This window comes from Arachis ipaensis, chromosome B4 (genome assembly GCF_059453495.1).
Source record: "Arachis ipaensis isolate K30076 ecotype BB chromosome B4, ASM5945349v1, whole genome shotgun sequence".
In the NCBI taxonomy this organism is placed as follows: Eukaryota; Viridiplantae; Streptophyta; class Magnoliopsida; order Fabales; family Fabaceae; genus Arachis; species Arachis ipaensis.
In genome coordinates, this window is record NC_142439.1 from 137,181,826 (window position 1) to 137,326,004 (window position 144,179).

The window sequence follows — 144,179 nt, forward strand, 5'->3', positions numbered from 1 at the left end:
ATCATGTGTGAACAGGTGATGGAGTTGTCCGCCGAGGTGGGTCACGGTGGTAGTGGGGGTTCCGCACACGAAACCTATGTGCAAGACGACCGACCTCTCATACCACTGCCCATTCATGTCGCGATTCTGGAGTATGAGGCAGAGGAGGGTGAGGAGGAGTCGCACGAGGATTACGTGGCGGACAGTGGGGACAGTGAGTTTTCCGATGGTGGCTATGATGATGAGTTTGTGCCGGAGACACCTGTAGGGGCCGTGCCGCGCCATGTGTTGCCCCCACCTCACCCCGATTCTGGCGCTATCGGCTGTGCCAAGTCACTATCACAGTCTAGATCTGGACGCCATGCATGAGAGGATCTCAGTTTCTGACACATGTGGAGTGGATTACAACCTAGACAGCGGTGTGGAGTTTTGGGTTGGACACAGGTCCAAAAGCTGAGAGGCAGTGCTTCAAGGTGTGAAGAACTACAGTATTCACAGGAGTGCTGAGTACCGGGTGATCGAGTCCAACCGGTTAAAGTACCATGTGCAGTGCTGTCAAGCCGATAGTAGGTGTTAATGGAGCCTCCGTGTGGCCTTTCGTTAGAATCTCAGATACTGGTAAGTTCAAGTTTAATTGTGAATTTGAGTAGTTTTGTATGATATTTTATTTTGGTTATAGATGTTGTGTAAGAATAAATTTTTTGTTGTGATTAGGGAGGTTCGGAGGTTTGGTGGACCACACAGCTGTCTCGCCAAACTAACCAGCAAGTGCACCGAGTCGTACCAAGTAAATATACCTCAGGTGAGTGAGGGTCGATCCCACAAAGATTGATGGATCAAGCAACAATGGTTGGGTGGTTTACTTAGTCAGAAAAATAGAAAAGAGTGTTTTAAGAGTTTAAAAGCATTAATAGTAAATTCAACAAATCAGAAAAGCAAGCAGTAAATTTCGGTGAAATATATATGGAGAAAACAGTTAAGGCTTCAGAGTTATCTATTTTTCGCATTGACTTTTCCTACTAACTATTTTAATCATGCAAGATTTAATTCATGGCAAACTTTATGTGACTAAACCCTAATTCCTTAGACTTTTTTAGTCTCCTCTAAAATTCATCAACCACCAATTCCTTGGTCACTTAATTCCAATTAGAGGGTGAAGTTCAATTCTAGTTTATATACTACAAAAATCCTAATTACCCAAATATAAGAAGATTATATGTCACATATCCCGTTAAGTCCAGATAATTAGAAATTTAGGAGAATATTTTTTAAGCTGTTGTTCAAATAAAGAGCTTTTCCAAGTTATACAAGAACTCAATTAGAACCAAGGTCATACTTCCATTCCACACAGATTCATAAAATAAAGAACGAAAACAATTCTTGAATTATAAATCAATACATGAATTAAAATAAAAAAATAATAGTATCAATCCATACAATAGACAGAGCTCCTAACCTTAACAGTGGAGGTTTAGTTGCTCATGGTTCAGAGAGAAAAATAAGAATTCTGAAAAACTGTAAAGTGCGGAATGAGCCCTGAGAAGAGATTCTAGCCCGAAGGGCTAATTCTTTTTCCTTTTATATCTAATCCTAATTAATATAAAATATATTTTCTAAAACTAAAATAATATATTTTCTTAATTATAAATAAAATAAAATTTTAACCAAAATAAATTAATTGATTCTCGTAGCCTTTGGAACGCATTGGGAACCACTCCTTCATTAAGGTCCACGCTTAACTTGAGAATTCCCATCCCAAGTTCAGCGTGGAGGAGGCAGTGGCTAAACTCGTGCTTTTTCTTGAGTCCACGCTGAACTTGTATTAACCTAAGTTCAACATGGAGTGATGCGCGCAAACTTTCTTTGGAGCTTTTGATCTGGCGCTGAACTTGGAGTTCCTCAAGTTCAGCATGGGGTTGTATGTATGAAATAGAAGAAAAGGGTATACTATTATATATCGTTGGAAAGCTTTGGAAGTTAACTTTTTAATGTCGCTGAAATCACGTCAATTGGACCTTTGTAGCTCAAGTTATTTCTGTTTGAGTGCAAGGAGGTCGGGATTGACAGCATCATTCGCTTTCTTCCTTTTCTGCTACAAAACTCCGTCAAATTCATCCGAATGCTACCTGAAATAAACAGAAATTGCAAACAACTGAAAGTAGCATTCATAGTGGCTAAAGATAATTAAATCTTGATTAAACTCAACAATTTGAATGCAAATTTACTAGGAAAAGATAGAAAGGATGCTCACGCATCACACCCACCATGTCTCAAGACCATCGTCAGTTAGATAGCAGTCTCATCTGCAGAGTCATATTGCCCTTGATTCAGTCCAACCCGTCTGTGAGTATCCCGGTCTTGCAAAGTGCGATCCAGGCAAGTTATCACTTCAAACCCTCATACAGAAAGGTGTGGATGGCAAAGCAGAAGGCAATTGTACGAATCTACGGTGATTGGGAAGAGTTGTACAACAAGGTGCTGAAACTGCTTCAGGCACTGCAAATCTGTTTCCCCGGCACCATATGTGACCTACGCGTCAAACCGTACTACGAAGGACACCTCATGGTGCGCGACTGCTGCATGTTCGACAAAGTATTTTGGGCTTTCCCGTCATGTGTCGAGGCCTTCAAGCATTGCAAGTCATTTGTCTTTGTAGACAGCATGCATCTGTATGTCAAGTATGGTGGAGTGTTGCTTATAGCGGTGGCGCAAGACGGAAACAGCAACATACTGCCAATTGCTTTTGCCATTGTTGAGTCTGAGAGCACCGAGTCATGGTCGTTCTTTCTTACTAATTTGAGGCGCCACGTCACACCACAAGACTTGGAGATGTCGACTCTTTTGGCATGGATGACAACAGACAGACCAGAAGATATAAACCAAGACCAAAATGGATTATGAAGATACAAGAACATAATTTATGTACCCAACTAGAAAAATTTACGACAAGAGATCTTGACGGAGGCCCATCAGAGCAGATTTTCTATGCATCCCGGGGTAAAGAAGATATACCAAGACCTGAAGCAGATGTTTTGGTGGTCAAGACTAAAAAAAGATGTTCCTGCCTTCGTTTCGAAGTGCTTAACTTGTCAGAAGATTAAGGTGGAACATCAGAAACTACCAGGAACCTTATGGCCCCTAGAGATACCATAGTAGAAATGGAAATAAATTATGATTGATTTCGTTACTAGATTACCGAGAACGTCTACTGGACATGATGCGATATGGGTGATCGTGTATAGGTTGACAAAATTGGTGCATGTTCTCCCTATTCGAATTGATTATACCTTGGAAAGACTTGCTCAGATATATACTCAAGAGATAGTACGGTTACATGGAGTACCTTCATCCATTGTGTCAGATTGAGATATGAAGTTTACTTCTAAATTCTGGGGAGCTTTTCAAAAAGTCTTTAGGACAAAACTACATACGAGTACAATCATCCTTAAACAGACAGGCAATCAGAACGGACAATTCGTACATTGGAGGATATGCTGAGATCGTGTGTGTTAGATCAATCCGCAATGTTGCCACGTCCTGTTTGCTTCCTTTCTTGACGCTTGATCTTCAGAGTCACTTTTACATCCTTTTTTTTCACACACGAAATGCTGAGAGCGATGAACGAGAGATAAAAGTTGAAATTTGATAGTTGGTGAGTTTTTTTAGGTTCAGCTGTTTAATTTTAAAACTTCAAAGAAGATTTTAAATCGATTAAAGTGTTCATTTCTTCTTCTTCTTCACAATCATACTAGGTTCATCAAGGAAGGAAAATGAGCTAGACACCGTCAATTAAAAAAACGGTTTTTGTGAGCTAATATCAAGAGGTAAAAATTAAAATTTGGTAAATTAAAATAACATGTGTTTTATTGCTTAATTATTGATTGAATTTTTTTTAAATATATGAAATCGTATTTAATTAATGTTTTAATATTTTCTCAAAGCACAAAAAGAACATGAGCGCCAGGCTTGACACTAGCGGCGCCAAACGCCCTCTCCGAAACACTCTAGGCACCGGAAGTAAGACTATGGGCGCCAAGCGCCCAATTAAAACAAACCGAAGGCGGCAGGCGACTCCCCCTACAATAATCATAATATGTGTATATTTAGAGTCTATAAAAGATGTAATAATAGTATAATACAAGTATATACATAACATAAAAGACATAATAATATATATGACCTAAACAATATATAAGATTTAAGTAACTTAAATGATGTAAACTGTTTATATATATAAGTAGAAAAAATAGTGGAGTTGGGCGCCCTTTATAAATTGTACTAGTGTACACGTATGTTTACTTTATATATATATATAAAATGGAAGTGATGGTTGCCGAACACCAACATCAATTTATATACATAATATTTACATATATCATCATATAAAATATATAAAATAGTATAGGCATCATATATAGCATATATATCATATACATGACATAATTTAGTATATATATTATGTAATATATGCTGGTATATATAATATATAAAAGTAAAACGGAGTTTTTGAAACATAAGAAAGAAATATAATTTATTAAAGTTATAGAGGTAATGTACAATTAAATAAAATATTAAAAAGTTAAGATAATTAATTAAAAGATTGATAAATTAAGATATAAGTAATTAAAACTTATGATTAAGTTATAAGTAATCAAAATTTTAAGATTAGGTGTAATATATAAAAGTAATAGTTAGAAGTTAAAAGATATAAAAAGAAGTTAAGTAAAAGGTGATATAAGTAACGTAAAAGTTTAAGAATATAATATTAATTATAGTAAAAGACGTAGAAAGATGATTCAATAGCCGAACTCCTAGGAATTTTTTTTATAAAACATTTAGAAAAGTCTCGAGAAGAGAGTTATTTGTGATTATAAAACTGAAAAAGATTAAAAATGACGAATGAAAACATAAGTACGGAAAGAAAAGAGAATTGAGATTTATAAAGTGAATGAATAAACTCTAAAGGATAAGAAAAGTGGAATTTGTAAGTTGGAGATCGCTTACAAAAACTGGTGAATATTGTTTCGGTCTTCAGATTGAATATAAGGACCAGGATACCCGCAGATTGGAGTTGTTTTTTCAGACATACTCAGCCTGATAAGCTGTTCTTGTAAGGCATGGTCGCTTACAAAGGTATGATGTGAATACTCAGGCAGAGTGTTGTTCCTGTAAGAGAGTTGCTTACAGAAGTATTGCCAACGTATTTAATTTGGTTTTGCTCTGGTCTCTCGAAAAGCCTTACCCGGATCGGCTTCTGGTTACGTCGGGAGCGAGTAGAAATCAACACATGAGCTCATGACCTACACTAGGACCAGACATGTATCATATTATTTGTCACATATTTGTCTGTTATACTTTCTGTATCTGTGTGTGTTTACTTGTTGTTTTTCACTTCCTACATTCCCTATTTGTTTACTATTACTATGTGTTTCATGTTATCTGTTATTCTTGTATCTTATGATTAAGCACTATCAACTGGTAATAATACGAAAATAACGAATTCAAATAACAACTCCGACCTTATTGAGAACCCCCAAGTTCTTACCCTTTCTTACCCCCCTTCAGATAGAGACAGGAGTAATGTTCCATGAGCTTGACCTTTCGTTTATCTACGAGTACCCGACATTCGGAAGCTACTATGTTTTGGGCGCGGAGCTTCGTGTTCGTTTGTACGTATTACGTGATAGACCCTTCACACACCCAATAGATAACCCTGATTTTGACCCAAATCAGCCATACAATTTTTCTCTTTCTTGGTTACATCCTGACAGCCACGGTAATCCGTTTCCTGGTTCACCGATTCATGCTCAGCCTCTACATCAGGCAGCATCTGAGCCTGACGTAGGCAAATGATACCTTCCAAATTTACCTTCTGATGTTGTCATACCTCTGATACCACTATCACCAGTCGAGCAGCTACAGGCACAGTTTGACCCACTAGGTGAAGCCTTAGCTCTTGCATACACCAACGGACCTGTAGTAGATGGTAGGAGTAGCAGTTCATCTGGTAGAGTGTCTATTCCAAAGAGGTCAGAGGAAGAAGATCTAGAGGAGGATCTAGAAGAAGAGTTACTACCATCTGGGAGTGATGTATCTGTGGGCGGATCGCACAAAAGCCTATCGAATGACGATATTTGAGTTTAGTTTGAAGAACGTCAATTGGTATTCTTTTTGCAGCATCCCTTCGTAGTACTTTTTAGTTTAGTCTCTCTTTTTGTTGGTATACAGAGAAAGTAAGAAGGTCTAGAAGTGCTAGGCTAGCGTGGGTAGGGATGGTAACGAATCCCCATGTGGTCCTCGCCCCCATCCTGTTCCCGCGACAAGTAATGGGGACCCCATATTCGTCGGGGACTTGGGTCTTCGCAGATTTTTGTAAAAAATAATAAAAATTAAAAAATTAAAAATTAAACTAAAATAATTAAAATAATTCTCAATTGTTATTGCAAACATAATTTGCATAAGTCTTTTAAGAGTTAAATAGCAATAACCAACAAACATTTGATACCAAACATATTCATAAACAAGAGTGGCTATAGGTTCTTTCGATGGAGTGCTTTTCTCAAAATTGTTACTCAATACATCATAAGAAGACATTCTACAAAATCACAAAACTATAAAACTATAATTACATACAAATAACAATCCACAATAAATCACATAAATCAAATTATAGAGAATAATTGATAGAAAAATCACAAATTACATAAATCAGTATTCACTTTAACTATACAATTGCGTGATAACTAAATTGCTTCATCTTTCTTCTAACCCTGTTTTCTAGTCTTTATTTGTCAATAACAAAATCAATGTTTCTTCACTTACAATTTAAGAAAGTTTACCAGAAAAATATTACTCTCATTTTTAAGCATAAAATAAGTCACAATCCAAAAGCCATAATCTTGTAGTTACAGCACTACAGAAGAGAAAAGGAAAAGGAAGTTTCAATGTGAAATTGATCAACTCAATAACGGCATAATCCTTTCCCCAACAATCTAATTACATACAAAATTAATCGAAAATTTGGTAACATAAATTTATGATTCAAAACTATTTTTGATAAAGAAGAAACACATGCATTATATAAATTACATAAATCACAAAATTCACAGAGAATCGCATATATCATAGAAATCAGAATTAGAAATATAAATTATAATTACCTAACTTACAGAAATTATAACAAATGCTTTTAAATCAAAATAAATAATGAAAATTTCAAAGTTCACAAAACTGACTTATTCGACGAAAGAGCAGTTGACGGTAATGATCAGCAAAGACCAGCAAAGACCGACAAATACGCAAAAAAGCAGAGACTTCGACGCGAAGACCAGCGAAATACAAAGACGCAATGACGAGAAGACACTCCGACGTTCTGACACGAAGACGAAAATAATAGCGAACACTGGAAGACGGCCGATGGCGAGGACTCAAGGACGCACTCCCTACTGCGGTGATGAGGTGACGGTGACGCCGAGAGTCCGTGAGAGGTGTCAGTGAGGGACTGAGGGGGTGAGGGACGGAGGGGGTGGGAGGTGGCAATGGTGAATGGTGAGACCTGCGTGGTTGTGTTTGTGAGAGGAGAGGGTTTGAGGGTTTGAGGATATTTGAATTTTGAGACTGACGGCTAGGGTTAGGTTAACAAGGTCATGTACAGTATATAATAATATGGAGCATTTTAGTCTTTTTACATATATGGGGTATTGGGGTTAAACGGGTCTCAGTCTTTTTACATACGGGTTAAACGGATCTCCACGGAGCAAGGACTTATACCCCTGTTTCCGCCACGTTTATTATACGGAGCTCGTCCCCCGTTTCCGCCGGTACAAAATTGTCTCCATATCTGTCTCCCGACTAGGGGTGTGCATGGGTCGGGTAAAACCGGGTTTGATGTGACCCAGACCCGACCCGAAATATATACAGGGCCTATTTGTTAGACCCGAACCCGACCCTAGACCCGATGAAACCTATACACTTTCGGGCCACGATTATACCGGGTAAAAACCGGGTGAAAACCGGGCCGTTAACATTATATTACCTTGATACCTTCTTGTAAGTTAGCATGTAAAAATATCCAAATTTCTAAGACTCCAACCATTATTTGACATGGTAAAATTCACTTAGAAAAATATAATAAGAACTATCTCTTCTCTAAAATTAAAGTATAACCATAATCAATACTAATATTGCCTAATAACACTAAATATTTAAATCAATACAAATAACACAAGATTATGCATTAGTCTAAAGTCTTATGCATTTAAAACATAAAACATTAACTTATAGTCTTATATATAATGACTAATAACACAAAATATTAAGGTTTACAATACTTAAATTTCACATAATAATAGCCATCATCCATCACTAATAACACAAAATATTAATTGTGTATGATGACCGGGCCACCGGGCCGATTTCGGGTGACTCGAGCTATGGCCCGGACCCGACCCGAAATAATGACCGGGTCTACTTTTAAGACCCATACCCGCCCCTAGACCCGATGAAATCACATCAAATTAGCCCCTAAAGTGTTCGGGACCGGGCCGAGTCTTCGGGCCGGACCGGGCCATGCACACCCCTACTCCCGACAAATAAATTCTCGCGTATACCCGTCCAGCCGGAAAATTTTTGCCATCCCTAAGCATGGGCACCAATTAAGTGGCTTTTTGTATGAGACAGAGTTTGTGGATGTCATATATTCATATATGTATATATTTATCTCATGTGGTGTATATTGACAGGGTCTTTAAACACTATACTGATGTATGAAGATATGTGAATATTTCTGTTCATATTTATGTTTGTGATGTTATTTACTTCTATATACTCGCGATGATAAATCGTTTAACGTTTTCAAAGAAAAATTTACCCGTAAAATAACAACGTATTAACAACAAATCAAGCTTATATAATAAATATTAATTAATAGGTAATAAGATAAATCAGTAGCATCTAATTTTTTGTATAATCAAAATATATTAGGAGTTGGATCGTTACATCTTATATTTTTAACTCTACACAAATGTATTATAATATAATGGGATAACTTTTTTTCAACTCCAAATAAATTTGATCACTTTCCAGATTTACAAAGAATTTTATAAATATCCAATTTCCTCCTAAATATCTTTTTTTCATATAAGATCTGCATCACGTAAGGTAAAATATCTTAAAAAAAGAACTAGAATATCATAAAAGAGATTCATTATCCAACAAAAGAAAAAAAATAACCACCAAAAAATTATTGTCGTACTAAAAACCTCTCTTTAATCCTCTTAGCTGGGTTAACTAGTGTAATTTTCATAATTCAAAGTTTGCATATTCATGATGATGTAATGCTTCATACTTGTCTAGGTGATGTTGAAATTAAACTCACATTATTACTATATAATAATTATGATTACAGACTAACAATTAGATTGTATTTGAAGTGTTTACCCAAATAAACAAACAAAACAAATTGTTGCTAAACTATGTTAGCTCACGGTACAAGACACATGTATGTAGCAAGACAAAGTAGAAACCTTCTTAATAGTATTCTAGTGTAGATGCGGTTTCGGGTTCGCCGACCAGTAGTTGCCACATGCATAAATGATACATCATGATGATGCATGCACTCATGTCATCACTCTTATCAACATGGACCCCACACGCTTCTGTATCTTTTTTTTTTTTTTTCACATTGAGTTAATTTCCAAACTTTTATTTTAGTCATCTTTAACTTATTATTAATTCTTAATATTTAGATTATCAAATTATGAGATAAATCCTTGGTTCAGACTTCAGAGTCTGAGGTTTGAAGTGTAGACTAAAATATTTATTTTTATAAATCTAAAAATTAGAATTCTTAATAAAAAAACTTTTTGATACAAAATGTGTGTTGTCTAATCTAAAGGAATGCGGAATGCCTGGCGCCATCTTATGGTAGTGTACACCGAAGCCACAATGGAACCCCGATCACACACCGTTAATGAGATTAACCGTTAAAGCATTGGTTACCGTTTGATCTGGGACCATAGGATTCGGATGCTGCGTGGGCGTGGGAACCGTTGTGAGATCTGATATCTTTCTCTTTTCGCCCCCGAAAGCGAGATGGTGGGTCCCGCCAAAGCAAGGATGTCACGTGATTACCACGTTTTCTGACTTGTGCGGCCAAACTTCGTACATGTCAATGGAGATAATATTTAAGAATAAATGCTCAAATTAATTTTTAAAAAATTATATATTTTTTAAATTAATTTTAAAATTTTTTTTAATTAAATTTATCTTTTAAAATTTTTAAATTAGTTATTTTAGTTTTTTTGTTATTTTTATTGTTAATAATGTCAAAATTTGTTAATGTGGTATGTTAAATAATATCATAATATATATCTAATAATCATAATTGACTATTAACATGATTAATTTATGAAATTAGATCAAATCAATCTCAAATTGAAGAATTCTATACCTCAAGTTATTTTCTTAATTAGATTTTGATTTGATCAAATTTCATAAATTTATTATGTTAATAGCCAATTGAGACCCTTAAGACTGTGGTGTGGTGTCACTTAAGTTGTTACATTAGCAAATTTTGACATCTGGCAGAAGGACTAACATGATTAATTTAAAATTTTTAAATAACGAATTTGATTTAAAAATATTTCAAGGACTAATTTAAAAAATGAGTGATCTTTTAAGGACTAATTTGACCATTTATTCTAATATTTAATTTAGTCCATAAATTTGCTTGCAAATTTTAATTTAAATTTTAAAATTTTAATTGTTTATATTTAGTTTTTAAAATTTATGAATATAACTTATATTAGTTCCTAAAATAATTTTTGACACACAAATATTAACGAAATGGTAGTGTAGATTGTTAGATGTCACACCGAATTCTGTAAAATAAATAATGTCATTTTGATTTTGACATTCAATTAACTCCAAAATAATATTGAAAGTGATGTATATTTTTTAAAATTTTTTTCTCTCAAAACAAGTGATATAACGAAATTTTTTAGGTTATTTTAACGTTAAAACTAAAACTACATCATGTTACTGGTTTTAACATAATATCTAATTGTCCATATTAACATTCTATTAATATTTATGTGCTAAAAATTATTTCAAAGTCTAATATAAATCATAATTATAAAATTTAAAAATTAAATAAAAGTTATTGAAACTTCAGAAATTAAATTAAATATTATTTTTAATAAAATAAAAATTTATATACAATTATGATTATTAGAATTAATTAAATGTGAGTCTTCACCACATATGCAATTCTTGGTTAATTATTTTTTTTTCAAATTTTATTACTAAGTGCAGTATATTTTGTTGCACAGAGACTAGGATATGGCTAGATAGATGAGTTATACAAATCTGGTTTAGTCAAATTCCAAGTTCGTATAACTACTATGCATTTCCATATAAAAATGTTTTGCATATAAATAATTAGATTTATTTATTTTTTAAAAATAGAAAAATAAAAGGTAGCAGCGTTATGAAAAAAAACTTTAATTTATTCGGTTCTCATTTATTATTGTCAAATTATGATGACATAATTAAGATTAGATTTACTGTTACTAATCTTTTATATCACTACCTAATTTTATGGTTTTTTTTCTCTCAAATAATAGCTAATCGACCATATGTTGTTACGTGCTTTTTATATTTATAAATATACTACTAAGCACATGTGAAACGCATAAATTAGTTAATAATGTGAACATATTAAGATTCTATTACTAAAAATCTAAAATAACATCATATATTTTCATTTTGGTAATTTTATCATTCAATTTTTTTATACAATTCCAATAATTAAAATATACTTTATTAAACTATTTTTTTAGTCAAATTATCCAAACTTAATAATTGTCCTCACCAGCAGTGAAAATAAAAGAAATTGAAAATGGGAGGAAAAAAGGGAGAGAAAGAAATTGAAAGGAAAATAGTTTTTTTTTTTTTTTTTGAGGAGAGAAATAAGAGAGGAAAAAAAATGAAAAAAATATTTTTTTTCCTCCAATAATGAAAAAAAAATGAAAAGAAATTAATTCTCTCTCTACTTCCAATATTACCTATTTACTTTATTCAATATATTTTATAATATAAAGATAAAATTGTCTTTTTACAACATTTCTTTTTTTCTTATTTTTTTTCATCCAAACACATCTAAAAAAAATAAAAATTCACTCAATTTCTTTTCTTTCTTTTTTTTCTTTTCTATTTTTTTACTCTCTATTTCTTTCCTTCCAATCAAACATAATCTTACAGTTTAACTTGTATTCCGTGTAATCTGATTTGATCCATCACAAAATTAGTTCAAGCTGATTTAAAAATAAAAAGTATAAATTTATTTATAAATTATACCCAAATTCACAAAATTAGTTTAACTGACCTATCAAGTTTGTTTGAATCTACTAAAATATAAATAAGTATATAAATAATTTTTTATTATAAATATTTTACATGTTTTAAATGCTATGAATTTTCATATATAATGTTGTAAATATTAAATTTGGTATATTGCATATAAATATCTTTTTTTAAATAAAGAACTGCTCTTAAAAAAAATATTTTTTAAAAATAAGCATTTTTAACAAACTTCAAACTAAGATAAATTTAATAGATTTAATACTTGAAAAAATGATCAATTAACTACATCACATACTTAATTTGTTAAAAATAAAGTTTGACCTCTCCTGATTTATATCATTTCTAATTCTCTTTTAATCAATTATATAAAAAGTAATTATAAAAATAACTATTAAAATAAGCTTAATCTAATTTTTTTCCCCAAACATGCATTACTTATCATTCAAATAAATAAATATTTGACTTCTTAAATAGTTTCCATAAAAGTAATTAAAAATACAAGAAATATGTTGAAAAATAAAATTCTTGTTTGCACATTTGGAAGAATTTTTAAAAAATAAAAAATTCAAAAGATGTTCACTTTTCCCAAATCACAATCTCCATTTTCCACCACCACAAAAACAGCCTCGTATGGTGTAATACAAATCCATCCAGCACCAACCATACATGGCATTAATTAAATTATTATTTATAATTATTTTATGCATCTTTTTCTGTCGGCATTACTCCTCAAAGAGCTAACCCCCTCATAAAGTGCGTGTGGACTTTTTCTCACTCTCCATAAAATCTGTACCCCTTTGACATTTTCATAAGTCAACCCCGCCAAATCACCAAACACTCTCTTCCAATGTCGTGTGAACATCACAAGGGTAACAGAACAAAAATAAAATAAAGAAAAGAAGCCCCACAAACAAAACAAAGCGATAAGCATAGAGATGCCAAAAATGCCAACCACTATCACAAAATTATTATAAAAAAGCCACTTTACTTTTTTTTCTTTCTTAGCATAATATGTTAAGAGGTTTTTATACAAGAGAATATGACTCTCATTTTATCATTAAAAGCGTTAATCTTATTCTATAATATTTAAGACACAAAAAATTTTACAATAATAATTTAGTATATTATCTTTAAAATGTTTCTCCTGTCCCCTCTCATTAAAGACAAAAGAAGGTTTTTTCCCATATTAAATCATTTATAATATTAAAGTTGTTATCTAATTATTTCATTTTTCTTTTGGTGTAAAATTTGAGAATTTTGTATTAAAAAATATGTTACAAAAAGCAATCATATAAATTTTTAAATAATTCAAGAATATAATTAACAATATATAAAAAAATTCAATCATCAAATTAATTATTATATAAAATATATATCTATATAAAAAATATAATAACTAATTTTTTATACATAAATAATATTTTATATAATTAAACAAATAAAATCTATTATTTCTTAATTAAATGTTGATAAATATTAAGATAAATTTTAATTTTTTTAATCAATTAAAATTGGTCAAATAATGACATTATTCTTCTATTTAAATAAATATTAAATTTAAATTTTGTTTTATGTATATAATGATTTAGAGGAATATTAAGAGATCAGCAATTTTTGTGATTTATAATCATTAAATAATTATCAATGATAATTTTAATAGTGTGAGATTGATATAAAATTTTATTTAATGACTCATTTTTTTTGTTGATTATATATTTATCAGAATTCGAAAAAATTACTAATTTCTAGACTTTTTAACTAACGAGAGATACTTAAATAAAGTTTAGATCGTGCGTTGAAGATCAAAATTTTAATTAAAAATTTATCATTGATAAATAAATTGTTGGATATATAAGGCGAGACATTGTTAAACTAGATTAAATAATATTAAATGATGTAATTAGATAAAGACGACTTTGCATATTTTGATTTTCTCTCTCTGTTTCTATATATACATGTCAATTCCACTGAGCTGCATCTTATCATCTCTCTTAGCCAAAAGTCAGCGCCTTCTTTTGTCTCTCTCTTCTCTCTCTCTCTCTCTCTCTCTGAAGAAAAGAGAAAAAAAAAGTTTTTGCAGCAAACAGAGAGAAGCACGCAGAAGAGACAGCATCTTCAGAAATTGCAGACGCCTTTGTCTCTCTCAAATGGAGATGGAGCTTGATTGGGATCTCCATGCGGTGGTTCGAGGCTGCTCCACCCTCACCTCTTCATCTTCATCTTCTTCTTCATCTTCTTCCTCATCCTCTTCTGGTTTCGGTTACTTTCACTCTCAAGCTTCTCCTTCTTCTGTCCTTGACACTGAAGACCAACAACAACAACAACAAGGAATTACCAACAATGTTATGTCCTTTTCTGCTGCTTCATATTCATACCCCTTTGGACCAAGGACCGCCATTGAAGAGTTGCATGAGCTTTGCAAGCCTTTCTTTACAAAATCACTCCCTCAACAACAACAACAACAACAACAATCATTGCAAGCCTCTTCTCCTTTGTCTTCATTCTCTGTAGCACCACCACCACCACCACCACCACCAAAACCTGTTCATGCACAAGAGAAGCAACAGAGAAGCAACACCAACAAGCATCCTCACCCTGGTGGTGATTCTGTCAACACCCCAAGATCTAAAAGAAGGTAAAAAATTGAGCTTGGGTCTTATCATTTTGTCCCACAAAAGAAAAATTTGATCTTGAATTGACCCATGTTAGAAAAATCTTGTCTTTATTTTTTCCTTTGGTCTGAAAATGCATGTCTTTTGTTCTTCACAGGAAGAACCAGCTCAAGAGAGTTTGTCAGGTACCAGTTGAGAATCTCTCATCAGACATATGGGCATGGAGGAAATATGGACAGAAACCCATAAAGGGGTCACCATATCCAAGGTATGAGAGGCACCCTTCTAGGTTTTTTTCACTTGCAATTTTCTTAAAGAACTAATTAAGGGTATGCTTTGGTTCATGGTTTGTTAATTGTGGTTAGATGTATAGAAAAAAGTTGACTTGTTTTTCTTCCGATTATGCTTAAACTATGATTTGATCTTGCAATTGAAAGTTTGAAACTTTCACCTTTCAAGCATATTTCTGTAAGAACTAATTAAGAGTGTGTTTTGTTTTTTGGTTTGGTAATTATGGTTAGATTCATAAGAAAAGTAGCCTTTTTTACACTCCAATTATGCTCAAATTATGATCTTGTAAACTAAAGATTATGCTGAGAATTATTGCATGCAACTTTACCAAATGATATTAAGATGAATTGAAAGTTTGAAACTTGTACCTTTTTATACCATAAGTTTGAGCATCTAAAATGAAATCCAAATATTATGACCTTCAAATTCTTCAAATTAAAGTGTTAAGGCCTAATAGAATTTCCGTTTGTTCTGTGATTTTGCAGGGGATACTATAGATGTAGCAGCTCAAAGGGATGTTTGGCAAGGAAACAAGTTGAAAGGAACAGAACGGATCCAACAATGTTCATAGTAACCTACACAGCAGAACACAACCACCCTGCTCCAACTCACAGGAACTCCCTTGCCGGATCGACGCGCCAAAAGCCGTTGACACCTCAGGCAGCTGCGGCCACCACCACCAACGGTGGAGAATCCGATGAGAAGGCCTTGACACCAACGAAATCGGCTTCGCCTGATATCTCAGTTGCGGAAGAAGAGGCTTTACCACAACATTGTGAAAAGTCATCAGTGAGCAGAGAAGAGAAGGAAGAGGATTTGGCTGATGATGATGATGATGAGTTTGGTTTATCTGATATGGTGATACCTGATGATTTCTTTGATAGTTTTGATGAACTGAAAGAGATCACTGGTATTGATGATGATGGAATTAGAGGAGATAATTTCTTTGTTGATCCCTTTTCAGCCATTGCTATGCCTTCTTGGGTTGCCAATAGTGCTGCCACTGCTGCTGGTGGTAGCTGATTCATTTGGCCAAAAGTTTTAAACAATTGATGATTAATGTTGCATTGTTGTTTATGTGATTTTGAGGAATCATAGAAGATTGCAATTGATGCAAATGTGGTCGATATCGCAACAACAATACCGAAGGTTTTATATTGCGATTGCATTTCTGCGATTTTGAACAACAGTAAAAGTTGTCCAAAATCGCAAAAAATATGCAGTCGCAATACGAAATGGCTGAGGGCATGAGGAAATTAGAAACTCTATCACAATTCACAAGTGACCATTGTTTTCATGCTTTTTCATTTGTAGAGAATAGGAAATGGAACATTTTGGAGGAATCTTTAGTTCTTTACTAACAATGCCTTGTGAAGGAAACTTTAGGTGTAGTAGTAACCAAGTTAGGTTTAAGCATGTTTATATAATTTTGTTAATCTTGTTAAAAAAATTAATGATTATTTAGGGATTCATAGTTTGCATACCTAGCACTCTCATTGTAAAATCAATTTACTTTTCAAACAACTTGTGTAATTGCATGCATGGCCCATGTGTTTGCTTTTGAGTTCATTGGATTCAACAATAGTTGTGATAAATTAGCAAAGCACTTTGCATTGACTTTTTTTACATTGTCAATGATGATTTAATATGAATATCATTATTATATTATGTGTGTGAATGTGACATATGGGTTACATGGTGGTTGCTTGTTGGTATTTATTCTACTAATTATCCTGTGTGAGACCACCAATAATAACGGTGGAGTCTCTTACTTTTGGGTACACAAACACAAAGATTGATGTAATCAAGGAATTAGATTCCATGAAGCATATGCTCTTTTATTTATAAATTGGTAAGAAGCATAGTATTTCACGTTAGCTTGAAGTTAACATGTTAACTCACACTAATTACTTTATGCCATATGCTTGGCTCAAATCAAACAAACAAACAAATAGAAGTGAATCCCATTATGTATATAGTGGAAATAGTCAATTTGCCATACATGTGTCTACATTCATATTGGAACTTTGGAAGGGGAAAAGAAAAGTCAAAAGATGTCTAGAGAAGTGCATATAGCGTGTTATCCTTCCCACTATGATAATAAATTACCTTATTTATCTTAAAAAGAGTCTTGCTAATGTGTTTTAAAAACATATTTCAAGTATATAGTAAAAGAAAATTCACTCAAACTCATTAAAAAGATTTTTTTTATATGTTTTTAATGTATTGAATGTATAATTTTTTTTTAAATTATACTTATATTCTTATAATATTTCTTTTAAGACACAAGTTAACTAAGGGCTGGTTTAGTAAAATTTTAACTTTTTAAAAGTAGTTTATCAAAAGTATTTTTTAAAAGATAATTTTTTAAAAGTTATAATATTTATGTTTGGTAAATCAAATTGAAAATGAAGGTCTAGTAGTTAGCTCATTAGTTTGTTTAAGCAATGTTAGAGATTCGAATCTCGTCTTGTGCATGTAACAACCTGTTGGCCAGCCGCAAATCCTTAAATAGAGCTTCAGTCCTTGGTCTGTCAAGTTGGGAGATACCGTGAAAAACAAAAAAAATGGAAATGACTTACAATAAAAGGAGTTACTCAAATGAAGATGTCAAAAACATCTTTTTATGAAGATACTTTGTATAAAAGTGTGATTATTTATTTGATCATATTTTAAATAAAAACAACACTTTTATAACATATCAAAATCGAACCCTGCAATTCGTCATCCAATAGTCAAATTATTGGAGTATCTACCTTCAATAAATATAAGTAACATTAATTGTATTTGTATTTGGTAAAACAATTTTTAAAATTTAAAAACACCATAATAAGTGTAAATATAAGAAAAAATTTTGACATTTAATAATATATGAGATTATACAAAAATTCTAATTTTAATAAATATAAATTAACTTTAAAAAATAGATTTGGATCCTCTAAATTTTAGATTTTACTTTAGAGGATAAAGTGTGATCTCTTACCATTTATTTCATAGATGGGACCAAGAAAAAACATGAGAGAGAAAACATTCAAAAATGAGAGATCATACTTTACCATATCAAGTAAAAATTCAAAATTTAGAGAATCCAAATTTTAAAAAAAATACTTCTTTAAATACTTTTTAAATCATCTCTAACTTTTAAAAAATATAAACACAAGCACATAACTTTTTTTTATTTATGAAATACAAAATAAGGTCACAAATATATCTCGAAAAAAATTTAATAAACCAGGCCTAAATCCATCTTAAAATTACATAATATTCCACATGCATACATCTCTTAGTTTGTTATGTAATTATATACTAATCTTCTTAAAAGATAGGTTGATATTATTTTTTTAAAAGATGTTGTAATACAAATCTATTGAGTGTAACAATACAAAAAAAACGGAAAAAGTTTAGCATATATTTTTATTATTATAAAATAATTGTGTAATATCACTTAATTTTATGAGAAATCAGTATAATTTTTTTTTAAAAAATAGAAAAAGGTTCATTTTATAGAATTGGAAGCAAAGGGATTTGACTTATGAGTTAGTCGAATTTGATGATGTAGTTAAAGCAAGAATGTTTTAGTATGACCAAAAAAAAAAACAGCAAGAATGTTTTAGGAGCCTTGTTAAGGGAAAAAAGGTGATTTAAGACGCTAAAATCTCTCTTAAAGAAAACCTTTTGCGAATTTTTATTATATACTTACTAGCGGCTCAACATGCACGAGTTCAGCCGCTTTTCTATTATTTTGAAGAATTTAATTTTATTCTTAAAATATATTATTCGTTCTTTAAATTTATTAGATTATATTTGTTAAATTTTAAGTTTAACGTGATCTTATTTATATCATATTTTAGTGTTGATATTAATATATCATTTATTCTTTAAATTTGTCAAATAAATACTTTTTTCATCATTTTAAAATTAACATAACCTTATTTGTTTTATATTCTGTTGAGGGTAAAACTACTATAGAAAACCTTTAAAATGCTAAATTATAAAATCACACAATAAAAATATATGTATATTATCAGAAAAAGATATAGTTCCAGAAATAACGACAAAAATATTATCCTAATTTAAAAAGAGTATATATTTATAAATATCTATAAACCCAAATGCATGTTAGTTATTTACAAAAGATTAATTTTTTTTAAATATCATGGATATTTATGTTTGTCTTCTTCTTTTTTAAGTGGTAGGCCAAAATATGATTCTGAATCTGAAGAGACATGCATTTTCCTACAAATAATGGAAGGATAGAAGAAATGAATATGCTTATTTTTTTCGTTTTAAAATATCAAACTATAATAGTATTACTGAAAAAATAGGAGAATACAAAGATTGTGTACCTAGAAAAAATCCGTCTTAATTCATTATACATCTCCTTGTCAATAACTTCTTGCATCTTGAAAAACTGTCAGATTTTGTTTATCATAAAAATAACCGTATAAAACGCTTCAGGTTTATTCAATTAAATTGATTGCTTATTATAGAGAAGAATTTAATTAAAACCTGTAGAATTGTGACATCTTGTTTTGCATTGAACTTTCTGAAAGGACAAAAGAAATGACATTAATCCTTGTTTATCATTGACAAAATGTAAATTAAATGAAATTACATCTTTTTTTGTTAGGAATTTTTTTTAATAATAATTACCTGCAATGATATTGTTTTGGTTCGAAATGAGTTAGTTGTGTTCTTCTAAGTTCATGGCTGAAAAAAAAGAGTTAAAGTTTTAACATAGTTGGTATATAGGACGAAATAGACGGAAATATTTATTATGTAACAAAAGTTTATTGCATTACCTTTTATTTTTTTGTTCCAATATTTCTCTTTTTACCCTCTTCCATAGTTGAGTTTTGTCTGCTTTAACTGTACCTCCCCAACCAATAGAATAAATTTTGATTGGATGAACCTGTGTCAATTGCACGTTTGATCAGTAACACTAAAACAAAAATATGTATCATCGGTGTAGTTGTCACTGTCATTAATTATGTAATCCTTACTTTATTTCGGTACCTATATTTTTAAAGAGCAATATATAAAATAAGCATAATTAAACTCATAAGAGAAGAATTAGTTATCATAATATTATATTAGTTAATTTTGATTGCAAGAAATAAAATATCGATAACTTTAATTATTTTAGAATTGATCTAGATTTCTTTATTATAATATAAATAGTTTGTTCTATGCTTCTATTATATTTTTTTATAGTACTTTTTCTCAAAGGTTTGAATTTCGTCCATTAATGCGTGAGATATTTTAACTTATTTTGTTAATTTATTACCTTAAATTGATGATATGATGAGTATTTCATCAATTAAGACAATTAAGAATACAAAGATATGATTAAAGAATATTTAATTTGTTATATTGTAATGTATTCTTGTTTTTTTGTGTTTATGTTGATAATAAAATGAATTATTCTTTATAAAATAAAAGGAACTAATCTTTATTTATGTAGGGCTATTTTTATCACAGAAAATAAAAAATAATAACTCTTGTAATTTTTTAACCATTATGTATAGTTTATTATATATTAGTATATATTTGATTAATGAGTACACTTTTATATGAAATTTTTATTAAAAAAAAATATTGGACATAAAAAATATGTAAATCATGTGTTGTAGATTTAATTATTCCAATGACTTTAGTTAATAATGATTTATGTTTCTTTATAATTTAAATACTATTGTCCATTGGAATAACTATTAATAAAACAATTATATTTTATATACTATCAGTCATTGTCCTATAATAATATATTGATCACTTATATACTATTGTATTATAGACTATTATGTATGAAACATACTAATAAAAAATAATAAATTACTAATATTTTGTTCACGTAATTTTATTTATATATTATTATTATGATTATAGTATAACGTTATTTATATTAATTATTTATATTTAATAATTTTTAAAAAATATCATGAAAAATTAAAGATAAAAATATAATTAATAAATTTAATTTTAAAATATTATGTATCTGGAGGACGTAGTGTCAGTTTTCTTTATTATAAGTGGTTTAATTTTTAAATTCTGTTAAACCCATTTTTTAATAAAAAAGAAGCAGAATCAAAGGAATTGGATACTAAAAAAAGAATTGGATACTAAATCTGTGCATCTCGATTATATGTTGGTATTTATTGATGACATAATTTTATTATTATTATTATTATTATTATTATTATTATTATTATTATTATTATTATTATTATAACGTTATCTATATTAATTATTGAAATTTTAATAAATTTTAAAAAATATCATAAAAATTTAAAGATAAAAATATAATTAATAAATTTAATTTCAGAATGTCATTTATCCTAAGTACGTAGTATGTGTTTCCTTTATTAGAAGTGGTTCAATTTTTAAATTTTGTTCGTAGGTAAGTTCATTTTTTAATAAAAAAAAGATAAAAAAAATAAATGAGAACATGTATTCACCCATTATATATTGGTATAGATAGATAGCTTTTGTTATTTTAAATAGCTGTTATATTTGTACGTAAGTGAGATATATCCTAATTTTATTTTTGATTTTTTAGAATTATATATCATTACCAATTGAGAATACAAAAAGTTAAAAAAAATTAAATATAAGTGTTGTTAAGAATTTTAATGTTGCATTGATTTATTAATTTAATATATAAATTTTATTTTTTATTATAAAATTATTATCAAAAACTTTAATATAAAAATACTTTTTGTCGTTAATCTTACATGACATCATTTTTTTTATTTTTTTAATACAAATATATAAAAATTATATATTACGTTATATATTATATATTGGACGACGGGAATGAAATATATTAAAGAAATATTATTATTAGTTACTGACCATTAATTTCTGAAAAAAAAATTTTATAGATGAATGATGTCTAAAAAATTTGGAATGTTAACTTTTAACTTCATATACGATTAATATATTGTTTGATTAAGAAAGATACTGCTTGGATGGTAAACCATGTATAGTAATATTAATTTAATTAATTTTGTTACAAAATATTAATGATAAAATAGTAACCAATTATGTTATTTTTATTTCTGTACCTGTGGCAGTTCTATTGCCATGCGCTTCCATTCCTGCATTTTTAAAAAGTAAAATATAATTATTAAGAACGAATTCAATTTATAACAAAGAAATTTAAATGATGTTATCGTGTTACCCGTAACAGATTGATGATAAGTGGTAGCTCTAGCCATTTGTCTAATTGTAGTCAATCTGGCTATCCCTATATTTGTAGTTAATCGGGCACCTCCACCAGTGTTTGGCATTGAAGTTGTATCAGTTGACATGGCAACTTAGTTTTCCTTGTCGAATCATCTCCCGATAACTTGCACGTCTTCTAGCCAGGTATTGTTGTCTCTGTTCTTCGGTCATGTTCTGTCTTCTTTGCCTAGCATAATCTGTCCAACTGGGTCGACGTTGACGTGGCTGTGGATTTCGTGAAGTTTCCATTTTTATTTGTCAGAAAAATAGGAATAATATGCAGAGGAAAAACGTTTGTGAGAGCACGATTGAAAGGGAAAGAGTCTCTTAAGAGTTGAAAGTGAATTAGTTTTTAAAGCGAGTACGTAGTAGTAGCAGTTTTTTATAGTTTTAAAATATATCGTGGGTTGATGGGAATCAGTTTGACATTCTATCGTGGAGTAAATTCTTTCCTTGATAAAAAATAAGAAATATGGAGAACGTAGTAAGAGTTTTTTTATATATTGAATCGTGTCTAAATAAAAAAATAAGCAGGGATAAAATAGTAAGAAAAAATTGTGTACCAAATTTTTTTATTCCCATTATACGTTGGTATAGTCCATTTTATATATTGTATCAATGAGTACACTTTTATTTGTAATTTTTGTTTAAAAAATAAATGTTAGACATAGAAAATATGTAAATCATGTGTTGTAGATTTAATTATTTCGATACTTTAAATACTATTGTCCCAGTGAAATAACTATTAATAAAATAAATATATTTTATTAATTATCAGTTATTGAACTATAATGATATATATTGATCACTTATATACTATTGTATTATGGACTATTATGTATAAAAAGTACTTATTAAAAAATTGTAAATAAAAAATCATAAATAATTAATTTTTTGTTGACGTAATTTATTTATTTATATTATTATTATGATTGTAGTATAATGTTATTTATATTAATTATTTATTTTTTAATAATTTTTAATAATTTTCATGAATAATTATTATAGATAAAAATACATTTAATAAATTTAATTTTAAAATTTTATGTCTTTTGAGTACGTGGTGTCAGTTTCATCTATTAGAAATAGTTCAGTTTGACAGGTTTGTCATGAGTCAACTCATTTTGGTTTAAAAAAGAAACAGGGGCAAAATAGGAAGAAAGATTTGAATACTAAACTTTCATATCCCCATTATATATTGGTATAGATGATTGTAGTATAATGTTATTTATATTAATTATTTATTTTTTAATAATTTTTAATAATTTTCATGAATAATTATTATAGATAAAAATACATTTAATAAATTTAATTTCAAAATTTTATGTCTTTTGAGTATGTGGTGTCAGTTTCATCTATTAGAAATAGTTCAGTTTGACAGGTTTGTCATGAGTCAAATCATTTTGGTTTAAAAAAGAAACAGGGACAAAATAGGAAGAAAAATTTAGATACCAAACTTCCATATCCCATTATATATTGGTATAGATATACCAGAAACTTTAACGTGGTTAAAACAGAATTGAAATAGTATAAATTCGTTTATTTTTATAACCATAATATAAAACCAGAATAATATAGTTACCTTCTAGAAATCAATATGGAATTCCATTTCACTAGATAATCCAACATTGCAACCACGTGGGTATGGCAGCTATCAAATAGTCCTTTAATAAGATATTAAAAGTTCGATTTTATTTTGAATTAAAAAAATTTTACGGTCAGTTTTATGATAAATACAAATAATAAAAATAAACAAAGAATAGACATTACTTCTTGAATCAAAATACAGAGATTAGACACAAAAACTAATTTCGATCGATATAGTAGAGGACGAGATGAAAAAGGTTTTTTATGCTAATATATATACTCAATAGGTCTTTAAAAATTTTTCATCAAACATTTTAGTTTCAAAAAAAATTATTACGTTGAGATTCTTAAATTTTATAAAAACAAGATATATAAATTTTTATCTTAGACGGATTAATTTTATTTGGAGAAATGGATCTCAAAAAATGTGACAAAAAGACCTATATATCTTATTTTTATTCATGGACTTCAACGTAATAATTTTTTTTAGAATGAAAACATTCGATCCAAAATTCGTTAGGAATGTGACACGGTAATTATCCTAAACCTTACCTCATGCCATAAAACAAAGGTTAATCAAAGATTACGACAATTCTAAGACTTATATAATAATATATATAGAAAGAAATAGTAATTCTAGAAGCCTGATGAAGGAAATAAGCTCAAAAATAGAGTTACAAAAGCGCGAAACGTTCACTCGAAGCTACAAACTTAAGGTACAAGATATAGATATAAGATAATAAAACATATGTATATATAAGAATATAATAATCATAAGATACTAGTCTCAACCCGTGGAGTTTAGGCCGACTAGTTATAAAGTGACATACAGAATTTTAAAAGTTAAAACAGCTTATACAATATCTCTCTCAATGTTGACTTCTAAGGCAAATAAAATACAAAAGTGGGAGTATTAAAAAAAAAGTAATCAAAAGACTCCAAAATGGGATAAAAATCCTCCGCTCTGCCACCATCACGTAACTCATCGAGGTGGGTTACGACCTGCATCTGAAAAGCACAACAACATATGGTATGAAAACCGAAGGTTCTCAGTATGGTAACAGTGCTCAATATATAAGATGTAAGGTTCCGGAATGCCGAAGGCAATCCTAGAACTTCACACCAAACATATATCCAAGCTTAGCAAAATAAATAACTTAAACCATAAACAATAGACAAGGTTATCTAAACTTAGGGATTTTCTAACTAATACTAATCACACTGCTGTATCTTACAGCCTTCGCTAACCTACCCTCCACGCAATCCCATCGCCACCGCCTACTTGACATCCTCAGCACCAGATAAACACAAGTATATGCAAACAAGTAATACATAGGTAATATTCATGTATAGCAAGTAGACATATTATACATTTAGGTAAACTACAAGTAATCAAAGCAAACGAGCACATAAGAGATGCAAATGATGAATGCCTGTTCTATTGGCTGTGATATCACATGTCCGTTATAGTGCCAAACCCGCCACAAAATCCGGTCGGCAACTCCCGGATTAATCTCTCTGTTGCGCATACTCAGGAGGAATAATTCCGACGGATGAGTGCCTACCTTCTCCTTTTAGAGGGAAACGTTCCGAGGGAGAGTGCCCTACCACCTTCCTCTGGATGCCACATGATTCCGTGGGTTAGTTCCCTACCACCTTGCAACCAGAGAGAAATGTGAGTGAAAAGTCCTGCTTTAACACTCACATTTGAACGTAGGCGGGAGACTGCCACAACCCCTACGACAGAAAACAATGCATGTCACAATCACTTACTCAATCTCAGAGATCACTGCTCATAGCACAAGTCTGTTTATACTCCTCTCATAAACCATAATCAATATCTCAAGTTCATCATCAAATTCACAACTCCACAATTTCATCATACTAATCGTCTTTACAGTACTCTACCACTTCACTCAACTAATCCACCCTCAGTACTCCAGAATCATACGGCTCCGCCCTCTAAACTTTTTACCTGAAATTATCTAGTTAATTTGCTTATGATATTCTCTATGCTTCAAAGCCTAAAAATAAGTTAAGACACCCTAGATAAACTTTACGAAAACTCACAAGCTTGCGGAAAAGGTAAAACAGTTAAAAATAAGGTTTTCTTAAAAAAAAAAGGACAGTGTGCATACGCACACAAGGTAAAATTTTCCATTTTGTATCTATGCATGGATGCATGGATACGTGCGAACGCCCTCGACAGAAGGCACTTCCCAGCATGTGCGTATGCATGATGTTTTGCGTACGCACAACTTGCAAATTTCACAGAGTATGAGTGCGCACCAGAGTGTGCGAACGCTCTCAACCGTAGGCATATCCTTGTGTGTGCGTGCGCACCAGAGTGTGTGTACGCACGTTTTCAAAAATTATACAGTGTGTGTGTGCGCACAAGGGTGTGTGTACGCACAAGTGAAAACATGGCTCCTGCTCAGAGCACGCGCACAACAATGTGCGTGCGCACACAAACCAGAATTCATAATTTCTGCAACATTATAGAAATAAGATTTTTGACACCAACTTCCAACGATCATATCTTTTTCTACAAAATTTCGATTTCCACGAAATCTATATCGTTTTAAAACTCTTTGAATCATCTTTAATTTGATATAAAATATAATCAATTTCAAAAACTGTAGTTCAAGATATGATCCGGCAAAGTTGACCTAAAATCAATTTTTACCAAAGACACTAAAAACTCAAATTTACCAAAACTCTCAATTCAAAACCAAACTGCTCACAATCCAAATAACACCAAAACAACACAAAAGTCCATACCATTCATTCCTCAAACTCAACCATCAATAACATCCCAATTACACTATTCCACACTATCAAAATTCTTATTCATAAATATTTAAATTCAACCTAAATCACGTCAAAACTCCTATATTCCATCATTATTCAACTATACAACATCCAACTTTTAATATCCTAACTTATCAACTCCTTCAACACTTATCATTAACAATACTCATAGTCACCATCAATCAAAATCAACACCAATACCCATCAAGTTATCCTCCTAATCGTACTCCCCCACATACAACTCACTCAACCTTCATCATAATTCATAAACCACACATTCCAGAAACTCCATATCATCATTATCATCATCAAACATATAATCACATCCAATAAATCATACAACCACTTCATTCAATCCTATCTTAAAGGTCACTAGCCTAAGTTTACGAAACATTACATATTACATAAAGGAAACTGAAACTATACCTTAGCCGATTTCCACACAACTCAAAACACCAAGTTCAAACTCAAAACTCCAAAACTATCAAACTCACTCCAACAAACACCAAACCTCAATCTAACATCATATAACATACAAAACATCAAACCTAGGATTCAAAAAATAACTAAACATAAGATTTTAGTGAAACCTTAGCTTATCCATCGGTATTAGGGGCAAAATCCAATAATACTCCAATGCTAGATCACCATAAACAACCAAAAACACAAATAAACTAAAAAATCCAAAGCCATTTTTGAGTTTTGGACTAGGACAGAAAACTGGTACTAGAGAGTTTTTTACCAGCAATGCCTAGTTAAAAACAAAGAGCTCGACGAGAGTTTTGTGTGGTAACAAACGACTCGTCAATCGGAGTTTCGGATCAAAAGTTATGGAGTTTTGAAGGAGGAGGTGAATAGTTAAATCCCAATCACCCATTTTCCCTCTTCTCACCGCCCCTTTCTTTTTTGTTTCTGAACAATGAGGCCAAATAGTCTCATAACTCACTTATATATGTTGGGCTTGGACCCAATTTGGGCCTGATTCAACCCTTTAGCGTTTTAGGTCCGTTTGGTCTAACTTTAGGTCCGTTTGGTCTAACTTTAGGCCAAAATCTTTAAGATAAGCGCCCGATTTTACATTCTAAATTATTTTTGTCCTTTAAAAAAATTAAATCAATTTTTAAAATTTTATTTTTCTCAAAACACGGTACCAGACAGACTAGAATCGGTACTGCCGCCTTAAGCACCGGTACACATTTTTACAAAAATCTTTCGCAAAAATTACATTTTCCAACTCAGAAAAATTCATTGAATTCAAATTTCACCTTTTTAGTTTTAAAATATCATTTCTATGTTTTCGAATCTATTCCGAAAAGTTAAAGTTATTATTTTATTAAAGCGATTTTTACGTGAAAACTCCAATTCTTACAAGGACCCTATTTAAGTATATACTCAATAACAAATTTGTTTATTTTTTTGTAATTTCTTAAAAAAAAAAAATATTTATCTTTATTTTCTAAAAAAGATAAGAATATGATCCAAATGCAACTAGCCAAACTATACAGATGGAGCACGTAGGTGGGTAAGATAGAGTTTGGGCCATGTGCTTAAGTCCAAACTACATATATTTTTGTGTTATGGGCCCAAGCTGTGGACTATGTTGGGCTGTCTCCCCTAAATCATTATTACTCAAATTCTGATGTTTTGGATCCAAATTTATTTTTGAAAATCATTATCCCCTTATTTTTGTAGCATCTCTCTTACTGGATCAATTGATAAATGGAGCTCGTACATAAGACGAATTGACTTGTCAAACCAAGAAAAAATAAATAAAAAGGTTGATAAAATATAACAAAATTAATTCTTTTTTAATCAAAGTAATAAAATTTATATATGATAAAAATTATAAATCCAATAATAATTAATTTTTTATTTATCATTTTGTAATTTTTCTTGCTTTAAAACAATATTTTTTAAGAGATTTGGAGTATGAATATTATTGTTTTAATTAATAATGTTTATTATATTATTTTTAAATTATTTATATAAAATATTTTGTTAAATAAATAATAAAATAATAATTTGCTATAATTTTATAGGAGGAAAGTGATAATATTAAATTTGGGAAGACAAAATCACCTTTTTTATTATATATACAAAAAATGTAAATATAACAACAATTATTACCGTGATAAACGATTTATATAATTTCTGATGAACAAAAAAAAAAAATAGTGATAGTAGAATGAAATATTCGTGCATGTGAGCTCAAAATATTATCTGCTTTTATCATTGTTCACATTTGCTTCAATAATATGTTGTTAACTCATGTATCACTATGCCAATGAGTAATAGCTCAAATAACATATTTAATTAAGAGGTTGCGGATTTGAGTCTCCTATCTTTTCAAATTTTTGCCAATGAGTTATAGCTCAAATGGCATAGACTCTCCATACTCAATTAAGAGGTCGCGGGTTAACAATTCAAATGGAATAGTCTCCCCATACTCAATTAAGAGGTTGCGGGTTCGAGTCTCCTATCTTTACTTAAAAAAAAAAAAAACTCATGTATCACTACTATTATTTTGTATTTTCATATATATAAAGAAGTATGAATATAACAACAATCGTTATCGTCTAAAATAAACTGCCAAAATATCTTCTTCTGATGACTAAAGAAAAAATAGTGATCGTAAAATGAAATATACGTACATATGATCTCAAATATTATCCGCTTTCGTCATCGTTCACACTCGTCTCAACCATAGTTGTAAGAACCGGACCGGTAATCGAACCGGTCAGGTTACTGGTTCACTGGTTTATTGGTTCAACCGATAAACTGCTGGTTGAACCGATAAAACCGGTTTCACATAAAAAAAAATATAAAATACTAAAAATAGTCATAAAATTAATAAATTCAAAATACATATCGTTAGTTCTTCACCAACATTTTAAAAACAAACAAGTTTCAAAGTCTAAATATAACTAATACTAAGATAAACATGAAAGTAGTTAATACTAGTACATTAGTATCTTAATTAAACACAATATGGATAACAATTCATAAACTAAATCCAATGAGTGATTTCAAAGTCGGCAAGTTGCTCTTCATCTGACAAATGTGGAGCTACATCCTGATTGGTTTCATTTTGATTTGCATTTTCCACAGAATTATTAGCTCCATCTTCATCCCGATCATCTTCTAAATCCAATTGATCTAGCATTATAGATAATGTTTCACAAATCAAGATAAAAAATAATATAAAACATGTTATAAGGCATACAAAAATCATAGTTGATCAAAATTCATAAATAAATAAAAGCATACCTAAATCATCTAAAGGTGATTGAAGAGACATATTTGCAAGATCATTTCGTAAAGCATCAATTTCTTCAGGAGTTAAAAATGGTGGTGAATCTTCCAGTATCAATTCCGAATGATCCTCAAATGCATCAAGACAAATTGGATCATAAACTTGGTTTCTCATTTGGTTCCTATGTTATCAATATATTTCGTTACTCATGTGATGATTAAGATTTTAAAATAATGCTTTCAACTTAAAACAATAAAAAAAGTACCTTTGTTGTAACCTTAAGTTGTAATGAACATAAACAAGATCATTAAGTTTTTGATGCTCTAACCGATTCCTCTTCTTTGAGTGAATGTGTTCAAAAATACTCCAGTTACGCTCACAACCTGAAGAGCTACAAGTCTGGCTTAAAACACGAATAGCCAACTTTTGCAAATTTGGGGCTCCACAACCATAAGATTCCCACCATTGATCTTAACATAAAAAAACAGATAAATAATTTATCACAATCATAATATCACATAATTAATACATCACAATAGTAAAAGACCAAATTTATGAAGAAATTTCACCTGGCATAACAGTGGTTCGTTCACGTATTGCAGAGGGTCTTCCAAAATCTTTCTCAGCATTCTTAAAGATCCTCTTCTCACTTGTCAGCTTAGAATTCAGTACAGGATCATCATAAGCATATTTCTCAATGACATCCAACAAGCCAGAAATCGTTTCTTTGTGCTTTTCAAATTCTCCAGCATTAAATCGAAAAGCTGGATTTAACCAATAACCAGCGGCATGAAGATTTTTCTTAAGTTGTGCATCCCAACGGGTATCCAAAATCTTCAAATAAGGATCAACAACCTTCTTTCTTTTCTGAAACCTCTTCACCATTTCTTCTCTAGCCTTATAAATAGCTTGATAAAGAAAACCCATGGCAGGTCTGTCTTCACTATCCACAATACGTAAAACACGAACAAGTGGCTCAGTAAGCTTAACAATATCAGTGCATTGACTCCAAAATTTAGAATCCAAGACTTGATCCACGAATTTCTTAGCTTTGGCTTCTTTGGGGTAAGCCGAGCTTGTAAATTCTCTAGAAGTCACCATAGCTCTCAAAGGATCCTTTTGAGCTAAAATACTTTGCAAAGCAATGAAATTAGTAGCAAACCGAGTTGGAGCTGGACGAAGTATTTCCCGCCCACCTGTAAACTTTCTCATCAAGAACAGTGGATAGCAATGATTATAGATATACTTAGTGATCAGTGAAGCTTGTGACACAGTTTGACTCACTTCTTGCAACTTCCCAATATCTTGAAACATCAGATTAACACAATGAGCTGCACAAGGGGACCAATATAATTTAGGAAACTCAGCCTCCAACAACCTTCCCGCAGCAACATAGTTTGCAGCATTGTCCGTTACAATATGCACAACATTCTCAGGACCAACAAACAATACAACATCCCTAAACAACTTAAACAAATTTTCAGCAGTTTTTGAGATATTAGAAGCATCAACCGACTTTAGAAAAACAGTTCCTTTAGGACAATAAACTAAAAAATTAATCAAAGTACGCCTACAACGATCAGTCCATCCATCGGCCATAATAGTGCATCCAGTTTGCTTCCAAATCTCACGATAACCATCAATCATTTTCCTCACATCCTCAACTAATTTACTCAACAAATACCCACGGACTCTTGGATAACTTGGCCCTTTATACCCTGCACCCATGCTTGCAATAGCATCAATCATTGGCTGATAGTAAGCTGAATTAACCGCATTAAATGGAACAGAGGCATCCACCATCCATTTCGCAATAGCAATATCACACTTCTCCACAATTTCTTTGCTTTGAAGAACGCTTTTGATAGTTGGTTGAGCTCCGGGTGTTGTTGCCGGTGGAAAATAGGATTGTAAACCTTTGCTTTGTTTTCCTTTTCTAGAGTTAGGTGTTGGAACCCTAGATTTTTGTTGTTGTTGCATCTCATTACGTTCGATCTCGTCAAATTCTCTTTCAACATCATCACAAGCATTATAACTTTCGGCATATTGTTCTTGAGTTTTTCTTTTCTTGCTTCGAAGCTCTTCAATACTTTCATGGAATTGGTGTCTCACTGCAGCTGGCACCTTTCGACAAGACTCAAAATCTCCTCCTTTTCCAGCCAAATGAAGCTTAAACCGATGAATTCCTCCACCCCTAATAAGCTTCTCACAATATATGCATAGCAGAATTGTTTTTCCAGACTCCACAACTTGTTTACAATGACCCCATGCAGGATCGTTTTTTGCTCTATTATTGTTTTTTTGGGTTCCGATTGATGCATCAGCAGTTGATCCTTGTTCTTGCGAAGATGGTGTTTCTGATGGTGTATTCGCAGCAGACATTCTAAAAGAATATGGAGTAGCAAAACCGCAAAATTATAAAACAATAACAATCCTAAATTAGTAAATTCCCTAGTTCCTATTCCCTATTCACCAAGACAGCAACCTTAAATGCTTAAATAGTTAAATTCCCTATTCAGCAAGACAAACATATTCATATTTCATAGATTCAAATCAAGCATATAATTCAACAGTTTCATATTTCCAGTACAAATCAACAAAACAAGTAAACAACAAATTTACAACTTACAAGTCAGCAAGGATATTCAGCTTAACAATTTCAATAAGCATATTCAACAATTTCATATTTCAATCTTTCAACAAGGATATTCAGCTTAACAATTTCAACAAGCATATTCATATTCATAACAGCAAGTCAGCAAGAAGTGTAGAAACAAAGTAAGTTTTTCACAGAACAGAGCGGGTGTAATGCATTTTTCACAGAACAACCATTAAACTTCTAGTGCAGATCAGAGCAGAAGCAGACTGCAGATTACAGAACTGGTCAACTGGAGCTTACCTGTTTCACAGAGTCACAGAGCAGAAGGGCGAGGCAACGGCGAGTTCGACCGGAAAAGCAACGGCGACTGGGCGAGGGCGACGGCGCTGGAACGGCGAGTTCGACTGGGCGAGGGCGACGGCGCTGGAACGGCGAGTTCGACTGGGCGAGGGCGACGGCGCTGGAACGGCGAGTTCGACTGGGCGAGGGCGACAGCGATGGAACGGCGACTTCGACTGGGCGGCAACGGCGACTTCGCGGCAACGGCGAGTTCGCGGGTGGCGCCGTCGCGGGTCTGTATCTGTCTGTCCTGTTCCTACTCCCTTGGTTGAGTTGGTTACTTCAGAGTTCAGACCGGCGCTCGGCGGTGAGACGAAGAGGATGACGGCGGCGGCTGGGGGCTGGGGGCTGGGTGAGTGAGGTGAGGGACTGAGGGGGGCTTAGGCGCCGTTAGGGTTGGGGCCTTGGGGGGAAAAGGGGAAAGTGAAAACTGAAAACTGGGGTGGGGGTTTAGGCGCCGTAGGACTTTTCTTTTTTTTTTTTTTTTTTTTTTTTAAAAATAAACCAAAACGACGTCGTTTTGAAAAAAAAAAAAAAAAAAAAACATTTCCGAACCGGTCGGTTAACCAGAAACCGCCGGTTTTCCGGTTTTCATCAAAACCGGCCGGTTCAACCCGGTTCGAAACGGTTCTCTTCCTTATCCGGTTACAGCACTCAACCGGACCGGTTATGGGTCCGGTTCACCGGTTTTCCGGTCGAACCGGCCGGTCCGGTCCGGTTCTTACAACTATGGTCTCAACAATATGTCATTAATTCACACGCCACCACTATTACTTCACTTTTTCGTATATATAATAATATATCAACAAAAAAAAAAAGCGACGATAGGATGAAATATACGTGCATGTAAGCTCAAAATATTATCTACTTTTGTCCTCGTTCACTCGCCTCAACAATATGTTGTTAGTTACTATTTCGTTTTCTTATATATATATAGTAAAATATATTTTTTATCCTTAAAATTTGCTAAAAATTTTAAAAATATTTTTAAATTTTATTTAATTTTAAATTTGTTTCAAAAATTTTTTATTTGCAATAAATATATTTCTGACAATTAAATTTTAAAAAAATTTAGGACTAATCTAATACAGAAAAGCTCTTAACAAATAAACCCCAAAAACATGATGTAAGGTCTACGTTCTTCTTCTTCTTCCTCTTCCTCTTCTTCTTCTTCTTTTTTTTCGTTTCTTACCTTATCTTTCTCCCTCTTCGTCTTCTTACTGCATGTTCTTCTTCTCTTCTTCTTTTCTTTCGTCTTCTTCCTCTTCCTCTTTCTCTTCTTCTTTTTTTTCTTTCATTTCTTGCCTTCTCTTTCTCCTTCTTATTCTTCTTCTTGCTGCACGTTCTTCTTCCTCTTTCTGTTCTTCTTCTTTATTTACGTGCTTTTCTCTTTGTTTTCTTTCTTCGTTATTCTCGATTTCCATTGTTTTTTGACATCAAGCTCTGAAATCGTTTTTGAAAAAGAAGAAACAGCAGAAGATGAGGAGGAGAAAGAGAAAGAGTTCTGAAATATGCATAAGGTGTACTTCAACGAATTTTTGGTGTATTTCTTAAATCCTTTTGGTGTATTTTTGTAATTCTTTGGGTGTATTTCTGTGATCCTTTGGGTGTATTTCTATAATCGTTTGGGTGAATTCCTGTAACCGTTTGGGTGTATTTCTGTAATCCTTTGGGTGTATTTCTGTAATCGTTGGGGTGTATTTCTGTAATAGTTTGGGTGTATTTCTGAAGTTCCATTATCTTCAAATTTGGCAAGAAAATTGTTTTCATGGAGGAAGAAGAAGAAGAGTCGTTCATAATGCATAGTGAGTAGCGCGCTTTGGAAACAGGAAGTTGTTGAATAACATGCGTTTTATTTACTCTTGAATGTGGAAGTGTGTAATGCGTTAATTAAGTGTAATGCGTGTGTTTTACTGGACTTGTAAGACTTGTAAACCAAAAATACTTGTATGTGTAGCAGGACTCAATCTAATAATAACGTATGCTAGATATGTTTGATTTGTTTATGTTAAAAGTTATTTTTGTAACGTTATTCTTAAATTAGCCCTAATGTTTTTAAAAAATTAGCTAATTAGACTAAAATTAAAATAAAAAATATACTTTACCCAATAATATATTTAAAAAAATATAAATATAACAACAATAATTCCCATCTAAAATAAACGGCTCAGATAACTTTTGATGACTAAAAAAATAGTGGCCGTAGGATAAGATACACGTGCATGTGAGCTCAAAATATTATCTGCTTTCGTCATCTCTCGCCTCAACAATATGTTGTTAACTCACGCGCCACCACCACTACTTCGTTTTCTCACACCAACTACAACATTATCACTCATCAAACTTCAACTCCATCATCATCATCATCATCATCATCATTATCATCACCATCACCATCGTAGAACTCTTACTCTCTTCTCACATTCTCTTCGCGCCTCACACTTCTCCATGACCGCACTTATCAACAACAAAAACGCCGCCGCCGGTGATTCATCGACGGAGCACGTCACCGGCGAATGGCAATCGGTGCCGGAGCTCCAGCTTCGCGATCACCGATTCACTGTACCTCTTGACTACTCTCGTGGTACTCATTCTTCTCCTAAGATCACGGTTTTTGCTCGTGAAGTCGTTGCAGGTAACAGTGTTATAGTTATCACAGTAATCAAAAGGAGTGGTTTTTTTCTTCTTTTGGGTTTGATTGAATTCGTGGTTCTTTCACCGTAGTTGGATTATTTAGTGATTGTAGAAAAAAAGAAAAGAATTTCCTCGGTTTTTCAAGGGTTTGAGTTTCTTTGTGTGTTGATTTTGCGGTGGAAAAAAAAATGGGATTTTGGTGGTGAGTTGAGTGATGTGCCACTTTCTGAAATTGGGAAAACCCAGCTGGTGTTTTGAATATTTTGTCAAATGGGATCCGAGTGAAGAATCCAAAGTATTGGATTCTCTGGAAGTATTAATTGACTTTTTTGGTTGTGTTACAACTTTTGAAATGATTATTTTTAACTCTCATCCTTGGAAAGGTGGAGGTGTGGAGTTGGAATCTGGAATCTGGAATCTGGATCATTAAACTTTTAGGTAATTTATTACTTCACGTGAGTTTGTTTGGATAAATAATAAAGGAGCTTTAGCTGGAACTGCTGGTGAAGCATGTTACTTGCATCTGATGAGTGATTATTCTTTGGTTGCTTTGTATGATTCAAAGCTTACAATTTGGTGATGGAAATTACTGTGTTTTGATGGAGGCAGCCTATCTATCTACATTCTAGTATTGACTACCATGACTAGAGTCTCAAGAGCACTACATATGTTGGCAACGGGAGCAACATTAGATTTCTCATACTCAGAAGCACAAGGGCTTCTCAAATATTCTGTTCATCTTGATATCGTTACTTCTTAGTCAACACAATAAGTTTTTTATGGCATCCAGAAAGTTATTTGTGGTAAATTATGGTAAATTATTGTTTTATGGATTAGTGATGGATGAGCGCTTAGGCTTCGTTCTGTTAATCACCTCCTTCATCATCTTGGATTGTTTTATTAAAAGAATGTGTTGTTTCATTTCAGTTGGGAAAGCAGAGCAAATATTGCCATACCTGTTATATTTGCAAGGTGGACCTGGGTTTGAGTGCATGCGGCCAACTGAATCTAGCGGATGGATTCAGAAAGCTTGTGAAGAGTTTCGTGTAATCTTGATGGATCAGGCATGATTTGCTAAACACTTGTATCATTGTCAACGTTTTGTCTTGTGACCACTTTGTGTATGATAAGCTATTCTATTGTTTTTTGTTTATTTTCATTCTGCAGCGAGGAACAGGATTATCAACTCCTCTGTCTGTGTCATCAATGTCGCAATTCAAATCTGCACAAGAATTAGCCGACTTCTTAAAACATTTTAGAGCTGATAATATAGTAAATGATGCAGAGTTCATCCGAGTACGAATTGTTCCAAATGCCGGACCTTGGACAATTTTGGGACAGGTATTCTCAGTAGAGTTTTCTAATAGTATTCATGCAAGCAGCTGATTCTGATGCTGAGCAGTTTGGCTTTACAATCCTTAACATCTTTCCTCTCTTTTTCTCTCCTTGAGTGTCAATCATTTTCTACGGTAGCTGTTCAATGTTGGTTTAAAAATTGTACCTTTGATGCCACAGTAACATTGGATTTCAACTCTTTCTAACTCTTATCCTGTTTTGTTAACTGTGGCAGAGTTATGGTGGTTTTTGCGCAGTCACATATTTGAGTTTTGCACCCCAGGGACTGAAGCAAGCCTTTCTGACAGGAGGAATTCCTCCAATTGGAGATGGATGTACGGCAGATTCGGTGTACAGAGTAGGCTTTGAGCAAGTTGTAAATCAAAATGAGAAGTATTATAAGCGATACCCTCAGGATATTAAAGTAGTTCAAGAACTTGTTAATTATTTAGCAGAAAAAGAAGGAGGAGGGGCAAGCATCTCTCTCGTACACCTTTTCTTATTGTTTTAAAGAAGCATACGAGATAACCTCGCTAAAATCCATTTTTCCTTTTCCCTTTTCATAGGTGGCCCTTCCATCCGGGGGAATCTTAACCCCAAGAGGGTTGCAAATTCTTGGTCTCTCTGGCTTAGGATCTGGAGCCGGTTTTGAGCGCATGCATTATCTGTAATGCTTTAAATGCTGATTTTTATTTTTCCTTTTTATGTTTCCTATCTTGAAATCACATTTGTCCCTCATTCAAGCACCAAAGAAAACTAGTGTCTCATTTTTGTTCTGTACTGAATTTTTTAGGTTTGAGAGAGTGTGGGAGCCTACGTTAGTTCCGGGAGCACCAAAGAGAATAAGTTACTATTTCTTGAGTTCTGTAAGAAATTATTTACTTTTCCTTGATTTTAAATCCTGACCATGAAGTTTAGTTTGAAGATAAACCTCTGATTTATGTTCCATGCAGTTCGAGAAGTCATTAGTCTTTGATACTAATCCACTGTATGCCCTCATGCATGAGTCCATCTATTGTCAGGTAGACTTCCATTTCAGTTTCTTCACTTTCTTGGTTATGTATAGTATATGCTACAACAATCCCTTCAATTTTTTTTCTCTCTTTATCGATAATCTATTGTTTTCCTTTAACTCTTGCCCTCAATTCTATATATCTCTCTAGGGTTCTCCTAGTAGATGGTCTGCTCATAGAATAAGGAATGAAGTTAATGACAAGTTCGATGCAATTAAGGCAGCTAGAGAAGGACTACCTGTACTCTTTACAGGAGAGGTAGGTTTTAAATAATACATGGTTTTCTGAATATTTAATTGTGTTCATTGTTCAGTGTGACATTTCTTTGTGCAGTACTGTGATGTTTTGTTTTGATTTGATTCTTGCGCACATTCTAGCATCTGGAAACTGATACTTTAGCGTGATGCTTCGCCCGCAAAATAAATTAAAAACTCTGCGGCAACATTGAATGCTAAGAGACATGTTTTTGACTTCTAATTCAAATGCTAATAATGCATTTATTTATAATTATGAGGAGCAAGGTGCTAATCATGTTTTCCTTTTGTAGATGATTTTCCCATGGATGTTTGATGAGATTCAAGCCTTGAAACCGTTCAAAGATGTAGCTGATATTTTGGCCGAGAAGAAGGATTGGCCCCCGCTCTACAACGTCCAAGCTTTGAAAGACAACAAGGTAGTTTACTCAGCACCCATTTCATGGAGAAGTTCATATCAAAACAATCTCTTAATCAGTAACAAAGAGGAGCTAGGTTTTTCTAGAGGTCCCTTCTGAATATTGTCACAACTCACAAGTTTGTGTGTTGTTGTCAAATGAAAGGAGTGGTTTATGCGAAGGTAATGGGAGCGTACCCTAATTCAAATAGCCACTAGATCATGCATATAAAAATATAAATGGTCCAGATTACATCGAAAAATTGTGTGACTTTTTGAATTAGCAATGTGGTATTTAATCCAGTCTTGGCTATTTATTTTAGATTAATTGATCATGATTTTCTCTTTTAACCTCAAATTAAGATAATATTATTCTTTGTTCACGAAAAGATAATATTATTCTTATTTGAGTGTCGTCATAGTTGTAAATGCAAATATATATTTGTGGATTTTGGATACAGAGTTGTTGACGTACTTTTTTCAATTTCCCATGATGATATAGCAAAAGCTAATTAAAGAGAACTTCTCTACTTGACAATATTTTCAAAATTACAACCGAAATATTTGGTTCAACCACAACAAATCGTGTTCTAGAAATGTAAAGTTGTACTTATCACGCCATACCATATTCTATGTTGGTTGAAATTGAAAAGTGAATGAGTTGTTGTTTGAAGAGCTCTTCTGTATTGGTTTCAAAATGTTCAGAGGCACTGGTTCATGTCTCTAATATCTTAGTCCTATTTAGAGTCGAATCTACTAGGTGAACGTCGTGAAGTTTTCTGTTTTTAATGTGCTTCATTTAATGCTGGCAGGTACCCGTCGCTGCAGCTGTTTACTACGAAGATATGTATGTGAATTTTAAACTGTCCATTGAAACAGCTTCTCAAATAGCAGGGATCAGGCTCTGGATAACTAATGAGTTCATGCATTCTGGCTTGCGAGACGGAGGGGGAAAAGTTCTTGATCACTTGCTGGGAATGTTGAATGGGAGGAAACCTCTTTTCTGATCACCATTGCAACTCTTCTCTCGCTCCCTTCACCTGTGTTTGGTTTTCCGTTTGCAGTTTCCAAATCATGGTTTGGAGGACGGAAAACCAAACATGCAGTTAGACTTATGGAATCACACCTGATTTTATAACTTTCCAACTTTTTATGATAGACAGTCTTGAAGTCTTTATTGTTACCAAGTCTTTGAACTCTGACTCCATAGAATCTTCATTTATTAAAGTATAATCTTGTAAGATTGTACTTCTTACCAGTTGAAATATATAGTACTTCATGCACTTTTCAGGCTTGGCTTTGGTTGCAAGCTTCTTGCTCTTTCCAATGACAATTATTATGGGAAGGAATTAAAAAAAAAAGGGATTTGTTTATATATATTTATATTTTAAAGAAAGTGAATATTGCTGTTATTGAATTCTTATCTTTTTGTTATTATTACTTTTAACATGGCCTAATTAAATGTTGTAGTAGTATAACTATATAATCAGGTTATGTGTAACTAGGAAACCTGCATCATTAAGACAGTGAAAGTAAATGACAGAAAGCACAAATAAATTATGTATAATCATTCATTTTACTTGATAATATTTGGCAATAAGTTTTGTCAATTCTACACACGCATGCGCACGCACGGTCTCATATATAAAACAAATTTTTTAAAGAAAATTCATGTAGAAGTATCATAGGGAAAAGATAATCATATTTTTAATACATTTATGCATTAATTTCATCATAAAACTTTTGTTGTTTTGAAAAGGGAACATTGTACTTTGTCCATTCCCTTTGTCAAGTACGATGATCAATCTTAACATGTATAATATATAAGATAGTTAAACAGTTCCTTGCTTCTTCCGTCATCTATCTTATACATTTCTTTCCAAATATCAAATTCAGCATAACAGCATAACAAAACAGAAAGTTTGTGTGCTATTATAGTAGCGTAGATATCAACAGTATCAGAAGATGATGATGATGGAGGCATTTGGAAGAGGAATGCACGTGGTTGCTGCTAGCACCATGGTTTTCAGATCAGAGCTACAACCAATGATGACACCAGAACCAGTTGGTTCTTCATCCTTTTCTTCTTCTTCTTCTCGTCAAAGGGACCTTGTTTTCATCGTCAATCCTCGAGGTAATGATTTTCTCTTCTTAGAAAACTCTGAAGAAGAAGAAAAAAAAATCTTGTTGAGTTCCTGCACTTAATGATAGGGTGCTGGAATTAGATTAGAGCTACCCATTATTTGTTTTGAGGTAAAGTTTACATTTTTGGGGAAAAGATTGAAATTTTTATCATATTCTTAGGTTCACAAATCATGCGTTCTTGTGTAATAAATATAGAGCTATATGATTTGATTTGAAAAGTTGAGAAACCTAAATCTTGGGTTTTAGGTTGTAATGGGAAGACTGGTAGACAATGGAGGAAGATACTGCCATATCTACAGTCTCGCCTCGGTAAAGAATGCAATGTGAGTTAGTCATTGTAAGATGAGTTTTTTTAAAGATCAAATCTGCAAATTCAGTTGCTTTTTGTTAATTTGTAAATCCATGATAAGTTGTTTCTATTTTTCAATATTTTTATATGCTGTGTTGATTCTGTAAGGTTAAATTACTCTGTTAGTCCCTATGGTTTCACTAAATTTGTAATTAAGTTCTTGTAGTTTAAAAGCAATTGGGTCCTTTCACTATTTTGAATTTTGTAATTAGGTTTTTTTGCACAAAAAACATTAGCGCTAACAGAATATTCCTCCCAAAATTAAAAATACCTACAGTTAAAAGGCTAAATTCCTAAACCTGAACATCTTATTTTTTCAGAATATTCTATTAACTATAAACGTTTTTGGCTTAGAAAGAACCTAATTACAAAATTCAAAACAGTGTAAGAACCCAATTGAAAGCTTTTAAACAATAGGAACTTAATTACAAATTTGGTGAAATTATAGGGACTAATAGATAAATTTAACCATTCTATAAATGAATAGATATTGGAGTCCATAACTTCAGGTCCTTGTCATGCTATTGACATAACAAGAGAGGTTAGCTCAAAGAACTTCAAATCGCACGATTGGTATTTACTACTCCCCCTGTTTCAAAATAAGCTTGGCGAAGTTTATTTCGAAATGGAGGTAGTAGTAACTCTATTGCTTCCAATGATTCTGAGTTGTTATATGCAACCATGCTATGCAGGCCATAAGAGAAGGTGCTGATGCTGTTGTTGCCGTTGGTGGTGATGGAACTCTTCATGAGGTGCAAATAGCTTTAATTTTTTTTTTAGAATTCCACCTTATTTAACATTATTAGTTGTTAGTTGATATTAATTGTTGAAGAATTTCAACATTATAACTTAATTGCTCTCCTGATCCAGCTCAGTTTATTACTAGCAGGTTGTCAATGGATTTTTTTGGGCTGGAAAACCTGTTACTAGTCAAATGAAAGACTCAACACATTCAACTGCTCTTGGTGTGAGTCATATAATTGGAATTAGAATGCAATATTATTAGTTTCTACTCAATTCAAGTTTATCTAAATACCTCTAGCAAAAAGTCCTGAATTGAATCCTCAGTATGTTTGGGCTTTATGCAGCTTATACCCTTGGGAACTGGTTCTGACTTTGCAAGAACACTTCATTGGTTAGTTTCTGTTTGTGTGTTCATTCTTCTTGCGCTTCTTATTTATATGCAGTGAATGGAAACATCTGTTGGATCTTTTCCAGGAAAGATGATCCTCGAGAGGCCATTGAACGTGTTGCTAGAGGTTTCTTCTTGTTCTTGTTCTTCGTTTTTGCAATTGCAATATTGTTTGCTGTGTTACTTATTAATGTAGGCATTCTTACAGGGTTAAGATCAAGGGTAGACATTGGTGTAATCAGTGGAGAAAGTTGCGAAAACCATTACTTCATAAATGTTGCTGACATCCATTTGTAAGGCAAACTTAGAAATTTTTTATTAGTGTAATTCATAGACCGTATCCAATTGCATATCGCGAAATTTTGCAGGAGTGCAAAGGCTGGTTTTTATGCTTCTAGATACAAGAGCTTTGGTAAACTGTGCTATGTACTTGGTGCATTGCATGCTTTCATGGGGCATCAAAACCAGGATTTGAGAATCAAGGTCAGTGTTAGTTAGTTCCTTTTTTTTCTTTTTTTTCCTGTAAAGCTTCACATCTCCAAATTTTTCTAGTTCCTGCATATTTTTCATATAAGGTCATATAATACTTAAAGAAATGCAGTTCAATGAAGGTGAGTGGGAAACATGGCCTCAACTAACAACCGTTTGCGTTGGAAATGCAAAGTATTTTGGTGGTGGCATGAAGATTACACCAAATGCTACTCCTTACAGTGGAAATTTAGAGGTGAAATATGTTTCTGTAAAATCTCTTGGATGAATATTATCATATATTTTGAATAAAGTAAAAGTTGTGTTATATTCTTCAGGTTGTGATTGTTCAAAACTTTAAGTGGCATGATTTCATACTGAAATTACAAAAGCTGTATAATGGAACACATCTCTCACTTGAAAATATATCAGCAAGAAGGTATGATCTTGGCTCGAAACACTATTGTTAAGCTTTAATTCGAAAATGTGACTCTGCATTTGTCTTCTAATCCATGTAGCTGAGCTACCTAGCAGAACAAGACTTAGTTCATGCTGTTAATTAGGCTTGCTTAGGTTTTTGTTGGTGCTAATTCAGATTGTTCTTTGTATCATAGCGCACTTTCAATCGAGTTGGAGGACATCTCAGGCAACGGCGGCATTCATATTCAATCGGACGGGGAACATTTGGGGTTCCTTCCGAAAAAGATTAGTGTTCTGCCTGGTGCTATTGAGATGATATGCTGATTCATCTGGAGAATAACTGTGTCAATGAAATAGTGAAGATGATGATTCTATTTGCCAGATGAATGTGTCTTCAGATTCTGATTCTGAATTGTTACTTAGATCAAGAAATGAGTAATTTACTTAACATCGCTGCTATAACCTATAACATGCAATTCCTGCACCTAAATTCTACAATGTTTATGAAATTATAACACTGAACCTGTGATTGTTACTTTAGGACTCTTCTGTTACTTTCGGCATAGTAACAGATAATTGTGTTCCAACATATGAAAAGTGTTCCCTACCGCATGAAACCATACCCATGTAGAGAGAGAATGCTAAGGAGTTTGACTCTGTAACTGACTTCTTAATTAGATATTGATAATTGAAGGAATTAGCATCTATATATCATAATTGCAATTCATAAGCTCTAGTGCTTAATTATACCAGATAATGTTAAGACACCAATATATATATACTAGTTAGTGTTAATCTCCATATTTATCAAAATTCTCACTTCGCTTGATCCACTTCTAGGTTTGAGAAGAATGTATTAAAAGACCGAAATTATTTGAGGATATGAACATAATAATAACTCTATAAATGCTATTCTATTAATGTCAATGCCACACATCACTAACAGGTAGAGGTGGCAATGGTTAGAACTTAGAAGTCCCGCCTTACAATAAATTCATTCCGCTTTTATCCGCGAGTAGTAAAAAATTGAATCCTAATTCGATCCCGTGAGTATTCATCTTATTTCTATCCGTCCCTATAATTATTAAAATTCAACAAATAAAATTAAATTTTAAAATTTATATAACTATTATCATATACATAATATCAATTAAAGTAAAAACTTAAAAAATGATACAATATTATTAATTTTTTACTAATTATTTACATATATATATATATATATGCAGATTCGAGTTGTGGATTCGGGTAGTGTTGTCATTCCTACTAACAGGTGCATTGATTATTAAATTTATTATTAAAACCATTTAAATTAATTAATTTAGTACATAGAATGACAATGCATATAGCAATAGTCATATAGGATCTTACAGATGAGGCTAACACATTTTTTATGAGTTCAAAAGAAAATTTTGATTTTTTTTTATAACTCAGGAAAGCAAATTGCCAAGGGTTTAAGAACTCAACTTTTTCTTATTTAATTCTCTGTATTTACTTGGTGGTTGTGAAGCTTAGAGTGTAATTTCCCCTATTTCATGTTATATATAGTCAGTGTTTGGATATCTATCCTTTAGTCTTCAGTGAAGTTCAACAACTAGTCTTGTTTTGGGGTCTAAATAGCCACTTTTTCCCCACCTCTTTTCTTGCTAGCTTTCTCTTGTCACAACCAATCAAATTTGTTTTCAATCCACAAATCTATTGTTTGGATTCCTTACTTCTTTAGTTCTGTTTTGTAAGTTTTTATGATACACGAATATTGACATGGACATAGGATATGATTTGACACGAGATATGCGGACACACAAATTTTAAATTTTTAAAATACGGGAACACGATATATATATATATATATATATATATATATATTTTAAACAAATTGTAATGATATTTTGATATTTTATTGATATTAAAATATAAATTAATTTTTAATTATTTTAATGTCTTTATTAATTATATAAAATATTTAAAATATTTTTTATTTTAATAATTAATAATATATTATTTATAAACTCATTTCAAGAGTATATGTTAAGAATAAGACAGAAAATATTAACATATAATGGTATTTAGGTGTATCCAAACGTATTTGGTAAAGAATTTTTTTTATTTTTTATATATTAAGACACGATTTGATAGAAAAGACATGCGTATCAAATGAGTGTCGATGAGTGTCGTATCCAAAATGTGTCCACGGGCACGACAACTTAGATAGTGTTTGGCTGGTGTCTATGTCTCAATGAGACATGGACACGGTGACACATGTTTGCTGTTTGCTTTGATGAGACACACATTTTGAAAGGACATAGGAGAGGACACAGATGGACACAGAGACACTAAATTTGTGTACCTCTAATTTGGTGATACACTGAGACACAACTTATAAGACACTAAATTTTTACTCTTTTACCCTTATTCAATTTTTAAAATTTCAAAATTTGTCCTCTTATCTCTTCAAATCTTTTTTAAATGAAGAATAATTTAGTTTTTTTTAAATATTTATGTTTTTTTCATTATTTTTGCCAAACACAATACATATACACAAATATTTTATGTCTATATCTTTAATGACAATGTCTTTCTTTATATTTATGTCTTATCCTATACATCAACCAAATTAAATGGAGCCTTAGTGAAGTATCCGTACTTCTTCGTAGTTAACATTTATCTATCACATTCTGCTAATTAATTATCCATAACATGTTAAGAGCATATATAGGGTATCCAAATCAGCGGTTTAATGTAAGCCATATGTTAAGAAAATGCCTTTATCTGAAACAAATAAATATTAAAAGAAAAAAACACAAGGTTTCTTTTGAGGCCTTAAGAATTTTAGGTGTTTAACTATCCACACTTTCTGTTTCTACAAGCTATCCCTTTTGTTATTTCTGCAAGTTTTCTCAAAATCTGGTTTCTCTTGTGTTTATCTTCATTTTCAATAATAATAATAATAATAATAATAATAATAATAATAATAATAATAATAAATAACTAAAAAAAAGGATCATTTTTATTACATTATGCAACATGCATGATACACAATATATGTCAATGTTTAATTTGCAAAAAGAATACATTAACTTAATTATCTTGACTTGATAGAGTATATATTTTGTAAACATAGATAGCGGCTTTCCTCTATCTATCAATATAAATTTAACAAGGAAAAAGTTTGGTAACCAAAATTTTTCAGCTATAATCAGCTAAAATTTTCCATATTTTACTTCATTTATATCATTTAATAACAGTTTTATTTTTTACTTCACTCTCTTATCATTCTACTTATCACCGTTCATTCTACTTATCACTGTTCTTATTAAATCTGCTAATTAATGATATTAATTAGAAAATCATATCCCTTTTTATTAGGCACTATTGTAATCAATACTTAATATTCTTTTTTAAAATTTGATTTTTATATATAAAAATACAATAAAAATTAATAATAATTATATTTAAGAACGGTAATTATAATATCAATTACATTAAATAATTGCAATTGATTCTTTGTCCGTTATAGTATTTATCATCAATTATTTAAACTATATTTTATTATGTAGTTCAAATTCTTTTACATATATACTAATAAATCATGATTCAAAATGTTTTAATATTTTATTTTCGAAGACATTATACATTTAAATCAACGTATAATTTTTTAAATCACCGTCTTTGATAATTTAAAAATTTATTTCATGTTTTTCAAAGCGAAAATGATTTATTTTAATTCACATATATTTCTAAATTTTACTATAATTAAATTTGAAAAAAAATGTCAAATACCTAAATCAATTTATTCAATTGACAAATTTATTCATAACATCCACAAGTTCATACGCATAACATCCATAATTAAGTAAGATACACATAACATCCAAAATTTTATATTAATAACATCCATAATTTCATACTCATAACATTCATAATTTCATACATATAATATTTATAATTAACAAATTTTTACAATTAATATTACCAAATTTTAATATTTTTATTTACTATTCATATGTATACTTATTTATTGATTTTAATACGACGAGTTAATAATTATTTTTTAAATTTTATTTTTTAATTTTAATTTTTTTATTTTATAATAGTCTATATGTAAAATATGAGTTGTATACCAGAAGTTGTTAAATTCTCTAATTTAACATCCATATTTTTATACCTATAATATTTATAATTTTATATATATAATATCCATAATCAATAAATTGGTGCTAATTTATTATTATTTATTATTTTATTTTGTAGATTATGAACCGACAATTTTAGATATTTTTAATTTTCAATAAATAAAAATTGATCAAATTTAAAATATTTTATTTTTTATAAAATGTGTTGAGGTGATTTGAGTTTTTTTTTAATTAAAAATATAAGAATTTGAAATTTTTATTTGGAAGAAAAAATTATACAACTATAAATACATGTAATAATAATGAAAGAGAAATTTTCGCAATCTGATTCACATTAAATTTGGAATTAACTTTTAGTATAATTAAATAAGGAAAGATAATTAATGATAGAAAGAAATTAATTATGTCAATTAAATTAGGAGAGTGATTCACACTCTCTTATAAACGCAAATACTATTAGTCATATACCTTTATTTATTATCTATAATATTTTGGTTACGTAGCATTGCCCATTTAACCATTAGTGAAAAATTAGAGTATCTATGATATATAAACCAAAGAATTATGTGTAAATCATCACCTAACTTCATAATATGTTATTAGAATGATTTGTGCAAACAAAAATTTGACAATAACCCCATTTACAACACTGTTTAATTAAAAAATAAAATAAAAAGAGTAATATTTTGAATTGGACCATCACGAACAATTTTGCTTTGAATAAATTAGTCTCTAATAAAGAAGTAACAAATTAATCTCTAATATTTAAGAAAATTAAATGTATTAGTCCTTATTTGTAAAATGACAAAATAAATTAGTGCTTTATTTTTAAAAGAAATTCAAACAAAGTAATATTCTCCAAACCATAATATTTTTCAGAAAAATTAAGGATAAATTTGTCATGTTTTTAAAAATATTAGGACTAATTAATATTTTGAAATATTATAGACCAATTTATCAATTTTTTATTAGAGGCTAATTTCCTCGAAATAGTTTAATATATTTGCAATGATGCATTAATAAGTAGAGGCCTTTCCAATTGGTTTTCTATTACAATTGGTTGAAATTATAAAATGCGTGAAAAACAAAAGTTACTCTCTCATTGTCAAAAAAGAAAAAATATATGAATATAATTAATAATTAATATATTTAATTTGATAGTAAACTAATGGTGACTTGGCACAACTTCTATTGGTTGGTGAACAGTACATTTTTATTTGAACATGTGTGGTATATAGATAAGTGGGTGAAGAGAATGTATATCCTAATGGATTATGCATGTTTGTTCTCATCACATAATAAAAACCGTACATGAGATGAAATAATTATTAGAGCATGATAACTTGCACCCAAATATTATCTCAACTAAATTCTAACTACTTTTACAGTTCAACTGCCGTTCAAGTTCATATTATTGTGACACAAATTAAAGGAGACGTGCCCCATAATAATACTTCAATTCTCTCGTTATCTTCAATGCGTGTATGTATTTAACTATTTATATGTATTGTAATAATAAATGTACGTGTAGCATATACTTATCAAAATTCTCATCATCATCATCACATACCATAATACAATCATTTTGTTGTGATACTAATTTGTAAAAGAATTATTCTTACATTATATATAAACTCCTAAGTGTTTAAAGAGCATAATTAATTAATTATTCTAGCTAGTATATATACACCCATGTTATATGTAGTGAGTTTAGAAGACAATAATATATATAATCCCCTTAATTAATTAGATTTAATAATAATAATAATAATATATTTTCCTTGTAATTAAGTGTTACGGCTGCCAAATGTTTTTTATTACCATCTACTACCATATCTTCTTCATTAGCCTCTATAAAATTCAACCCTAATATACATTCTCAATCTCTCTTTCAATCTTCATTACTATTCCATTATTCTCAATCACAAACACAACAATAATGGAAAACCAAGACCCACCAAATCCTCCACCACCACCATTATTACTATTGCCAACACCCCAAGATAACCACCACAACAACAATATTCCATTTTTACCCTTCACACTGCCTACTTCCATGCTTCATCAAAACCCTTTGCAAATGGAACCTCAATCCTATCCTAATGATAATAACAATAATAATAATAATAGCCTTGGTTGTGACATCAATGATGACTATTATTGGAGCAACATTAGTTATGTTTTCTCCGGCGGCGGCACTGGCCAGAACAACGTTAGTGATACCAAGGAAACAATAACGACCGCAATGGAATGCGGTTCTTCTTCTCTTCGTCCTTCTTTCAATATGGCCGAAAATGTTGTCCGAACTCGTGCAATAGAGAAAAATGAGGAGAAAGAGAAGAAGAATATAGTTGGAAGAATGAAGAAGGCAACAAGAGTGGCAAGGTTTGCATTCCAAACAAGAAGTGTTGATGATATATTGGATGATGGTTACCGCTGGAGGAAGTATGGCCAGAAAGCAGTGAAGAATAGCACATATCCTAGGTATGTATAATATTATATTTAATCTTGTTAGGTTTTATAAGAAATTGATAGTTAATAGTCAAATATATCAAATTATTTGATAATTTTTAATCATTAATTTTATGTTTTATTTTATGTAAATATAATGAATTTTTTTCTATAATAAAATAAAAAATTATTATTTTCTCAAATATAATTTTTGGAGTACACAAAAATATAGGAAAGTTAATAATGGTAACTATGATCATCGTCTCCAGAGTATATAAGCGTACACAAAAGTACACAAGAATAAGTCGTATTTTATTTTTGGGAAATAATTATTTTTTTTAATTTATAATTAAAAAAATTCTTGTTAAATATAGCTTGTTCCGGTGTACTTATGTATTTTTAGAGACTATAACAATGGTTGTCATTTTTAAATATGACTTTTTTTTTTAATTTATAATTAAAAAAGTCCTTGAAAAAATCATGCTTATTATCTATGTATTTTTGTGTACTCCTGTATATTGTTTGTAGATTTATATGCTATTTTCTAGACGATGATATGATTAAGACTGCGTGTGTTTCTTGAGTGAAGTTCGTCGGGATAAGACGAATTTGTCAATTTTTATAGAGTTCGTCGGGTCTGGCGAACTTGTCCAAATACAAAAAAAAATTATATTTAAAAAATTAAAATCTAAAAATCATATTTGAAGAAATAATAATTTTTTTTTATTTTATTATAAAAAAATCCAAATATAATTATATGTGAGTGTCTACTATTTTACTGTATATAAAAAACATTTGACCATAAAGTATTTATTTGAATTATGAGGTAAAGTTAGGATTGAGATTCTTTTAAGGATTTGACAGAACAATTTAAAAAGAAAGTTTTAAAGAATATAGTGTTAATTATCAAAGATGTTTTTGAATGAAAAAATTGACTGATGAACTCAAATATAAGTTATATTATCGAGTGAAGTGTCTTTTTTTTAAATAAAAAACAATTAAAAAATTAAATAACAAACAAATCTAAAAATACAATAAATTCACAAATTAAACTACATTTATATTTAAAATTTAATGAATGATATATTCTACAACAATTATATTTAAAACTAGGACGTAATATTAATTTTGTCATGAAATCATCATTTTTTGTAAAAGTTTAACTTGATAAAAAGAAGACACATAAATAATTATTTTCAACACATTCACACAGGAGTTTTTTTTTAATTTTTGTGTGAAATTTGTATATAATTTTTTTTTCTTTTCAAATCTAATTTGGGATTAACTAGCAATCCGATATCTCTGAAAGATTCAATCACTAACAAAAAGGTCTTTGAAAGATGTTATCGACAAAACAGTTCCTTAATAATTTGAAAATGCGACAAAAATAATCAATAAATATTATATTTTTTCAAGTGACAAAAAAATTTATATTTAATAAATAATTTATTCATTTTATTCAAATTTTTGTGACAATATTTGAATAAATATTTAGAAGGTGTACAAAAAAAATTGAAGCAAAATTTAATCTCATTTTTTTATTTTTCAAAAAAAAATGTAGTCATTCACTCTAAAACTTTTTTTAAAAAAATTCATTTGATATAAAATTATCAAATTTTATTAAGAATAAAAAAAATATTTTTAAATAATAATTACAAAAATTTATATTAAAAAAATTAATCTCTAAAATCTAGTTTTAGAATATATATTTAATATTTAGTTTTTTTTTTTCATTTTTTAATTTTTTAAGAGTTTATTTATCGTTAATTATTAATATCTTTTGAGAATTTTTTTAATAGCAATGTAAATTTTTGAATGCTATCTTAATAGTTTACTCTTTAATTTGTGGGTAGCTTATTGGTTCTATGATCTTGAAATTGAATGAAGGGTTTATTTAGTTTGTGTTTGAATGAATTGATTGTGATGGATACAAAATGAAGAAGCTACTACCGTTGCACGCATCACACATGCAATGTGAAGAAACAAGTGCAGAGGCTATCGAAAGACACAAGCATTGTGGTGACAACTTACGAGGGAATTCATAACCACCCTTGCGAGAAGTTTATGGAAACTTTGGCCCCTCTTCTCAAACAGATTCAGTTTCTTGCTACCATCTAATTAATTCTACTATATGTAACATATATATTTGCTACGCTTGTGAGTTGTGATGATTTCTGAACTTAATAATATTTTGTGTGTATATATGAATCAAGATCAGTGATCCTGATCATGTGCTTGCTTCTGTAATAAAATTAACGTAAATTATATATATACTTTAAATCTAGCTTAAGCTTATGTTAAAATTAAATTATTTATTTATGTTAAAGATATAATAATTTATATGTCATTTTTTATCAACTTAAGTTTTGAAAAAAGTGGTAAAATGAGAATTTGTTACATTATTTTCCCCCTGCACATTTTTCATCATGTAATATTCTCTTCTTTTTCATATGATTTTTTATTTTCCTTTTGTGCACATGCTGTGTTTTGGAGTATATAAAAAAAAAGTGATTAATCTTAGCTTCTCGTGCTAATTAGTAGTTCATATATACATTATTCCCACTATTGATCATCCATATTTAATTAGTATATGCATGTATATGTGCACATATTTCATCACATTATTTGTCTGTGTCTTATTCATGTAAAATTGCAAACCATCAGAGGATACTAGTATAGGCCGAAGTACCCCCAAAAATTTCAATAACTTAATATATATCCAAAAAATTTTGTCTGTGGCAATAAAATATATATATAACAACACAATATTTTTTATAATTATATTTTATTATTATAAAACATAATTAATCTTAAAATTATCCAACAATAAATTAAAATATTAAAATAATAGTTTAAATAATAACATATAACTTTAAATTTCATTTTTTTAAGTTTTATATTTAAAAAGATTGAATAATTTCTTTTATTTGGATGATAATTTAAAATTTTTTATCATTATTGTTCATGATTTACTATAAGACTGTTTATTTAAATTTTAAAAACTTTTTTTAACTAAAAGGTCAATGAATTATTTTGAGATCCAAGTTCTAATTGTGATGTTCTTTTGAAATATTTTTTTATTGTTAAAAATAAATTTATAGACCTAAATTAATTTATTAATAAATATAATACTATTTTAAAATGAATCTCTCAAAGAATTTTTTGTTGTTAATAACAAAGTGTTTGTCAATACTAAGTAAATTTGTTGTAAGAAATATTTACAAGCACTTTGATATTTTTTTTTCCTCTTTTAAGATAGCTCCCTGCAAACCATAATATATTTGCAATATTTGCAAGTTCAAAAATATCCACTACGTACTACCAACCAGTCATAAAGTAGTTAGAATATTCATAGCAAAAAATCATAATATTATTCTTATCTTTTGTTTCTTCTCCCGCTTTTTTGTCTTCTTTTTTTTTTTTGAAAACTTTTTTGTGAATTATTTCATCAACACTCACTGTTACTACTGTTGCTGCACCATTTTTATATCCACTCCCACCGGCCAGTCAGATTCTTCCACTTTTTTTGTCACTACATTTTTTTTCTAATTAAACTAAACTTGCACATATTTTCAAATTTAGAGTAAAAAAAAAAATAATAAATTGATTTTAAGGATGACTTTATTTTGCAGTATATATAGGGGGTAAAATTACACGTGCTTTGTTCATTGATATCAACATATTATCTAAAAAGGATAATTGATTTAATTTATTTCAGATCAAAATCAGTTTAATTAATTTGCCAACTCAACGACTTGAAAGTTGAAAATGAACTAATGAAGGGCCATTAATAATGAATTAATTTATTATTATCAAATAAATCTTTTTGTAATCTTCTCTAAGTTTCTCCTTAATCCTTATAGTCCCCACCATCCTTTATTATTTGAGGTTAATATATTACGCTTTTTAATTTTGATATTGGAGAGTAGTTGGTGTTAGACGTGGATATGGGGTGACTGGGTGCTTAACAAGGGTGTGGTGTCAGGAAGAATGCCATAACAGGAATCGGACCCAGCGATTCCCCCTCCCACGAATCGGATCCAGCGTTTGGAGAAATCGGACCGTCCGGTTGATCGTGGACGAAACGCACCGTCCGATTGCGCCCCCTTCTACGTGTCGGACAGCAGCTTCTCCCCAGGACGGTGCCCCAGCAGCCAGCATACCCCCCTTTCCCCCACTCCCTCAGTCCGAAACATCATTTTCAAGCCTCAAACCCCATTTCTTCCTCTCTGTGTTCATCCTCTTCCTCTCTTCTTCTTCAAGAACTTTGCATGCAATAAAATCTGTGGAAATGGCCAAAAAATACAAAGCTAGAGATGCTGATCGTCCTGAGCTTCACATTGTAAATTATCTGTCTGATCCTGATTATGTAAGTTAAATTTTTTAATTTTTTGCAAATTTCTGTATTTTAATTAAATTTTGTAGGAAATTTTTTTGTATTTTATGGTTAAATGTTGCAGTTAGGTAGATAGATATGTAAATGTTGATTGTTACAGATTTTGTAAGAATTTTTTCGGAGTAGTATTAGAAATTTTAATTAATTAATAAAATCTGATGAATAATTTAAAAATTATAATATTAGCAATTATGATAATTTTTTGTTATTATGTTTAGATATTGTTAGTTAATTGGAGAATATGTTAAAAAATTTTTTGTAACACGGTTAGAAATTTTAATTAATGAATAAATTTTGATGATTAAACTTATAAATTATGATTGTAAATTGTTTGTTATTATGTATGTATAGATGTTGTTAGTTAGTTAGAGGAAAGGTAAGATATTATTTTTCGAATAGATTTAGAAATTATAATTAGTAACTTAGCTTTTATGATTCATGTTATAAATTATAAGTTTAGGAATTATTATGACACATTTTTGTTGGAAATTATATATTTAGGATTTATTATAATTTTTTGTTGAAGAATATGTTAGAAATTTTTTTTGTAATACGATTAGATATTGTAGTTAACTAATTAACTTTTGTGATTAATGTTGGAAATTATAATTCTGATTTTGTAATAGATTTAGAAATTAGAATTACTTAATTTACTTTTGTTATTAATTTAAGAATTTATAATCTGGAACTGCATCATTAATAACGAAATTTTTTAATATTAATTGCAAGGCCAATTTACTTAATACATAGTTCATTTGGGAAGAAAGGTAAATCATAAGAATTCAATTGTAAATAAAATAAGAATACTAAAGTAACGTTAATTTTGTATGTTGTTAGTTAGACAATGTTTTTCAAATGTTGTTTGTAAATAGCTGAGAAGTTATAATTAACTAATTAATTATTATGATTAATTTTTGGAAATTATAATTATAGGACTTATGATAATTTTTTGAAATTATGTTTACATGCTGTAGTTTGATCATTTGTTAGTTTTTTTTTTTTGTAATTGGGCTAGAAATTATGATTAATCGATTAAATAGTATGATTAATTTAAGTTGTAAATTAGTAATCATTCATGATTTGACTAGTAACATGTTATGTTCTTGCAGAGTTCACGGATGATGACATGTGACCACCCACTGCCTCCTGATCGGTACCATCCGAGTGTAGAGGATCATTTACGGGTTACTGGGTTTTATCATGCCTCTCAGATTGGAGTAGTTCAATGCCAGAAAGCATTGATAAATGCTCTAGTGGAGAGGTGGCGGCCGGAAACACACACCTTCCACCTTCCGATTGGTGAGTGCACAGTGACGCTGGAGGATGTAGCCGTTATTTTGGGCCTCCCGACGAACGGCCTTCCGGTGACAGGGATGACCTTGAGCAGCTTCGAAGCATTGGAGGGTGAGTGTTTCCATCAGTTTGGGGTTGCACCGAGGAAGGCCGACTGCAGAGGGAGCGGAATAAAATTGACATGGTTTAGGAATCTAGAAGAACGTATACAACTGACTGACGAAAACAGTATGCAGAGGTACGTCAAGTGCCACATTATGTTGTTATTGGGTACTATCTTACTTGGAGACAAGTCAGGGGCATCTGTGCACTGGAAGTTTCTGCCTTTGCTCCGGAATTTTCATAGTATCAGTAATTTTAGTTGGGGATCGGCATGTTTGGCGCACCTATACAGGTCCTTATGCCGGGCATCTCGTTTTGATTGTAAAGAAATCGATGGTCCGTTAACACTTCTGCTAGCTTGGTTTTGGATCCGCCTACCCTATCTTGCGCCCCTACTAGGGAACCCCGCAGTTTTCCGCTTGCAAACAGGTAACATTGTCAACTTACTTGGTATGTTCATAATTCTATTTAAGATGTGCTAGTGACATAAATAATTTCAGGTGGCGTAACTGGGAGCGTGGTGACAATCGGTATAGATATCTTAGCCTCGCCCACTTTAGAAAGGCATTAGATGAGGTTCAGGAAGGGCAGGTGTGTTTTTATTAGAAAAGTATTTGTCTCGAACTGAGGTTGACTGTTATTTGGCTTGTAATCATGTGTGTCTTGTGCTGTGTGCAGTTCGTGTGGGTTGCTTATGGTGTGGATCGCATTGATCCGGGCATAATCCCAGAAGACATCCTCCTGCACGCAGTAGTGTGGAGCGCTACGGTTCCGTTGATTTCATTCGAATCTATTGAGTGGCATGCAACGGATAGAATTAGAAGACAGTTTGGTTTTGTTCAGGGAGTTCCACCTGAGGAATGGAATCTGGGAAGGGCACATGGAGAAACACTGGCTGGTCCTAAGAATCTTGACTGGGCCACAGCCCCGTCCCATTCATGTTGGATTATGCACTGGACAAACAGGTATAATAACGTTCTGACTGAGTATCTGGAACCTTCACAGCATCCGTTGGATGTTTACATGCACTGGTATCGTACACAATATGGCAACCATTTGAAATTGTCAAATGTTGTGGTTCAAGAGAACGATGAAGGTGAACAAGTTATGGATGATGAGGGTAACCCAGTTATGAATGATGAGGGTAGCCCAGTTATTGATGTAGCCAATGAAGAACCGGGGGGCACAGTCACAGCCACATCCACCTCCACCTCCAGCTTCTCAAGAACAACCGCAGGCCTCGGTACCATATGTTGTTCAGACACAATTTACCCCGTCATACCCAATAGATCAACAATACTGGAGTACCCCACAGTGGGATGCAGGAGAGGATGCTTCTTTTAGCCAGTTGCTTGGGTTCATGGCTGCGGATGCAGGGCAGTCACAATTTGGCCATCAACCTGAATTTATGCCCGGTAGGTATTCTTTGGACGCGAGGATTCCATGCCACACTGCCTCAGTTGCTTCTGGAGGTTTGGTTTCTGGAGATTCCAGTAGAAGTGACGGCGGTCGGGGGATATTTAATAGCCGGAACCTACGGTTAAGCCAGTTCGTATAAGCCTCGCCCCGTTCACGTAAACGCTGGTAGCGCAGTTCGTACTCGCACACCGTCCTCGAATAACCTGCACAACAATCAAATCCACACAAGAGAAGAATTCATGAGAAACGCTGCTTGAAGGTAACTCGGTTAATAACGAAATTTGAATTATTAAAATTTACCTATATTGACCACAAGTTTTTGCAGGTACGGTGCCTTGAACTTTCTCAAAAAGTTCGACTCTATATGCCTGATGCAAAACATGTGGAATTCTCTCGGGGGTGACCAAGCTCCGTTGCTCCGGGCAACAGCTGCATTGATGGATTCGTGCCTGTCAGAAATCAGTCCCACACCATCCCGAGTCACAACATGTTGTCGCAGGTTACTAAGGAAAAAGTGCCATGCATCAGAAGTCTCCCCCTCCACAATTGCAAACGCAATAGGGACGATATTATTGTTACCATCATGTGAAACTGCGACCAACAAACAACCCTTATACTTTCCGTACAAGTGAGTCCCATCAACCTGGACAACTGGCTTGCAGTGTCTGAACGCTCTAATGCAGGGGTAATAACTCCAGAAGACTCTGTGCAATACCCGGATATCAGTTACTTCCTCATCACCTTGATATGCAGACATAGTCTCGAAATGGACGATTGCTGATGGCTCCTTGTTACACATGGCCTGAAACCATATAGGCAAAGCTTCATATGATGCTTCCCAACCGCCAAATATTTTTTCCACTGCTTTTTGCTTCGCCAACCATGCTTTCCGATAGCTGATGGTGTAATTGAACTTCGACTGCACTTCCGCAATAACTGATTTCACCTTTATCGACGGGTCAGCCTCAACCAACGGCTTTATTGCTTCCGCAATTGTGTTCGAATCCAGCTTCGAATGATCCTGAGAAATAGTGGCTCTAGTACAAGTGTGAGAACCGTTGTACCTCCTTATAACCCAACAATACTTTCTGCTGATCATGCTAACCCTGATAAGCCAATCACACCCTAATCCATACTGTGTACACTTCGCATAGAAGGTCAACGGCTCCGACTCATACACACGGTAGTCTACGCCTCTTCGGATGGTATAATCTTTCATCGTCATCATAACAGCTTCCCTAGAACTGAATTCCATTCCGATTGCAAATTCACCATCTGCGACCATAGGAATTTCTACCACAATGACAGCCAAATCAAAATAATTTAACACAAATACATTTAATAACTGAAATTAAGACTACGTCAATGCTCCCTATATCCACATCAATATAAATATTATTCCTATCATGTTGTCATCCCACTTTTAACATCATACAAACATAAACACATAAAAAACTTTGGCCGAATGCACACAAATTAATATTCACGTGACTTATATTCTTATTTACATCTATCAACATAGATTATTTTCCAAAGTCTAATACTTTCTATATTTATATGTTAATACGTACCGGCACTCATATATTCCGGAAACTCCGGCGCATGCATGGCTTCCAAGTCCAGAACCCGCATGAAGGACGGCTCCTCAAAGGGATCTTCATTTGCGAGTGCATTTGCAACGTCTCCCACATTTGGAGCCACCACCCCGTCACCTTGATCTTCTTCTCCTTCTGGAGCAACAGTTTCGTAATTGCTTTCAAACTCTTCCTCACTGTCACTATCGTATTCTTCCCCTTCAATATTTCGGTCCGCTTCAGATTGTTCGAATTCGACGTACAACTCTATTACCGATATCTGACCGCGAGTTTCAAAATACATTGAAAACATCTCCTGCATACTCGCTTCGTCGGTTACATACTTGGTTTGATACTGCACGAAACCACCAAATACCGGTATGGGATATCTGTATACCATACATGATATTTTTTTTGATATCTGAAAACCTATCTTCTCACAAATCACACCTTTTAGCTCCTCAAATGAGATTGTGAACGGAATAACAATATCTAACGGCTTCTCGCAACTAAATCTCACTCCTTCAGATGTTTGTAACAGAATCTGACCAAAATAATATACTCTAAGTGTAACTCTATCATCCATTTTTCATACTCTCATACATAAATATCTACTATACTCTCATTTACTCTTGGAGTTCAAATAAAATAACAGAGACGCAAGGAGAAGTAGAAGAGAAACAGGGGGAAGAAGAAGACGCAGAACAACGAAGACGAATCAGATCTGAGGAGTGCATCCGAGTTTCCAAAACACACACACATATATATATATATATACTCAACTCGGACCCTCCGAATCCTATAAAAAAAAATTTTTTTGTGCAAGAAAACGGACCCAACGAGTCCATAAAAAAAAAAAAAAACCACTACACGTACCCTGCGATTCCACTTTCATACACAAAATAAAAAAATCTTAACTTTGGTCCCTTAAGGAATCAGACCCTACGATTTCGGTCCAAAAAAAATTTTCTTCCTCATCGGATGGTTCGATTACTACCCACAACTTCAATTTTTTTTCCCGCGCAACGCAATCGCTCGGTCCGACTCCCCCGTGCCATGGCTCAAAAAAAGTTGCCCCACACCATTGTCTAACACCACCATATTCCATATCCCTGCACAACTCACCCACCCCTCCAATATTGAAAAAATTGAGCCTAATATATTACCCAAAAAAAAAAAAAAAAAACTATAGTGCTGTTGTTGCACCTTAACATAAGGGTTGACACGTTAAGAATAAGATTCGTAATGTAATTATAAATATAATTCCTATTTTCGTTTAGAAGGCTACTCAATCACTTTCTTCTCTCTATACTCATCAACGTGGATCACCTTTATTTATTCCATCATCAAAACGGAAGCATCTCTCTCTAGATATTTTTTTATATTAATATGAGTTATAATTTTTTTAATATGTAGAGTAGTTAATTAAATTGTATGTAAGTGCTAGTTATGAATATTCAACTTACTAATTCATGATAAAAAATTTTTGAAAATAATTTCTCAATTAAGCATATGTCTCTGCTTTTTGCCTCACTCAAGCATCTCTACATATATTTGGGGAAAAAAGAAAGTAATTACTCCTTTACACACCACTTTAATTTGTTCTTCTCTGGCTAAAAGAATAAAGAAGTGAAATTGGAAAAGAATAAACTTTTGGGTCATTATTTGATGATACATTAAGAAAAATCTAAAAAGATGGTTTAGAATAAATATTAATTAATAATATTCTTATGAAATTATTTTTTAAAAAATTTAAATTAATGAAAAACACAAAAATATTTGGTGACTTCTATCTAATCTCTCTTAATAATTAAAGAATAAATTAACTTTTACAAGATGTCTAATTATTATTGACTGAAATGGATTGACTTATTATAGTTAGTGTTAACTTTAATTTTAACTTATGTTATGGTATAATATTTGTTACAATTTATAAAAATTATTAGAAAAGTTCTATTTTATAATTTATTATCTTTTCTCAAATTACAGATCATTTTCAACTAAAAAAAAAATCTTAATTTAACTTATGTTATGGTATAATCTTTGTTGCAATTTATAAGAATTATTAGAGAAATTTTATTTTATAATTTATTATTTTTTCACAAATCACACTATCATTTTCAACTAAAAAAAAATCTCAAAGATACAAAAAAAACTAAAATAAAGCACAAAATTGTATACTTGGATTTTCTTTTTATTTTTTTTAGATTATTTTTGTTATATTTAAATAAAAGAAAAAAATCCTAAATAATAGGACAAGTTATCGAAATAAAATATTTAGACACCAATATTATTGAATACAACTTTTAAACATTACAGACATAAATGTAACTTTCATAAATCTATAGAAACCACAAGAGGGGTATAGTGGATTAGAGAATACACGTAAATTGTGAAAAAGGTATAGCGATTTTCATTGAAACGCGTGCTAATAGATGCTATAATTCTTAACACTCAACACAGTTTCTTCTTTATTTTGGAAAGATTTGCCAATCTGAAATTTCACAGAAGGATTTTTCTCATGTAATCCTTGACCCCCAAGGTAGGATCTATGTCTGATTGCTGGCCGACGGCTTCTAAATTCAGCGTTGAGAAATGTGGAGGATGTTTCTGTGTCCTGAAACTGGATGGCCCCTGATGTGAAGGTGGGCTCCTCGAAGTATCCTCATCATTGTCCCCCACGATGTGAGTAGGCTCTTTGTCCGAATCATCCTCTCACATCACATTTTCACCCCGATCTGGTTCACTGTCACCTAAAATACCCGGAATCATTCGGGGTGACATAGCTATCCCAACTGCAACAGATGGAGGATCAACCAACAAACAACCAAGTGCAACGACAGGCATTGAGGTAGAAGCACCCCCACCGTAGTCGACTGAGGATTTGGCGCCCATACCCCAAAACTGTCGACACCATCTTTCAACTTGGCATATAGCTCGTGTATTCTCACTTTCGAAAAACTTCACCGACAATGAAACAAAGCCTACATATCTTCGTCCGACCCTATCACAAATGTTTTATACTTCACACCAGTTGATACAACCGCAATCGAAATCTTATAGAACAACTTCTTCACTCACTTTGTCCCATACAATCACACCTTTTGTAATATATACTCGTTTTCAGCTCTGACAACGTATTTGTTACCAGATAAAAACGCTCACCGGTTCTCTATCAATGAACTTAACGCCATGCCTTTTACTTTTTTGAAGTTTCTATGGCAATGGACTAGAACAAAAAAAACTCTCTTCACTATCCATTTGTAAATTTGTGAAGATGACAATCTACTACTATACCACTGCCTCCTGGTTGGTATTTATAGGCATTTGTAACCAAATTACCAACCAAAAACCGCTATAGCCTCACACGATTTTCTAGGTGTGGTATTTGTGAAGAAACCGCTATAGGGGTGCCACGATTTCTTCTTTGTTGTTTTCCTTCAGAAACCGCTATATGGTGTAGCGATTTCCACTAGCACGCGTCCCAACGTAAACTGTTGTACCCTTTTCGCGCTTTACATATATTTCCTAATCCGTTTTACCCCTCTCGTGATTTTCATAGATCTATGAAAGTTGTATTTGCATCTTGAATGTTTAAAAGTTGTATTTCAATAATATTGGCTTCCAAACATTTTATTCCAGTAACTTGCCCTAAATAATATGTACTATTATATGTGATCCACGAATAAATTAGGTTGGGTTTGTTTCTGAGAGCAGGACAATAAAACATTGAAAACAAGACACAAAAAATAAAAACATAAAATTTTGTGTTTTTGTAAACGTATTCTTCTTGTCAGGATAAACACAAAATATACTAATTTAATATCTCTTAACATAATATTTCTATCTATATCTTATCTATCAAATACAATTTTGTATCTTTATGTTCCTATCTCAATATTCTATCTCTATAAACAAATACAACCTTAACTTTGCAAAAGACAACTAACCATAAAAAAAATATATACTTAACCTCCATTTCATCTCATCATCTTAACCCTAATTTATTATTTTTCACCTCAATGTAACTAAACTCTTCGTTTCATGTCACATCCACCACCTTTTTTTTATAATCCATTTTCCAAATGCCATATATCCAATTATAACTACCTTGTAAGAATTGAGAGATCAAATACATGTGTGAATAATTAAATACTATACTTACATTAGTTTTTTTTTAAGGTATCTTTAATTTGATAAATTAAAAACTGATTTATTATAAATTTAAATTTTATTTAAAAGCCTACTGTTTGTTAATAAATTATTATATATATATAAAATAAAATTCAAATTTCTAATACTTACTTAAGTAGATAAATAAACTCTCCATCCAACTAACTCAAATACATTAGGTTTATTTAATTTTCAAATCTAGCAGTCCTCATTGGTGATGTCCTCCACCAACAAGCCCATATCCATATATACAATTAATCACACGAAAAAATTAATTATATATGTCCCATCACCAAAATATACCAAACATACACTTGTGAAAGAACTTTATCTTTTATTAATTAAAAGAAAATCTTACAACCAAAAAAAAAAATGGTAAATAGTGGTATGGGACAGGAGCATGGCCGTCCATACACTTTAGCTACACGGGATCAAAGCGAGAGGAATAAGGAAAGAAAAAAAACGCCGACAGCGTCATTCTCATTTAATTACTTTCATTTATTTATTTATGATCACAATCATCGTCGCCATAATCGGATCTCATTCCAGTGGTCACGTGCCACGCACACCCCCTGTTTTTATTGAGTGGTGGTGTCGTTTGGAATCGTTTTGGAGTGAGTATAAATAGGAGAATATGAAAGATGGGATGGGATTGGGAACGAAGGTGTCGTTTGGTGTGATCGGAGTGAGTTTTGTGATATTGGTTGCGGTGAAGATGTCGGAGTTGTTGAATAAGGCGAAGAACTATGTGAACGATAAAGTGGCCAACATGCCGAAGCCCGAGGCCAGTGTGGCTGACGTGGATTTCATGCGCGTCGGGAAGGATGGCGTCGAGTACCTTGCCAAGGTTAATGTTTCCAATCCCTATTCTACCCCTCTTCCCATTTGTGAGATCAAGTACTCTCTCAAGAGTGATGGCAGGTAATTTTTATTATTATTAATTGGATACACTCAAAAATCTTTTACTCTATTATCTCATCAGATTTATGTATTCACACCATTCTTTACATAATAAATTTAAAAATGAATTATTTTTACCGATATAATAATATATCATTGATTATCTGTCTAAATAACCGTGTGAAAATTAAATTATTATTATTGATTTTGCTGGAGACTTTGAGTGAATTTTCAATCTGTATGTTAATTAATACATTATATTAATCACATGAAACATGAAATACTGGGTTTGATTTATGATCAAGTGAATGGATGGTGGAGGTTGGAGTATCTTGCTAGTTTGCTGGATCTATTTTTGTATATCATCATCAGTGAATTAGTTCATATGCTGGGTTCATGTAGGATTAATAGTAGGAGATAATTTGATATTTTTTATTAAATTGTCATTTAATAATTTTTAATTATTAATTTTATGTAAAAATAATTTATTTTTTTATAATTAAATTTTGAGGCACCGTCAATACAGAGTAATTTAAATGGTCATCTAAAAAATCGAACACTTTAAATATGTATAATAGTAATGAATATAAAATAGGAAATTTGATTAAATTAGTTATTGAAATTGAACTCATGTTTAGTAATAAAAAAATATTTTATGATTTTGTATAACTGAATCGAAATGCTTATAGAAGATATAGGTATGTCTGTTTAAACGACTGTTTCTGGTTTGAAAAACAGTGTGTTTGTTTGCCTTGGAGGATTCATGAATTTGTCATTTTGTTTGAACAACTTTGTTGAATTTAGAATATCCTCAAGTTTATTTCCTTCCTTTTTCTTGTCATGATCAATTTTCTGTGGTTATAAAATATTTGAAGAGTGCTTGATTGGTGAGAGAAAACATTTTCTAATGGAGAAGGCAATCATTATCATGTTCTCTCTCTAGAAAAGAAAATATACAAGTTTTTGATAAATTTTTCTTTTAAAAGATAAGAATTTCATTCATAAATAAAATGATTAAACTAGTAAATTAGTAATTTAAAATTTGAGAGTTTATATTGCTGACAAGAATGTGAGAAAAACATCAACTTAAAATAATAATATATTTGACATATATTCTTAAAAAAAATTTTAAAAATCCAATAAATATGATTAAAAAATGAAACTTTTTCACATACTAAGTGAATTTTTTTTTAATTATTTTTTATAGACATATCCAAATGTTTTTACAAAAGTTTGAATGAAATACACAAATTATTTATCAAATATAAAGTTTTTTATTTATAATAATAAAAATTATTTTTTAGTTACTTTTATTATATTTTTAAATTATTTAAAAGCTAATTTATCATTAGTAAATTTAAAACTTATTTTTGTCAGTTATATGAATTTTTTTCATATGTGAATATTGCTTTTTTAGTCTCTTTATTTTGTGAGGCCTAGTGTATGTCGCCAACTTATTCTTACAAAATATGTATTATGAATAATCCATATATGATATACCTAACATATGTTTTCTTTTTTAATTTGATTTTTTATTTTTTTGGGGCTGGCTTACAAAGAGAGATAGCATCAGGTGTAATACCAGACCCTGGTTCATTGAAGGCAAATGGGACAACATTGCTTGATGTCCCAGTTAAGGTTGCTCACAGCATATTAGTGAACTTGATTAGGGACATTGGTAGAGACTGGGACATTGATTACCAATTGGACCTTGGCTTAGTTATTGATATTCCTTGTGTTGGTAACATCACCATTCCTGTTTCTCAGAAGGGAGAGATTAAGCTTCCAACCCTCAAGGACATGTTTACTGGTGGCTCTAAGAATACTGATCCTGCTCCTGCTCCTGCTACTACCTAATAACCTACCCTTTAATTATTGTTATTATTAAAATTAGAATAAGCAAAGAAGAAACCAAATATAGTCTCCTTTATATTATACATCATATTTTCTGTTTATATCAATTTCAATAAGGTGAAAACTCAGGTGAAGTCGACTTCACGTGAAGTTGATATCTGAGAGCTATTAGATGAAAATTTAGTCAAATCAATTAAATCATCTAACGACTCTCAGGTATCAACTTAACGTAAAATCGACTGCACCTGAGTTTCCACCTTTCAATAATTCTGTATTTTTCTTTCTACACTTTGTTGGTTGTATAAGAAATGTTGTAGTTCATAAACTATATATATGTATGGTTATTTAGTATTTCAAAGCATAAATTTGAAATTGAAACCAAGTGTGTTTGCTAGGAAGCTTGGTTTATGTCAATTATGTATTGCTAAAGTAGTAGAGTAATACTCTTCTCATATTAAATTTTGCGTTTTTCTTTCTATTTTGGGATGAAATTTAGCTTATCTCTATCTATCTATCTATCTATTTATCTATATATCTATATTAGTATATTACTTTGTTGATAAGAAGGATTTTTACTTTTTAGTTTTTAACGTTGTTTCAAAAATTTTAATTTGGTTTCTAACATTTCAAATGTTCTATTTCTATCCCAAAAAACTTCAAACGAGTTTAATTTTGTCTTGCTATTAAATTTAACATGAATGATTAATAAAGTGAGTGACCTAAATTTTAACAATGTTATTGTTAAATTATATTTTCTTTCGAATGTTAAAAAAATATAATTAAAATCTTTTTGTAATGTTTCTTTCTCTTGATTTCCTATAAAAAGAAAAAAAAAAATCCTAAATCATCAACACTCTAAAATAAAAAAAATTATATTAGCAATTCTTATTGATCGATTTTATGTATGTATTAAAAATTTGAAATAAAATATTATTAGCCTTTTATAATATGTTAATTGTTTATATTACATTTAATGTTAGGATAATATTAAATCTTTTTAAAAAATTTTGGAACTAAAATAAGATATTTTTTTTTTACTAAAGATAGGAGACTCGAATCCGCAACCTCTTAATTGAGTATGGGAAATTTATGTCATTTGAGTTATAACTCATTGGCCTTTAAAATAAGATATTTAAAATTTATTAAGATTAAAAAAAATTAAAATATTAAAAACTAAATTAAAATTTAATCTAAATTTTGATAAAATAATATTTATAAAAAAAATGCGTAGGAAATTTAGGATTTATAAGAGTTTTACACAATTATACGGTAATATACAATTACATGTCTAAAACATTAAGTTCAATTAGCACGGACCAGGATAATACGTAAAAAAATCTAACTATAAAAATTCACATTCAAAATCTGTACTTGGATATAAAATAAAATTAGAGAAAGTTTGGCCAGTCGTTTTATTAAAATTTGGTTAGTATTTAACTAGTAAAAGAAAAATAAGTAATTTTACACTATTAAATAAAATTTAACACTATTAAAAATATTAATAATAATTAATTGATGACTACAAATCATAAAATTTACTGATCCTAACATTCATCATAAAATAATACGGTTAATAATTCCGTCAACAAAGAAATTTCATCAAATATTATTTTGACTTGAATTTTAAGTAACAAATAAATGTTGCCCTGCTTGGAATTATATAAATTACAGTAGTAATTGGAAATAATGATCGTAGACGGTTGACTGCCTTAATTGTTCATAAAGCTTACATTTATGCTATAATATGATAAAAAGCATAAAATACATTCAAGTTTAGTATCTGCATCGTGATGAAACTTTTATTGATATTGACTACTCTACAGTGAACATATAATGTTTAATTACTCTTCCTTATAGTTTTTTTTTTTTAATTTAATTCCTATTAACGTTAAACGTAAAAAAAATGTTAGTAAATTCTTAAATTATCTGTATACCCTTAGAGATCTAATTAAAAAGTAAAAAAAATATAAAAATTTAATTGAAAATTTGATAAAACTATAAATATTCAATGAAAGATATTTCTATAATTCTATTCAATGATTCTACGACATAAAAGATATTTCTATAATCCCTTTTATTTTGTCACTATTATTTAATTTTTGCTTATTTATATACAAATTGTACCAAAAATATCTTATCTTAAGAACATACAAAAAAAAAAAAAAATGGATAAAATAAAACAAAAATAGTAGTAATAAATATATATAAAATTCAATTTCCATCATTCAAGTATTCATTATAATTAGCCAATGAGTAATAGCTCAAATGGCATAGTCTCTCCATATTCAATTAAGAGGAGTCTCATATCTTTGGTAAAAAAAAATATTCATTATGATTATATAACATTTTACATTTGTGTGGATTCATAGAATATATGTGTCTTTATCATATATTTCATATTATGGTACACCATAAAAAATTACAAGACTATGTAATTTGTGTTATTAAAATTTGAATCTAAAAACGAAAACTATAGAAAACGTAGTTTTAATGTAATATAGATAATTTAGAAATCAGTTCTTATGTTGCAACTTTTTATTCTCTGAACCAGCATAGAGATTAACAATAACATTGATAAGTGCCAAGATGGCTGAGATTTCATGATACATGTGTTTAGAATCTTATACAATGGTAGCCATATTTACCTGAAATAGTTGAAAAGGACACTCTAGTAATTGAAATAGTAGACAGAGGGTAATGTTATGCAAACAGCATTGAAAACGTTTCTATCAACTTCTCTTTGTTGTGAGCTTTTTTCTCTGCACCCAACTTGATTCATCTTAAAATCATAGATTACAAAAAGTTGGAAGCATTGCCAAGTGACATGAATACTCCTCTCCAATTTACAGTCTCCCCAAAGGTGGCTTCGCTGCCTCGGCTAGACGGCTACCCTCCCTTACCACTTTGTGTCTGTATTTCTTTGACTATCTGGAGACTTTGGATTGCAATAAACTTCTCTGCCTCACCTCCCTTCAACAATTACACATTTCTTTAATTCATGCATAAACATCCTTTTCCTTAAAATAAAAAAGTTCTCTTCATTGTCCCAAATCTTTATTTTAAGCTTAACCAAATTCACTGGACATAACAAATCAAATAGGACTATTAAACTGGTTTCCAAGATTGAAGAATGCACTTGTTTTTAACAAGCAGCATTGCCGCAAATGAATGCCTGGTAGCTTTTTCAGTCAGCTATGTAATAGGATCAAGTTTTTAGGATTTTTGCCTTAAATTGCTTGCTGGATTTTTAATCTAGGCATACCATGAATTTAGCCTATAGCCAATTCAACTAGGTATCCTTTTAAAGTTGTATAATATTCAGCCTTTTATTACAATAATTAAAAAAAAAAAGTAAAAAAACACATCTAAAAATTATAAATAGATTTAGTATCTTTTTAAAATTAAATACACATTCAAAATACAAACTAAATAAAATTAAAATTTAAAATTTAAAATTTAAATTTCTGTTTCAAGTTTAATATATTTAATTATTAATATATTACAATTTAAATACACATCCAAAAATCGAATTAGTTAGAATTCAAAATTTCGAATTTAAAATTCTAAAATAAATCTTAAACTATCTTAAATTATTAGTAAAATCTTCGCTCCGTAAAGATCGAGAGCTGCAGCGCCTCCCCTCCTCATTTGTGGTCGCTTTCGTCTTCTCCCACGTTGCGCACTCCTCATCTCCTGCGACACGCTCCTCCCCGCGACGCGCACTTCCCCTGCGCACACCCCTGCGCCTCCTCCATCGATGGGCTCCTCCCCGTTCTTGGTCTCCTCCCTCGCACCACGCACAACCGCCCTCTTCTCCCGTGCCTCTCCCTGTCTCCTCCCTCACGTCGCACTCTTTCTGTCTCTGGTAGTTCTGCTTGCAAAATTCTAAAAAAATTTGGTTGAGTTCATTCATGAAGATATGTTATCCTTTTTTTTTCACTTAATAAAAAGTTCTATTTTTTTTTTAATTTATGTATAATATTGGAAATGTCTGTATTTTTTTTTAAATGTATTTGTGATTATAATTTTTTTTGCACTCATATGTTTGATTTGGGAGTTATAATATTAACTTAATTTAGATGTGTCAATACTTAATTTTGGATGTGTTTATGTTGTTCATTATGTTCTTATGTACATATATAAGTTTTTTTACATAAGTTTTGGATGTGTTAATAAAATATTTAGAGTGCATTCTTATAATTTTGGATGTGTATTTGAGTTTTAATTTTTTCTGTGTTCAATATATAATTTAGAACTACAATGACAATAATTTAGATGTGTTAATACAAAATTTTTGTTCGGTATCTCGGTTACCGGACGGTTCGGGTCAAGATTCTGAGTGATGGGAAGGGCTCGTCAAGTCACGGTTCTCCGGCCGGATGGATGCGAGGTCCCGAGTACTTCGTGTGGAGAGGGGGTGCCACCTGTAAAGACACTCCGACGCTCTTGTCAGACAATGTGCAGGCGGAAAAAGGGGTGGCGTAGAAAATGTGACGTACCTCGGGGGAAGAGCCAGTCTTCCCCTTATATACATGTCAGTAGTGGGCCCCTCATGAGGATAGGCCCATATCTTCAAGGGCACTGTCCCATAGCTGCGTGCGAGCCGTACAGGACGCGTGTCCGGGTTGGTTGAAGGGTGCGTAGCCGGGCCGGGTGGAGCTCGGGTCGGGTCGACCCGTGGGGATCTTGGGCCAGGCCGTAACAGTGCCCCCGATGCGCCAGTGATGGTCGTGAGGACTATTGGTGGCGCGTGATATCCTCGTTCGTGCGTTGTCGTCGAGTCGGCTGATCGTGGGAGAGACGCGTTTCTTGTGCGCGTGTCTCTTGGTCTGTTGAGGCGTTCGTTCGTCGCTTCGTTCTTTGCGCTGAGCATTAAATGCTCATAATGAGTTAAAAACCCTGTGCGCAAAGACCATTTTGCCCCTGCCCTTTTTCGCGCTCTTTGTGGTGGTTTTTAAACAGTTTCTTCTCTTTTTTCCTCCTACTCCTGCTATTTTCATCTTCCTCTCTCCCTAACATCCAAAATTTCTTGTTCGAGCCCCCTTGCGCCTCTTTTTTGCTCTCAAGTTCCTGCAACCGATTTAGGTAATTCTTGGTTCCCATTCTCTTGCGTTTACACTATGTTTTACTGCTGCGTAGTTGCTATTTGTGTTTGTTGCATGCTTGGTTTACTTTTGCCGAATGGCTTTCCAATGCTGGGGTAGATGAATTAAGAGAGGGGTACCATTCTGGGATAGGTTTTTAGGCGATTTGTGTGATAGGCGTAGCTTTTAACCGTATTTGGCCATGATTGAGTTGAGAAGGTGTAGTTTTCTGGGTTTTTACGGGCCCCCGACCTCATAGACTAACGGAATGGTACCCCGCTGTAGGTATGCCTCGCATCGTCTACCGGGCTTCTGCATCTGGCGCGGCCTACGACCCGTACGCCTGGGTGACTTCCGATATAAAGGACTCGCCCAACCAAATGGATTTGGCGGAGTTGACCGAGTTCCGGCAAGCCGGTTACTTGTGTGGGGGAACAGACGAGGAGGTCAACTATGAGGCCGTTGTTCCTGCCCCCAACGAGCGTATTTATGAGATCAATTTCCATTCTCCTCGTGTCCCCGATTGGATTTGGTTTTACAAATCCATGTTTACACAAGTTGGCGTTCGGATACCGTTTTCTGATTTCCAAATGGCGCTCCTCAACCGGATATCCGTCTCCCCCTCGCAGCTCCATCCGAACAGTTGGGCCTCAATCCGCTGTTTCGAAATGGTTTGCGAATACCTCAAGCTGCCAGTGTCGGTGGACGTCTTCCTCTTCTTCTTCAACCTTACTAACCCTTCCAAACAGGGGAAAGCGAGGAAAGGGTTCCTTTCTTTCCGGTCTGCCCAGGGTAGGAGAATATTCAGCCTCTTCGAGGACTCCTACCATGGGTTCAAAGATAAGTACTTCAAAGTTCGTCCCGTCGAAGGTCGTCACCCCTTTTGGTTGTCATTAGAGGGGGAGCGCCTTATCCCAACTTATTGGAGTTTTGGGGCGGGGTCGAACCCCTTCATTAAGGTGACGTATAAAAGGTTGTCCCCTGTAGATAAGCAAATAGCTGATGTACTTTTTGCTATTTTTGAAAAGAATCTCGTGAACCCCCATCTCCTTATGGGTGAACGGGAGGCCGCCAGGAGCTATATCCGTGAGTTGTCTTATTTGCTTGCCTTCATTTGTTTATTGTTGTTTTCTTTACCCGATTTAATGACTAATGCGTCTGCTGTTTGCTGCAGTGGAAATGTCTGCCACCGTGACCAGACTTGAAAATTTGATGAAGACCTTTTTGAAGAGAGTGACGATGAGAAAGCAGAGGGGAAGGACGCCGGGAAGCCGGAGGATCAGGCCGGGAAGTCGGAGAATCAAGCCGGGGAGACTGAGAGTCAGGTTGAGCCCTCTCCCCGAGAAGCTGCTGTGATGGGGAAGAGGCCCATCGGGGAGCAGGGTTCCCCCGTTCCCGAGGAGGTAACTGGGGGGCACTCAGCCTCTTCCCGTCAAGACGACGACGACGTGGAGCTTATTCACACTTTCAAAAGGCAGAGGTCGTCAGCTAGCCCGGAGGGGTCCCTCAGCATCATGGAGAGGAATTTTGATGCTACAAAATTTGTAGACTCCCAGCTGATCCCCGGGACGGAGGAGCACTTCCTCGGCACCGACCTCGCTGGGCAAGCAAGGTGGATGTACCGGACGTTGCTTCGAGGGGCCGTGATAGCTCGAAAGGTTGAATTCGAGTTGTCGGGAATGCAGGCTCTCCGGAGGAAACTTGAATCCTCTGGCAAGGCGAACAATGATTTGAAGGTACAGGTCGAGCTGCTCCAGGGTCAACTGTCCGAGGCTGGGGAGAAGCTCAAGCTTTCTGAGGAAAAAGCGACGACGGCTGCGAAGAAGCTGAAGGCTTCCGACGAGACGGTGGCCCGTTTAGCCGAGCGGGAGATGACTCTGGAGAGCCAGCTAAATACCGCTCAAGGTCGGGTGGCAGCTCTGGAGAAAGAGCGTGACGAAGCCGTCTCGTTGGTTGAAGCCGCTAAGTCGGAGGTTGAGGGGCTCAAGAAGAAGCTGAAGGTGACCAGAGAGCAGGGAAAGAATGCAATTTCTATGACTGAGGATGCTCTGAAAGCTCAGGTGAAGATTGTAGCCCGTGACTTCGATACGTCGGCCATCGGGGTTTTCAAGATGATCCAGGATGGAAAAATTGTTGATATACCGAGGAAGTGAGATCTTGTAACTTGCATATTTTGTCATGCATTCACTGAACAACTTATTGCTCGTTTTGTATTTTGACACTTTATAACTTGTGCTTATTCAGTCGTTTGGCCGGGTTGCCGTTTATTATATTTATAGCCGTTATTTCGTCGCCGTTTTTTCGGGGGTGGGCTCACGCCCGTTTTTCCGTTTTTACATTTGTTATGGCTTGGACCGCGGTGGTCGTGTTGTCGCGGCCATCGGCTTTGGCCGTAAGGAAGATGGCTCCCGGGGTGATCAGTCCCGGTCTGCCGTTTTAAGGCGCGCTCGTGCGCGGCACGCGTTGGGAAGTGGTAAACAGGTACGAATTTTTTTTTGACAAGTAGGAGTTAACCGTTAGCTAGGCAAGTTAATCAATATGGCGAGTATTTAATAAAATAGAAAGGTAAATTAACATGCGAACAGAGCAAGTATTTACTATCCGTTTAGGCTCTCACGTCGGCGAGCTGTCTGGTCATGAGTAGAACCTTCTTAGGTTGCATGCATTCCATGTTCTAGGTATTTCCTTGCCGTCGAGTCTTTCGAGCTTGTAGGCACCTTTGCCGAGCACCTCTTTAATTCTGTAGGGACCTTCCCAATTCGCCGCCAGCTTCCCTTCCCGAGGTCGGTGTGCCGACGTCGTTGCGTCGCAGGACGAGGTCTCTTTCCTCGAAATCTCTTCTGAGGAATTTAGTGTTGTAATGCAAGGCTATTCTTTGTTTCAACGACGTTTCTGATAAGTGAGCCATCTCCCTTGTCTCCTCCACCAGGTCCTTTTCCACCGTTTCGTTCACACCTGCGAGTAGTAGCCGGGGGCTTGGTTCGCCGATTTCGACGGGTATCACCGCGTCGACCCCGTACGTTAGGCGAAAGGGAGTTTCTCCCGTGGCGCTTTGCTCGGTTGTCCGGTAGGACCACAGGACAGAAGCGAGCTCGTCGGCCCATGCTCCTTTCTTGTTGTCTAGGCGTTTCTTTAGACCAAGTAGGATGATTTTGTTTGCGGCTTCTACTTGCCCATTTGTCTGGGGATGTTCTACTGAGGAGAACCTCTGTTTTATCCCCAGGCCAGAGAGGAATTCCGTGAACTTCTTGTCCGTGAACTGTGTCCCATTATCCGAGATGACGACCTCCGGGATACCGAAACGGGTTATCACCTGCCTCCACATGAACTTTCGGCAGTTGGAAGACGATATTGTGGCTAGTGGTTCAGCCTTTACCCATTTGGTGTAGTAATCAATGGCAACAATGAGGTATTTGACTTGTCCTGGGCCGACTGGGAAAGGTCCCAGGAGGTCAACGCCCCATTGACCGAAAGGTCGAGTGGTCGTCAGTGAACTCAGCTCGGAGGCCGGTGCCTTGTGGAAGTTGGTATTTTGTTGGCACTTTATGCACCTTTTGACGAATTCCTTTGAGTCTTTCATCATTGATGGCCAATAGTACCCGGCTCGGATGAGCTTCCTCGCTAGGGCTTTGCCCCCGATGTGGTGCCCGCAACACCCCTCGCGGACTTCTCTAAGTACATAGTCCGTCTGGTCGGGGTGCAAACACTTCAATAGGGGCTGGCTGAGTCCCTTTTTGAACAGTTGTCCTTGTATGATCGCATATCTGGCCACCTCCCTTCTCAGAGTTTTAGCTGCTTTCTCATCGTCAGGCAACTTGCCGAGTTCAAGGAAGTTGGTGATGGGATCTAGCCATGAGGGACTTGACTTCGCCAAATGGAGGGCGACCGTTGGCTCCTTCACCACGCCCTGGATAATAGACCGGTTACCCGATCCTGGCTTTGTGCTCGCCAGCTTAGACAAGAGGTCCGCTCGTGTGTTCTTTTCTCTTGGGACGTGTTGGATGGTGACCTCCTAGAACTGACTTGTCATTTCCTTAACTTTTTCCAAGTATTTCTGCAGGAGGGGGTCCCGGGCTTGGTAGCTCCCGTTTACCTGCGAGGTGACAACCTGTGAGTCGCTGCATACTTCGACCTTCGTGGCCCCGACTTCCCGAGCTAGTATCAGCCCGCCCAAGAGAGCTTCATATTCCGCCTGGTTATTCGATACAGGGAACTCGAACTTGGTTGATTGTTCGTAGATGATCCCTGCTGGGCTTTCTAAGATGACCCATGCTCCCCCGGACGTTTGGTTGGAGGCTCCGTCCACATGGAGCCTCTACCGTGTGCCCGTTTCCTCGGGGGACCCCCCGTCACCTCAACCAAAAAGTCTGCCATTGCCTAGGCTTTGATTGCATGCCGGGGCTCATACTGTAGGTCGTATTGGGAGAGCTCGACGGCCCAGGTCATCATCCTGCCAGCCAAGTCGGGTTTTTGCAGTACCTGACGAATCGCCTGATCCGTCCTCACGACTATCCGGTGGCCCTGGAAATATTGTCTTAACCTTCAGGAGGAGACTAGGAGCGCCAGCGCCAGTTTTTCCAGCTTGCTGTACCTTAGTTCTGGTCCTTGGAGAGCTCTGCTTACGAAGTAAACTGGTTGTTGGGTTTTCCCCTCTTCTCTAACGAGCACCGTGGCGAGTGCTTCCTCGGTTATCGACAGGTAGAGGTAGAGTGATTCTCCGGCCTTCGGTTTCCCGAGAACTGGAGGTGTTGCTAAGATCTCCTTGAAGTGGTTGAACGCCTCTTCGCAAGCCGGGGTCCATTCGAACGCTATTCCCTTTCTCATTAGATTGAAGAAAGGTAGGGCTCTTGCTGCCGACGCACCTAGGAATCGGGATAGAGCCGTTAGCCTCCCAGCCAGTCGTTGGACGTCTTTGATACAACCTGGGCTCTTCATCTGGAGAACCGCTTGGCACTTCTCGGGGTTGGCTTCCACTCCTCTTTGAGTGATCATGAATCCCAAAAACTTTCCGGCCTCCATGGCAAAGGCACATTTGAGTGGGTTAAGTCTCATGCCGTGTTGCCGGAGGGACGCGAAAACGCCGTCAAGGTCGCTCAGGAGGTCATCGGGTCGTGCGGTCTTCGCGAGTATATCATCCACGTAGACTTCTACTGTTTTACCTATAAGTTCACTGAATATCTTGTTCATCAGTCTTTGGTACGTGGCCCCAGCATTTTTCAAACCGAAAGGCATTACCCTGTAACAATAGATTCTACCTGGCGTTATGAACGCCGTTTTTTCTTCGTCGGGTCGGTGCATCGGTATCTGATTGTATCCAAAGTAGGCGTCCATGAAGCTCAGATACCGATACCCCGCCGCTGCGTCGACGAGTGCGTCAATGTTAGGTAGGGGGTAGCAGTCCTTAGGACATGCCTTGTTAAGGTCAGAGTAGTCCACACACATTCTCCACCTCCCATTGTGCTTTTTAACCAGAACCACGTTCGACAACCAGGTCGAGTAGTCCAGTTCCCGGATGAACCCTGCTTCCAGGAGGCTGGACGTCTGCCTGGCCACCTCCTCTGCCCTTTCCTGCGACATCTTTCTCCTTCTCTGGGCCACTGGCTTGGCTCCGGTCTTGACGGCCAGATGGTGTGACATGAGCTGGGGGTCTATCCCGGGCATGTCGGCAGGCGTCCAGGCGAAGAGATCGGCGTTAGCCCTGATCATTTCCATCAAAGGCTCCTTTATCTCATGGGGGAGGTTTCTGTTTATGAATGTGAATTTATCGTCCTCTTCGCCGACCCTGAACTTTTCCAAGTCCCCTTCTGGCTCGGGTCTGGGCTTGTCGTCTATCCTGGCGTCCAGGTCAGCAAGGAAGATCCCTGATGCTTCTTTGGACTTTTTCCTAAGAGAAAGGCTGGCGTGGTCGCAAGCGACCGCCGTTTCCAAGTCGCCTCTGATGGATCCAACGGATCTGTCATCAGCAACAAACTTCATCACTAGTAGCTTTGTACTAATAGCCGCCCCCAGGTCGTTGATGGTCTTCCTCCCCAAGATGATGTTGAAAGCCGTGGAATCTCGTAATATTACAAAATCTGCCATGACTGTTCTTCGTCTATGCCCCTGCCCCACAGAGGTCGGGAGTGAGATGATTCCATCCAGCTTGATGAAGTGACCTCCCAGCCCTACCACGCCGTGCTGGTGGGTCGCCAGGTCGGCGTCTCTCAATCCCAGAGCATCGAAAACGTTTCGAAACATGATGTTTGAGTCTGCCCCCGTATCTACCAGGATTCGTTTGACGAGGCCTGTTCCGATCCTGGCCGTAATGACCATGGGTGGACTTTCTGGCACCTCGTCGAACCATTGGTCTTCTGGGCTGAAGGAGATGGATGGGAGACCCCGGGAACTTCTAGCAGACGAGGAGGAGACCGCTAGGACCTTGGCGTCCTTTTTCTGTGCCGATTTTGACCTTGGGGCGGTATTCCTGGCTGTTACTACGTTTACCACCGTGAGGCCGTGGTCGTCACCCTCTGGTTCTTGGCGTCGCCTTGTTGACTGGGACCTGTCCTCGCTATCATGGTCCCGATTACGTCTCCTTGGCTCCCTTATAAGGTGGGAGAAGTCGGCAAGTTTCCCATCCCTGATTGCTTGTTCCAAGGCGTCCTTTAGGTCGAAGCAGTCTTGGGTCTTGTGCCCGTAACCCTTGTGATAGTCGCAGTAGAGGTTCTTGTTTCCTCCAGTCCTGTCCTTCAGAGGTCGGGGCCTTGACAGTATCCCTTTCTCTGCGATCTGTTGGTAAACTTCGGTGATTGATGCCGTGAGGGGGTATAGTTAGTGAACTTTCCGACTCTCGGGACAGGCTTGGGTGCTTTACCCGGACCGCCGTCCCTGGCGTGTTCCTTTGGCCTCTCTCTGCTCTCGTAGTGCCGGGTTTGGTTGTACACGGGTTGCCGTTTATTGGCAGCCACGACCCGGCTAACTTTCTCATCGTTGATGTACTCTTTGGCCACGCACTGGATCTCTTGCATTGTCCAGACGGGCTTTGTGGTAAGATGTTTCCTAAAGTCCTCATTCAAGAGGCCGTTCGTCAGACACAAACTTGCCACCGAGTCCGTCAAGCCGTCAATCTCGAGGCACTCGTCGTTGAAGCGATCCAGGTACTTCCTGGTCGGCTCCCCAGCTCTCTGGGTCACCCCCAGCAAATTGATCGGGTGTTTAGCTTTGACGATCCTGGTCGTGAACTGAGCTAGGAAGGCATGGCTGATGTCAGAGAATTGGGTCACCGAGCCCTGCGGGAGGTTATTGAACCACCGTATTGCTGGGCCAGCCAAGGTGACCGGGAAGGCGCGACATCTTACCTCGTCACCTACTCCTTCCAAGTTCATCCTGGCCTCAAAGGCCGTTAAGTGTTCCAGGGGATCTTGTGTTCCATCATACTTCACGTCCGTTGGCTTGTCAAAGTGTTTTGGCAGCCGGACCTCGAGTACGGAACGGTGGAAAGGGGTCGCTCCTATTATCACGGGTCCCTGGGTAGTTCTTCTCGGCTCGACGTTCTCCCGACGCACGTCCTCGTCACCCCTGTTCGATGCGCATCGCCTCTCGCGTCTGGCATAAATGATGGGGTCTTGAGTTCTTCTTCTGGCGCGTCCCCGTCCCCCTGTGCTTTCCGACTCATACTGGGGGCTGGGTGTGCGCCTTGAGCGGCTCCTCGAGCGGGAACTGGTGGGGCTTTGCTCCAGAGTGCGTTGGTCGTGTTCTCTGTCCGCTAGCCTGCGTTCCAAGTCTTGCATCCTGTGGCGTAGCTCTTGCATTATCCTGGCGTGGTTGTCGCCAGTCCCTCCGAAGGGGCGTCTTTCGTGAGTTTGCGTCGTGTCCCTTGGAGGCGACCTCTGTTGTTGTCGAGTTTTCGTCGCAACGGCGCCTCCCCCAGGCACGGGGGGCGCGGCCTCGCAGCCTGTCCCAGTTTGGACTAGCACGAAGTCCATGGACGAGTCCCCACAGACGGCGCCAATGTTCGGTATCTCGGTTACCGGACGGTTCGGGTCAAGATTTTGAGTGATGGAAGGGGCTCATCAGGTCACGATTCTCCGGCCGGATGGATGCGAGGTCCCGAGTACTTCGTGTAGAGAGGGGGGTGCCACCTGCAAAGACACTCCGACGCTTTTGTCAGACAATGTGCAGGCGGAAAAAGGGGTGGCGTAGAAAATGTGACGTACCTCGGGGGAAGAGCCAGTCTTCCCCTTATATACATGTCAGTAGTGGGCCCCTTATGGAGATAGGCCCATATCTTCAAGGGCACTGTCCCATAGCTGCGTGCGAGCCGTACAGGACGCGTGTCCGGGTTGGTTGAAGGGTGCGTAGCCGGGCCGGGTGGAGCTCGGGTCGGGTCGACCCGTGGGGATCTTGGGCCAGGCCGTAACAATTTTAAATGTGTTTCTGTTATTTATTTAATTTTAGATGTGTTTTTGACATGAGTTTTGAATGTTTTGAATAAAAAAAATTGAAGTGAGTTTAATTCATTTTGAAAACTTCACTGATTTTTTAAAAATTAGTACACGAAAAGTTGTTGCGAGTTTTATGGTTTGATTTGCAAAAAATTAATGTATTGCAAGTGGTTACAAATTTTACGATGATAAGTATTTAAAATAAGAGTGATTCTTTAAAAATAAGAAATATGATTAATTAAAAAATTAAAATAATAAAATATTAAATTTAAAGGCTGAATAAAAACTGAATTTTATTGTACAAGTAACATTTTCCTAATTTTTTATCCCGGTACCTGCAGTTTGTACATATATTAGGCTGCAAAGGATCAAATAAATATACTAATCATACATGTGAGAGTCAAATTATTCATGAAGAAATATTGTCATAAAATATTTTATTTTTGGAACATAAACTACAAATATGATAGGTTATTTCCCTCTAAAGTCAATGTATTCTGTTTTGAAATGTCTTAGATTGAACATATAGCAGAACTTCTATACAAACAATTTCAATTCTTCTGTTCATATATCAATGGTTTTGGTAACTCAAGGTAACACTGAATAAAAGCAAGTTAAACTAATGTAACAGAAAAACTCTTTCACTTATCAAGAATAATAATAAGAGATTAAAATGGGACGCCAAGATGAAGAAGCAAAGATGGAATATCATCATATCTAGAATAACATTAACTATGTTGATCAATTAAATGGCTGCATAGAAAATAAGAAAATATAACAAACACCACAAGTAAACAGTAATTACAGCTAATTCTTAAATACTTGATATCACTCCTTTGAAGATCTCACCTGTTCTTTGACCCATAAGCCAAATAAGCTCCATAGCTCCCCAACGAACCTGAGATTAGAATAGGGCCTTTCTTGAAGATTCAACCATCAACATCGATACCCGAAGAACAGAACAGCAAGGCAAGGTGCGGCCAGGCGAGGCGTGGTGCGCGGCGAGGGAACGCGACGAAAGCGACACACCACCGGTGCTGAGCAGAGCAGAGCAGACGCACGACTAGCGCAGAGCAGTACAGCGCAGACCAAGGACGACGGACGACGACGACGACGATGGACGCTCACGCTGACAAGGACGACGACGACAATGACGCAGATGGACGACGACGACAATGAACAGAGGAGAAATGCCATGGCTAGGGTTCTACACTTTTGGGACCAAATACTAAGGGTTAGTTTTGGTATTTTAAAAAAAGGGTGGATTCAATTAGTAATTCCAACCTAATTAGGAGAATATTCGATTTTTGAATGGAATATTCTGTTATCTCAAACGGTTTTGTCACGGTAGGGACTAAATTAAAAAAATTAACGTTTAGGGACCCAATTGAAAAGAAAAAAAAATATAGGGAACTAATTGAAAATTCGGTAAAATTATAGGGACCTGTAGAGTAATTAAACCACATATAATCTCATACATGTATTAATAGTTTAATACGATGAAAATGAATTGTATTGTTAGACTAATCGTGTAATAATAAAATTAGAGTAAATAGTCAAATTGGTCCCCGAAAGATAGCCCGATCTCCAAACGAGTCCCGTAAGAAAAAGATAGTAAAAATTGTCCCCAAAAAATTTAAAATTGGTAACGTTAGTTCTTCTGTCAACGTTCCATGAATTCTGTCAGTGACGCCGTTAACTATTGCTTATGTGGCTATCAGTGTGGCATATCAGCATGCCAGCTTGGCGCAGAGTGGCTGGTAACAAGATATGTTTCCATATGTATGTCAAATTAGTCCTAGGTCTGTAAACCCTAATCACCTCTTCGTTTTAAATTGCCATTGTTGCTGCAGCTTGAGATTGATTCTGCAGAGGCCGAAAATTCATGACCGATTGCACGATGGGTAGCGTAGGTGGGGGTCGCAGTCGACAAGTGTCGCAATCACACGAAAGCTATGCCTCGAGCTCTTCGCTGCGGTGGCGGAGGAAGAACTCCGACCAAGTTTGCTTTTGTGGGCTGAAGACAGTGATCAAGAAGTCTGGGACAAGAGAAAATCCCGATAGATTGTTCCATACTTGTCCAAGATACCGGGTGAGTTATCAATGTAGTCTTCTTGAAACTTCAAATTATTTGAGTTGGATTTTGACATTTTGGTACCCTGATGTTGTGCAGAAGGGCAGCCACTGCAATTACTTTAGGTGGGCTGAGGACGACGAGTATGAAGAATTAGAGCACTTAGGAGAAGTTAAAACTGATGCACAAATGAAGAGTGATGCTGCTTTGTTGAACCATAACATATCTTGGAGAATGATGACCTTAGAAGCTGAAGTAAAAGCACTTAGGCTGCAACTGTATTTTGGATTAATAGTTGTGATTGTGGTTTTTATGATTATGTGTATGTTCTTTAGTGGGAAGTGAAGCAGTTACTGTGAAAAGGTGAAAAGGATGATGCTGTGAACCTTGACAGTTTTCTGTTATTGTGAAAACCTTGTATGTTCATGTTTCTTTAGTAGTAAAAAGGTTATTTACATGCAACATTGTTGTTGATCATAACATAATGTAAGCAAATCAGAATAAGCAGAATTAAAATTAAGTGAAGTAGAAATAGCATAACATCATAACATCACCAATGGTGTACTAGTTTCCATTGTCTCAGATTCAAATAACAACATTGTTTTAACATGATAATAATCCAAAAGGTAGTAGCTGACAGTTGAAAGCATTATACCATAAAGGGCTATATAAAAAACAGGGCTATTGAAGATACCACAACTACCACATTGTTTATAAATGGTAAAATTTAGCCCCGACAAAATAACAGATACTAAATGCCCTATATTTTATGTCTTCAAGTCTTGAAGTCATTCCATGTCTTTTTTTCTGGGAGGTTTGAAACCCGGAGTTGGAACAAATGTCATGAAGCTGGCAAGTTTCTTGGCTGTTGCAGAGCTGCTACCCTTGATGGTTTCAGCAGATACAATAACTGCTCCTGGAGAGGCATTTTCCTTTGCCCTGGCCCTGGTGACATGGAGTTTTGGAGGCCTTCCTCTTTTTCTAGTCTGCATCAAACAGTTATCATCATTGTCTGAAATCAAAAATAGCTACAAGTAACCAATGCTCAAATTAAAACTCTTTAGAAGATTACCTGAGTGACATTGGTTGAGGTTTGGGATTGTTGTGTCAGTGAAAGCTGAGCATGCTAAGTAACAGGAATTTTCAGTCTGTTCATCTGGAGCAGCTACTGCTACTTCCTTTTCTGCTTCTGGACCAGGTGCAGGTTGTGGTTGTTGAACAGCTGCAAGCTGCAATTGCATCATCCTTGCTTTCTCCTGCAGGTTGGAGTTGGCTCAGGTGTGGGCTGAGGAGTGGGCTTAGGTGTGGGCTGAGGAGTAGGCTTAGGTGTGGGCTAAGGAGTAGGCTTAGGTGTGGGCTAAGGAGTGGCCTTAGAAGTGGGTTGAGTTTTGGCTCTTTTTGGCTTAGGTGATTTTTTTGTAGGCTTAGGTGTGGGCTAAGGAGTGGCCTTAGGAGTGGGCTGAGTTTTGGTTCTTTTTGGCTTAGGTAATTTTTTTGTTGTCTTACAGTAATCTTAGGACATTGCATCATTGTGGTCCTTGTTCAGTTTCTCTGCTTCTTCAGGGATGGTTGGCAAACAAAGTACTTCATCATCATCCTCGCTCATGCAGTCAACCACGTGTGGCTTAGACACTACATGCTCAAAATAGATGTTGATGAGGTGATGATTCCTCCTGCAATTCTTAACCAATTCCAACAGATCAGTGTCATTTTCTAGCTTCCTCAACCCATTATCCAGCAGCGTTCCAGGAACTTTCCACAAGCAATTGTTCATCACAGCATATCCCAACTCCTTGTAGTATCCCTTCACAAAGAAAATGTCTAGAGTGTCTGAATCTACACCCATTAATACTTCAGTATTATCTGGTTCATAACACAGATAGCCTGATTCATCTGTTTGGAACTTCCCACTATGGTGAAATACAAAGGTCATTGGGGGACCTTCCATCTGAAACCAAAACAGCAACACATACAACTGATGCAAATTTTTTTCATGGAGAGGCAAAGCATATTCAACATCAACTCCCAAAATGAATCTAACACACACACATGCAGCTACACAGAGCACAAACAACGTTCTCAAGAATCCAAAAATAGGGTCATATCATGGATAATCACCAAAGCCCTAAGCCTTAACACATTCTCCTAAACCCTAACATTGCAAACAGTAACAATGGATTTTCAACGATAATACAACCACATTGATCAGGAGATAAAACCACAATCACTCTCACAAAATAAGAAAAGAAAGTTAACCTACCTCTCACGCAAGGTGATGGAGTGCCCTTTTCGGTTGACCAACGTCGTCGCAAACCGGTCACCAACAACTCCAGCACACTGTCGTCATCGGTCAAGCCTGGTCGTCGCCGTTCAATGCTTCGTCTTCCTGGAGGAAACAACTAAGACGAAGGGATTGCAGGGGTTCATTCTTTTCAGAAGAAGGATGCAACTAGAGAGAGAATACGAAACAGGGATGAAAACCCAAGCGTTGTAACGGGGAGCAACGAAAACGACGCCGTTTAAGCCTTTGCTGACGTGTCACACTAACGGCCAGGTCAGTATATGTTCACGCCATTATTCAAACATTTGACGGAAGGACTAACGTAACCAATTTTAAATTTTTTGGGGATAATTTTTATGATCTTTTTCTTACGGGGACTCGTTTGGAGATCGGGCTATCTTTCGGGGACCAATTTGACTATTTACTCAATAAAATTAATAGTAAAGTATTTTTTTCTGCAATTTTTTAAAAAAATATTCTTAATATTTAATTGTATTTAATTTTATCTTAACGTTTTCAATTTATGTTAAAATTATTTTTTTAGACATTAATTCCATATAAAATATTACAAACAAAATTTAAAATTTTTAAAAATAATTTTGACACAAATCTAAAATTTTAAGGATAAAATTAAATAAATCTAAAATATTAAGGATAACGTTAAATAAAATTTAATGTTAAAAATATTTAAAAAAAATTATAAACGTTAGGATAATAACAAATATATTTCACCCTAAAATTAAAACAAGTTTTGCAATGGAGTATTAATAATAATGTGGGCATAGTTTCGTCTTATTTTTCTATGTCACTCACTGTACATTTACACAATACACACAATTGGAAGAATGTAAGGAAACCAGATAGTTTTTCAGGTCAAGGAAAAATATAGAGGTTAAAGTCAAAATAATAGTGGGTAATTTCTATGTAGTGTGGGAGATTGAAATTTTACATTAGCATCTCTAATTTGATGCTCCATCATAAGTAATAGTGATAATTAAGTTACACAAAAACTGGTTACTAATATGAATTTGTATTAATGGTTACTTGGAGCACTTCAAGCATGTGGGGATGTAGCTCAGATGGTAGAGCGCTCGCTTAGCATGCGAGAGGTACGGGGATCGATACCCCGCATCTCCATTTTCTATTTTTTATCCTTCTTTTACTTAATGAATTTTTTCCATAATTTTTTTTAAAAAATTTCCAAATAAATTGAAAATAAAAAACTTATTTATATTTACTTGATCAACCAGAAAAACAAGAAATATTTGTTGGATTTCGTTATGTTGATAAAAAAAATATTTTTTTATTTTTTAATATATTTGATAAATTTTTAATAGTAAAAATAAAAATATTAAAAAATAATATTTTTTTAAAAAATTATAATTTATATTTAAAAAAAAATTTTTAAAAATATTTTTTACATAATAAATATATAAAAAAATATTTTTATATTATTATACTCAAATATAATTGATAAATAAAAAAATTTTAAATAAAATATTCAAACATAAAATTGTTTTCACTTTTTATAAAATCTTTAAAAAAAAAAATAACTAAAAATCTTATTCGATTTTGATTTCTCAACATAAGTTTTTTTTATTTATTATTTAAATAAAATACTCAGATGTATGGAGAGACAACGGAGTTCGAAAACATTGTGGCAACAAAAACGAAGAACAGAGAGATTCTCACTTCCCAGGCGTGTGAGAAAGAAAGAGATCTACCATAGTTTACAGTGGGTGCGTCTACACCTAATCACAGATTCAACACCAACCAACAACAACAACAATCACCGATTCGAAATCAAAATCTCAATCTGGTAATCTGGTTCTACTCAATTCTGAAATCATGTGGGGAACCATTGCTAATTTGAAGGAAAATCTCAACAAGATTGCCCTCGATGTTCACGACGATGAAGACGAAGACGACAACGCCGTCTTTTTCTCCTCCTACAGATCCCCCGCCGCCGCCGCCGACAACAACAACCACTCTTCCGTCTCCGATCGCCGGAACTCTCACAGCTTCGCGCACTCCAAATCTCCGGTTCCTAGGTCGCCGCTTTCCAATGTAACAACGGATCCTCACTCTGCTTCTGAGGTAAGCTCCTTTTTAATTCTGTGCTTTTTGCGTTTTGCTTTCAACTCTTATTCAATAAATTTAGTTTTAGGATAAGGTTTTGTGATGGTTTTATACTTTTATATATATTACTTGAAATTGTATGTATTTAGCAGTGTGTGTAAATGCATAATATGTATAATCAGTTCTGGAAGTTACTGCATAATAATTCCACCATCGAAAGATGATTGAAAATTACAAATAGTAATGTATCGGGTTAATGTTCAATGCTTCAATTTGATTCCTAAAATATACCGTTGGTCCTTCTATTAACTTTTTGTGCCGGCGAGTCACCGTTAAGAACGTGACCTGAGGCAAATTTTCCCTCGCACTACAGCGGTTATCAGTGAGACGTTATCGGGAAGTTAAGGTTAGGACTTAAGACCAACTTGATTCACGTTAGGATCTACCAAATTGATTCGTTGAATTTTCGAAGGATCAAATTGACTTATTCATGATCCTTGCATGTCCTAGGTCATGAGGTGTAGACATCTTTTTGTTGGATTTTTTTTTTTCAGTCAGTAGATTTTTTGGTTACATAACAATTTAGGCAGGTTCGGCAGTGTCAGTGCATCTAGATTGTAGGACAGTGTATGCCTTAGGGCTCAGTGAGGGCTTACATAGGGTACTTACGGATCGCCTACATCTTACCAAGAGGGCCATCTCAATCAATATTTACTTGGTGTCTTGATAATAGTTTTATCTATCACAGCTTGTTTGAAGTAGTGAAGAAGTTTGTTATGAGCATGAGAGTATTGTGAATTTAGGCATACATGTAATGCAATTTATACATCCCGTGGCTCTTCTATGTTCTTATTTAGAGTTCTATGAGTACCTATAATGATAGGCTTAGTTTTTGTTTGTTTATTGCTTATTAAGGCGGTTTTGATTTTTTATCATTGTAAGGATGGGAATGTTAATGATTATAAGTGATTGCTAATGATATATTGGCTCTGCCACCTTTTCAAAGATTGTGTATTGATGACTGAGCTAGTAGGATTAAATTGCCTATTCTTGGTGCTGGCTTCATGGAGCTTAATATTTAATCTAGAGATTTTCTTTTTAATGAAATTTATATATTACAAGTGTAATGCATTAAGAGTTTGTGCATTACAATTCTCCCATTGAATACTGTAGTTGATTTTGGTAAGTAGTTTGGTCAAAGATGTCATTTTAAAATTTCTTGCAGATAGAACAATACAAAGCAGAAATCAAGAGGCTTCAAGCATCAGAGGCAGAAATTAAAGCGCTATCAGTTAATTATGCAGCTCTATTAAAAGAAAAAGAAGTATGGCTGGCTATTAGTTTTTCATCATCTTCGTACCTGAGTCAATTTTTTCAATTTGTTCAACAATCAAGTGCAGATTTTTTTTTTTATTGCTCCACATGAGTTTTAACCCTCTAACTATTTTTATGTCACAGGATCAGATTATTAGGTTAGGTAAAGAAAATACCTCATTAAAACAGAACTCGGAGCCTAAGAGTCCAGCATCTTCAAATGGCACATACATGATCAAGGTTAACTAGTATTCTAATGAAATTTCTATTAAAGGAAATTTAGTGTCTGTCTTGTAAAATATTTTACCCATGCTGTAAGTACTTCATCACATGAAAGTATGTAAAGTTGTAAACCCCGTACATCCTATTGTGATGTAGTTGATAGAATTTTGCTATATGTCACATTTATGCTGACAATAACTAAGGATTTATTGACTACTCATTACTTATAAATATTTGTGCAGGGAAATGGTGACCAATCTTCAAATAGGCAGCATAGATACACACCTCATATTAAAAATCACTATGCTGCAAACAATGGATCCATGTCTGCTTTGGATCCCGATGCCATTCAAAGTAAGATGACTTCAAAACATTCAAACTTACAAGTAACAGAGAAGGTAATGATGCCTTAGATTATGGTTTTTTTTAAAGAATGCCTCAACTTAGGAAGATTGACCATTAGGTGGCATTCATTAATATGTCTTGCCCAAATCTTTGATCAAGTATATTTAATCATTTTCTTCAATGAAAATAGCTTTTGATTTTTTTCCTTTTTTTAGAAAAAATATTATTTATTTTATTTTGCTTTTGGGTGCACCCTTCCTAGAATCCTGTATTAACGTAGGATGCTTGTGCACTGGATTGCCCTTTATTTTATTTTGTTTAATGTTTTTGTTGTTAGAAAACTTTTCTTTGTTTGGTTAATTTGATTTATTTTATTTTTTTAGAATTCATGATATTGTTATTTTTAGTGATGAATGAACTTGACAACAGATGTATGAATGACTTCTAGGAGCTTGCAGATTTGACAGAGGAAAAACATAGCCCCACAGCAGCTGTTCTACATACTCGTGAGATACAAAAATTAAAGTTGGAATTGGAGCAAGAGCGCAATAAATTGGCAAACATTCAACTAAAATACCAGGGTCTATATTCAGCACTTCAGTATCTATTAGATTTTGTCACATTTTGGGAGTGTAAACTAAATAATTGCTAACTATCATGTTCTTTCTTTCGATTTCAGAGGAACAGAAATTGAACAAGTCTTTCCAGGATGAGCTTAAATTATCAAAGTTGGAAAGAGAAAAAGTAAGTTTGTAAACAATAGAAATTTTTTTTATGATCATGCTGCTAAAACACTACATCTTCTATGTTAGAAGCTTCCTGAGGAAACAAATCATGTATGTTTATTATTGAGAGAATTTACAAGCTGTAGGAGCTTTTGGCATAATCAATAGGCCTATATTATCAAACTAAAGTATAGTTATACTTCAATTTCTGTGTAGTTTGGTATGTCAATTTCCAATTCTTCAAAATCTCCAAATCATTATTCAAACTGGGAAGGAATAATCTGATCATTTTGTTGATAATTTTAATTGTATTATTGGGTAGTAGGTTATGTCTTTTCGAGGAATCTAGAAGCTGGTTTTATGGTAGTTTGCAAAATTATGAGCTGAATTATTTTTGTTGCTTGGCAGACAACACAGGAGATGAGCAAATTGCGTGATGAATTGAATGAGAGAGTATCGGAAGTAAAACTTCTGCAACTGGAGCTAACTAGACGCGAAGATGAAGAACCAGTTGAAGCTGTGGACACCTTGAAGAGATTAATCCAAACTTTAGAGAAGGAAAACACTGCTCTTCAGGTTGATTGATATTTTTACTGTATCCTAATACATTCTGTCATAAAGATTTTCCACCATATTATCACTCAAATTGATAATGATTTTTGATATCGCATTTCAGAATGCACTCTAATATACCCTATGTTATTATTATTAGATGGAAAAGAATGAACTTGAAGCTGCACTTAAAACAAGCAGGGCGTCTTTCACTGGGAAAATGTCATCTGATGCTTCCCAGTTTCAGAACAAGGATGCAGGCATTAGCAGTGATGTCAGTATTTAATAGCAATACTTAGTTTTCCAGTTGTGCATTAATAATCATGTCAATAATCATTATCTTCTCTATTTTTGTTTTTTTTCTCCCTTCTGTTAACAGACATCAGACCCATCCAAAAGTTTTCCAGAAGAAGAAGACATGGAAAGGTCCATAGAAAAGCTAAGTAAAGATTTGAAGGAAACACAAAAGCAGAGGGACAAAGCCGTACAAGAATTAACCCGCCTTAAACAACATTTGTTAGAAAAGGTTTCATTTATTTGCCCATTAATTTTGGAATAAAGGATGATTGAGCATGATGTCATTTAAGAACCAAATGATCTGCTCATTATTTTTTATCTGTGTTTGATCTCATAAATTGTCAGTCACATAATATATTTCCCCCTTAACTGTCCAAGAGAATGAACTAAAATTGCATACATCCAGATGAATTTCACATATCACTTGTGTGGTTGAGTCAAAGATGTTAACATTGCTGTGTTGTCTAGGAATCGGAAGAATCAGAAAAAATGGATGAGGATAGCAAAATCATTGAAGATTTACGTGATAACAACAATTATTTAAGGGCACAAATATCAAATCTTGAGAGAACTCTGAAGGAAGCAACTTCAAGCCAGGAGAAACTGAAGATGGAAAACAACAATGAAATTCTAAAGTCCAGGGAAATCATCGATGACCTGAACAAAAAGCTTACCAACTGTATGAGCACAATATGTGCTAAGAATATGGAACTTTTAAATCTACAGACAGCTCTTGGACAGTATTATGCTGAAATTGAAGCTAAGGTTGTCTCTATTCACATAACAAACATAATTTGAGTTGTTAATGTTCCCTTTAACTTCCTCTTTCTGAGTATCTTTATTATCTGTATGTCTATTGTTGCATCGAGTAAGCTCATCGAGTAAGCTTATATCCACTGTCAATTTGTTTTTTCAGGAACATTTAGAGGAAGTGTTGGCTCATGCAAGAGAAGAAACAGCTAGGCTTTCTCAGCTGTTGAAAGTACAGATCTCTCTCTCTCTCTCTCTCTAAACATCTTTCACTCTAGATGGAAACACTTTCTTACAATGTGTTTCACTTTAGAATAGGTTGTAAAATTTTTTTAAGGGACTACTCTGTTTAATCTTATTCAAATTTTGTTTTCTTTTATTTTTCTCTTTAACTACTTGGTGTCTCTAATTAGCCATATTGACAGGATGCAGATTCGAAAGCCAATGTATTGAGGGGTGAAAAAGAAGAAATTTTAGCCAAGCTTTCTCAATCTGAGAAGGTACAATCAGAATGGAGAAGTAGAGTAAGTAAACTAGAGGAAGACAATGCCAAATTGAGACGAGCTCTTGAGCAGAGTATGACACGGCTAAATAGAATGTCAGTGGATTCTGATTTTCTCGTTGACAGGTTAGTACGCTTCTTTAAAGTATTGTTTGGATAAGCAGGGATTTGTTCTTTTGAAGACACTCTTGGCTATGTTTTCTTGTATCTATTCTTAGTTTTGCAAAATTTCCTTCTTGAAAAGTTGTAACGGGTTTCAATTTAGACTTGTGTAGTAGGATTGGCCTGCTTCCTTTTGAGAGAGTAAATCAACATACTAATCTAAGTTTTATTCATACAGGCGCATTGTTATAAAGTTACTTGTAACATATTTTCAAAGAAATCACAGCAAAGAGGTATGGAAATCTTCAAATTATACTTCCATCAATTAGATTCATCATGCAAATTAGTATTTAGTTTATTAATTTTATTTAGGAGATATCTATGAAAAAATAAATACCATGCAAGTATTAGGGTTTTGAAGAATTGGATACGAGTTTCGTTTTAAGTTGTTGTAAGGCTCAATTCAGTGCACAAGGTTATCATGTACTCCACTTTCTTAAAATTTGACATTGGGGCAGGTATTGGATCTAATGGTTCGCATGCTGGGATTCTCTGAAGAGGACAAGCAAAGGATAGGCAGTGCTCAGCAAGGTCCAGGAAAAGGTGTTGTCCGGGGAGTTCTTGGGCTGCCTGGCCACCTGGTTGGAGGTATATTGGGAGGAGTTTCGGCTGAATCAGCTGCGAATGTGGGTTCTGATAACCAGGTAACTTCTAAATCTTGTACCAAAAGAGAATTATTCACCGTCACTTCTAACCAGACTTCTATATTTTGATTATTTGTTTTGATTACTAATAAGTGCTTTTACTCTTCCCTTTCAGTCCTTTGCGGATTTGTGGGTTGATTTTCTTCTCAAGGAGACTGAAGAAAGAGAGAAGAGGGAGTCAGCTGGAACTACAGGTACATCCATGGAAGATTCGCAAGATACAAGTTCAAATACTAATTCTGCTGCTTCACCATTTTCTAATCAGAGGTTCAGCACTGATACATCGCCATATAATTCATCCATTAATAACAAAAGTCCTCTGCCTCGTGGATATTTTCATCAATCTGACGAAAATGGTTCCGAGTTCTCCACTGTTCCTCTTACATCATCAGATAGCAAAACTCCTAGTTCAAAACCGTTCACTAGATACTAAGTATAAATTCGTTTTGTCAAAATGAATCACAGGTATAGAGGTCATCATTAAATTTTAGGCATGCCTTGTTCAATTAATTCTTTCATTATAATGAATGTATTTTATTTTATTCACAAAAAGGTTACATAGATTGGATTCTCTTGCGTAATGTGGAACTTGGGAAAATTGATGTAAATTCTATGTAGTACACAGCTTATTACTACCAGCTATCTTATTTGGCCTGGCTTGTAAAGTTGTAATTACTAGTGAATTAGAACCTTTCCACCATTTTTGGGGCTAAGGTATAAACAACAGCTAACATCACACACTATATTTCTGGTAAACCAAGAAAAAAAAAAGGGAGCATACTATTACTTTTACCTTACAGTGGAAATTATTGAAATTTTACAAGTCAAGACACATAGTAGAAGCCAGCAAGACCCCTATGCTTGCACTGTTAGGAACTACTTGAAGTTAAGATAAACCCTTTACACTTTATTACAACCACCTAAAACCCATCCCGGACATGATAAAGGGTGGTATCTGATACATAGAAACGAGGCTCTGGCAACCTATAAACAAGTAGAGCCCTTTTTATCTTTCTGATGTTTCGATTTACTAATCTAATTTCTTACCCTTAAAAGGACCCCTAGGGATCTTACTCAAGACCTTGGCATCAAACAGAGAATACTGCTTTTTAATCTTAATGGTTGCCTTCTCAGCAAATGGGTCTATCTTATCCTCGTATTTCTCATACAAGACCGGAACCGTGTGCAACAAAACAAAGGCTGTTCAACAAGAGAAAATAAGCAAATTAAAATGAGATTTCTTACTAGAAAGAAGAAATTGATGTAATTAACTGAAGTACTAATTGCTCTTACTTATGTAGAATAATGTGAGGAAATTTCCCCAGCTCCCCACGATTGATAGAATCCATAAGCCAGCAATAACCTAACATAGTATCCACAATCGAATCCTCAACGTACTAAATTTAGGCATCCATTTAATTATTAAAGCAAAGCAGCATGTATTAGATGCTAGAAAGCAACATAAGATGCTAGAAAGCAACATACAACGAGAAATTTCTTCAAATCTCTTCCAGAAGCAATATCTCGCAGACTGGTGAGTCCCCGGTTGATTTCGATTCGCAATGCAGACACAACTTGCAGAAACGGCTCCTCAGGAAGATGAACTTGAGGGATGCGAGGCAGAGCTCTACAATATATCATCATTTGATATTCCATCATCAAATCCAAATTGCTAAGTTAAAAACAACATAGACTTTAAGAACATGAACTTACTTGTGGATAAAAGTATGGACATTGGACCACAAGAACAGAATTGCTAGCAATAGTATTGATATGTGACACACTAGAGTAAGGAGGTGGAACTCGAGCAACTCGAAAAGGACCCAAACGGCAGTGGCTCCGCCGAGTAAACCGGCAGATATCTTCTTGTTCCTCCACAACAACACATCAGCAGCTGCAACCAATAATTAACAATAAAGAGTCATAAGAACATAGCAGCATAAAAATACGAAGGCAGCTTCTTTTCTTGGTCCCTCTAGAACCCATAACTGTATACAAGTTCTCCATTTTGATTATCTTCTCTTTAACAACTCGCTCAAATTCTTACTCTCTAGCATCCGTATATATAAATTAAACATAAATTCTCAAATTCAAAATATGCAGATATTAACACGACATGATCAAATAAAAAAAAGAGACAGTAAAAGCTCACAGGTCACAGCTGGAAAAAGAAAATAGTGTCATGAAAGTAACATAATTATAATTAAAAAAAAAAATTGACAACATCCCACTATTTTCAGGGGCCACAAAAAGAAACAAGAGCAATAAAAATATATATTTTTTTAACAAAAATTAGTAGCATTCAAGAGAGAGAAAGAGTTACGTTTTCCAGCGCCGAAAACGGAATGAAGAGGCTTCTCTCTTCCGAAAAGGCGGAAAACACGGGCGTCCTTGACGGGTGAAGAAGCACGTTTTTCGGAATCGGAATCCGAAGAAGAAGAAGAGGAATGGTGAGAGTGAAGCTTCTCGGATATCTCTTCCGTCAGCGAATCTCCTCCTCCGCCGCCGCCGGCGGTGGCAACAGCAGGATTGTTGAGTGTGTTGTTGGATTCCTCCGCCATTGAGCTCGCTGAAATTTTTGAACCCTAACCCTAATGCTTCGATTTCGGAATTCGGCACTCGGATTGTGCAAACTGCAAATGTAAGTGATTGATTGTGCGCCAAGTGTGACTTCGAGATGTGAAAATATTTTCATTTACAAAATAAAGATTAAAATGAAAATACGCACAAATAGCCACTCTTCACTACTTTGAATGGGTTGCATCACTTAATAAGTTAATAAATAATAATATTGGGTAAACCAAAAACACTGTTCCGAATTATTTTAATGTTGGCAAAAGTATTTTTAAATTATTAAAAATATAAAAAAATATTTTTATTTTTTGTTAATATAAAAGATCTTAATTTATAAGAGTGTATTTTTTATATATTTTTAAATTATTTAAAATTATTTTTTTAATAATAAAATTTAAAAATATTTTTTATAATAACAAAATAATTCCAATGCATTTTTTATGATTTAGCCTGTTATAATCAAAAGTTTATAACACACAAATGTAGAAATAGTTGAAGTTGATACAAAAAATGTTTAGTGTTAAAAATAGAGCTAATGCTCGCTCAAATTTTTTCAAGGTTAATCTTCTTCAACCTTAATTTTTCTTTTAGGAATATATTTTAAATTAAACCTGTGATAAAATGTTTAAACTTCACAAATATGTAGAACATTATTTTTTTTAAAAAAAAATCAGAGCTATATTGTTTCAATTTTTATAAAGTGCATTTTTTAAATTGTAAAATAGTTAAAAAGAAAATAATACAATAATATATATATATATATATATATATATATATATATATATATATATATAGGAGAAATAAATTATTGATTCTCTTATAAAGTGATTACGAATGTATGATCGTTAAAAAAATGAGAAACAAAATAGTAAAAGAATAAAAAAAATAACAAAAAATATTTTATGTAATGTAAAGGGTGAAGTATAATTTTGGTTCAAGTATAGGTTGAAATTTTTTTTCGTTTTCAATTTTTTTTTGCATACAAAATTATTTTTAAGATTTAACTTCATTTTAAAATCGTTATTCGAACTAAAATATCATTCTACTTCTTTACCAAAATACTCAGATTCTATTCTTCTTTTTCTTCTCATCACAGCAGTATCCCTTCTTCTTTTTTTTCTTCGTCAACTAGAATTTCAACAGCGACAATAGAATTTTAACTAGTAAATATAAAAAAATCAAAACACAATTCATTTCAACTAGCAGTAATAGCAAAAAAGAAGAAAAAAAAAAAGGAGAGAAACAATCACCATCTTTCTTAACTTGAAAGAACAACAATAATAGGCAACAGAAGCAGAAGAATCAACAACAACAATAGAATTAGAAATAGAAGAATGAAATGATGCAACAAGTTGTGTCTGAGATTGGAGATACTTGTCCCACCCACTAAACCTTGCAAGAAAACAAAAAAGTTGCTTACAGATATGAAATAGAAAAATAAATTTGGAGTATTTTTATCAAACTCCGGGGTTGGCATTGCAGAGGATACCCTGAGACAACGATCTTGAGCTCCTCGAATCAACGCTGAGGCAAGACATCAAGCGCGCCAAAGACACCACCGAGTGCAGTGAAAGTAGGGACTACACACACTTCAGCTGAAAAACTAACCTGTAAAATAATTTAAAAATATACAAAAATAAAAAAGATTGAACACTGAATCAAAATGAAAAACAAGTATTCTAAAAAGTGGTTCCTTTATTAATTGAATTAGAGAAAATACGAGACTTTGCTTTGAAAGTGCGGCGGAAGAAGAAGTAGAAGTGTTGAGGAGGGAAGGTGAGGGCTTTGGCGTGGCAATGGATTTAGTGAATGTGGATTTGATGAGGGTAAATGCGGCGAGCGGCAAGCTTGCGAGGAGGAGCAGAACGGCGACGCGACAAACGTCCTCTCCACAGATCTATTGGCGTTGTTGTTGTCGTCATTCCCTTTCCTCTTTTTCTTCTTCTCTTCCCCCCTCCCGTGATTCTCTTTCTCCCTCTCGTCCGTTCTCTTTTTCCTTTTTTTTATAATTTTTTTAGTTAGGAGTGATTTGGTAATAAAATTTAAAATTTAAGTAAAAAAGACAATTTTAAAACTAAGTTAAATTTTAGTGACGATTTTATATGCAAAAATAGGTTGGAGACAAAAAAATTTTCGGTCTACACCTTAAGATCAAAATCGTATTTAACCCTAATGTAAATCACAAAAAAGTTAAAAATTTTCGTCTAGTGAATAATTTACTAATTTGCTTAAAAAGTGTAAAAATTTAAATTCAGTTTTATATATTCAATAATTCATTGATAACAATAAATCCTTAAAATTATATATTATTAAAATAATACACAATATATAAAAAAAATGTAATAATTAATCTAGGTTAAAAAAGACATCCACCATCATATAACAACTTTCAAACAATACGCTGGTAAATAATTGGTGTTGAGTTATTACCAAATTTTTAGGGCAAAAAACCATATTAAGCCACATGCAGAAAAGTTTAACCAAAATACGCCAAACAGAAATTTGTTTCAGCAATAAGCCAAGAGGCATTTTTATATAAATCGAACCAACAAGGTTCGAACTCTATTAGCAAGTAATTCGAACCATATTGGTTCGAACTACTACTAAAAAAATGTGAATAATTCGAACCGGTCAGGTTCGAACCAGGAGAGCATGTAATTCGAACCGGTTGAGTTCGAATTATGTGGAGATTAGTCTAGTGTAATAAATCGAACCACGTTGGTTCGAATTATGGGGAGAGTGGTCGACTGAAGTAATTCGAACCAGGCTGGTTCGAATTACATGTATCATGGTTCGAACCAGGTTAGTTCGAACCAAAGAGAGGTTGATTGTTATAATTCGAACCAGCCTGGTTCGAATTACATGTATCATGGTTCGAACCAGGTTAGTTCGAATTAGTAGGAGTCAGAGCTCTATATAAACGCTGTAAACGTGATTTGCTCTCATTAGAGGACTTAAGATGGCTAGTGAAGAGGAGAGTTTTGCTGTTTTAGTACACCACAGAGGATCCATCAAGAGGAAAACTCGGTCCGGAGTGAAGTTCACAGATAAGAATCCTCTCTATATTGTGGTGAATCGAACGACAAGCTATGATGACCTGGTTAGAGCTGTGCTGATGAAACTTGGCCTGGAAGGTGCGAAGCGGATTAAGAAGTTTTTCTATCGCATTCCAGTCACGATCCTGCACGATACGGTGAAGTATGATTGTCTCACGATTGGTAGTGATGAGGACCTCCAAGTCATGTTTCTTTGTCGGAGGCAGTTTCCGGAGGTCCGCACACCAGAGTTGCTGGCAAAGCTGGTTGATGTGGTATCCAGCTCAGGTGGTTCGAACCGGAATACCGCCAATGTAGCCACTGCAGCTGGCTCCAGTTCGATGGCTGCTGTGGCTTCTTCCTCCGTCCCAGTTTACGAGCCAGCGGCCCAACTTGTCGCCTCTCCGTCATTTGCTGTTGATTTGAATGACGGCGTCCGCGACGAGGTAGGATCCTTTGATGTTCTGCCAAACGCTTTACACGGCGTTCCACCGGTTGGCGTCGGAGACGGAGAATTGGGTGATCCTGATGAGGACGACGTTGAGCCCGAAACGATTGAGGATGATAGCGGGGACGAGGTTGTAGCGGCTGGGCCTGCATTGGCTGGCGGTGGTTCTAGCTCTGGCACACAGCAGTATCCACCATATTTTTCTTCGCTGGACCTGGACGCCATGACGCATGAGGGTGCGCTAGGGCACCCTGTTGGATTCGGAGCTAGAGATGCGGAAGGGAATGCTGGTCTCACAGAGTTCCAAGTTGGTCAGCAATTCCAGGATAAAGATGAGGCCCTGTTAAGTGTGAAGACTTACAGCATCCGGCGAGGGGTACAGTACAAGGTGGTGGAGTCCGATCACCGCCGGTATGTGGGCAAGTGTTCCGAGTTCGGGAATGGGTGCACATGGTTGATTCGGCTCAGTCTCCGGAAGCGCAAGGGCATTTGGGAGGTCAAACGGTACAATGGCCCTCACACTTGCCTAGCCACATCCATATCAAGTGATCACAGAAGTTTGGATCATTCTGTGATTTCGGCGTTCATTATGCCAATGGTTAGGGCTGACGCATCGGTTAGCATCAAGGTGCTCCTGAACGCCACGGCAGCGCATTTTGGTTTTAGGCCGACTTACAGGAGGGTTTGGATGGCGAAGCAGAAGGCCGTTGGCCTCATCTACGGTGACTGGGATGAGTCATACAGCGAGATACCTAGGTGGGTGTTGGGTGTCCAGCTGACGATGCCTGGTACTGTTGCGGTCCTCAGGACGAGCTCGGTTATAGTTGGAGGACAGGTGGACGACTCTCAAGCTTATTTCCACAGACTTTTCTGGACTTTCCCTCCGTGCATCGAGGCATTCCGGCATTGCAAGCCGCTAGTCAGCATTGACGGCACACATCTATATGGTAAGTATGGGGGAACGTTGCTCATTGCGATTGCACAGGACGGGAACTCCAACATTCTACCTGTCGCATTCGCACTAGTAGAGGGTGAGAATGCGGAGTCGTGGACATTCTTTCTCTCGCACCTTCGGCAGCACGTGACCCCGCAGCCCGGTCTGCTGGTTATATCGGATAGGCACAACGGCATCAAGTCTGCGCTTGAGGCCCCGGACGGAGGTTGGTTACCACCATCTGCGTACCGTGCATTCTGCATACGACACGTAGCGGCTAATTTCGCCCTTACCTTCAAGGGCAAAGACGCTAGGAGGCTTCTCGTGAATGCAGCGTACGCGAAGACTGAGGTTGAGTTTGATTACTGGTTTGATATACTGCGGTCTGAAGACCCGGCGATGTGTGAGTGGGCGAACCGTATTGATTACTCCTTGTGGACGCAGCATCGCGATGAGGGGAGGAGATTCGGTCACATGACGACGAATATCTCCGAGTGTGTGAACTCAATCCTCAAGGGTGTAAGAAATCTTCCTGTAGCATCCCTGGTTAAGGCAACATATGGCAGGCTGGCCGAACTCTTTGTTCGCAAGGGGCGAGAGGCTGAGGCCCAGATGGGCACCGGACAGCAGTTCAGTCAGCATTTGGTGAAGTGTATCGAGGCCAACTTGAAGACGGCCAGGTGCTTCACTGTGACGTTGTATGACCGTGATAACTCCGAGTTCACCGTAGCGGAGACCACTCCGACTGGTACTTTCTCATTGGGTACTTACCGAGTATCGCTTGCCTCCCGGACATGTGACTGTGGGTACTTTCAGGCGCTTCATTTCCCGTGTCAGCACGCACTTGCATGTTGTGCCTACGCACGTGTGAGTTGGAGCTCCTATGTTCACAGCGTCTATCAGATTAGCTCGGTGTTCAATGTCTATTGGATGGGATTCACACCTCCAATCCCGGAGGGCTACTGGCCACCCTACGATGGGCCCACGGTGATTCCGGACCCAAACAGAAGGCGTGCGAGAGAGGGGAGGCCTAGATCCACAAGGATACGGACGAATATGGATGAGGCAGATCCAAACAGGCCAAAACGGTGTGGCCTTTGTCGCCAACCCGGACACACTAGACGTAGATGCCCACAGGTAGTAGGATCGTCTCAGACAGGGCGAAATTAGTTTCCATGATGTTATTGTTAGTGTTATTTACATTTAAATTGTCTTGTTAGATGCATTGCTTGACTGCGTATCTAACTTGTTGAGATTAATGCATTGAACTTTGGTATTTGTGAGTAGTAATGAATATGTTGTCTTCCATTACACGTTATGCTACAGGACTCGTTGATCCTCATTTTAATAACTAAACGAAATCATTATACCTTATCATGTTTCATTTAATACATAAACAGACATAAACAGAGCACTACATAACAAGAAAACTACACCTAACTATCATACATGACTGGAATAGAGGAAACCAAATACATGAAATGTGACTCATCTAAACAGGTGCGAACCAGTACCACAGCGACGTGCTATCCGTGCCCTCTGACCTCGACGGACAAGCGGCTCCTCATCCTCTATCTCATCCTCATCCTCCTGCGGAGCAGGCTGTACTGGTGGTGCAACACGCAACGGTGCTGCAGACGATGCTGCGATAGACTCTGATGCAGCGGTGAAGGCGGATGTAGGGGTACCTCCAAGACGAAACTGCTGACCAGCGGATGAGGATGGAGGCTCGTTCAGATCAACATCTAAGGGGGCCTGGATCCCTGAGGTCTGGCCAGCTCTGCGGGGGGTCACCTCACCCTGCATGATGGCGGTGATCTCATCTAGGAAGCGTGGACTCCCGAAGTCTCCAACAAACGAGTCTGACCCAACAAAGTCTGCCCACTGTGATCCTGATATGCGCTAAGGTGTACCACCCTGCTCAGCCTGATCATCCGCTGGCACACTAACGAAGTAATCTCCAAGCGGGCCCGATCCAGGTCCAGGTCCAGCGTCACCAGTGTCAGCCCCGTCACCGAGCCCTGTGCCATACCACTTACCTCCATGACCGCCATCGTGTGTACTAGTACCTCCATCGTGTGTGCATCCTCCAACGTGGCCAGGCTGGTCGTCATCGTCGTCCCCATGGTCAGAACCACTCCTCGCCGTATGATCCGGCCACCTCCACTGACGCTGGCTCCTCCGTGTCCCTACACCCATCCTCCTCTCAACCCTGCGCCTGTCAGGCACGTCATCCGGAGGATCCATGTCAGGCACACGCCCCGGACCCCGCTGTGAGGCCTCAACTGGTATAGGAACTGATCTCGGATCCCCCAGCTGAGTGTCCGGTGCCAGGAACCTCTTCCCATGCTGACTCCACCACTGAAGGAACTGATGAGACGGTCCAGGGTCGGCAACAACATCGAACCTCAATACACTGTCCTGACGAGCGTCCCAGTATGCATGCCACTTCGGCATGGAAGAGGGGAACCATCGATCGCCGCCTCTCCCGTCCTTGGACATCAAAAAGTCGATGTTCAAGGCGGGACGCGGAGGGGCCTGTACCCCTCCAAACTGAGGAAGAACACGATCTATCTGATGCCACTCTATGACAGCAAAGTAGATCAGCGCGGTCACAGAGCGCCACACCGCCATGTGCCGAGGCTCCAAAACCTCCGGGTGCAACACCTGAAGTACGTCGGGGCTACTGTACGGCATCCATATAAACTGCAGAACAAACCCACCCTTATCAGGGCAACTGTACGACCCAAGTGTAAAATATTTAACTAAAAGAGCATCAGTTATTAATTAGCATACTAACCTCCCTGGACTGTAACCGGTCTATCCTAAGCCTCCACGCCCGCACTCTCGGACCCTTCTCGCTACCGGAAGGGTTGTAACCTGCCCATCTGCACCATACACATGAGTTACATATACTAATATATGTGTTTACATTATGCAATAGAGTATTAACATACACGCAATTCTGTAAGTCATATTGAAAAAGAATAGGCCCAGTATAGTACCTCGACACCAACGGCCAGCTGAAGGCCTCATATCCTGTAGGCCTAAACTGAGGAAACCGCCAAAAGATCCAAGACTGCAGTAGCTGGAGCGGGCCCGCTAACTTCACAACATGTCTGTTTGCCACCCTGCACATGCACCGGTACAACCAGGCCAGTGCTGCCGAACCCCAGCTGTACGTACCCAGCTCCTCCAGCCTCGCTACATATGGAAGCCATCTAATGTGAATCCGGTTGCCAGACTTGTCCGCAAACAGCTGCGTGCCCAGCAACATCATGATGTACGCACGGACATATTGGCGAACAGTGTCATCATCTGCATCCTCAGGGCACTCACCAAAGGTCTCCTGAAACCAGGTGCAGTTCACTGCGTACTTCTGAACCTGACTGGGAGGAGGTATAACTCCTAGCAACTCCTGGAACCAGACCCAGGGTGGACGGCCGCCATCGATGTATATATGGAACTCTGACAGGCACCCGCTCACGTAACGGCCATCGACTGGCAAACCCAGCTGGTATGCCACGTCCTGGAGTGTGATCGTGCACTCTCCGAACGGCATATGAAATGTGTGCGTCTCGGGACGCCATCTCTCCACGAATGCACTGACGAGCGCCTCGTCTAGCCGGAACCACCGGTCGTTCAGCCTTGCAAGATGGTATAGCCCTGCCATCTGCAAGTATGGAACGTATCTGTCATCAAGACGCATGCCCTGCTGCCGCCTCATGCTCCTAATGCATTGCTCGGGCTGCGCATGAAAAGAAACGCATACTGAGATATATAACTACACAGGTTTTACAGTAAACCGGTTCACATAAACCGGTTTACAGTAAACCGGTTCACATAAACCGGTTTACAGTAAACCGATTTACATAAACGGGTTTACATAAAACGGTTTCCATAAACCGGTTTACATTAACCATTTCGCTAAATTAAACAGCATAACATCACATGAAAGATAACTAACTGGAAAACAAACCCTAAACCACACAACTAAACCGCTAGCATATACCACAATTAACGAGAGCCATTAACAAGAAACAAATTCAATAAACCGGCTTACTTAAACCACCTAGCATTAAACAACTACCCTAAACCACATATAAAAACCGCTTGCAAAAACCGCTAACAAAAACCGCTAACATGAACCACCAACATAAACCACTACCAAAAACCACTGACTTAAACCACTAACAAAAACCACTACCCTAAACCACTAACATAAACCACTAACTTATACCGCTAGCTTAAACCACTATCATAAACCACCTACATAATCCCCTCACCTAAACCACCTACATAAACCACTAACATAAAGTACCGTCTAACCAAGATACAAAACCACTAAAGCACAACTAACGCTTGAATCAAAAATATTTCCGTACTAACCTCGTCGTTGATGACCCCGGCTATATGAGCGACTCCGTCCAACCGATATAACTGTGCCGGATCGTCCCCCATCAGCAGAGTAGTCCGTTCAGGTCTTCCTCGGAGAGAATCTGGGTCGTTTTCTCTGAGATTTTGTGGGGTAGGGGTGAAGGGATAATGGTTCGAATTATGAAGGAGTGCACTAGGAGTAATTCGAACCGGCCTGGTTCGAATTACATGGAATCGATGTCAAAGCATAATTCGAACCAACCTGGTTCGAATTATGCATGAGAGAAGTTCGAACTATGGTGGTTCGAATTATGTATGGGAGGAGTTCGAACCTTATTGGTTCGAATTATTCAAATACGTACAACACTAAATCGAACCATGTTGGTTCGAATTATGAAGGAGTGCAATTCGAACCAGCTTGATTCGAATTATATTAAAATACACGTTGGCTCATTGCTGAAACGAAATTGAATTTGGCACATTTTGGTTACAAGATTCTTGCTTTGGCTCAATATGATTTTTTGCCCAAATTTTTAGATTAGACTTTATATTAGAGAGTTGTGGGTACAATGCACAAGTAAATAATTTGGCGTGTCGAGTTGGCCTAACTAGATTTTAGGGTTATCTATGACGTCTGCGCTCTTATATTTAAATACATTAATCTTTTATCGTTTATATCTAATTCTAGAAGGTTTCCTTCTGTGTCATTCCATTGAGAGTTGAGACATAGCTTAGAACAGGATGATAATAATTAGTAAGTTCTTAAGCGCAGTGCTTGAAAACTATTTATGTTATTGCTTTTTCCTTTGTGTTCTATTTTTATTTGTTGCAACCATATTTAGGAAATTGCATCATGATCATATTATTGTCTTTGCTCGCATAGTCATCCTCACTCAATAGGATAGATTTAATTTGAATCATAAAGAACACTATTATTCTTTCATAATTCAAATTTCACTATTTGCTAAGATTAACCTCAGCAATTTAACTAACATAAAGATGAAAAGGTATATTAAACTAGTAATTAAAAGAAAAAAAAAATTGAAAGCTGAATTACTATGACAAAAATAACTTTTAGTGACTATTAAATTTTTTTTTACCAGAAATTATATAATTACTACAAAAAAAATTTTAATGATAAAATATAAAATAATTAATATATAATTATCAATAAATATATTAAGAGTAGTGCTACGTATACAAGTCGTTTGGGTTTATAAGTCATACAAGTTGGGTCAAACTATACGCACGCTACTCAACGATTTTCATAGTGTGTTTCGTATTTCTCCTCCTCTTCCTCATTCTTCTTCTCATTCTTCTTTGCGTTTCTCCTCCTTTTTCTTCGCGTGTTTTATCTTCATCGTTGTTGTTTTTTTACTGTTGTTGCTGCATTTTTTTCCTTTTTCTCTTTCTATTGATTTTGCAACATTATATATTTTTTTCTTCTTTGTTTGATTTTTTCTCCCAAGAAGAATTATAAGAAACAAAATAAGAAGATGAGGAAGAAGAAGCAGTAGAAGATGAGGAGGAGGAAGAGGAAGAGAAAGAGTTTTGAATTATGCAGAAGTTATTAGAATAAAAATACACCCAAAATTCTTAAAAATACACCCAAATATCTTCGTGTTACACCCAAATATCTTCGCGTTACATCCAAATTTGCTGTAAATACAGAAAAATGTTTCCTCTAATGCTGCATTTTTTCTTCTTTTTTTCTTATTTCTTTCTTTCTTTTAGTTAAATGAATGTAAGTTCATCCTCTTCCAAATAATTTTGCAGCATTATATGTTCTTTCTTCTTCTTTGTTTGATTTTTTTGTTTTTATTCTTGTTAAGAGAGCAAAACAAGAAGAAACTTAAGAAGATAAAACAAAAAGGAAAAGATGAATAAGAAAAAAGAAGAAGATAGTGATGTTGATGAAAAAAAGAAGCAGTAGAAGATGAAAAAGAGGAAGAGAAAAAGTTTTGAATTATGCAGAATTTATTAGAATAAAAATACACCCAAATATCTTCATGTTATACCCAAATATCTTCGTATTACACCTAAATTTACTGCAAATACAAAAAAATATTTGTTGAGTTAAGAAATTAACTAAATTAAATTATTGATGACAAACATTATTTTTGGGCAAAATAAATAATTAGTGTTAAGTGTTAATAATTATATGTTACTAATTATTTATAAAATTGTTGCAGGCCAAAATTAAATCAAGCAGCCCAAATTGGTATGAAAATAATATAGCAAGGCTAGTGGGTCAATAAACAAGCAAAGTTCAAAAGAAAAAAGCCAAAGGAACCAACGGGCCAAGCAAATCAAACCCGATCCAAGCCCATATCCATAAATCCAAGTTGATCCCACCAAACTTCTCATACAAGATTGAAGTCTTCATTCCCTCTTACTTGCTTTTGCCAAAGCAACGTTCTTCTCCCCTCTGTCTTAGTCAAATCACACACTCAGAAAAGTGAGAAAGAGAAAGAGAAAGCTTCTTCCCCGAGATGATCTTCAAAGAAGTAAGAAAGAGAAAGTCCAAGCTTGAAACACAGAAGTCTAATCAGAAAATTCAAACCAAATCAAGCTTAGGTTAAAGGTAACCCATTTTCTTTTACATGCAACACACTTTCTTCTCTTCATCTTCAACTCTCTGTATCCCCGTTTTGAGCTATATGGAAAAGAGGATTTCTATTCCTCTCTGCTGTATATCCACGGTCTCAAACATGTCTTGGGGACCAAGTTGGTTTTCAAGGGTTCAGATTAAGTTGATCATTGGAAGACTTTTATGGTTGCTGCTTTATGACTTTCGGTCAAGATGAAGAAGTCGGAAGCAAAGTTTCTACTCTGAGGATTAAGGAGAAAAAGTGAGTCTGTGAGTTGGTGAAGCTCAAGGCTCAAGGTGCTGACCTTGGAAGAAGAACCTAGCAACATGCAAGGAGATAAAAGAGGCTTGCTGCTCATTCAGAAGTCAAGGAGAGTAAACCAGAGTTTGAGAATAGTGTTGTGCAAAGAAGTTCCTCTACTTGGATAATGCTTTCTTTCAAAGAAGCATTCGGCCAATACTGAAGAACTGTATCTGAGGTTTGCGAATTTGGTTTTGCACATAGCAAAGAGACTGCTGATGAAGTCAATCTCCTTCATGTTTTACAGATTGTGATGTACTTTTCTATGTTTATCTTTCTATAATTTCTTGTGAGAAAAGGCATTGTGAGAAAGTTCAAGTAAAAGCCATGAGTGGAAAAAGGCTGAGTGATACACTTGAGAGAAAAGCCTAGAGTTATTTTCTGATTTCTTTAGGTTGGTTAAGTGTCTTGTATCTTGTACCTGTGAGGTATCCCTTTCTTAGTTGGGTTAGCACTAAGAGTGAATAGTTTGGTATTAGCATAGCCAATGTCAAGTTAGGTTAGAACTTGAGTGTGAAAGGATTAGGTCAATCATGTGAAATTGGTGTATGTAATACTGTTAACTATAGTGAAAATTCTTCCACTGTTGTGGAGGAGACTGGATGTAGGTTGCATAGCACAAGGCAACCGAACCAGGATACATACTGGTGTTAGCTTTTCTCTTTTCTGCTGTGTTCTGTTTTCTGATATTCATGAGACAAAAATAAATTGTCTCATAAATTTTCGCTGCTGAGTACAAACAGAATCAGAATTGAAAGTTTGTTTTAAAGGGTCATAATAGCAACTCGAAAAGGAAGGCATAGATTCAACCCCCCTTCTCTAAGCCTACCACAACCTTCAATATTTTTTTAATGCAGAACTTTTACATTATATTCAATTCAAACCATCAACAATGAAACATTATTCACCTACAGAATCATAAACTACTAACGAAAAAATTAACTAGAAGAAATTCCAATAAAAAAAAGGAGGAAGAGGAGAAGAAAGAAGTGGTGGTATTGATGATGACGATAACAAAAGAAAAGAAGAAGAAAAGAAGGAGGAGGAGGAGGTGCAAGAAGAAGAAGAAGAAGAAGAAGAAGAAGAAGAAGAAGAATGTGCAGTAAAAAACGTGCAGTAACGACTCAAAATGCGTGAATATAAATGACTTGTAAAGATTTGTACGAAAAAAATACTTATATATATAGAGAATTATTCATATATTAATAGCTATTTTTATTATTGTTAAAAATAAAATAAATAATCTCTAAACAAATTTTAGACAGAGAGAGAGAGACCACATGTACAAGTACAACAGTTCATGTCTTCTACTAACTCCGGAAGACAAGAACTTAGAAAAAGGTAAATAAAATTAAAAACCAACAACAGCAGAAATGTTATGTTGTTAATTATCGCCACACCACATATTATACACAATCTTTTGACTTCTAGGTGGAGAAAGCATTAATTGTAGATGAAGCAAAGCGTAAAATATCATTGACCACTAGTACCTAGAAAAGAATATCTTGACCACTTCAATTGATCTCTGAATGAAGTATAAACCATATACTAGTAATATTGTTCATTATTTTTGTCAAGTATCTAAGTTGATATTAATTCTTTTAATTATTTGATAAGATTAAAAGACACTTTTGTAGCTGTTTTTTAAACCGTGCTTGGAAGTTGGAAGGTACAATATAAAAAAGAAAAATGTGGAGAGAAAATTAAACAGGATCAAGAATTGGTGGATCCCATGTCGAAACTATCTACATATGACGACAAATAAATGAATCCATGGAAAGAGAAGCTAAAAAAGTAAGCTATATATTATTCTGAAATGAAGTGGAGCCAAAGAACAAAGAATAAAGTTCATTAAAGGGTATTATAATTTTGGAGTTGGGCCAGGGATATACACTAAATATTTCAACCAAAAAATAATGACGATCAGATATAATATTTTTAAATAATCTTATGTAACTAACAAATATTATCATTTTTTACTTAATACTTAATTAATAATAATTTATATTTATATTTACAAATATTTTACATATAAAAAATATATAATTTATACTTATATTTATTATAATTTTATACACATAAATCAATACAATTTATATTTATATTTTTTAAATTTATAAAAATAAATTAATAAAAATTATTTATTAAAGACAATTTCTGTTTATATTGACCAAATAATTGTCACAAATAATTGCTAAAAAGTAAAAATATTAAAAGTTATATACCCCTAAGAATTTCTCAATATTTTTTCTTCTTTTCTAATTAGTAATAAAGGTAGTATGTTTATATTATTGCCATAAAAGGAGATCTGAACCAATAAAATGCAAAATAAAAATTAAAAGAAAATAAAAAAGGATTGAAATTCAACCAAAATAAGTCAAGACTCAGAAAGCCAACACTGAACTGGAAGGAGGGAGTGTCCAAACCGCCAAAAATACATTGAGCAAACAAACTCAGATTGTCTTCTAATAGCGGACAGTATGCACCAACACTAAAAACATGGCACCAACACTATAAATATGTTCACCATAATCTACTAGTACAATAATATGGACAAAGAGAAAGAAAAACCCTTCATAGGTTTCAAATCTAACATCTTATTTAGGTCACATCTACACCAAGGTTAATGACAGGTACAAAATAGATAAGGGAACTTAACATTCAACTTTACTAATAGGATTCAATCCCATAAAAGATCTTGTTAAAAAATAAACACAGACATAAAAAGTTAGGTTTCATATTCACAGAACAAATGCTCAAAGATGAAATTCTATTTTCAAATCTGAATTTCTTAAAGATAAAATCATTTTCCAGCACCTTTGAATTGTAACACAAAAAATCTCTAATTCATAAAGCAAGAATCAAACTATTTAACTTTATGCTATGATACGTTAAATTCTAATTGAAAAAAAATAAAAACTCCTATGAAATTTCCATTAGTCCAACAACTAGCACTAAGCATTCTACTACTTCTCTATTCCCTAATTCCCACTTACATCAAACCCGAAAAACTAAAAATCCTTCCTTTATAACCTTTTCAACACCCCAATAGTCCCAAAATAAGAATTAAAAAGAAAAATCAGATCCCCATGTTTTTTCCTCCTAAAATTAGTGAATAAAATACCCAAATTACCCCTCCCCTCTCCCTTGAAAAAGAGGCATCACCTCCTCCTCCTATCAGCAGCATACTGAGACAGCGGCACCACCTCCTGCAGCGGCGTCGACAGCGGCGTGGGAACCGGCGTCGGAAGCGGCGAGTTCCGGCAAACGGGGCAGGAGCCATTAAGCCTAAGCCAGGAGTCAAGGCAGCAGACGTGGAAATAGTGCCTGCACTCTGGCATCATCCTCAGCATCTCCGAATCCTTGTACTCACACAGACATATGGAACACGTGGTGTTCTGTCCGATATTACTGCTGTCCCTGCTGAACTGAAACCTCGGATACGAGTTTATCACGTTCTGTTCCAACCCCACCGCGCCGCGCTCTTCGTCTCCGTCTTCGTCATCATCGCCTTCTGCGACGAAGATTATTCGCGGGAGAACGACGCCGTCACGGTGGGTGGTGGTGGAGTTGTTATTATTATTGTGAGGGTTGCGGTTACGGTTGCGGTTACAGCAGAGGTAAGAAGATAAGATGAGGGTGGAGAGGAGAACGAGGAAAGCAAGGGCTATGGCTATGGAGTAGCCAAGGCCAAGGTGGTTGAGGAATGATGAGGTTGAAGACATGGACATGGGTTTGAGGAGAGGGAGAAGAAGGAGGAGAAAGCGTTGTTGTGATTCTTTGGTGAATCCATTTGTGAAGAGAGAGAGAGAGAGAAGAGTGAGAGAGAAAGAGAGAGAGCGTGTGGGGATATTTTAAGAGGGGGGAGGGGGGGGAGAGAGTGGTGCATTTAATAGTAAGGTTTATGGGGAGAGGCTCAATGAGATTGAAATCAAAAGCTTTAAATGAGGGAAGGTAGAATGCATTAAATTTGTTGGTAGAGAGAGAGAATAAAGGAAGAGAGAAAGAGTAGTTAACGGCAGAATCCGTTGCCAAAGAGTAATAGCCTCTGCCCTCAGTCGGTCACACATGAACTAAGCTTTAATACTTTAATGTGGGAATTACCAACCCCATTTTATCCATTTCTCAGAATAACAATCTGATTTTTTAAGATAAATAATTTTACTATGTATTTACTAATTTTTATTTTATTGTAAAAATTATTTAAATTATAAAATTAATAATATATCATAAGATTATTATTAATGTATTAATTATATTTTAATGTTTATTATTTATATATTTAAAAATTATTTATTAAATTTCATAATAAATAATATTTTTAAAATTTGAATAATTTATTAATTAATTTATATTTATTATACTATATATTTAATAATTTATTAAAAAAATATTAATATAATAAATAAAAAAATTTATAAAAGATATTGTTTAAAAAATAAAGAAAAATAAACCTCTAATCAATTTAAATTTAGAGATAATTAGATTTTTATTTATTTCTGAATCTGACACGTCAGTATCTTTCGTTCAAATTTGACGAAAAAACATCTCTAGGGACCATATTGTGTCACAAAAGTAAAAGATAGGGACCAAAATAAATCGTTTTTATGTTGAGGAGTTATGTTGTCATTCTAAAAAATAGACAAGAGTCGAATTGGTAGTTCATTACACTAAGCTTTAATTGATTTTTTTTTTCCAAATTTGGGTATTTAATGTGCCAAATTATTTTTACAAAGATAATATTTTTTAGTGGTTGAACAATATATTTCTACATATATAAAGTAGGATTTAAATTTTTATTACTTATTTAAGTGAATCAATATATAAGATAATCAGTAAATCAATTCAAGTTATTATAAAAATAATAGATAAATAATTATATATTTATATATAAATAATTATTTTTTTTATACATCTAATATAATTATTATTTTTATTATAGGTATAGCCGTATAGGCATGTTGCATGTTATTTAACTAGAAAATAATGCATTTAGGTTTTTAAAAATATAAATTACAGGGCAATTTTTTATATATTTTATTTTTAAAATAATAATTGAAAATTGTAAAAATAATTACAAATTGATTTTTATAATTTTTTATGTTATAAATTGTCTCTCATATTTTGGTAAAACACAAAAAATCACAATATTTTTGCATTTCACAATATTTCTCCCTAAATTTAAAAAGTTTAGTCATATGTGGTAAGTAAGACACGAAAAATTAAAATTTTATGTAAGATATAGTGAAAAGAATAAATTAAATTCTAAAATATAAAATTGAAATAAGTTTGATCATAAGATTTTAAAAATTTATATTAAAAACGGTTGATTTATTTAAAATTATAATATTAAAAATTAAGAGTTAAATCAAAATTTTAATTACTATACTATGAATTCAATAAGAGTTTTAATGGGTGAAAAATTGAAGTTAGTTCAAAATTTTTAAGTTTTTTCATAATAAAAAAATACAATAATTATTTGATCGTACAAAAGTTAAGATTTAATTACTTGCCAACTAAATTTAAAAAGGTGAAAATTAAAGGAACATTTTGAGTGTTGGTTACATTAATTTAGTAATAGTGTCAAGAATTTAAGAAGGATAAAAGAAACATCTAAGTATAATACTAAAATGTTGAAAAAGAATGAGAACAAAAAATATTTGTGTGTGGTTTTGTTTTTGTGGTGTGGAAAAGTGAAGAGGGTGCTAGACTTTGGACCTTTGCACTTTTTGTAGCTATCACAACCATGCTTTCTTTCTCCACTATACATTTTGGGACAGAAATTTGTAGACAACCTTAAAATTAAAATCATATTCATTAATGTTAATATTACTATATTTTAGCATAAATTATATTGGCATGTTTTGACTTTTGAGGTTAAATGAAATTAATACATCATAATAAAGAAAAATTATTTTGAATTTCGTCGGTGTTAGAAAAGAAAAAAGAGTTTAATTTGTACTACTGTATTTTAATTTTATAAAAATCCCTTGTATGTGATGATTTATATCAATCTTTAAATATAATTTGAAAATATAACTACATAGGCATAAAAATAACTACTTTTATTAGTGTAATAACCTATAATGTATGCCAATGTGTAATAGTTCAAATGGCATAGTCTCCCCATACTCAATTAAGAGGTTGCAGGTTCGAGTCTCCTATCTTTGGTTAAAAAAAAAAATGTAATGTATGTCGCCATAATTTGAGTTCATATAATCTTTTAAGGTTTTTTATAGCCACGTTGATTTTAGTTTTTTTTAAGAAAAAATATGATGATATTAGATATAAACACTTATTTGGTAAAAAAAAAAACAAAAAAAAACACAGCCAGCTACAAAGTCCTATTCGACCTACTTTTGATTAAGATTTGAACTATATAATTGTTCTTTTAAAAAAGATTTTTCTCTTTAATCAAATTCAATATAGATTGAATTATTTGTATTATTAAACATTTTTAATTTTGGTAAAATGACAAAAATATTCAATAGTATCTTTGAAAATTTATCACCTGCCTACAAATTTCTTTGATTTTGATTCTTTTCAAAGGAAATAACATGAGAAAATAGCCAGTATGATCTCTGAAATTATATTCGAGGTTTAATTTAATATTTGAAATTTTAATTACTTTAATTTAGTTCCTATTGAACAGTTAATGTTGTAATAATAAACTTCCTATTGAGCATTTTTTTTCCAAATATTACTCTATTTTAATTAAATTCAAATTCATTGAATCCTAAATTAGAAATTAATTTTATTCCCGTTTAATTTTTTGACACGTTGAGAAAACTAGTCAATTACAACACTCCTTTTTTTAAGATTCCTAGCTTTCATTTGTTCTCTTTCTTGTTTTGCCTTATTTATACATTAAAATAATAATGAAACTAGAAATTAAATATGTAATGGTTGTTGGTGGTGGTGGCAGAGGTTACAAATTGAGAGGTACAATGAAAAAGGGTAGGAGTGCATGTTGTTCCATTGTTGGTGCTTGCAAATGCCACAACCTTCAAATGAGAAAATAAGAAGGTTTGGTGGTTGTTGGTGGTGATGGTGGTGGTGGGGATTGAAAGCGAGTGTTGGACAAATTGGTTCACATTCATTTATGTTGATTGGATATATAATGCTACCTAGTTTAGCTATCCATTTTTGTTGCTACATTATCATTGATTTTAGATCTATATCTTTTTAGTTCACATACTTGGTAGGGTATTAGACTATTATTTTCTATGATAAAAAAATTTGAGTGTTAATAATTTGAATTATAGATTAATTTTATATCATTAGGAATTTGGTTAGTTTAATAAAAAAATTTAATAGACTATATATCCAAAATAAATAGTTCTGTCAAATTAATCTAATTTTTTTTATGAATATCAAATTAGTTTATATTTTTTAATCATTATATTTGTCTATGCTTTAATCTTTCATGTGGTAAAAAAATGATAGTTTACTTTTTAACACGAGAAAAATAAAAATTTGTTTAGTTTGAAAAAAGAATACTTTTTAAATTTATTTTAGCATATTTGTATTTCATAATTTTATAAAAAAAATAAAAATAAATTTTTTTCATTTGAAAAATAAAAAATGAAAATATAAACCATAAAACCCTAAAATTTCTCCATTGATTGTCATTTAGTTAAATTCATTATTTAAATACTATAAAATAATTTCTATGTTGGATTTTCAATGGTCATTCACATTTACACTAAAGGATTTTTTTTTTTTGTTGGATTTTGAAAAATAAAAGAAAATTTAGAAATTAATTTAAAAACATCCTACACGCACACTCACTAAAAGTGACACACCAGAGAATAACACATGCATTGATGCCCTTACATGGGACCTACCTAATCTTCATTAGGTCGTTGACTTTCAGAGATGAACTGGTTGACTTAAATGTCAAAAGAAATTCGGGACTTGGCCCAATGAACAAACAAACTTAACCCGATAAAGAAATTAGAAAAAAAGAAAAAACAAAAATAAGTAGTTAGTTTATTCTACTTAAACAAGTGTTGAAATTTAAATATTGTATTGTATATATAGTAACTCATTAATTAGTGACAAATTTTTAAATAGAACTCAAATCTGTAATGTATATATTAATACTTGATCTGCTAGACTGTAACGGTGAAATATTGTGAAAACAAAAAAATTCAACAAAGATTTAAAAATATATATTTTAAGTTAGATTTTTAAAATTATAACTCTTTTAAAATTTTACTGTTTTATTATTGTTGGTGGGTTTCCAATTAAGTAGGGCCACAAGTTAAAAATAAAAAAAATAAAATAAAAGAAAGAAGTGGCTAAAAGCCACCAGAGAGAGAAACTTCTTTCAATTTTTGAAAGAAAGCGAACGAAACAGAACGCTTCGACAAAAAGAAGAAGAAAAACTAAGGAAAAAGGGCATGCCATTTTGATCTGATTAAATTGGTAAACTTATTCCATTTCTTATGAAATTTGAGATGTTATTTCTGGAGTAGAGATGAATATTAGGATATAACTTACTAGTTGTATTGCCTTTTTGTGTGATTTGAGATACCCACTTTTGTGAAAAGTTTATGTTGATTCCATCAGTTTTGATAATATATTTTGTTGATTGTTGAGATGTCCTAGTGCTACTAGGAAGACTGATTGTGTACCCATTATTTTGATAGTGGAAGTTTTTACTAGACCAAGTCCCATGAGTTTTTTTCCTCTTTTTGGGAGTTTTCCTATGATAAAATTCTAGTATTTCATTATTTAATTTCTGCCATTATATTTGCTGTTTGGAGTATCTTTGGTATTGCCTATTTAATCGCACATGTTGTGAAAAAATTATTTTTGGTGCTTTCGCTGTTAGATTGGTTCTTATCGAACTTCTGTTTTTTCAACAAAGAGGTATCTAGAGCTTTGATTGTTTATCTCTGTGCTGATTAAATTCAGAAAAATAATCATGAGCCAAATATGGTCAAATTAAATTTCAAAAATTATTAAATTTGAAAGACCCTCATGAAAGATATGTTGTATAACAAGAACTTGTATGATCCTGTGGAGGGAGATAAATTCAAAGGTACTAAATCTTGTTGAATGGAAGAAGTTGAATCGGAAGGCAGTTGCTTTGATTAGGCAATGGTTCGATCTTAGCATGTATCTACATGTTGACACCGAAACGAATGTCGAGAAGATGTGAAAGAAATTAAAGGAGTTATATGAGAGGAAGAATGTGCAAAACAAAGCATTCTTGATTAGAAAGCTTGTCAATATGAAGTATATTGAAGCTAAATTAATGCCGGAGCACTTGAGCATTTTCAAGAGACGGTGAACCAATTGATAAATAATGAAATCACTTTGAATGATGAGTTGCAAGCCTTGTTGTTGTTGAGTTCTTTGCCTGATAGTTGGGAAGTTCTGGTTGTGACACTGACTAACTCAGCTCCAAATGAAAAGTTGACGTTAGCAATGGTTAAAGAGAGCATGTTGAATGAAGAAGCCAGAAAAAGAGAGTGAGGTTTGATTAATGCCTCCTCCCAGTCAGAAGCACTTGTTTCAGAGTCATGGGAGAGAAGTCAACGTAGAAAATTTCAGAGTTCTGTGAGGTCAGAGAGTCGAAGTAAATCAAGAGTAAAGTACAAGCCAAGAAAGGAGTTCATTTATCACTATTGTGGCAAGTCGGGGCGTATCAAGAGGTATATTAGTTCTTGAAAAGAGAACAGTCAAGGAGGAAAACGAAGACAAAGGTAAAGATAATGATAAAGAAACTACTGCTATTATTTATGAAGATGTTCTTATCACATATGATGAAAATTATGTGAATCTTGTCTGTGATGATTCTACTTGGATTATAGACTCTGGTGTCTCATGTCATGTCACTCCGAGGCGTGAATTTTTCACTTTCTATACTGCTGAAAATTTTGGCAAGATCAAATTAGGAGATAAAGGAGTGTGTGTCATTAGTATGGGTGTATATGGTTTAAACCAACATGAGATGCAAGTTGCAGTTAAAGAATGTTAGGCATGCGTCAGATATGCAGTTCAATCTTATTTCAATGAAGACATTGGATCAAGAGGGGTATTACACTTCCTTTGGTAGTGGAAAATGCAAGATTACCAAAGGGGCACTCATTGTTGCTAAAGAAAACAATAGTCTCACTACTCTCTACCGGTTACAAAAAAAGTTGTGCAAAGAAAAGGCGAATGTACCTAATGATTCCTCTTCTGATTTGTGGCATATACGTCTTGGTCACTTGAGCGAGAAAGGACTAAGCATCTTAGTCAAGAAGCACTCACTTCCCGTGAAAGATACAACTTTAAATACTTGTATTCATTGTTTTGTTAGAAAGCATGCTAGAGTATCATTTCATAGTTCTGGACCTCATAGGAGATCACATATTCTAGATTTATTTCACACTGATGTTTGCACTATGGATGCTAAGACACTAGGTAGCGCATCATACTTTATTACTTTTATTGATGATTATTCTCTAAAAGTGTGGATTTTTATTTTGAAATCTAAAAGACCAGGTGCTCGGTATCTTCAAACACTTTTATGCAAGTGTTGAAAGAAAAACAGAAAGAAAATTGAAATGTGTTCGAGCAGATAATAGTGGTGAATACAGGGGTCCATTTGAAGAATATTGTAAAGGACATGGGATCAAGTTTGAGAAGACAGTTCCTAAGACTCCTCAACATAATAGAGTTGCAGAGAGAATGAATCGCACTATCAATGATAGAGTCAGGTGTATGCTCTCTCATGCAAAGTTGCCTAAATTCTTTTGGGGTGAAGCAATGAGGATTGCAGTAGATTTAATCAACCTTTCTTCTTGAGTTTCACTAAATGGTGATGTTCCAGAAAAATTTCGGAGAGAAAAAGATGTCTCTTATAGTCACTTGCGAGTGTTCGGCTGTAGGACTTTTGTTCCCATTCCAAGAGATGAAAGGTCCAAACTTAATAGAAAGTCAAAGTAGTGTATCTTCATGGGTTGTGGTCACGAAGACTTTGGTTACATATTATGGGATCCAGTGAACAAGAAAATAATTAGAAGTCGAGATGTGATTTTTCTTAAAGACCAAACTATTGAAGATTTTGAGAAAACAGACAAACCAACAATAACTGTTAGGCGTTCTGCTGATGATGAACCTGGTCCTTTCACTAGACCTCCTGTTGATGGAAGAGATGTACAAGTTGATAATGATGGTGATGATTTGCATGATGAACCTACACCTGAACCTGAGGTGTTAGATACAGAAGTTCCACCAGATATTGAAGTTTCACCTAAACCACCAATTGAGCATGAATTTAGAAGATCTACTAGAGAGCGTCATCTCTCTCAGAAATACTATCCTCATGAGTATATAATGAACACTGAGATTGAAGAGTTAGAGAGCTACTAGGAAGCTATGTCTAATGACCATAAGGAAGATTGGTTGAAGGCCATGCAAGAAAAAATGAAATCCTTGCATGAGAATCATGCGTTTGAATTGGTGTTGCTATCGAAGGGTAAGAGAGTATTTAAGAATAAATGGTTGTTCAAATTAAAAGCTCAATTGGTTGTGAAAGGCTTTGAGCAAAAGAAAGGTATTGATTTTGAGGAGATTTTCTCTTCAGTTGTAAATATCTCCTCTATTCAAGTTGTGCTTGGATTGATGGCTAGCTTGAATTTAGAGGTTGAGCAGCTTGATGTGAAGATTGTATTCCTTCACGGTGACATAGCTAGATAAAAAAATTTATATGGAGTAACCAGAAAATTTTAAGGTTAAAGGAAAGGAGCACCTTGTATGCAAGTTGAAGAAGAGCTTATATAGGTTGATGCAAGCGTCAAGGCAGTGGTACACGAAGTTTGATTCCTTCATGGAAAGTCATGGGTATAGTAAGACTTCTTCTTATCATTGTGTGTATGTTAAAAAATGTTCTGATGGTGATTTTATAATTCTCTTGCTTTATGTTGATAACATGTTGATTGTTGGTCATGACACTAAGAAGATTGAAAGTCTTAAAAAAGACTTGAACCGATCCTTTACTATGAAAGATTTGGGTCCTGCAAAGAAAATCCTTGGCATGAGTATCTGTAACACTCTCACTATCAGAAGTCACGCTTCCGGCTGCACTACTCTGATAGCAAGAAGTATTACGACTACTTTACATACTAAATACTACAATAGGAGCCTGTGACTCGATACTGTATCGCTGATTTCTTGAAAACCGGAAATAAATATTTTATTTTAAGAAAAATACAAGCAGGCATAGATTCATATACAAGACTCCTTACTTAATAACTCAATATAATATACGTATAAAACATACAATTCCTATCCCTCTTACAAACTTGTAATAACAAAGACGAGGGGAGAAAATAATCTAATTAATACAACAACATATAAACCAAACGTAGTATAACTCTTCTTAATGCTTCTTCATCTGGTTCCTGAAAAGGTAAAGCTGTAGGAGGTGAGAACCTAACCACATGGTCTCACCACAGAGTTTCAAAGTTGTCATAAGAAGATATTTAACAAGAAAATTATTTTCAAGCTCAGTGATTATCATTGTCTTATGAATCTTTAAAAAACCAATAGGTAATTGTTCAAAACCTTTTCAAAGAAATAATGTTCAATCTTTCAGAAATCCGAAACCTTTCCTTTCTTATAAGAAAATCTCAATCAAAAACCAACCACACAATCAAACAACACAGTCATTAATTCAGCACCAAAGTTCATTCTCAAATGTAGCACGCTAGAACAAACACAGGCAAGACAGACAAGGAAAGTACAAGTAGGTATCAGTTACAGCAAATAGCTCAAGTAGCAGTTAAGAACAGTTTAGCAATTAGGCAAACCAAAACAAGTTCAAACCCAAGCAAAGCATACAAATGCATATGATGCATGCTTGTCCTATGGCTGATGAGGCTCATCTGTCGGTTATCCAGCCAACCCGACAAGTCTGAATTGTCCTTAGACTGTCCCCCGACGTGCATCCCCAAGAGTCTATGCATAGCTTTTTCTCAAATAATCAATATTGCTCAATAGGGTAACATTCCTGGGAATTTATATAGTGCCCAGTCACACTTACGTCGTAGGGTCAACAGAGTATCGAGTTTTCAACCTGGTACACGTGGTGGCAAGCCACGACACTTAATCCAGGGAACCTCGTATCTCAGATATTTAAAATTCATAAGCCATATGAATAATTCAAAGATCATATCTCAACATTCTCAACGTCATAATCATTCATCAATCCAAATCTCATTTCCAAATTCATTCAAAAACCATATTTCAAAGAAAATCCTCATCAATCCTCATCATCTTTTTTTCCATCCCGTTCATTAACAATCCCAATTCAAAACACAATTCTTTCTTTGATAAATAAATCAATCTTAAAACATATAATGTTTAAAAACAAATCTTTCTGATTAGTTACTTCAAATAAAACTTCAAATTTTATAAAATTTCAACAGCATCTCCTCTAAAACTTGGACACTGCCACCTTTTTTGGGTCCCAACCAAACCAAACCAAACGCCTGTTAATCAGTCAAATCACTTTCAATAACCATTATGACAACAACACTCAATCCAAGGAAATTGCAAAATCCAGAATTCAATCAACTAATCCTATAAATCGCAATTTAAATCGATTTCAACCAACAGCATCAATCAATAGTTAAGAATTCTCAGTCTTCTCAAACAGTTTCAAACCAAACCATTCCTCAAACACTTTTCGAATCATTTCCAAAATAGCAAATCATTCTCAATAAATAACCCGTTTTCAAATATCAAGTCCTTTCCAAATTTATTTTAAAATCAAATTCAAATATCAATTCGGGTTTAATATCAAATCAAATTTCAATATTAAATTTTTTCTAAAATCAAACCGTTTCCAAAATTAACCTAAAAGGCAATAATAAATCTTCTCTAATAATTCAAGAAAAACCACTTTAATAACATCAATCAATTAATTCAAATATCCAACTTTCTCAATTGATCAGTTTATCAATCAAACTAATAATCCCATTCATCCAAAACAACTCAATTCAATTTATAAGACTTACGAAATCATAAAAATATATCTTACGCACTAATATTGATTTATAACAACTCTAGAAGGTAAAACAAGTTTAAGAAAAGAGCCCCTACCTCGACTAGCTGAATTCACATAGGTTAAACATGATAACTCCCTTCCACTTTTGTTAATTTTAGCAGCGGCAGCAACTCTAATAGCTTGCCGCTGTTGCTGGTGCCAGAAACCGCCTTTCAAGCCTGTGTCTGTTGGTAATCCTAACCCTGCTGAATGGTTTGGTTTGAAACTATTTGAGAAGACTGAGAATTCTTAACTATTGATTGATGCTGTTGGTTGAAATCGGTTTAAATTACGATTTATAGGATTGGTTGATTGAATTATGAATTTTGCAATTTTCTTGGATTGAGTGTTGTTATGATAATGGCTATTGAAAGTGATTTGACTGATTAACAGGCATTTGGTTTGGTTTGGTTGGGACCCGAAAAGGGTGGCAGTGTCCAAGTTTTAGAGGAGATGCTGTCAAAATTTTATAAAATTGGAAGTTTTATTTGAAGTAACTAATCAGAAAGATTTGTTTTTAAATATTATATGTTTTAAGATTGATTTATTTATCAAAGAAATAATTGTGTTTTGAATTGAGATTGTTAATGAACGGGATAGAAAGAAAGATGGTGAGGATTGATGAGGATTTTTTTTTGAAATATGGTTTTTGAATGAATTTGGAAATGAGATTTGGATTGATGAATGATTATGACGTTGAGAATGTTGAGATATGATCTTTGAATTATTCATATGGCCTATGAATTTTAAATATCTGAGATACGAGTTTCCCTGGATTAAGTGCCGTGGCTTGCCACCACGTGTACCAGGTTGAAAACTCGATATTCTGTTGACCCTAAGACGTAAGTGTGACCGGGCACTATATAAATTCCCAGGAATGTTACCCCCATTGAGCAACACTGATTATTTGAGAAAAAGCTATGCATAGACTCTTGGGGATGCACGTCGGGGGACAGTCTAAGGACAATTTAGACTTATCGGGTTGGCTGGATAACCGACAGATAAGCCTCATCAGCCATAGGACAGGCATGCATCATATGCATTTGTATGCTTTGCTTGGGTTTGAAATTGTTTTGGTTTGCCTAATTGCTAAACTGTTCTTAACTGCTACTTAAACTATTTGCTGTAACTGCTATCTACTTGTGCTTTCCTTGTCTGTCTTGCCTGTGTTTGTTCTGGCGTGCTACATTTGAGAATGAACTTTGGTGCTGAATTAATGACTGTGTTGTTTTATTGCGTGGTTGGTTTCTGATTGAGATTTTCTTATAAGAAAGGAAAGGTTTTGAATTTCTGAAAGATTAAACATTGTTTCTTTGAAAAGGTTTTGAACAATTACCTATTGGTTTTTAAAAGATTCATAAGGCAATGATAATCACTGAGCTTGAAAACAATTTTCTTGTTAAATATCTTCTTATGACAACTTTGAAACTCCGTGGTGAGATCATGTGGTTAGGTTCTCACCCCCCTAATGCTTTACCTTTTCAGGAACCAGATGAAGAAGCATTAAGAAGAGTTATACTACGTTTGGTTTATATGTTGTTGTATTAATTAGATTATTTTCTCCCCTCGTCTTTGTTATTACAAGTTTGTAAGAGGGATAGGAATTGTATGTTTTATACGTATATTATATTGAGTCATTATGTAAGGAGTCTTGTATATGAATCTATGCCTTCTTGTATTTTTCTTAAAATAAAGTATTTATTTTCGGTTTTCAAGAAATCAGCGATACAGTATCGAGTCACAGGCTCCTATTCTAGTATTTAGTATGTAAAGTAGTCGTAATACTTCTTGCTATCAGAGTAGCACAGCCGGAAGCGTGACTTCTGATAGTGAGGGTGTTACAGTATCACTCGTGACAGGAAGAATGAGAAACAGTGGTTGTCACGGCAGAAGTATATTGAGAAGGTTTTAGAGAGGTTTTGTAACACCCTAACTACCAAAGCTCACGCTTCCGGCTGCGCAACTCTGATAGTTCGGACATTACGACGACTCGTATACTATTTAATACTAAAATATGAGCCTGTTTAAAACTTTAAAACGCAAAACCAATCCAAAAACACTTTTGCTATGCAACGTACATCCATACATATAATACAACTTACAAAAAACTCTCAAAGAGTACATACATATCTATATGTATATATATAAAAATAATATTACAAGCATTATCCAATACAATTCCTATCTCTCTTACAGAATATATAAAGGTAAAGGCGATGGTACAATAAATAATAATCTAAAGTAATACAGAGCATCTCAACAATAACTAAATAAGCTCTTCGTGACTTCTGCGTCCATATCCTGAAAGGAAAAAATTGTAGGGGGTGAGAACATCATCTTCGAAAGGGTTCTCAGTAGAGGGTTTTTGGGAATTACTGTAATAGGATACGTGAAGGCAAATCGTACCAGTGATTAATAACTGTCTTATGCCTCTTTTCAAAAATAACGGTTTACAATAAAAGTAAAGTCGGAAATCTTTTCTGAAAGAAGAACCGTTCAATTCTCAAAAACTCAAAAGCCTTTCAAAAAAGTTTATCTATGCTGAACCAAAGTAGCCTTTCATATTTTTCCAAACCAGAAACACAAAACCGAAACCAACCATCGGTCCATCTCATTCCAACCACGGCCTTAGGCCCAAACACTCCAACCAACAACCAATCACCACAGTCCAACAGAGTCTCAGTCGCAAACACAGATAGGAAGATTCAAACACAAACAAATAGTTATTACAAGTAGAACAATTAGCAATTAATCACAAGTAGTCACAAAGACAAACCAAGTACAATATGCACACCCAAATAATGTCACATAGATGCATATGATGCATGCCTGTCCTAGTGGCTGATAATATCATATGTCGGTTATAAAGCCAACCCGAGAAGTCCTGGTACCTAACCATTGGACTGTCCCTCTGTCACGCATCCCCAACTCGAGTTATTCTCGATCATCATCGTGATCATAATCATAATACATATCCAACATCCTCACTGGTTTATATTCACGGGAGCGAGCTCATCTAGAACTTTCACAGTATCCAGCCACACTTACGACATAGGATCAGCAGAATCTCGAGTCTCCACTTGAAGCACATGGTGGCTAGCCACTGCTTTCTTCCAGAAAAACTTGTGTCTTCGATAGTGAAAGTGCAAATCACAGTATTAATTATTATATTCGTTTAATCTTCTTCTTTTCTCCATTGTGAAGCATACATGGGTATATATCATGAGTTCATAGAATAAAAACCATGCACTCATTCTAGTGCTCACTTCTTTATATGTAATAATGCGATATCAAAGAGTTACTCCTTGTCATTAAATAATATAAAATTGAGTGATCAAAAGAATATAATATTTGAAGTGAACATCGGGGTTTCTGTTGGCAAAAATAAAATATGTGGAGCCAACTTTGCTTCGTTTATGACATTTATTATTATTACTTCTCAAAGAAAGAGGAAGGGGTTGTGTATATATAATTATATATATCTCTTCAGCTCAATTAACTTCTCTATACCAATTAAAGAATATTTTTATGTTAATGTGTTATATCATATAAAGATTTTAAACAAAATTAATATACCTTCTAAAAATTGATATCACTTAACTTGAAGGTAACAAACAAAGGCAATTATAATTTATGGGATCAATAAATCATTGAAACCTACACCTAAATGGCTGAAAAAATGGTGTAGCACACTGCACAGGTTGTTCTTTCTTTACAATATTATATGTTTCCCATCAAATGATGACAGACAAAAACTGAGTACAGGCTCTGAATTGGATGCCATTGAAGTATCTTTGTATTATATATATGAATTTAGTTATGCAATCACTGAATATGATGCGTATTTATGGGAGGAAATTATTTCTACTTATTTTGTCCTATTGTTATATTTATATTTATTTTGTCCTGTTATTATATAATTAAGGAAAAAAACGTGAGGGTGAAATATATTGTGTAGTGAATTCTTGAATTGAATATGTTATTCTCTAACAGATTGTATTTGTAACACTCTACTGAACTTTATATTTAATCCGTAAAATAGAGGTAGTGTGATATTACGACCTCCATCGTAAAATGTATATATATAATAGCAGAAAGATTATAATATACTAGGAGCCTTGAAGAATAGATGAAATAAAAATCGCGAAATAAAAACGCAATGCTCAGGAAACGAGTTAACTTGCGTGCTAAGAAAATTATAACTATCAAATATAAGATAATAAAAGTAGAAATAAAGTGCCAAAGGTATAAAATAACAAGCTCCTAACTCAACCCGCGAAGTCAAGGCTGTCCGGAGAATATTTACACACACACACACACACACACACATATATATATATATATATATATATATATATATATATATATATATATATATATTCAAAACCCAAATGTACATAAACAAAACCTCTAGGAGGATCAAAAGGAACAAGTTATGCGGAGAAAAAGCTAAGTACATATATATACATCACTTTACAACAAAATAACCTGATAACCACTTTGCTTCAAAAATCCAGACGCCTAACGAGGTGTCTCTCGACCTGTATTTGAAAAACAACAACATAGTACGTGGTGAGAACCAGAGGTTCTAAGTATGGTAAAGGTGCCACACACATAAGATATAAGGTCCTGGCAATGCCAAAGGCAATCCTAGAACATTGACACTCAGATTGTAGAGCTTAAAGTATTAAATAGAAGCCATAAAAGGTGGTTTTCTAAGAGTATCTAAGCGTAACTTAACTTAATCTTAAATCTAAGTCCCATACTGCCATTCCTCCATACCTCTATCTCCGTCAGCATTTCACAGATAAATAAACAGATAAAGGCAAGCACAAGAATGTTACAAATATTGCAGGTAACAGATATACATTTAGCATGGCTAGTACACTTAGGCACACCCAGTTAATGCACAAACAAGTAATTCAAATAGTATGCACATGATGCATGCCTGTCCTATGGCTGATGAGTTTCATCTGTCGGTTATCAAGCCAACCCGATAAGTTCGGTTTACTAAACCATTGGACTGTCCCCTGACGTGCATCCCCATGAGTCTATGCATAGCTTTTTCTTATATATATATCAAATCGCTCAATGGGGGTACCATTCTCGGGAATTTATAAGTGCTCGGTTACCCTTACGTCGTAGGGTCAACAGAGTATCAAGTTTTCAACCTGGTATACGTGGTGGTAAGCCACGGTACTTTATCCAGGGAATCTCGTATCTCAGATCATTTAATCATTCAAGCCAAGTATCATACATGATCATTCATTTGATTATCAAGCCAAGTATCATACATAATCATCTGTAACATTTCATAATCAATTCATCACTTTTCAGCTTTACTTCACCTCTAAGTTATCTCCTTTTCCAAACTTCATCTGATTATAAGGCTTAATTCTATTATTTATGACTAAAGGAATGAAAATAAAGGTTTAAAAGTTTGAAATAGAATTTAAAACCCAGAAAAATCATGTTTACTGAAAAAGGGGCCACACATACGCGTGGGAGTGTAAAAATGTAGCTCGCGCGCGCATCACTTTGTCATGCGTACGCGTAGGTGGTTACTTTATGTCACGCGTACGCGTGGACATGCTTGCTAACTCCTTACGCATACGCATAGATCCAGACGTATACGCATTGCCAAAATTCTATGCCACGCGTACGCATGAGCCACGCCTACACGTGGACGCGCGTTCTTTAAAAAAAATCAGATTCAGTAGCCGAGCTGCAGAATTGGAGAAAAACAGTTTTTGGACATAATCTTTCAACACCCATAACTTCTTTGATTTAAAATATTTTTCACCCGTTCTTCGAATGGCATAAACTTTATGAACCCAATTTTCACTCTAAAATAAGTTGAAAGCAAATTGAGTGTTTGAAAGTCAAGTTATAGCCCGCCGAAATTCGGACAAAAACCAACTTTTGCAAACTCTTTAACCTTATTTTCAATCAACATTTTCATTCCATTCTTTACCCAACCTACCAATACCAATCCAAATGCCAACAACAAAACTCAACATAGCTCTACACCATTTCATCAACCATCATTCAATAACCTTATACGATTTCATATTTCAACAACTCGATCATGTTTTCCTTCAATATACTTGCAATAATATCATCAATAACTCAATTATGTTTCTTTCTAACATCAATATAATAACAATCTCCACCACTTAATTAAATTACCAATTATCTAACAAGCACCAAACCAAACATGTTCATAACAAGTCACTAAACATTAAATATACTTCTGTATTCCAATTTATCCTATGGTCATCTAACCTAAGTTTTCACAGAACATTATATATTAAATACAAGAAACCTAAACCATACCTTGGCCGATTCCCACGTATTATCCAAGGCAATTTTACTAAAAAGAACACAGCCCTCAAAAGCCCAATAAAATAGCTTCCTCCAGGTTCCGACATTTACAATTTCAAGCTCAAATTATTTATTCACAACCTAATACACATTTATAACACATATATACCCAATTTAATACTCAAAACATAAATTAAGTAATTTAAATCGAATTTATGGTATCTTCACCTTACCTAAACTTCATATAAGTAAGAGTGAACGTTTTCCTCGAGCTAATTGGATCCTAAAATATCAAAAAACAAATAAATTCAATACCCCTACAATATTTTCAAAAATTGGGGAAATGAGTGGCTGAGAGTGATTAATAGCTTACCTATAAAATTGTTTCGGTAGAAACGTAGAGCTCGACGTGGTGGACGCGTGGTCGCAAACGGTACGACGATCGGAGCTCGGACGGAGAAGTTACAGAATTTTGAAATCACCGTAAGAGGGTTGGGGAATTTTCGTTTCTCTTCTCCCTTGAAAGCTTTCAGCTTCGTTTCTGCTGAATGGGAGAAAAGAAATGGCTTCGGTCTTCTTAAGTGCTAGACCGGTTGGATTCACGGGTTCGGTTTAGATCCAGTTCAATTGGTTCGATTCGTTCGGTCTAATTTTGGACCCTTTTTTTTTAAATTAGTGTCAAAATTCTCGTTTCGATGAGCTCTATCCTAATTTAATATAATATTCATGTTTCTAACCTTCTTTATTAAAAATTAATTTATCGACTAATTATTTACTAATTTAACGGAGTTTACAGTATTATTCTAAAAATTTTTGAGACAAATTAGATCTAATTATATTATATATATTAACATTTGTTAAGAATATATATATATATATATATATATATATATATATATATATATATAATAAGAATAATATTCAGAGACTTTTTTTTTTCAAAACTAAGATATTTTATGTTTCAAGGATAAAATAAAAAATGTCCATAGCTAGGACGATAGTACATATATAAAATAGAGTTCTCTCACGGCCAACTCGAAAAAGTAGAGCGAAAACAATCCATTTTTAATTTTTTTTGTCGAAACATATTTTTCATAAACTACTTTTAATATAGTTATTTATTGTTTAAATTATTTTTTAAAAAGAGTTTAATTAAACTGTTTACCCAAACTAAACTTTAATGTTTCAATTAATTCACGTCATCTTTCATTTTATATCTTTCCAGTCTCACTAAAATTAAAAGAAAATGCTATAACTTTTGGATATTAACGTGTGTTACGACCTGGCCCAAACTCTCTGCTGGCTTGGGCCGACCCGAGCTCCACCTGACCCGGGCGGTCAGGGATAGGACGCTCCATCGCCGACCCGGACACGTGTCTGCAACAGCTCACCCACAGCTGTGAAGGGAGCGTCTCGGGAATAGTGGGCCTGCCTTCACAGGGCCCACCTCTGACAATATATAAGGGGAAGATTGGCTCTTCCCCCGAGGTACGTCACATATCACATCACCCTTTCCGCCTGCACATTTACTGACAAGGGCGTCGAAGTGTCTTTGCAGGTGGCACCCCCCTTTCACACAAAGTACTCGGGACCTCGCACACCTCTGACCGGCAGTCCACGACCTGACGAGCCCCCACCATCTCCCAGGATCATCACCCAAATCGACCGGTAACCGACTTACCGAACATTGGCGCCGTCTGTGGGGATCGTCCATGGACTTCGTGCTAGTCGAAACAGAGACAGGCCGCGAGGCCGTGCCCGGAGGCGACACCGCCGGGACGGGAACCCGACAACATCCAAGGTCACCCCCAAGGGACGCAACCCAGTCGCATGAGAGACACCCCTTTGGGGGGACCGGAGACAACCACGCCAGAATAATGCAAGAGCTACGCCACAGGATGCAAGACTTGGAGCGCCGGCTAGCAGATAGGGAACGCGACCAACACACCCCAGAGCAGAGTCACTCCCGCTCTCGCTCCAGGAGTCGCTCCAGACGCACGCCTAGCCCCCAAGCTGAATCCAAAAGCACCGGGGGGAGAGGGCGCGCGAGAAGATGTCGTGACCCCGTCATTTACGCCAGACGTGAGGGGCGGCGTACCGGGAACCGCAGAGACGAGGACACTCGTCGGGAAAGCGACGAGGGAAGAACGACGGGAACACGGGGACCCGTAATAATGGGAGCGACCCCATTCCACCGTTCTATACTCGAAGTCCGGCTGCCAAAACATTTTGACAAGCCAACGGACATGAGGTACGATGGAACGCAAGACCCGCTGAAACACCTCACGGCTTTTGAGGCCAGGATGAACCTAGAAGGAGTGGGAGATGAGGTAAGGTGCCGTGCTTTCCCGGTCACCCTAGCGGGGCCTGCAATACGGTGGTTCAATAACCTCCCATAGGGCTCGGTGACCCAATTCTCTGACATCAGCCACGCCTTCCTGGCTCAGTTCACGACCAGGATCGCCAAAGCCAAGCACCCGATCAACTTGCTGGGAGTAACCCAGAGAGCCGGGGAGCTGACCAGGAAATACCTAGATCGTTTCAACGACGAATGCTTGGAAATTGATGGGCTGACGGACTCGGTGGCGAGTCTGTGCTTAACGAATGGGCTCCTGAATGAAGACTTCAGAAAGCACCTTACCACGAGGCCGGTATGGACCACGCAGGAGATCCAGTGCGTGGCTAAGGAGTATATTAACGACGAAGAAGTCAGCAGGGTCGTGGCTGCCAATAAACGGCAACCCCCCTACAACCAAGCCTGACACTACGAGGGTGGAGAAAAACAGAAGGAACACGCCAGGGACGGCGGTCCGAGCAAGGCGCCAAAGCTGTTTCCCCGAGTCGGAAAATTCACCAACTATACCCCCCTCACGGCTCCAATCACGGAAGTTTACCAACAGTTAGCCGAGAAAGGGATACTATCGAGACCCCGACCTCTGAAGGACAGGACGGGGGGAAACAAGAGCCTTTACTGCGAATATCACAAGGGATACGGGCACAAGACCCAAGACTGCTTCGATCTAAAGGATGCCCTGGAGCAAGCAATCAGGGATGGAAAGCTCGCCGACTTCTCCCACCTCATAAGGGAATCGAGGAGACGGAATCGGGATCAAGATAGCAAGGACAGGTCCAGGGCGACAAGACGACATCAAGAACCCGAGGGGGACGACCACGGTCTCACGGTGGTGAACGTAGTAACAGCGAGGAATTCCGCCCCGAGGTCGAAATCGGCGCAGAAAAAAGACGCCAAGATCCTGGCGGCCTCCTCCTCATCCGCTAGAAATTCCCGGGGACTCCCATCAATCTCTTTCGGCACCGAGGACCAATGGTTCGATGAGGTACTGGAAAGTCCCCCCATGGTTATCACGGCCAGAGTCAGAACCGGACTCGTCAAACGGATCCTAGTAGACACGGGAGCGGACTCGAACATCATGTTTTGCAACGTTTTTGATGCCTTGGGACTGCGTGATGCCGATCTGGCGACCCACCAGCACGGCATGGTAGGGCTGGGAGACCACTTCATCAAGCCAGATGGGATCATCTCACTCCCGACCTCCCTGGGACAAGGACAGAGGCGAAGGATGATAATAGCCGATTTTGTTGTCTTACGAGACTCCACAGCTTACAATATCATCCTGGGCAGAAAAACCATCAACGACCTTGGGGCGGCGATCAGTACGAAGCTGCTCGTAATGAAGTTTGTTACTGATGACGGATCCGTAGGATCCATCAGAGGAGACTTAGAAACGGCAGTCGCTTGCGACCACGCCAGCCTCTCTCTCAGGAAAAAGTCCAAAGAAGCAACGGGGGTTTTCCTTGCCGACCTGGACGCCAGGATAGATGAGCCAGAAGGGGACTTGGAAAAATTTAGGGTCGGTGACAGGGACGAGAAGTTCACATTCATAAACAGAAACCTCCTGATGAGCGGATAATTTATACGCTTTTTGACATTGTTTTTAGTATGTTTTTAGTAGGATCTAGTTACTTTTAGGGATGTTTTTAATAGATTTTATGATAAATTCACATTTCTGGACTTTACTATGAGTTTGTGTGTTTTTCTGTGATTTCAGGTATTTTCTGGCTGAAATTGAGGGACTTGAGCAGAAATAAGATTCAGAGGTTGAAGAAGGACTGCTGATGCTGTTGGATTCTGACCTCCCTGCACTCAAAGTGGATTTTCTGGAGCTACAGAACTCGAAATGGCGCGCTTTCAATTGAGTTGGAAAGTAGACATCCAGGGATTTCCAGAAATATATAATAGTCCATACTTTGGCCAAGAATTGACGACGTAAACTGGCGTTCAACGCCAGCCTTCTGCCCAAATCTGGCGTCCAGCGCCAGAAAAGGATCCAAAACCAGAGTTGAACGCCCAAACTGGCACAGAAACTGGCGTTCAACTCCACAAATGGCCTCTGCACGTGCAACACTCAGGCTCAGCCCAAACACACACCAAGTGGGCCCCGGAAGTGGATTTATGCATCAATTACTTACTCATGTAAACCCTAGTAGCTAGTTTATTATAAATAGGACCTTTTACTATTGTATTAGGCGTCTTTTTGACCATCTTTGGTCTCAGTTTTATTCCATTGTTCATCTTTGGATTACCTTATGATCCTTTGATCACGTTTCAGGGGGCTGGCCATCTCGGCCATGCCTGGACCTTCACTTATGTATTTTCATACGGTAGAGTTTCTACACTCCATAGATTAAGGTGTGGAGCTCTGCTGTTCCTCAAAGATTAATGCAAAGTACTACTGTTTTCTATTCAATTCTTCTTATTTCGCTTCTAAGATATCCATTCGCACCCAAGAACGTGATGAAGGTGATGATTATGTGTGACGCTCATCATCCTTCTCCCTTATGAACACGTGCCTGACAAACACTTCCGTTCTACATGAAATAAGCTATAATGAATATCTCTTAGATCTCTTAACCGGAATCTTCGTGGCGTAAGCTAGAATGATGGCGGCATTCAAGAGAATCCGGAAGGTCTAAACCTTGTCTGTGGTATTCTGAGTAGGATTCAATGATTGAATGACTGTGACGAGCTTCAAACTCGCGAGTGCTGGGCGTTAGTGACAGACGCAAAAGGAGGGTGAATCCTATTCCAGCATGATCGAGAACCGACAGATGAATAGCCGTGCCGTGACAGGGTGCGTGAGCATATTATTCACTGAGAGGAGGGGATGTAGCCACTGACAACGGTGATGCCCTTGCATAAAGCCAGCCATGGAAAGGAGTAAGACTGATTGGATGAAGATAGCAGGAAAGCAGAGGTTCAGAGGAACGAAAAGCATCTCCATTCGCCTATCTGAAATTCCTACCAATGATTTACATAAGTATCTTTATCCCTATTTTATTAATTAATATTCGAAAACACCATTATCAATTTATATCTGCCTGACTGAGATTTACAAGGTGACCATAGCTTGCTTCATACCAACAATCTCCGTGGGATTCGACCCTTACTCACGTAAGGTATTACTTGGACGACCCAGTGCACTTGCTGGTTAGTTGTATCGAAGTTGTGACAATTATGAATTAAGATCAGAGCACCAAGCTTTGGAGCCATTACCAGGATTTGTTCGAGCCTGGACATCACAATTTCGTGCACCAAATTTTTGGCGCCGTTGCTGGGGATTGTTCGAGTTTGGACAACTGACGGTTTATCTTGTTGCTCAGATTAGGTACTTTTCTTTTTATTTTCTTTTCAAAAAAATTTTTCAAAAAAATTTTTCAAAAATCTCTCATATGTTTTTGAAAAAAAAAATGTTTTCAAAAATTTATTCAAAATTTTTAAGAATGAATTCTAGTGTTTCATGAAGCATGTGAAGCCTGGCTGGCTGTAAAGCCATGTCTAAATTCATTTGGACTGAGGCTTGCAATTCGTTATCAAGAGCAATTTAGTTGTTGCTTATCCACCTGCTGCTGATTCATGATCACCTGCTGAAGCTTGGCTGGCCATTGGCCATGTCTAGTATTTTGGACTGGAGCTTTCATTGAAAGCTTGGCTGGCTAGTGAGCCATGTCTAATTCCTGGACTGAAGCTTTAGACTAACATGGCAAGATTCCTGGAATTCATATTAAAAATTTTGGAGTCCTTATTTTTCCTTTTAATTTTCGAAAAATATAAAATAAAAATCCAAAAAAATTAGAAATTCATAAAAATCAAAAATATTTTCTGTTTCTTGTTTGAGTCTTGAGTCATGTTATAAGTTTGGTGTCACTTGCATATGCATCTTGCATTTTTCGAAAATATCATGCATTCATAGTGTTCTTCATGGTCTTCAAGTTGTTCTTGGTAAGTCTTCTTGTTTGATCTTGATGATTTTTTGTTTTGTGTCTTTTCATGTTTATCATATGCATTCTTGAATTCTTAGTGTCTAAGCATTAAAGAATTCTAAGTTTGGTGTCTTGCATGTTTTCTTTGCATTAAAAATTTTTCAAAAATATGTTTTTGATGTTCATCATGACATTCAAAGTGTTCTTGGTGTTCATCTTGACATTCATAGCATTCTTGCATGCATTCATTGTTTTGATCTAAAAATTTCATGCATTGCATAATTTTCATGTTTTCATAAAAATTCAAAAAAATCAAAAAATATCTTTCCCTTTTTCTCTCATCAAATTCGAAAATTTGAGTTGACTTTTTCAAAAATTTTTAAAATCAAGTTGTTTCTCATAAGTCAAATCAAATTTTCAATTTGAAAATCTTATCTTTTTCAAAACCATTTTCAAAAATCAAATCTTTTTCAAAATTCTTAGTTATTTTCGAAAATTTTTCAAAAATATTTTTCAAAAATCTTTTTCTTATTTTTATATCAAATTTTCAAAAATAACACTAACAATTAATGTTTTGATTCAAAAATTTGAAGTTTGTTACTTGCTTGTTAAGAAAGATTCAAACTTTAAGTTCTAGAATCATATCTTGTGATTTCTTGTGAATCAAGTCATTAATTGTGATTTTAAAAATCAAATCTTTTTCAAAACTAATTCCTATCATATCTTTTCAAAATATCTTCTTATCTTATCTTTTTCAAAAATATCTTTTCAAAATATCTTTTCTAACTTCCTAACTTCCTATCTTTTCAAAATTTGTTTCAACTAACTAACTAACTTTTTGTTTGTTTCTTAACTTTTTCAAAACTACCTAACTAACTCTCTCTCTCTCATTTTCGAAAATATCTTCCCTCTTTTTCAAAAATTTCTTTTTAATTAACTAATTATTTTTATTTTCTGTTTTTGATTTCAAAAATTTTCGAAAATTACTAACATTTTTCAAAAACCATTTTTCAAAAATCACTAACTCTTTTTCAAAATAATTTTCGAAAATTTCCCCTCCCCCATCTTACTCTATTTATTCATTCATATCCTAACATCTCATCTCACATCTCTTCCATTTGTACAGTTGTGTTTCTTCCTCTACATCACATTCTTTATCTCCCCTTCTTCTTCTACTCATACAGGGATCCCCTTACTGTGGTATAAAGGATCTCTATTATTATTATTATTTTTCTGTGCCTTCTTCTTTGTCATATGAGCAGGAGCAAGGATAAGAACATTCTTGTGGAAGCAGATCCAGAACCTGAAAGAACTCTGAAGAGAAAATTAAGAGAAGCTAAAATACAACAATCCAGAGATAACCTTTCAGAAATTTTCGAACAGGCAGAAGAGATGGCAGCCGAAAATAATAATAATGTAAGGAAGATGCTTGGTGACTTTACTGCACCTAATTCCAATTTACATGGAAGAAGCATCTCCATTCCTGCCATTGGAGCAAACAACTTTGAGCTGAAACCTCAATTAGTTTCTCTGATGCAGCAGAACTGCAAGTTTCATGGACTTCCATCTGAAGATCCTTTTCAGTTCTTAACTGAATTCTTGCAGATATGTGATACTGTTAAGACTAATGGAGTAGATCCTGAAGTCTACAGGCTCATGCTTTTCCCTTTTGCTGTAAGAGACAGAGCTAGATTATGGTTGGATTCTCAACCCAAAGACAGCCTGAACTCTTGGGATAAGCTGGTCACGGCTTTCTTAGCCAAGTACTTTCCTCCTCAAAAGCTGAGCAAGCTTAGAGCTGATGTTCAAACCTTCAGACAAAAAGAAGGTGAATCTCTCTATGAAGCTTGGGAAAGATACAAACAGTTGACCAAAAAGTGTCCTTCTGACATGCTTTCAGAATGGACCATCCTGGATATATTCTATGATGGTCTGTCTGAGTTATCTAAGATGTCATTGGATACTTCTGCAGGTGGATCCATTCACCTGAAGAAAACGCCTGCAGAAGCTCAAGAACTCATTGACATGGTTGCTAATAACCAGTTCATGTACACTTCTGAAAGGAATCCTGTGAATAATGGGACGCCTATGAAGAAGGGAGTTCTTGAAGTTGATACTCTGAATGCCATATTGGCTCAGAATAAAATATTGACTCAGCAAGTCAATATGATCTCTCAGAGTCTGCATGGAATGCAAGCTGCATCCAACAGTACTCAAGAGGCATCTTCTGAAGAAGAAGCTTATGATCCTGAGAACCCTGCAATAGCAGAGGTAAATTACTTAGGTGAACCTTATGGAAACACCTATAACTCAACATGGAGAAATCATCCAAATTTCTCATGGAAGGATCAAAAGCCCCAACAAGGCTTTAATAATGGTGGAAGAAACAGGTTTAGCAATAGCAAGCCTTTTCCATCATCAACTCAGCAACAGACAGAGAACTCTGAACAAAATGCTTCTAATTTAGCAAATCTAGTCTCTGATCTATCTAAGGCCACTGTAAGTTTCATGAATGAAACAAGATCTTCCATTAGAAATCTGGAAGCACAAGTGGGCCAGCTGAGTAAAAGGATCACTGAAATCCCTCCTAGTACTCTCCCAAGCAATACAGAAGAGAATCCAAAAGGAGAGTGCAAGGCCATTGACATAAGCGCCATGGCCGAACCTGTGAGGAGATGAGAGGACGTGAATCCCAAGGAGGAAGACCTCCTGGGACGTCCAGTGATCAATAAAGAGCCTCCCTCTGAGGAACCAAAGGACTCTGAGGCTCATCTAGAGACCATAGAGATTCCATTAAGCCTCCTTATGCCCTTCATGAGCTCTGATGAGTATTCCTCTTCTGAAGAGAATGAGGATGTTACTGAAGAGCAAACTGCCAAGTTTCTTGGTGCAATCATGAAGCTGAATGCCAAATTATTTGGCATTGATACTTGGGAAGTTGAACCTCCCTTGTTCATCAATGAACTAAGTGATCTGGATCAACTGACATTGCCTCAGAAGAGACAGGATCCTGGAAAGTTCATAATACCCTGTACCATAGGCACCATGATCTTTAAGGCTCTGTGTGACCTTGGTTCAGGAATAAACCTCATGCCCCTCTCTGTAATAGAGAAACTGGGAATCTATGGGGTGCAAGCTGCTAAAATCTCATTAGAGATGGCAGACAGCTCAAGAAAACAGGCTTATGGACAAGTAGAGGACGTGTTAGTAAAGGTTGAAGGCCTTTACATCCCTGCTGATTTCATAGTCCTGGATACTGGAAAGGAAGAGGATGAATCCATCATCCTAGGAAGACCTTTCCTGGCCACAGCAAGAGCTGTGATTGATGTTGACAGAGGTGAAATAGTCCTCCAATGGAATGAGGACTCCCTTGTGTTTAAAACTCAAGGATCTCCCTCTGCAACCATGGAGAGGAAGCAGAAAAAGCTTCTCTCCAAGCAGAGTCAACCAGAGCCCCCACAGTCAAACTCTAAGTTTGGTGTTGGGAGGCCACAACCAAAATCTAAGTTTGGTGTTGAACTCCCATATCCAAACTCTAAGTTTGGTGTTGGAGAGTCTCAACAAAGCTCTGCACATCTGTGAGGCTCCATGAGAGCCCACTGTCAAGCTATTGACATTAAAGAAGCGCTTGTTGGGAGGCAACCCAATGTTTATCTAATTCTTATTTTTATTGTTTTTCATGTTTTCTTAGGTTCATGATCATGTGGAGTCACAAAATAAATATAAAAATTGAAAACGGAATCAAAAACAGCAGAAGAAAAATCACACCCTGGAGGAGCATCTGTCTGGCGTTCAGCGCCAGAACAGAGCATGGTTCTGGCGCTGAACGCCCAAAATGGGCAGCTTCTGGGCGTTGAACGCCAGAACAGGCATGGTTCTGGCGTTCAACGCCAGAAATGGCACACAAATGGGCGCTGAACGCCCAAAATGGCCACCAACCTGGCGCTGAACGCCCAGAGTTGGATACAAAGGCATTTTTACATGCCTAATGGGTGCAGGGATGTAAATCCTTGAACACCTCAGGATCTGTGGACCCCACAGGATCCACTCAGGATCTGTGGACCCCACAGGATCCCCACCTACCTCCACTCACTTCTTCTCACTCTTCTCTTTCACACAACCCCATAAACACTCTTCCCCAAAAGCCCTTCACCAATCACCTCAAACTCTCTTCCCCATCACTTCTTCACCACTCACATCCATCCACTCTTCCCCATAAACCTACCTCATAAACTCCACCTACCTTCAAAATTCAAAACCAATTTCCCACCCAAACCCACCCATATGGCCGAACCAATACCCCCCCTCCCTTCCCTATATAAAGCCCTCCATTCTTCATCAAATTCACACAACACACCCCTCTACACCCTTCTTGGCCGAAACACATCTCCCTCTCCCTCTCCATATTTCCTCTTCTTCTTCTTCTATTCTTTTGTTTATTGCTCGAGGGCGAGCAATATTCTAAGTTTGGTGTGGTAAAAGCATAGCTTTTTTGTTTTTCCATTACCATTGATGGCACCTAAGACCGGAGAATCCTCTAGAAGAGGGAAAGGGAAGATAAAAGCTTCCACATCCGAGTCATGGGAGATGGAAAAGTTCATCTCCAAAGCCCATCAAGACCACTTCTATGATGTTATGGCCAAGAAGAAGGTGATCCCTGAGGTCCCTTTTAAACTCAAAAGAAATGAGTATCCGGAGATCCGACATGAAATTCAAAGAAGAGGTTGGGAAGTTCTAACAAATCCCATCCAACAAGTCGGCATCTTAATGGTTCAAGAGTTCTATGCCAATGCATGGATCACCAAGAACCATGATCAAAGTAAGAACCCGGATCCAAAGAACTATGTTACAATGGTTCGGGGGAAATACTTAGATTTTAGTCCGGAGAATGTGAGGTTGGCGTTCAACTTGCCATACATGGAAGAGAACGCACGCCCCTACACAAGGAGAGTCAACTTTGATCAAAGGTTGGACCAAGTCCTTATGGACATATGTGTAGAAGGAGCTCAATGGAAGATTGACTCCAAAGGCAAGCCGGTTCAACTAAGAAGATTGGACCTCAAGCCTATTGCTAGAGGATGGTTGGAGTTTATTCAATGCTCAATCATTCCCACTAGCAACCGGTCTGAAGTTACTATAGACCGGGCCATCATGATCCATAGCATCATGATTGGAGAAGAGGTGGAAGTTCATGAGATTATACCTCAAGAACTCTACAAGGTGGCTGACAAGTCCTCCACTATGGCAAGGTTAGCCTTTCCTCACCTCATTTGCCACCTATGCAATTCAGCTGGGATTGACATAGAGGGAGATATCCTCATCAAAGAGGACAAGCCCATCACTAAGAAAAAGATGGAGCAAGCAAGAGAGCCCAGTCATGGAGCTCAAGAGGCGCAAGAAACTCATTTCCATGAGATCCCTGAGATGCCTCAAATGCACTTTCCTTCACAAGACTATTGGGAGCAAATCAACACCTCCCTAGGAGAATTGAGTTCCAATATGGGACAACTAAGGGTGGAACATCAAGAGCACTCCATCATGCTTCATGAGATAAGAGAAGATCAAAAATCAATGAGGGAGGAGCAACAAAGACAAGGAAGAGACATAGAAGAGCTCAAGGACATCATTGGTTCCTCAAGAAGGAAACGCCACCATCACTAAGGTGGATTCATTCCTTGTTCTTGCTTTCTCTTTTTTTTGTTTTCTATGTTATGTGCTTATCTATGTTTGTGTCTTCATTACATGATCATTAGTAGTTAGTAACTTTGTCTTAAAGATATGAATGTCCTATGAATCCATCACCTCTCTTAAATGAAAAATGTTTTAATTCAAAAGAACAAGAAGTACATGAGTTTCGAATTTATCCTTGAACTTAGCCTAATTATATTGATGTGGTGACAATGCTTCTTGTTTTCTGAATGTATGCTTGAACAGTGCATATGTCTTTTGAAGTTGCTGTTTAAGAATGTTAAATATGTTGGCTCTTGAAAGAATGATGACTAGGAGACATGTTATTTGATAATCTGAAAAATCATAAAAATGATTCTTGAAGCAAGAAAAAGCAGCAAAGAACAAAGCTTGCAGAAAAAAAAAAGGCGAAAAAAAAAAATTAGAAGCAAAAAGAAAAAGCAAGCAAAAAAAGCCAATAACCCTTAAAACCAAAAGGCAAGGGCAAATAAAAAGGATCCCAAGGCTTTGAGCATCAGTGGATAGGAGGGCCTAAAGGAATAAAATCCTGGTCTAAGCGGCTAAACCAAGCTGTCCCTAACCATGTGCTTGTGGCGTGTAGGTGTCAAGTGAAAACTTGAGACTGAGCGGTTAAAGTTAAGGTCCAAAGCAAAAACAAAGAGTGTGCTTAAGAACCCTGGACACCTCTAATTGGGGACTTTAGCAAAGCTGAGTCACAATCTGAAAAGGTTCACCCAATTATGTGTCTGTGGCATTTATGTATCCGGTGGTAATACTGGAAAACAAAGTGCTTAGGGCCACGGCCAAGACTCATAAAGAAGCTGTGTTCAAGAATCATCATACTGAACTAGGAGAGTCAATAACACTATTCGAAATCTGAAGTTCTTATAGATGCCAATCATTCTAAACTTCAATGGATAAAGTGAGATGTCAAAACTATTCAAGAGGCAAAAAGCTATAAGTCCCGCTCATATGATTGAAGCTATGTTTCATTGATAGTTTGAAATTTATAGTATATTCTCTTCTTTTTATCCTATTTGATTTTCAGTTGCTTGGGGACAAGCAACAATTTAAGTTTGGTGTTGTGATGAGCGGATAATTTATACACTTTTTGACATTGTTTTTAGTATGTTTTTAGTAGGATCTAGTTACTTTTAGGGATGTTTTTAATAGATTTTATGATAAATTCACATTTCTGGACTTTACTATGAGTTTGTGTGTTTTTCTGTGATTTCAGGTATTTTCTGGCTGAAATTGAGGGACTTGAGCAGAAATCAGATTCAGAGGTTGAAGAAGGACTGCTGATGCTGTTGGATTCTGACCTCCCTGCACTCAAAGTGGATTTTCTGGAGCTACAGAACTCGAAATGGTGCGCTTTCAATTGAGTTGGAAAGTAGACATCCAGGGCTTTCCAGCAATATATAATAGTCCATACTTTGGCCAAGAATTGATGACGTAAACTGGCGTTCAACGCCAGCCTTCTGCCCAAATCTGGCGTCCAGCGCCAGAAAAGGATCCAAAACCAGAGTTGAACGCCCAAACTGGCACAGAAACTGGCGTTCAACTCCACAAATGGCCTCTGCACGTGCAACACTCAGGCTCAGCCCAAACACACACCAAGTGGGCCCCGAAAGTGGATTTATGCATCAATTACTTACTCATGTAAACCCTAGTAGCTAGTTTATTATAAATAGGACCTTTTACTATTGTATTAGGCGTCTTTTTGACCATCTTTGGTCTCAGTTTTATTCCATTGTTCATCTTTGGATTACCTTATGATCCTTTGATCACGTTTCAGGGGGCTGGCCATCTCGGCCATGCCTGGACCTTCACTTATGTATTTTCATACGGTAGAGTTTCTACACTCCATAGATTAAGGTGTGGAGCTCTGCTGTTCCTCAAAGATTAATGCAAAGTACTACTGTTTTCTATTCAATTCTTCTTATTTCGCTTCTAAGATATCCATTCGCACCCAAGAACGTGATGAAGGTGATGATTATGTGTGACGCTCATCATCCTTCTCCCTTATGAACACGTGCCTGACAAACACTTCCGTTCTACATGAAATAAGCTATAATGAATATCTCTTAGATCTCTTAACCGGAATCTTCGTGGCGTAAGCTAGAATGATGGCGGCATTCAAGAGAATCCGGAAGGTCTAAACCTTGTCTGTGGTATTCTGAGTAGGATTCAATGATTGAATGACTGTGACGAGCTTCAAACTCGCGAGTGCTGGGCGTTAGTGACAGACGCAAAAGGAGGGTGAATCCTATTCCAGCATGATCGAGAACCGACAGATGAATAGCCGTGCCGTGACAGGGTGCGTGAGCATATTATTCACTGAGAGGAGGGGATGTAGCCACTGACAACGGTGATGCCCTTGCATAAAGCCAGCCATGGAAAGGAGTAAGACTGATTGGATGAAGATAGCAGGAAAGCAGAGGTTCAGAGGAACGAAAAGCATCTCCATTCGCCTATCTGAAATTCCTACCAATGATTTACATAAGTATCTTTATCCCTATTTTATTAATTAATATTCGAAAACACCATTATCAATTTATATCTGCCTGACTGAGATTTACAAGGTGACCATAGCTTGCTTCATACCAACAATCTCCGTGGGATTCGACCCTTACTCACGTAAGGTATTACTTGGACGACCCAGTGCACTTGCTGGTTAGTTGTATCGAAGTTGTGACAATTATGAATTAAGATCAGAGCACCAAGCTTTGGAGCCATTACCAGGATTTGTTCGAGCCTGGACATCACAATTTCGTGCACCACCTCCCCCACGAATTAAAAGAACCTTTGATGGAGATGATCAGAGCTAATGCCGACCTCTTCGCCTGGACACCAGCCGACATGCCAGGAATAGATCCCCAGCTCATGTCACACCATCTGGCGGTCAAGCCGGAGGCCAAGCCAGTTGCCCAGAGGAGGAGGAAGATGTCAAAGGAAAGGGCAGAGGAGGTGGCCAGGTAGACGGCCAGCCTACTTGAAGCAGGGTTCATCCGAGAACTGGACTACTCGACTTGGCTGTCGAACGTGGTTTTGGTGAAAAAATACAGTGGGAGGTGGAGAATGTGTGTAGACTATTCCGACCTCAACAAGGCATGTCCTAAAGACTACTATCCCCTGCCCAACATTGACGCACTCGTCGACGCAGCGGCGGGGTACCGGTATCTGAGCTTCATGGACGCCTACTCTGGGTACAATCAGATACCGATGCACCGACCCGACGAGGACAAAACGGCGTTCATAATGCCAGGAGGGATCTATTGTTACAAGGTGATGCCATTTGGTCTGAAAAACGCTGGCGCCACATACCAGAGACTGATGAACAAGATATTCAATGAGCTCATAGGCAAGACAGTAGACCTCGCGAAAACCGCACGGCCCGACGATCTCCTGAGCGACATGGGGAGTGTGTTCGCCTCCCTCCGACAACACAGCATGAGGCTCAACCCGCTCAAATGCGCCTTCGCCATGGAGGCCGGGAAGTTCCTGGGATTCATGATCACCCAAAGAGGAGTAGAAGCCAATCCTGAAAAATGCCAAGTGATCCTCCAGATGAGGAGCCCGGGTTGTATCAAAGACGTCCAGCGGTTGGCGGGAAGGCTGACGGCGTTATCTCGCTTCCTAGGCGCATTGGCAGCAAAAGCCCTACCCTTCTTCAATCTGATGAAAAAGGGGATAGCATTCGAATGGACCCCAGCGTGTGAGGAAGCGTTCAACCACTTCAAGGAGATCCTAGCAACGCCTTCGGTGCTCGGAAAGCCCAAGGCCGGAGAGCCACTCTACCTCTACCTAGCAGTAATAGAGGAAGCACTTGCAGCAGTGCTCGTAAGAGAAGAAGGGAAAGCTCAGCAACCAATTTACTTCGTAAGCAGGGCTCTACAAGGAGTAGAGCTGAGGTACAGCAAACTAGAAAAACTGGCGCTGACACTCTTGACCTCCTCCTGAAGGTTGAGGCAATACTTCCAGGGTCACCGTATAGTCGTGAGGACGGATCAAGCAATTCGCCAAGTACTCCAAAAACCCGATTTGGCCGGCAAGATGATGACCTGGGCCATCGAGCTCTCCCAATATGACTTGCAGTATGAGCCCCGGCATGCGATTAAGGCACAGGCAATGGCAGATTTCTTGGTAGAGGTGACCGGTGATCCCCTCGAGGAAGCGGGCACACGGTAGAGGCTCCATGTAGACGGGGCCTCCAACCAGACGTCCGGGGGAGCCGGGGTCATCTTAGAAAGCCCGGCGGGGGTCATTTATGAGCAATTGACCAAGTTCAAGTTCCCTGTGTCGAACAATCAAGCAGAATACGAAGCCCTCTTAGGTGGACTAACGTTAGCTCGGGAGGTCGGGGCAGCAAGGCTGGAGGTATGCAGCGACTCACAAGTCGTCACCTCACAGGTAAACGGAAGCTATCAAGCAAGGGACCCCCTTCTACAAAAATATTTGGAAAAGGTGAGAGAATTGACCAAAGAGTTCCAAGAGGTCACGGTCCAACATGTTTCAAGAGAAAGGAACACACGGGCAGACCTCCTGTCCAAACTAGCAAGCACGAAGCCAGGAGCGGGTAACCGGTCTCTCATCCAGGGCATGGTGAAGGAACCGACTGTCGCCCTCCATTTGACGGAGTCAAGCCCCTCCTGGTTGGACCCCATCACGAACTTCCTGGAACTTGGCAAGTTACCTGACGATGAGAAGGCGGCCAAAACATTGAGAAGGGAGGCAGCCAGATACACAATCATACAAGGGCAACTATTCAGAAAGGGGCTCAGCCAACCCCTGTTGAAGTGCTTACACCCCGACCAGACGGACTATGTACTTAGAGAAGTACACGAGGGATGTTGCGGCCACCACATCGGGGGCAAGGCCCTAGCGAGGAAGCTCATCCGAGCTGGATATTACCGGCCATCAATGATGAAAGACTCCAGGGAATTTGTCAGAAAGTGCGTAAAGTGTCAACAAAACGCCAACTTCCACAAGGCGCCGGCTTTCGAGCTGAGCCTGCTGACGTCTACACGACCTTTCGCTCAATGGGGAGTTGACCTTTTAGGACCTTTCCCGGTTGGCCCAGGGCAAGTCAAGTATCTTATAGTGGCCATCGACTACTACACCAAATGGATAGAGGTTGAGCCACTGGCCAGCATATCTTCCCCCAATTGCAGGAAATTCATGTAGAGACAGGTGATAACCCGTTTCGATATCCTGGAGGTGGTCATCTCGGATAACGGGACGCAATTCACTGACAAGAAGTTCACGGAGTTCCTCACCGGCCTAGGGATAAAACAGAAATTTTCTTCAGTGGAACATCCCCAAACAAACGGACAAGTGGAGTTCGCAAATAAAGTCATCCTACTTGGCCTCAAGAAGCGCTTAGACAACAAGAAAGGCGCATGGGCCGACGAGCTGGCTTCGGTCCTCTGGTCCTACCGAACAACCGAACAAAGCTCTACGGGGGAAACCCCTTTTTGCCTAACGTACGGGGTCGACGCGGTGATACTTGTCGAGATCGGCGAACCGAGTCTACGGCTACTACTCGCAGGTGTGGACGAAACAGTAGAAAAGGACCTGGTGGAGGAGACCAGGGAAATGGTCCACTTGTCAGAAACAGCATTGAAACAAAGGATAGCCCTGCGCTATAACGCTAAAGTCCTCGGAAGGGACTTTGAGGAAAGAGACCTCGTCCTACGACGCAACGACATCGGTTTACCGACCCCAGGAGAAGGAAAACTGGCGGCAAATTGGGAAGGTCCCTACAGAATCAAAGAGGTGCTCGGCAAAGGCGCCTACAGGCTGGAAAGACTCGACGGCAAGGAGATCCTGAGAACATGGAACGCGGGTAACCTGAGGAGATTTTATTCGTAGCTCTGGTATACCGACCAAACGACCTGATGAGCTGGGTAGAGTTTTGCTTTGATCAAATGTTAATTCCCAGTTATTCACTTTTATCAAATGCCTTTTGTGTTCATAAACTTGTCTAGCTAACGACTAATTCTTACTTGTCCAAATTCTCCCATTTATTATCTTTCAATGCGTACCTCACGAGGTCGCATTCGTAAACGGCAACCCGGGACTGATCACCCCGGGAAGCCAACGGAACCACAGCCATATCGAACAGCTCCATAAATAAAACCGCAATGGCTCCAATCGAGTTACCAGCGCAAACGGCAAAACGGGCACAAGCAATAAGCCCGCCTCGAAAAAACGATAACGAAAGTAAAACGACAAGCAATATAAACGGCAATAACGGCAAGTCGACCAAGCGGCCAGCTAAGCATACAAGTCATAAAGTCACAACAAAAAGTTCAACAAATCCACACCGAACCAAAGTTAAAAGAGATCATTTCCTAGGCATGTCAACAATCTTGCCATCTTGGATCATCTTGAAGACCCCAATAGCCGACGTGTCGAAGTCGGGAGCCACGATCTTCACCTGGGCCTTCAGGGCGTCCTCAGTCATGGAGATCGCGTTCTTCCCTTGCTCCTTGGTTGCTTTCAGCTTCTTCCTGAGCTCCTCAACCTCGGCTTTAGCGGCTTTCACCGACGAAACGGCTTGGTCACGCTCCTTCTCCAAGACCGCCACCCGACCCTGAGCGGCATTCAGCTGGCTCTC

The 144,179-nt window shown here is 35.6% G+C and overlaps 12 protein-coding genes and 1 non-coding gene across 15 annotated transcripts; 9 read left to right on the plus strand and 4 right to left on the minus strand.

Annotated features, from left to right (window-relative positions):
- Nucleotides 1-2,244: 2,244 nt before the first annotated feature.
- On the plus strand, nt 2,245-2,880 carry LOC148569388 (uncharacterized). The gene has a single exon (XM_088485018.1). It carries the CDS (start codon nt 2,245-2,247, stop codon nt 2,878-2,880), a length of 636 nt encoding a protein of 211 aa, XP_088341144.1.
- An 11,444-nt stretch (nt 2,881-14,324) lies between these two features.
- Nucleotides 14,325-16,848, plus strand: LOC107635103 (WRKY transcription factor 22). The gene is made up of 3 exons (XM_016338475.3): nt 14,325-14,977; nt 15,112-15,222; nt 15,731-16,848. The coding sequence occupies exons 1-3, from the start codon at nt 14,490-14,492 to the stop codon at nt 16,266-16,268; spliced, it is 1,137 nt and encodes a 378-aa protein (XP_016193961.1). The 5' UTR covers nt 14,325-14,489; the 3' UTR covers nt 16,269-16,848.
- Nucleotides 16,849-29,877: 13,029 nt separating this feature from the next.
- Nucleotides 29,878-32,505, minus strand: LOC148569389 (uncharacterized). The gene is made up of 4 exons (XM_088485019.1): nt 30,693-32,505; nt 30,389-30,593; nt 30,138-30,304; nt 29,878-30,026 (listed from the first exon to the last, which is right to left on the minus strand). The coding sequence occupies exons 1-4, from the start codon at nt 32,503-32,505 to the stop codon at nt 29,878-29,880; spliced, it is 2,334 nt and encodes a 777-aa protein (XP_088341145.1).
- A 2,816-nt stretch (nt 32,506-35,321) lies between these two features.
- Nucleotides 35,322-39,977, plus strand: LOC107635104 (alpha/beta-Hydrolases superfamily protein). Of its 3 annotated transcripts, XM_088484042.1 has the most exons (12): nt 35,367-35,696; nt 36,079-36,133; nt 36,305-36,508; nt 36,623-36,759; nt 36,863-37,036; nt 37,266-37,502; nt 37,597-37,697; nt 37,824-37,896; nt 37,984-38,052; nt 38,194-38,301; nt 38,591-38,716; nt 39,507-39,977. In XM_088484042.1, exons 3-12 carry the CDS (start codon nt 36,475-36,477, stop codon nt 39,699-39,701), a joined length of 1,254 nt encoding a protein of 417 aa, XP_088340168.1. In that variant the 5' UTR covers nt 35,367-35,696; nt 36,079-36,133; nt 36,305-36,474; the 3' UTR covers nt 39,702-39,977. The 3 variants fall into 3 exon arrangements, with proteins under 3 accessions (XP_016193962.1, XP_088340167.1, XP_088340168.1); XM_016338476.3 differs by lacking the exons at nt 36,079-36,133; nt 36,305-36,508 and having other exon boundaries at nt 35,322-35,696; XM_088484041.1 differs by lacking the exons at nt 36,079-36,133; nt 36,305-36,508 and having other exon boundaries at nt 35,322-35,696; nt 39,589-39,977.
- Nucleotides 39,978-40,349: 372 nt separating this feature from the next.
- LOC107635105 (sphingoid long-chain bases kinase 2, mitochondrial) lies at nt 40,350-43,919 on the plus strand. Its single transcript, XM_016338477.3, has 12 exons — nt 40,350-40,828; nt 41,086-41,162; nt 41,676-41,729; nt 41,881-41,940; nt 42,078-42,155; nt 42,277-42,323; nt 42,407-42,447; nt 42,529-42,613; nt 42,689-42,803; nt 42,922-43,044; nt 43,127-43,227; nt 43,403-43,919. The coding sequence occupies exons 1-12, from the start codon at nt 40,660-40,662 to the stop codon at nt 43,530-43,532; spliced, it is 1,080 nt and encodes a 359-aa protein (XP_016193963.1). The 5' UTR covers nt 40,350-40,659; the 3' UTR covers nt 43,533-43,919.
- Nucleotides 43,920-49,048: 5,129 nt separating this feature from the next.
- On the plus strand, nt 49,049-52,047 carry LOC107638083 (uncharacterized). Its single transcript, XM_016341256.3, has 2 exons — nt 49,049-49,825; nt 51,733-52,047. The coding sequence occupies exons 1-2, from the start codon at nt 49,281-49,283 to the stop codon at nt 51,908-51,910; spliced, it is 723 nt and encodes a 240-aa protein (XP_016196742.1). The 5' UTR covers nt 49,049-49,280; the 3' UTR covers nt 51,911-52,047.
- Nucleotides 52,048-56,978: 4,931 nt separating this feature from the next.
- Nucleotides 56,979-59,162, minus strand: LOC110271608 (uncharacterized). Its single transcript, XM_021122611.1, has 3 exons — nt 58,574-59,162; nt 57,303-58,295; nt 56,979-57,205 (listed from the first exon to the last, which is right to left on the minus strand). The coding sequence occupies exons 1-3, from the start codon at nt 59,160-59,162 to the stop codon at nt 56,979-56,981; spliced, it is 1,809 nt and encodes a 602-aa protein (XP_020978270.1).
- A 3,975-nt stretch (nt 59,163-63,137) lies between these two features.
- On the plus strand, nt 63,138-65,917 carry LOC107635106 (desiccation protectant protein Lea14 homolog). The gene is made up of 2 exons (XM_021121871.2): nt 63,138-63,670; nt 65,209-65,917. Exons 1-2 carry the CDS (start codon nt 63,384-63,386, stop codon nt 65,504-65,506), a joined length of 585 nt encoding a protein of 194 aa, XP_020977530.1. The 5' UTR covers nt 63,138-63,383; the 3' UTR covers nt 65,507-65,917.
- A 14,993-nt stretch (nt 65,918-80,910) lies between these two features.
- On the plus strand, nt 80,911-81,429 carry LOC148569390 (uncharacterized). The gene is made up of 2 exons (XM_088483722.1): nt 80,911-81,102; nt 81,184-81,429. The coding sequence occupies exons 1-2, from the start codon at nt 80,911-80,913 to the stop codon at nt 81,427-81,429; spliced, it is 438 nt and encodes a 145-aa protein (XP_088339848.1).
- A 3,000-nt stretch (nt 81,430-84,429) lies between these two features.
- On the plus strand, nt 84,430-84,502 carry TRNAA-AGC (transfer RNA alanine (anticodon AGC)). Its single transcript has one exon. It is a non-coding gene; the product is annotated as a tRNA-Ala (tRNA).
- A 465-nt stretch (nt 84,503-84,967) lies between these two features.
- Nucleotides 84,968-91,657, plus strand: LOC107635107 (golgin candidate 3). The gene is made up of 15 exons (XM_016338479.3): nt 84,968-85,462; nt 86,670-86,768; nt 86,903-86,998; nt 87,223-87,378; nt 87,774-87,906; nt 88,005-88,069; nt 88,459-88,626; nt 88,763-88,876; nt 88,982-89,128; nt 89,368-89,664; nt 89,816-89,881; nt 90,075-90,277; nt 90,492-90,546; nt 90,772-90,957; nt 91,073-91,657. Exons 1-15 carry the CDS (start codon nt 85,214-85,216, stop codon nt 91,388-91,390), a joined length of 2,352 nt encoding a protein of 783 aa, XP_016193965.1. The 5' UTR covers nt 84,968-85,213; the 3' UTR covers nt 91,391-91,657.
- Nucleotides 91,658-91,702: 45 nt separating this feature from the next.
- LOC107635108 (reticulon-like protein B3) lies at nt 91,703-93,783 on the minus strand. Its single transcript, XM_016338480.3, has 5 exons — nt 93,281-93,783; nt 92,671-92,851; nt 92,443-92,584; nt 92,251-92,320; nt 91,703-92,157 (listed from the first exon to the last, which is right to left on the minus strand). Exons 1-5 carry the CDS (start codon nt 93,516-93,518, stop codon nt 91,988-91,990), a joined length of 801 nt encoding a protein of 266 aa, XP_016193966.1. The 5' UTR covers nt 93,519-93,783; the 3' UTR covers nt 91,703-91,987.
- A 14,257-nt stretch (nt 93,784-108,040) lies between these two features.
- On the minus strand, nt 108,041-109,263 carry LOC107638085 (RING-H2 finger protein ATL67). The gene has a single exon (XM_088485278.1). It carries the CDS (start codon nt 108,945-108,947, stop codon nt 108,378-108,380), a length of 570 nt encoding a protein of 189 aa, XP_088341404.1. The 5' UTR covers nt 108,948-109,263; the 3' UTR covers nt 108,041-108,377.
- Between the last annotated feature and the right edge of the window lie 34,916 nt (nt 109,264-144,179).

What these genes read in the sequence shown, in the direction of transcription:
- LOC107635106 (XM_021121871.2), top strand. Translation starts at nt 63,384, where the DNA reads ATGAAAGATGGGATGGGATTGGGAACGAAGGTGTCGTTTGGTGTGATC. An exon ending in TCTCTCAAGAGTGATGGCAG is followed by an intron (nt 63,671 to 65,208) that starts GTAATTTTTATT and finishes TGGCTTACAAAG; the next exon opens with AGAGATAGCATCAGGTGTAA.
- LOC107635108 (XM_016338480.3), bottom strand. Translation starts at nt 93,518, where the DNA reads ATGGCGGAGGAATCCAACAACACACTCAACAATCCTGCTGTTGCCACC. An exon ending in CGTTTTCGGCGCTGGAAAAC is followed by an intron (nt 92,852 to 93,280) that starts GTAACTCTTTCT and finishes TATTGGTTGCAG; the next exon opens with CTGCTGATGTGTTGTTGTGG. An exon ending in GTCCATACTTTTATCCACAA is followed by an intron (nt 92,585 to 92,670) that starts GTAAGTTCATGT and finishes GATATATTGTAG; the next exon opens with AGCTCTGCCTCGCATCCCTC.
- LOC107635107 (XM_016338479.3), top strand. Translation starts at nt 85,214, where the DNA reads ATGTGGGGAACCATTGCTAATTTGAAGGAAAATCTCAACAAGATTGCC. An exon ending in ATGCTGAAATTGAAGCTAAG is followed by an intron (nt 89,665 to 89,815) that starts GTTGTCTCTATT and finishes TTGTTTTTTCAG; the next exon opens with GAACATTTAGAGGAAGTGTT. An exon ending in TCTGATTTTCTCGTTGACAG is followed by an intron (nt 90,278 to 90,491) that starts GTTAGTACGCTT and finishes TTATTCATACAG; the next exon opens with GCGCATTGTTATAAAGTTAC.
- LOC148569389 (XM_088485019.1), bottom strand. Translation starts at nt 32,505, where the DNA reads ATGTCTGCTGCGAATACACCATCAGAAACACCATCTTCGCAAGAACAA. An exon ending in ACGAACCACTGTTATGCCAG is followed by an intron (nt 30,594 to 30,692) that starts GTGAAATTTCTT and finishes TTTTATGTTAAG; the next exon opens with ATCAATGGTGGGAATCTTAT. An exon ending in AACTTAAGGTTACAACAAAG is followed by an intron (nt 30,305 to 30,388) that starts GTACTTTTTTTA and finishes TTGATAACATAG; the next exon opens with GAACCAAATGAGAAACCAAG.
- LOC107638085 (XM_088485278.1), bottom strand. Translation starts at nt 108,947, where the DNA reads ATGTCCATGTCTTCAACCTCATCATTCCTCAACCACCTTGGCCTTGGC.
- LOC107635105 (XM_016338477.3), top strand. Translation starts at nt 40,660, where the DNA reads ATGATGATGATGGAGGCATTTGGAAGAGGAATGCACGTGGTTGCTGCT. An exon ending in GCCTCGGTAAAGAATGCAAT is followed by an intron (nt 41,163 to 41,675) that starts GTGAGTTAGTCA and finishes ATAAATGAATAG; the next exon opens with ATATTGGAGTCCATAACTTC. An exon ending in AATGTTGCTGACATCCATTT is followed by an intron (nt 42,614 to 42,688) that starts GTAAGGCAAACT and finishes GAAATTTTGCAG; the next exon opens with GAGTGCAAAGGCTGGTTTTT.
- LOC110271608 (XM_021122611.1), bottom strand. Translation starts at nt 59,162, where the DNA reads ATGGATGATAGAGTTACACTTAGAGTATATTATTTTGGTCAGATTCTG. An exon ending in TCCGGAATATATGAGTGCCG is followed by an intron (nt 58,296 to 58,573) that starts GTACGTATTAAC and finishes TCATTGTGGTAG; the next exon opens with AAATTCCTATGGTCGCAGAT. An exon ending in AAAACTTGTGGTCAATATAG is followed by an intron (nt 57,206 to 57,302) that starts GTAAATTTTAAT and finishes ATTGTTGTGCAG; the next exon opens with GTTATTCGAGGACGGTGTGC.
- LOC107635103 (XM_016338475.3), top strand. Translation starts at nt 14,490, where the DNA reads ATGGAGATGGAGCTTGATTGGGATCTCCATGCGGTGGTTCGAGGCTGC. An exon ending in ACCCCAAGATCTAAAAGAAG is followed by an intron (nt 14,978 to 15,111) that starts GTAAAAAATTGA and finishes TGTTCTTCACAG; the next exon opens with GAAGAACCAGCTCAAGAGAG. An exon ending in AAGGGGTCACCATATCCAAG is followed by an intron (nt 15,223 to 15,730) that starts GTATGAGAGGCA and finishes GTGATTTTGCAG; the next exon opens with GGGATACTATAGATGTAGCA.
- LOC148569390 (XM_088483722.1), top strand. Translation starts at nt 80,911, where the DNA reads ATGGGTAGCGTAGGTGGGGGTCGCAGTCGACAAGTGTCGCAATCACAC. An exon ending in ATACTTGTCCAAGATACCGG is followed by an intron (nt 81,103 to 81,183) that starts GTGAGTTATCAA and finishes GATGTTGTGCAG; the next exon opens with AAGGGCAGCCACTGCAATTA.
- LOC148569388 (XM_088485018.1), top strand. Translation starts at nt 2,245, where the DNA reads ATGTCTCAAGACCATCGTCAGTTAGATAGCAGTCTCATCTGCAGAGTC.
- LOC107638083 (XM_016341256.3), top strand. Translation starts at nt 49,281, where the DNA reads ATGGAAAACCAAGACCCACCAAATCCTCCACCACCACCATTATTACTA. An exon ending in AAGAATAGCACATATCCTAG is followed by an intron (nt 49,826 to 51,732) that starts GTATGTATAATA and finishes TACAAAATGAAG; the next exon opens with AAGCTACTACCGTTGCACGC.
- LOC107635104 (XM_016338476.3), top strand. Translation starts at nt 35,333, where the DNA reads ATGTTGTTAACTCACGCGCCACCACCACTACTTCGTTTTCTCACACCA. An exon ending in TGCTCGTGAAGTCGTTGCAG is followed by an intron (nt 35,697 to 36,622) that starts GTAACAGTGTTA and finishes GTTTCATTTCAG; the next exon opens with TTGGGAAAGCAGAGCAAATA. An exon ending in ATGAGTCCATCTATTGTCAG is followed by an intron (nt 38,053 to 38,193) that starts GTAGACTTCCAT and finishes ATATCTCTCTAG; the next exon opens with GGTTCTCCTAGTAGATGGTC.